This window comes from Lissotriton vulgaris, chromosome 7 (genome assembly GCF_964263255.1).
Source record: "Lissotriton vulgaris chromosome 7, aLisVul1.2, whole genome shotgun sequence".
Lineage (NCBI taxonomy): Eukaryota > Metazoa > Chordata > Amphibia > Caudata > Salamandridae > Lissotriton > Lissotriton vulgaris.
The window spans coordinates 1,776,445,578-1,776,589,756 of record NC_141695.1 but is presented as its reverse complement, the minus strand read 5'-3'; positions in this window follow the sequence as shown (position 1 = coordinate 1,776,589,756).

The window sequence follows — 144,179 nt, the reverse complement described above, 5'->3', positions numbered from 1 at the left end:
TCTCAGACTCTTCCCTGTACGCATTCCTGTGTTTCTCAGACTCTTCCCTCTGCATACTCCTGTGTTTCTCAGAGTCTTCCCTGTGCATACTCCTGTGTTTCTCAGACTCTTCCCTGTGCATACTCCTGTGTTTCTCAGACTCTTCCCTGTGCATACTCCTGTGTTTCTCAGACTCTTCCCTGTGCATACTCCTGTGTTTCTCAGACTCTTCCCTGTACGCATTCCTGTGTTTCTCAGACTCTTCCCTGTGCATACTCCAGTGTTTCCCAGACTCTTCCCTGTGCATACTCCTGTGTTTCTCAGACTCTTCCCTGTGCATACTCCTGTGTTTCTCAGACTCTTCCCTGTACATATTCCTGTGTTTCCCAGACTCTTCCCTCTGCATACTCCTGTGTTTCCAGGCTCTTCCCTGTGCATACTCCTGTGTTTCCCAGACTCTTCCCTGTGCATACTCCTGTGTTTCTCAGACTCTTCCCTGTGCATACTCCTGTGTTTCCCAGACTCTTCCCTGTGCATACTCCCGTGTTTCCCAGACTCTTCCCTGTGCATACTCCTGTGTTTCTCAGACTCTTCCCTGTGCATACTCCTGTGTTTCCCAGACTCTTCCCTGTGCATATTCCTGTGTTTCCCAGACTCTTCCCTCTGCATACTCCTGTGTTTCTCAGACTCTTCCCTGTGCATACTCCTGTGTTTCTCAGACTCTTCCCTGTGCATACTCCTGTGTTTCTCAGACTCTTCCCTGTGCATACTCCTGTGTTTCTCAGACTCTTCCCTCTGCATACTCCTGTGTTTCCAGGCTCTTCCCTGTGCATACTCCTGTGTTTCCCAGACTCTTCCCTGTGCATACTCCTGTGTTTCTCAGACTCTTCCCTGTGCATATTCCTGTGTTTCCCAAACTCTTCCCTCTGCATACTCCTGTGTTTCTCAGACTCTTCCCTGTGCATACTCCTGTGTTTCTCAGACTCTTCCCTGTGCATACTCATGTGTTTCTCAGACTCTTCCCTGTGCATACTCCTGTGTTTCTCAGACTCTTCCCTGTGCATACTCCTGTGTTTCTCAGACTCTTCCCTGTGCATACTCCTGTGTTTCTCAGACTCTTCCCTGTGCATACTCCTGTGTTTCTCAGACTCTTCCCTGTACGCATTCCTGTGTTTCTCAGACTCTTCCCTGTGCATACTCCCGTGCTTCCCAGACTCTTCCCTGTGCCTACTCCTGTGTTTCTCAGACTCTTCCCTGTGCATACTCATGTGTTTCTCAGACTCTTCCCTGTACATATTTCTGTGTTTCCCAGACTCTTCCCTCTGCATACTCCTGTGTTTCCAGGCTCTTCCCTGTGCATACTCCTGTGTTTCCCAGACTCTTCCCTGTGCATACTCCTGTGTTTCTCAGACTCTTCCCTGTGCATACTCCTGTGTTTCCCAGACTCTTCCCTGTGCATACTCCCGTGTTTCCCAGACTCTTCCCTGTGCATACTCCTGTGTTTCTCAGACTCTTCCCTGTGCATACTCCTGTGTTTCCAGACTCTTCCCTGTGCATACTCCTGTGTTTCCAGACTCTTCCCTGTGCATACTCCTGTGTTTCCAGACTCTTCCCCGTGCATACTCCTGTGTTTCTCAGACTCTTCCCTGTGCATACTCCTGTGTTTCTCAGACTCTTCCCTGTGCATACTCCTGTGTTTCTCAGACTCTTCCCTGTACGCATTCCTGTGTTTCTCAGACTCTTTCCTGTGCATACTCCCGTGTTTCCCAGACTCTTCCCTGTGCATACTCCTGTGTTTCTCAGACTCTTCCCTGTGCATACTCCTGTGTTTCTCAGACTCTTACCTGTACATATTCCTGTGTTTCCCAGACTCTTCCCTCTGCATACTCCTGTGTTTCCAGGCTCTTCCCTGTGCATACTCCTGTGTTTCCCAGACTCTTCCCTGTGCATACTCCTGTGTTTCTCAGACTCTTCCCTGTGCATACTCCTGTGTTTCCCAGACTCTTCCCTGTGCATACTCCCGTGTTTCCCAGACTCTTCCCTGTGCATACTCCTGTGTTTCTCAGACTCTTCCCTGTGCATACTCCTGTGTTTCCCAGACTCTTCCCTGTACATATTCCTGTGTTTTCCCAGACTCTTCCCTCTGCATACTCCTGTGTTTCTCAGAGTCTTCCCTGTGCATACTCCTGTGTTTCTCAGACTCTTCCCTGTGCATACTCCTGTGTTTCTCAGACTCTTCCCTGTGCATACTCCTGTGTTTCTCAGACTCTTCCCTGTGCATACTCCTGTGTTTCTCAGACTCTTCCCTGTACGCATTCCTGTGTTTCTCAGACTCTTCCCTGTGCATACTCCCGTGTTTCCCAGACTCTTCCCTGTGCATACTCCTGTGTTTCTCAGACTCTTCCCTGTGCATACTCCTGTGTTTCTCAGACTCTTCCCTGTACATATTCCTGTGTTTCCCAGACTCTTCCCTCTGCATACTCCTGTGTTTCCAGGCTCTTCCCTGTGCATACTCCTGTGTTTCCCAGACTCTTCCCTGTGCATACTCCTGTGTTTCTCAGACTCTTCCCTGTTCATACTCCTGTGTTTCCCAGACTCTTCCCTGTGCATACTACCGTGTTTCCCAGACACTTCCCTGTGCATACTCCTGTGTTTCTCAGACTCTTCCCTGTGCATACTCCTGTGTTTCCCAGACTCTTCCCTGTGCATATTCCTGTGTTTCCCAGACTCTTCCCTCTGCATACTCCTGTGTTTCTCAGACTCTTCCCTGTGCATACTCCTGTGTTTCTCAGACTCTTCCCTGTGCATACTCCTGTGTTTCTCAGACTCTTCCCTGTGCATACTCCTGTGTTTCTCAGACTCTTCCCTGTGCATACTCCTGTGTTTCTCAGACTCTTCCCTGTAGGCATTCCTGTGTTTCTCAGACTCTTCCCTGTGCATACTCCCGTGCTTCCCAGACTCTTCCCTGTGCATACTCCTGTGTTTCTCAGACTCTTCCCTGTGCATACTCCTGTGTTTCTCAGACTCTTCCCTGTACATATTTCTGTGTTTCCCAGACTCTTCCCTCTGCATACTCCTGTGTTTCCAGGCTCTTCCCTGTGCATACTCCTGTGTTTCCCAGACTCTTCCCTGTGCATACTCCTGTGTTTCTCAGACTCTTCCCTGTGCATACTCCTGTGTTTCCCAGACTCTTCCCTGTGCATACTCCCGTGTTTCCCAGACTCTTCCCTGTGCATACTCCTGTGTTTCTCAGACTCTTCCCTGTGCATACTCCTTTGTTTCTCAGACTCTTTCCTGTACATATTCCTGTGTTTCCCAGACTCTTCCCTCTGCATACTCCTGTGTTTCTCAGACTCTTCCCTGTGCATACTCCTGTGTTTCTCAGACTCTTCCCTGTGCATACTCCTGTGTTTCTCAGACTCTTCCCTGTGCATACTCCTGTGTTTGATTTGATTTGATTTGATTTGATTTGGACTTGTAGAGCGCATGGCTGCCCTGGAGCGTCCCAGCGCTAATCCTAATCTGAACCTGATGAACTCAAGCGAGAAGCAAAGTTAAGGGATGGTAGGGAACAGAAAGGTTTTGAGTGCTCTTCTAAATTTCAGATGACCCGGTTCCATTCGGAGTTCTCTAGGAAGGGCATTCCATTTGTTTGACACATTCAGTGAGAACCGTGCTTTCCTCACTCGTGGAACAATGGCCAGATTTTCTCCATCCGAGCGGAGGGCCCTGGTTGACTTATAAGGTCGGATCAGTCCTCTCAAGGCCGGAGGGCCTTTACCCTGCAAAGTCTTATGTGCGATGCAGAGAGACTTAAAAGTGATCCGCTCTTGGATGGGGAGCCAGTGCAGGGCTTTCAGCAATGGTTTGGCTGAGGCCCGTCTCGGCGCCCCCATCAGCAGCCTGGCTGCGGCATTCTGAGCGCGCTGAAGAGTGTTAATAGTGGCATGAGGGGCTGCGAGGAAAAGGGAGTTGCCATAATCCAGTTTGGACAGAATCAAACCCTGGATTAGCAGCTTTCTAGATTGAAACGGAAGGAGAGGGAGGACCTTCCGGGCTGCCCGAAGCAGGCCGAAGCAGCCTCCAACCACTTTCTGCGCATGGGTCTTGAAGGTCAGTTGGTGTTCGAACCAAATCCCTAGGCTTTTAATTTGCTGCTTGGGGGGTGGAAGATCTCCCATACAGGCAGGCCACATCTCAGGGGGCAGAGAGGTGAATTGACTGCCTAAGAGCATGATCTCCGTCTTAGATCCATTTAATTTAAGTTTCGAGCTGGACATCCAGGAGGAAATGGCTGTAAGACAGTCTGGGAGGTCGACCAGGCGGCCCCCATGTTGAGACAACGAGACGACAAGCTGGGTGTCGTCAGCATAGCTTATGGATTTAACCCCGAATGGGGCTACCACCTTCTCCAACGGGGCCATGTAGACATTAAACAGTGTGGGGCTGAGGGAGGAGCCCTGCGGCACCCCACACTGAAGAGGGAAGGCCTCCGACATGGACCCATTTTCCCAGATCCTGAAGGATCTCTCCTCCAGGTAAGACTGCAACCATTTAAGGGCTGATCCTGTAATGCCCAGCAGGGCCAGGCGTTGGGCCAGGACTACATGATCCACAGTATCGAATGCAGCACTCAGATCCAGGAGGATCAGAGCTACTGATCCCCCTGAATCCAAGATGCATCTTACCTCTTCAGTCACCGCCAAAAGGGCGGTGTCTGTGCCCTGACCCGGGCGAAAACCAGTCTGAGAGTCACTGAGGAGATGGTTAACCTCTAGGTACTCTGAGATCTGCCTATTCACCACTTTTTCGGCCACTTTGCTCAGTCCAGGTAGGAGCGAGATCGGGTGAAAGTTGGCCAGATCGGAGATGTCTAATCCAGGTTTCTTTAAAAGCGTTTTGACTCTGGCCTGTTTCCAACTCGGGGGCACTATGCCCGAGGATAGTGACGAGTTAAGTAGCTCAGTGGCTACGGGGGCAATGATGTTTAAGGTTTGCTTTAGAATGTGCATCGGGACTGGGTCTGAGGGAGAGCCGCTTTTAATAGTGGAAAAGATATTACAAAAGTCTTCTTTGGATATAAGACTGAAAGCCTCAAGTTGAGGACAAGCAGGGTCAGGAGAGGGGGTCTCGATGGGTTCAGTGGCAGAGGATTGAGGAAGGCTGTCTAAAATGTTCAGAATTTTGGTGTCGAAAAATTCTGCTAACTGATTGCATCTCAGTACTGGGTCATTATGGACCAAGGAGGGAGCTGGGACTTTAAGAAGCTGGTTCACAATTTTAAATGTTTCTCTGGAAGAATTAGAAGAGAGACGAATTTTTTCTTCGAAAAAGGCAGCTTTGGATTTTTGCCGTCCTAGTTTGTAAAGTTTTAGGGCCGCTTTATATGCAGTTTTGTTAGTAGGTGCCCAGTCTTTGCGCCAAGCGCGCTCTGCTCTTTTGCAATCTTTCCTGAGTTCTCTTAGTTCAGGCGAGAACCAGGGGGATTTGAAAGTATTGCTCTTTTTAGTGCAGAGCTTAAGAGGCAGAACCGAATCCAGGGATTTAGTGAGCCAGTCTCGAAAATTTGTATCTGCCTGAAGAACGTCCGATTCTGTAGGGGGTGTAGATTGTTCGAGAGCAGTTGACAAATTCTCTACAGACAGCCTTGGCCATGGCCTTTGAAGCGTGCGGGAGCAGGGGACCTTGGTTTTTTCATGGTAAAATTCCCATGAAAAAGGAACTAGGAAATGGTCAGACCATAATAGGGGCAGCGGGGGTTTGGCTGCGAGCTGGGGGATGTTGGAGAAGATCGGATCCAACAGATGACCTTTATTATGGGTGGCTTCCTTATTTGCCAGTTCCAGGTCAAAGGAGCTAAGGTTGGTGATCAGTTCAGCCCCAGAGTTATCCTTGGGGTCGTCGAAGTGTATATTCAAGTCGCCCAGGATCAAAAAATTCGGGGCCTCTTCCCTGTGCATACTCCCGTGTTTCCCAGACTCTTCCCTGTGCATACTCCTGTGTTTCTCAGACTCTTCCCTGTGCATACTCCTGTGTTTCTCAGACTCTTCCCTGTGCATACTCCTATGTTGCTCAGACTCTTCCCTGTACATACTGCTGTGTTTCCCGGGCTCTTCCCTGTGCATACTCCTGTGTTTCTCAGACTCTTCCCTGTGCATACTCCTGTGTTTCTCAGACTCTTCCCTGTGCATACTCCTGTGTTTCTCAGACTCTTCCCTGTGCATACTCCTGTGTTTCTCAGACTCTTCCCTGAACGCATTCCGGTGTTTCTCAGACTCTTCCCTGTGCATACTCCCGTGTTTCCCAGACTCTTCCCTGTGCATACTCCTGTGTTTCTCAGACTCTTCCCTGTGCATACTCCTGTGTTTCTCAGACTCATCCCTGTACATATTCCTGTGTTTCCCAGACTCTTCCCTCTGCATACTCCTGTGTTTCCAGGCTCTTCCCTGTGCATACTCCTGTGTTTCCCAGACTCTTCCCTGTGCATACTCCTGTGTTTCTCAGACTCTTCCCTGTGCATACTCCTGTGTTTCCCTGACTCTTCCCTGTGCATACTCCCGTGTTTCCCAGACTCTTCCCTGTGCATACTCCTGTGTTTCTCAGACTCTTCCCTGTGCATACTCCTGTGTTTCTCAGACTCTTCCCTGTACATATTCCTGTGTTTCCCAGACTCTTCCCTCTGCATACTCCTGTGTTTCTCAGACTCTTCCCTGTGCATACTCCTGTGTTTCTCAGACTCTTCCCTGTGCATACGCCTGTGTTTCTCATTCTCCTGTGTTTCTCAGACTCTTCCCTGTGCATACTCCTGTGTTTCTCAGACTCTTCCCTGTGCATACTCCTGTGTTTCTCAGACTCTTCCCTGTGCATACTCCTGTGTTTCTCAGACTCTTCCCTGTACGCATTCCTGTGTTTCTCAGACTCTTCCCTGTGCATACTCCCGTGTTTCCCAGACTCTTCCCTGTGCATACTCCTGTGTTTCTCAGACTCTTCCCTGTGCATACTCCTGGGTTTCTCAGACTCTTCCCTGTACATATTCCTGTGTTTCCCAGACTCTTCCCTCTGCATACTCCTGTGTTTCCAGGTTATTCCCTGTGCATACTCCTGTGTTTCCCAGACTCTTCCCTGTGCATACTCCTGTGTTTCCCAGACTCTTCCCTGTGCATACTCCTGTGTTTCTCAGACTCTTCCCTGTGCATACTCCTGTGTTTCTCAGACTCTTCCCTGTACATATTCCTGTGTTTGCCAGACTCTTCCCTCTGCATACTCCTGTGTTTCCAGGCTCTTCCCTGTGCATACTCCTGTGTTTCCCAGACTCTTCCCTGTGCATACTCCTGTGTTTCTCAGACTCTTCCCTGTGCATACTCCTGTGTTTCCCAGACTCTTCCCTGTGCATACTCCCGTGTTTCCCAGACTCTTCCCTGTGCATACTCCTGTGTTTCTCAGACTCTTCCCTGTGCATACTCCTGTGTTTCCCAGACTCTTCCCTGTACATATTCCTGTGTTTCTCAGACTCTTCCCTGTGCATACTCCTGTGTTTCTCAGACTCTTACCTGAGCATACTCCTGTGTTTCTCAGACTCTTCCCTGTGCATACTCCTGTGTTTCTCAGACTCTTCCCTGTGCATACTCCTGTGTTTCTCAGACTCTTCCCTGTGCATACTCCTGTGTTTCTCAGACTCTTCCCTGTGCATACTCCTGTGTTTCTCAGACTCTTCCCTGTGCATACTCCTGTGTTTCTCAGACTCTTCCCTGTACGCATTCCTGTGTTTCTCAGACTCTTCCCTGTGCATACTCCCGTGTTTCCCAGACTCTTCCCTGTGCATACTCCTGTGTTTCTCAGACTCTTCCCTGTGCATACTCCTGTGTTTCTCAGACTCTTCCCTGTACATATTCCTGTGTTTCCCAGACTCTTCCCTCTGCATACTCCTGTGTTTCCAGGCTCTTCCCTGTGCATACTCCTGTGTTTCCCAGACTCTTCCCTGTGCATACTCCTGTGTTTCTCAGACTCTTCCCTGTGCATACTCCTGTGTTTCCCAGACTCTTTCCTGTGCATACTCCTGTGTTTCTCAGACTCTTCCCTGTGCATACTCCTGTGTTTCCCAGACTCTTCCCTGTGCATACTCATGTTCTCTGTGATGCTTCCTGTGCTCGCGCTCCCTGGTTTGTTCTGCATCGAATAAACACATCTACGGTCGGAATAATTGTTTGTGTTGCTGCTGAAAGCCAGCAGGTTGTGGAGGCCACTGTTTCGGTGCGATGACAAGGTAAGGCGTGACAGCCCCCTCACACAGCAGCACATGTGTGTAGGTAGAGAGACCCAGGGGGACTCCAGGTCAGGTGACCGGAAGTCTGCCTCAGCGGGGCCAGTGCCCGCCTCTCATCTGCAGCTTAAAAAGGGTCCGGTCCCCTTTCAAGCATCATCAGGGGAGGGGCATCAAACTATCCAAAGGCACTGCTTTGTCCTATCTCACGCATGCAGCCATGGGCGTCCGCAGAAATTTTTGCAGGGGGGGGCAACATTTTTACTTCATCACCATCCTCCGACATGATTGAGCACAAGTATTAAATAAACAAATAAAAAATCTAATAAGACAAAGAGCTTAAATAAACAAAGAAACCCATGGGGTGGGAGGAAAATCACGTGAGGCTTCACAGCAGATTACCTGGCAACCACAATGAAACAGAGGAAAAAACAAACAAGCATTGGCATAGCCAATAGGTCTCGACTTTGGGACCTTATAAGTGTTTAGCCATGCAACACTTGATGTTGTTGCACCAAGGATATTGTCCTAGACAACTAAACACTTATAAGGTCCTAAAGGGGAGACCTATTGGCTATGTCAATGCTGTTTTTTTTAAATGACAAGCAGTGCTATATGGCTCCGGCTGCCACTTAGTCCACCTGAGGAAATATAAATTTTATGGTCAAGAAATGTTCCCTACCGTGTACCCCACCGTCTCCATGTACCAGCTTAAAGTGCATGTAACTTCCCTCCTGTGCCAGCTATGAAGACGCAAATACATTTTCGTCCAACGTTAACATGTCCTCTTTCAGATCCACCCTGAATGGGTTGAATATTCCGTTCCTAAGTATGCCATGCCAACGTCTTTTTGTGGTGTACTCTACACGTTTTTCAGCTCTGGCGAAGTAGGCCCTGAATTCTGCCATCGAGCCTTTTCCTGCCTTCTGATTCTGAACGCCTCAGCCTGGGCTGCCTCTGTACCCGTGACCTCTGCCTTACTCCCTGTGCGGCTAACGGCGCTTGGCTCAGCCTGCTGCCTGCCAACACTGTATTCAACCTTCGAATTATCTGTTCCGCTCCTCAAACATACATTCCTGCCTACCAGTTCAAGTAAACATCTTCCAGCTGCAGAGCAAAGGGCCCGGCCTCACTGTCTCCGTGCAAGTAATTCATAGCCTCTGTTACCATGGTAGGCCCATGCCCCCTCGCATCTCATGCAGACACTTAGACGCTTATACACGCACTCACAGTCAGTATAGAATAGCCTCTGCCCAAGAGACCTTTCCTTCTAGATAATATGGTTCCCAAACATTAGATATCAGATATGATATAGGTACGAGTTGATCTGACATGCCAGACTTCTGTCTCTTTCCGCAAGTGTAAATGTCAAGTCCCCTGCACCCTCCAGTCCCACGTCATTCACGCGTCATGCAGCTGCGCGCGCATTCAGGCCTCAGATTTCTGCTGACATTGCCAAATTCTGCTACGTACCCACCTACTTGTGACACTTACATGTGACGTTTCTAGCACACACCTCTATGTTCACGCCTAGTTCACGCCTTCTAATTACGTATCACTACCACGTGTATGCTGTTATCTTGTTTCTCTCAGCTGTTACGCCTACTGTATTGGTTTCTATTGTATGATTTAAGTATATAAGCTATGTATTTGTCAATAAAATATGGCTCTATCCCTTCCTGCACCCCAGTGGTGGCAGGAACAAGATATCCGATCTGGTACCATGACCATTCCTTTTTAAGGAATAAAACCCCTAAGAACTCTAACACCACGGACTCTGCCTCTTTCTTTCCGATTGAGTTATTTTTGTTAAGTACTTACCTGCATAGAAATTAAGACGGTAAATCAAATATTTACCACATTATTTTGGCGCCCGAATAGGGACCCCTCCCCCACCCCACGCGCCGGTTGGTGCGTTGCAAGCTTTGCCCCCTGCCATCAGTCACGATGGAACTACGCGTACCCGCAGGATTTCCTGTTTCTCCCTCTGGCCCACGGAGGTGACGGAGACTGCGATCAGCACCCAGACGAGGCGGTGAGGAGTGCGGAGGATCCCGACCAGAGCCTAGCCGAAAGAAGCAAGGTCCGAGGTGTCAAGAGGCCCACCAGTTTCCGAAGTATCCACGTGTCGAGTCGAGTCCAGTCCGGTCCAGTCCAGTCGAGTTTTCCGAGGCCTTCCGATTCCGTGCTTCCCGGTGAGTACCATTGCTGGGACGTATCTAGACGGGTGCATTATTATGTATCCGGTAAAGACGGGTTTGGGTACACAAACACGGTCTGCACTGTTTTAGACAGTGTATCTGTACTGTTTAGCAGTATATCAGTTATTCAAGTTCTTGCACTGTCTTCGGCAGTGTATCTGTGCTGTTTAGCAGTACATCCAGTATCTAGGGTAGAGCTATATGTTCAAAATGTTTTTCATGTGATTAATGTCGTGATATGAGTGATTGTTTAATGTGCATTATTGTGTTTTTGTGTAATTAGCTGTGTTCAGAATAAGTAACCAGTACCAAGTATCCAGTACTAAGTAACAAGATGCCGTTCTTCAATAAACTAAGACAGATAGGAACTAGGAAAGGGATACTAGAGGAAGACATTCCTATCCCCCCTAGGGACACTCCTGGAAACTTTATGTACCACAAGCATGGCTTAGATGCCATATTGTATCTAGATTTATGGGCTGATTATACTAAGCATCTAGACGAGAGACACAGATGGCCCGTTACAGGAACATGGGATGCCGAGTGCATCGTGAAGGTAGAAGAAGCGCTATGGAAAAAGAAAGCCAGACAATCTCAGAAAGACGCCATAGAATTTTGGCGTAAAGAATCACATAAACGTGCTGAAAGAGCGCTCCGCAGAGAAGACAGACATAGAGAAGAGTCAGATAGAGCCCGAGAGAACGAATTAGTTCATGAAGGAATTCGAGTAAAAGCAGAACAAGTAGACCGCGCACGAAACAATCTCGTAAATGGCATGTATCTTGTGGCCGAGGGTTCGCCTGAAACCACTTCAGAAATACCGAAGAATCTGCCGTCACCATTGGTTCCAACTAAAGTAAATCACAGGACTACTAAAGACATATTTCTGAATTCCTATCTAGACGATGTAGCACCCGCTTACACCAATTCACGCGCCCCGCCTACTGATGGTGACGGGGACGGAGGTGGCAACCCGCCTACAGACCATATCCCGCCATTACCACAACAAGGTTCCCCCGTCCGACTGCCTGTCGTTCCTCCACCCCCACCACTTCCCACACCTAAGGTTAAGACACCAAATCCGTTTTTGCCTGATCCTATTAAGAGACAAGTTCAAGTACACATACAGACTCCACAGAGGGATAATGCCCAAGCCTCCGCCTCAGGAGGTGCAACCGGGGGTTACCAGACCCCGCCAGCAACACACAGATTACACCTTAGAGACATGCAGAAGCTCCCTACACTCCAGTCACCCCGTCTCGACATACTCAAAGAACAACTTCCAGTTTGCAGATACGATCCAGTACCCGGCACAGACGATAGAATGTTGTTAGCATCACTACGCTTGCGACAAGCTACAGATTACCTAATGTTATTCCCAGGGATGACTGATCATCTAGATAGAATATACCATTTTGTCCAGACTGGAGAAAATCCCGATAGTATTAAGGAGGCCCTGGCACACCGGAAAGTAGACACTCAAGCATATATATTACGTTTTTTCATAAATTGCTTAATAAGAGATCGAGACAGGCCTGAGACAGACCAGGATGAAATGGAAGCACTAAACAAGTGGGGTCAAAATATAGCCGATGGAAAGCATGATAAAATGACTTGTATATCGAGCATGTACAAGAAAATTAGAAAGGCAGTAATAGAAATACACGAAAAAGAAAAAGAAAATGCCTCCTCCGAGGAGGAGGAAGGACCTGAAGAACCAGAAACGAATACAGATATGATAGCGTATGTAGGTAAGGGAAATTACCTTAGGAAAGGCATTCGCCCAGAAAGCAAGAGAGTTTTTCTCTCTGGCATATCAAAACCGAATTCTCCTGAATATCTGTTTCAAGACACTGATAAAATGCTTCGAGAACGAATGGGGTACCATGTACTCAATTCTATGGATGAACAAGAACTAGCCCGGTCAGCAGTACTATGGGCTGACAATCCTAATATATACAATGATGATACAGTAGCGCAGACATTTCTGAACCTATCCCCAGACGAGCAGAAATTAGCAGGTATATATATGATTCAGCACCTCCTCACGTTATACAGAAATAAACATTCTGATCCAGGTCCCTTACACGACACATTAGAAGCACTACTCATGGATAGATGGAGAGGCCTAAGTACCAAGTTAATCCAAATAATTGTAGAACAACGGCACAGATATAACACTTTCTTAGGCCCACAATATGTTCCCGCTCCGCCCCCAGAAAGAAAAATGTATCATATGGAACGTTTAGAAAGACAGAACCCTTTACGAGAAGTACATCCAGTTATGGGTACCGATAATACCTTGAAACGTGTGTATGTACACACACCCCTGACCAAGTTAGAACTATTGGAGATGAAGAAACTAGTACCCTGTCACGATAAAGACCCTGCAGGTTTTCACAGAGAACTTAAAGACATGTTACTGATGGGAGATTACACATATGCAGATATCATGAAAATGTTAAAGGTATTGCTGCCCACAGGCATCTACGAGAAACTCAAGGAAAGAGAATGGGAGGTGGGAGACAAAAAGATTATATGGACAGAAATAGAAGACGAGGAGAAAACTCGTACCCCAGGGCTAGGCCTTGGGGAGAAAGCTAAAGCATTACCAGGTTTGATAGTACAGGTTCTGCCAAGATTACTGACCACCAAAAAGGAAGACTGGGACGCAATCTCAGCCTGTAAACAGAAACACGATGAAGATACTAGTGACTTCTATTCAAGATTCGAGAAATGTTTCATTATTAATAGTGGCCTAAAACCAGGTAGCGAGTCGTACCCACATCTTTTTGTATCAAAGTTAGTCGAGAATTCCCTGACAGCAGTCAAAAACCGTGTATATAAAGTTGAAAGTACATGGCAAGCAAATACGCCATCCCAGATGTTACAAATGTTACAATACCACCAGAACAGAATTAGAGAAGAACAGGATCAGGAACAGAGACGCATGAAAGACACGAAAATGAAAATGTTAGTGGCCCAGTCGGTTCCAGCCGACGGCCAGAGAAAGGGTACGACCCAGACAGGTAATGCCGCAGCTCCCGTTAAAGGGACATGCAATTATTGCAAGCAGCCAGGTCACTACGTACATGAATGCCCAGTCCTGAAACACAATATAGCAACAGGTAAAACTAAAGAAAGACCGCATCCGCCTAGACAAGATCAGGGTCAGCAACAGACTTCACAGAATTCACAACCTATGCATGCTCCATCACATACAGCACAGACAGCAGCGGTATCACAGCCACAGTCACAGCCCATAGCCGCAACACAGCAAGTTTCACGGCAGATGTGCCAGTATGCCCAATCTGATTATCCCGATTATCAACGATACACATGAAACAGCCTAGAGAGGGAGGTTGGCTTGCCTCTTATTGAGATTCCTGTAGATCAAGAGGGTCCTTACGTACACAGTCTAGTATTGGGAAAAGACAGAAAGTTTTTAATTGACACAGGGGCAAGCCGCACAACAATCAGCCATAATGAAGTCCCAGGGGCACCCCTCTCAGGCTCACAGAATGTTTCCCTTGGTTTTTCAGGACAGCCTATTGTAAATGAGGTATCGAAACCAGTCCCCCTGGCTGTGGGTCCATTATCACGTGTTACAGACTTGTTACTTACGAAATCATGTCCCGAAAATCTGTTAGGTATCAAAACATTGAAGGCTCTAGGAGCTGTGATATGTTGTTCTCCGGAAGGAGTTAGACTCTTTTTGCGTGACTTTAAGGGTCACTATGTATTGCGAGAGTTTGATGTCAGATTGAAAAATGTACCGAAGCACCTGTGGGCACAAGGCCCGACCGATGTAGGTTGCATGCACATTACACCATACCGTGTTACACTCAAACAAGGAGTTGTTTTACCAAGAATCAGACAATACAAGTTACCACCCGATGCTGTAGTGGCTTTACTGGAAATCATTGAAGAGCTCATTGCCCAAGGAGTGGTCGTAGAGACCGACTCCAATATCTGTAATTCCCCTATCATTCCGATTCTTAAACGTACTGATCCCAATGCACCGCCAGTATATCGGTTGGTGATTGATTTACGAGAACTAAATAAATGCATCGTTCCACAGTACCCTGTGGTTCCCGACATCTCTTCCCTATTGACTGCTATTGATTCAGAAGCAACGTTCTTTACTGTAATTGATCTCAAGAATGCCTTCTTCAGTGTACCCATTGATCCAGAGAGCCAATACCTCTTCGGATTCAGTTTAAATGGACGAAGTTTCAAATTTTCACGCGCACCTCAAGGATTCACAGAAAGCCCCAGCATCTATAGTCAAGCACTGAAAAGACAACTCGATTGTATTCAAATGCCAGTTAACACCGCTTTACTGCAATACGTCGATGATCTGCTGATCACCGCACGAAGTGAACCAGAATGTGAACAAGCATCACTGACAGTTCTACATTTCCTGGCCGACAAGGGACACAAGGTGTCTCCTTCGAAGCTACAATTCTGTGTTCAGCAAGTTGTGTACTTGGGTCACTTGCTGTCCAAAGTGGGGAGACAGCTCACACCTGACCGCATCCAGTTAATTGTAAATATGCCACAACCCCAGACACAAAAGGAAGTGCGGGCCTTTATAGGCCTCACCTCGTACTGCAGACAATGGATTCCCCAGTATGCATTTCTAGCTAAACCACTCATTCAGTTGACAACACAGGAGGCAGCGACTTCGACTGTCCTTCCTTGGACTCAGGAACATACACAGGCCTTTGAGGAATTAAAGAAAGCTTTATGTCAAGCACCAGTTTTAGCAACACCATGTTACAGCAAACCCTTTACACTTTTTGTTACAGAACGTGATGGTACAGCGTTGTCTGTCCTCACTCAAGATCAAGCAGGTTCACATAAGCCTTGCGCTTATTTTTCAAGTACATTGGATTCAGTAGCCCAGGCGCTCCCTGCGTGCTTAAAGTCAGTAGCAGCAACAGCCCTAGCAATCAGACAGAGCGATTCAATTGTCTTAGGACATCAATTAACAGTACAAGTTCCACATTCTGTAGAGGTTCTTCTAAACAGAACCCAGACTCAACACTTGACTATAGCACGACTGACAGGTTATGAACTGACACTATTCCAGCCACACATAGAAATCAGACGCTGTAACATCCTGAATCCCGCAACATTGTTACCTTCGATTATGACTAATTCAGCCCCGCATGATTGTATAGAGATCATTAATGCAGTAACAAAGCCCCGACGAGACTTAACTGATGTTCCACTGATAAATCCAGACCTGACACTTTATGTGGATGGTTCATGTATGAGAACAACCACAGGAGAATTAGTGGCCGCCTATGCAGTGACCACTGAAACTGAAGTTAAAGAAACATATCGTATTGATACACTGTCCGCTCAAGCAGCAGAGCTCATCGCTCTGACCCGAGCCTGTATACTAGCCAAGAACAGAAATGTTAACATATACACAGATTCACGTTATGCTTTCGGAGTTGTACACGACTTCGGAGTGTTATGGCAAGAACGAGGTTTCCTGACCTCTCACGGTGCCAAGATCCAACATGGTCCTCTCATCCAAGCACTATTAGAGGCAATACATCTGCCTTCAGGCATATCCATCATGAAGTGCAAAGCACATACTAAAGGTACAGATTCCATTTCCCAGGGTAACGACCTGGCAGACCAAACAGCAAAACATACAGCATTGACTCACACCCAGACAACTGATATGACAAAGACAATAGTACCGACACATTATATGACAGTTAGGGATCCCACACTAGATGTAATCGATATTCAGACACATGCTACTCCAGATGAAATAAAGAAATGGACTGAACTAGGAGGGATCCAGACAGATCAAGGTTGGATGACGAAGGGAAAATCTACATGGTTTCTCCCCGACTCAATGGTTCAAGTCATAATAAATACAGCACATAGTCCAGCACATCTAGGAGAAAAAGCTATGTTAGACAGTTTACAGAATCTCTGGTACAACAAACACTTACGAGCAGCAGCAAAACAGAAAGTGCGTACTTGCATGATCTGTTGTCAGTTCAATCCAGGTAAAAGCGTCCCTGTAGAGCAAGGTGGATTCCATCCTCCTGATCACCCTTTTGAAGTCCTCCAGATGGATTATATCCAGATGGACCGTTGTCGAGGATTCAAGTACGTCCTCGTAGTTGTTTGTGCACTTTCCCGTTGGACCGAAGCATATCCAGTCCCAGATTACACTGCTCCGACCACTGCCAGGCAGCTGGTTCGAGAATTCTTCCCACGGTACGGCTTGCCTCGTGTCGTGTACTCAGATAACGGACAGCCATTCTCATCCGAGCTCATGAAACAGGTTTCCCTTCTGCTAGGATATCAGTGGAAATTCCACTGCGTCCGACATCCCGAAGCCGCTGGCCTTGTAGAGAGGCATAACCAGACACTGAAAACCCGCCTTGCTAAAATATGTAAAGAGAAAGGGGTCGACTGGATAGTCGCCCTGCCAGTTGCACTGTTCTACATGAGAATGGTCCCCCATTCGAGATCAGGACTATCCCCGTATGAAGTGGTCTTTGGCAGACCACCGAATATGTGGGGGACGCCCATGCCTAAGAAAATAACCGATGTTGATTCTAATATGCTGACAGATTACCTTGCCTCCTTGATGTCTGCACTCCAATCGTGTCGTTCACAGGTTGCTGCAGCCTTTCCCGACAACACTGATGTAAAGCCACACGATGTCCGTCCCGGGGATACAGTCCTAATTCGTAACTTCGACAGGAAAAGCCCGCTGGAGCCCCGCTGGAAGGAGCCGAAGATCGTCCTTCTTACCACGAGGACCGCAATCAAAGTGGAAGGCCGAAAGGGGTGGATCCACACGAGTCATATTAAAAAATGTAATGAACTGTTGCCAGAGACTGACTCGTCCACCCCCTCAAAGGACTGCCTCGATACTAAAGACTTCAAAGTTCCAAAAAGAGAGAAAACTCCCCAAGAGGAGTATCGAACCAAACTTCGATCTAGCAAGTCAGACAGTTTAATTGTTTAAGTCCTCCCCTAGGTGAATCGGTTAAATAGTTTCTGACATGTATCCCCTAGATCAAGATAGAGAGAGAGAGAGACAACTCAAGAAACATGCATATTGTAAATCACTCCGTAGTCACTGTATAGTGACATTATTGATTATGTTTTTTCTAAGTCTTCTGATTATTGTTGCCAGTATATTGCTTCCCATATACTACCCTATCTTCAAGCGTGAACAATCTGCTTACAATGTCACTGCCGAACATTCTTTTAGCGAGTTACCCCCCCATGAACTATCTTACAGACTTGCGCTGCGCAACAACACCTTCATTAGTATGTTACATCACTCCCATCAGACTAATAATGCTACAAATTGTTGGATATGTGGCCGACTCCCTCCCTATCAGAAATACAAGGGAGTTCTGCCCCTCTTTCCGTACCCGTTCACACACAATGGCTCCTGTGGAGCATGGTTTAGAATAATTAATTCCTTAGATCCTGATATTGCCGTTTTCGAAGGAAACTGGGTTTGGGGAAACTTGAACTTAGTTCTGCTTAACGTCTGTTATCCTGACAAACAGGGACTTCCCACTAGAATAGGAACTGATATAGAAAATGAAGTATATGGATTAGGTAATTATACAATTAACCTTATGATTCTTACTGTCGAATCCGAAGCTGCACCAGTTCTCCCTGCTATGTCAGTATTACCAGTCAAAGGTGACTTATGTGTCAGAAAGAAGGGTTCAGTACACTTAGGTCATAGCAAATGTACTATTGTGGTCGAATTCAGTGATCATGGCAAGTCTTCCTTTAGAGCTACTCGTCATTCCTATTTTGTTTGTGGCCATACCGCATACATACGCTTACCTCTAGATTGGGATGGTACCTGTTACATTGCATTCCTTCTGCCACCTGTTTTCCTAGCCCCTCCTGATTATCACAGAAATACAAATCTAGTAAAGAATAGACTCCGAAGAGATCTCCCGATTGTCGACTATACTGAAACGGCATGGGAGCAATACACAGATTTCAATAAAGGATTCTTTTTCTTCACAGGTCCCGTCCAAAATAGTAAACTGATACGAAGATTAACTAGAACACTCGAAGCAGTAGTGAATGAAACTACCTCCGCTCTAGGCAACTTAACAGAGGAGCAATCTGCCATGCGGGTTGTTGTTCTTCAAAATCGTCTTGTTATTGACGTCATTCTAGCAGATAGGGGCGGAGCTTGTAAGGTCATCGGGTCAAGTTGCTGTGTTTTCATTCCAGAAAACGCGCCTACAGTATATAAAGCTATTACACGTCTTCATAAGATTGCAAGTTTGATACATCAGAATCCAGGCACCTGGACTTGGTCCGGTTGGTTCTGGACAATGTTGACCGCTTGGGGATGGAAGATCCTATCCTTCCTAGGCATTGCCCTTGTCATAGTATTCAGTTGCTGCCTGTGCCTACAGTGTGGGCCAGCGATTTGTGGTCTGTGCGCCACTTCATGTATTGCACATTCCAGTTTTCACTTAAAACGCGAAAAGAAGAGAGAAGAGCAAATAATGTTACAAGAACAGACTGATCGGTTCATGAGAATCGATATATCAGGAAGGGTCCGTAGGGAACAAGGAGGGAATGAGGAAATATAAATTTTATGGTCAAGAAATGTTCCCTACCGTGTACCCCACCGTCTCCATGTACCAGCTTAAAGTGCATGTAACTTCCCTCCTGTGCCAGCTATGAAGACGCAAATACATTTGCGTCCAACGTTAACATGTCCTCTTTCAGATCCACCCTGAATGGGTTGAATATTCCGTTCCTAAGTATGCCATGCCAACGTCTTTTTGTGGTGTACTCTACACGTTTTTCAGCTCTGGCGAAGTAGGCCCTGAATTCTGCCATCGAGCCTTTTCCTGCCTTCTGATTCTGAACGCCTCAGCCTGGGCTGCCTCTGTACCCGTGACCTCTGCCTTACTCCCTGTGCGGCTAACGGCGCTTGGCTCAGCCTGCTGCCTGCCAACACTGTATTCAACCTTCGAATTATCTGTTCCGCTCCTCAAACATACATTCCTGCCTACCAGTTCAAGTAAACATCTTCCAGCTGCAGAGCAAAGGGCCCGGCCTCACTGTCTCCGTGCAAGTAATTCATAGCCTCTGTTACCATGGTAGGCCCATGCCCCCTCGCATCTCATGCAGACACTTAGACGCTTATACACGCACTCACAGTCAGTATAGAATAGCCTCTGCCCAAGAGACCTTTCCTTCTAGATAATATGGTTCCCAAACATTAGATATCAGATATGATATAGGTACGAGTTGATCTGACATGCCAGACTTCTGTCTCTTTCCGCAAGTGTAAATGTCAAGTCCCCTGCACCCTCCAGTTCCACGTCATTCACGCGTCATGCAGCTGCGCGCGCATTCAGGCCTCAGATTTCTGCTGACATTGCCAAATTCTGCTACGTACCCACCTACTTGTGACACTTACATGTGACGTTTCTAGCACACACCTCTATGTTCACGCCTAGTTCACGCCTTCTAATTACGTATCACTACCACGTGTATGCTGTTATCTTGTTTCTCTCAGCTGTTACGCCTACTGTATTGGTTTCTATTGTATGATTTAAGTATATAAGCTATGTATTTGTCAATAAAATATGGCTCTATCCCTTCCTGCACCCCAGTGGTGGCAGGAACAAGATATCCGATCTGGTACCATGACCATTCCTTTTTAAGGAATAAAACCCCTAAGAACTCTAACACCACGGACTCTGCCTCTTTCTTTCCGATTGAGTTATTTTTGTTAAGTACTTACCTGCATAGAAATTAAGACGGTAAATCAAATATTTACCACACACCACATCCCACGTGATGCTGCAGCCATCTTTGAATGGTTTTAAAGCCAATTCAAAAGCTGTCACCAGTGTATGTTAATCCTTATCTCAACTGTGAGACTGCTCTCCTGCTTCCCAATTCTATTAAATACAAATTATGTAAAAAGAACATCCCTTTTTGAGCTGCACGGCTCATCCTACCCACGTTTCATGCGCAGATTTGAAATACTGATTGTTTAGGCTTCCCGGAATTCAACTAGTTGAGAGGTGGACCGGTGTAGAGAGGTAGAGAGAGAGGTGTAGAGAGGTAGAGAGACAGAGGTAGAGAGAGGTAGAGAGAGAGAGATAGAGAGAGAGAGGTAGAGAGGTAGAGGTAGGGAGAGAGAGAGAGGTAGAGAGAGAGGTAGAAGTGTAAAGGTAGAGAGAGAAGTATAGAGATAGAGGGAGAGGTAGAGAGAGAGAGGTAGAGAGAGGGAGAGAGAGAGGTAGAGGGAGAGAGGTAGAGAGAGAGGTAGAGGTAGAGAGGTAGACGTAGAGAGAGTGGGAGAGGTAGAGAGGGAGGGAGAGGTAAAGAGGTAGAGAGAGAGGTAGAGAGAGAGAGGTAGAGAGAGAGAGGAAGAGAGAGAGGTAGAGAAAGGTAGAGAGGGGTAGAGTGAGAGGTTGAGAGAGGTAGAGAGAGAGAGGTAGAGAGAGAGGGGTAGAGGTAGAGGTAGGGAGAGAGAGGGGTAGAGAGGGGTAGAGAGAGAGAGAGAGGTAGAGAGAGAGAGAGGTAGAGAGACGTACAGGTAGAGAGAGAGAGAGTGGTAGAGAGAGAGAGAGGTAGGGAAAGAGATGTAGAGAGAGAGGTAGAGAGAGAGAGAGGTAGGGAGAGAGAGAGAGGTAGAGAAAGAGAGGTAGAGGGAGAGAGGTAGAGGCAGAGAGAGAGTGGTAGAGGGAGAGGTAGAGAGGGAGAGAGAGAGAGGTGGAGAGAGAGGTAGAGAGAGAGAGGTAGAGAGAGAGGAAGAGAGGGAGGAAGAGAGGGAGGTAGAGAGAGAGGTAGAGAGGCAGAGAGAGGGTTAGAGAGTGAGGTAGAGAGAGAGGTCGAGCGAGAGAGGTAGAGGTAGAGGTAGGGAGAGAGAGGTAGAGGTAGAGAGGTAGAGAGAGAGGTAGAGAGAGAGGTAGAGGTAGAGAGGTAGAGAGAGAGGGTGGAGAGAGGTAGAGAGAGAGGTAGCGCGAGAGAGAGGTAGAGAGAGAGGTAGAGAGAGAGAGGTAGAGAGAGAGATGGTAGAGAGAGAGAGAGGTAGAGAGAGAGAGAGAGTTAGCGAGAGAGATAGAGGTAGAGAGAGAGAGAGTGGTAGAGAGAGAGGTAGGTAGAGAGGTAGAGAGAGAGGTAGAGAGGTAGAGGTCGAGAGAGAGAGAGCGAGAGTGGTAGAGAGAGTGAGTGGTAGAGAGAGTGAGTGGTAGAGAGAGAGAGGTAGAGAGAGAAAGAGGTAGAGGTAGGGAGAGAGAGAGGTAGAGAGAGAAAGGTAGAGGTAGGGAGAGAGAGAGAGAGGTAGGGAGAGAGAGGTAGAGAGAGAGGTAGAGAGAGAGGTAGAGAGGTAGAGAGAAAGGTAGAAGTGGAGAGAAAGGTAGAAGTAGAGAGAGAGGTAGAGAGAAAGGTAGAGAGAGAGGTAGAGAGAAAGGTAGAGAGAGAGGTAGAGAGAGAGGTAGAGGTAGAGAGAGAGAGAGAGGTAGAGAGAGAGGTAGAGGGAGGGAGAGAGAGGTAGAGAGAGAGGTAGAGAGAGAGGTAGAGAGAACGAGGTAGAGAGAACGAGGTAGAGAGAGAGGTAGCGGTAGAGAGAGAGAGAGGTGGAGAGAGTGAGATTTCCAGAGCATTAAAGGCACTATTCATTTGTAGCGTCATTCCTTTCACTGCACTTCCTGCTTTAGCTAAATAACTAGGGCCCACATATACAAAAGGATGTTGTGGTCATAAAGCTTACAATTTACAGCATCACAGTGGTTGCTACGGCAAAACCCCTTTTTAGAGTTGTGTATAACCTTCACAATTGACAAAAGGGGTTCTTCATCTTACTCCATATTGGAATTTGGAGGGGCAGTGGAAAGGGTGCTACCTTCAAATTGCAATTTACAATGACATATATCAATGGTATTCAAACACAATGGCAATCGCAAACCGTTGATCTGATACCAACACTGAGCTGCAGTTGGTACATGAATCAGAAAAGAAAAGTTGTCTCTGTGGGACAGCTTTCCCTTCGGGAATCATGTCAGGCGACAGTGAGTACAGGCAGTGGTCCAGGGGCTACACTCGATGCTGCAATGAACATGAGGGACTGCCCCTTTGGAGCTCAAGGCGTAAACTCTTTAATCCATCTCATATGCAGACCCTTCTGTAATACTAGTGCTTATGGTGCAAAAAACAGGCATATCGTGTGTGGTGCAGACACTTCTGTTCAGTTTTAACTTTTTCAGTTGTCAACAAAATATTTTAATTCATATTTTGGTTTCCATTGTTAACTGTTGTTATACTTTTTTTAATATATCCACTATTTTAGTTTAGAAATAATGGATATATTAAAAAACGTATAACAACAGTTAACAATGGAAACCAAAATATGAATTAAAATATTTTGTTGACAACTGAAAAAGAGTTAAAACTGATTATTACCATGGAAAAGAAATTGATGTAATGTTCGCTGAAAAGTGCACGCATCCATCGGAACAGAAGTGTCTGCACCACACACGATATGGTATACGAAAGGGTACCAAAAGACTAGGTACCAGGATGTAGTAGCACCAACAAAAGAAAGGAATATAGCTTGAGTACGAATAAATCACGAGTGCACAGAAGGACTTTCCAATTGATCTCGCAAAAAACAGGCAGACAAACCCATTGCTTCTCTGGGCGAATTGTGTAATTCGGTGCCGGCGTTAACGAGGCTTTGATGGTTTTCACCCCTTCCTAGGGCCCCTGGCTGCAGCTCCACTCTTCCTTAGTTTGAAAAATGTGAGCCCCCCCCCCCTTCCAGAAATTTGACTCTAGGTGCGCCTCTGCTTCCAGCTGTGGGAGCAGCCAGGCCCGGACCTTCTCTCTTGCCCATCATCAGCAGTTTTCCTGCTCATCTAGCAGGGCCATCATTAAGCGCTTTCTCACGCTTTTAAAATTGACGGCCTTGCTGCAGACAAACACCACTGTGGGGGCTGTCAATAGTGACGGACTGGTGTTCCAGGGGGGGGGCAAGTGCCCCCCCTTGCCCTCCCCTGCGGACGCCCATGCATGCAGCGTGCATGTCCGCCTGTCACATGCGTGACAGCGCCCTGCGGGCTCCTGGCGGAGGGACACGTGTAGCTTCCTAGGAGGACTTCCGGGGCCTTCTTCCGGCTTCCTAAGGGCAATAAGTCTGTGTGTGTGTGTTTATCCATAATGTCAGCCGTCGCGTGACACATACCGGCTTCATTGTGAAGCATCGAGGCCACAGAGCTGCCAAGGTCTGAGAGTGACAATGTGTGACATTTTTAAGATTTCACTGACTCATGAGGGACATTCAACGACCAAATGTGTGGCACTTACGGGCATATTTACAAGGAAATGACGCAGATGGCGCTGCAACCAATTTAGCAGCGCCGCGCCATTTAAAAAAAGCAGGGATACATGGTATTCACAAGAATACAGCGCTTTCCTGTGCTCACCTCTGCTCCAGCGCTAAAAAAGGTGCCTAGCGCCAGCGCAGGCCCCGTGCACCATAGTGCAAGGATGCCTGCGTTGCAGGAATGATTGCTTATGTGCAGGAAGGGACACCTTACTGCACATAAACAATCATTGGAGATTTGTAACTTCTATGTGTGCAGCAGAATGCAGCGCACACAGAAAGAGCAAAAACCTAGGGGAAATGAAAGTATTTGTCCTCGTTGCTCCACTCTTATGCCTTCCCTTGGGAGGCCTTCATTTTTAGGTCTCGGCTAGCGTAGGCTGCGCACATGCGCAGTCTCGCTGGCTAGATTTTATGTTTCTTAGTAGCCAGGGTAAACCCCACCCCTCTTCTCCTTTGGCTGGCCTCCTAAACTGCGGGCAGCCATTGGAGAAGAGGTTTTAGCGACGTCATTTTTTCCAGCTAAGCCCCGTCTTTTTCAGATTTAGGGGTGTGCTTTTTCGTTTCTTTCTCTCCTCTTTCCATTGGCTGGAATGTAAATAACAAGTTAAAAACAAGCCCGTTGTTTTACATTCCAGCCAATGTAGAAGAAGGGAGAAAGACAAACACGCCCCCCAGTCTGGAAAAGACAGGGCATTTCTCAGTCTCTTTTGTGCTTGTTGATTGAGTAACTCGTAATGCTATACTGGTGTGGTGCCTGGTATTATGTTGATCTCTCTCCCTCTCTAGGTTAATAGTTTCAATAAACATGTGAAAAGGACGGGCCTTAAACCATTATTTTTAAATCCTAGCGGGTGCCCAACCTGCATATTGGTCGCCTCCAATTTACTTTATTATTGCTAGCGGGTGCCACCCCGCATCATGGCCGCCATCCTGATCTATTTCTTTAGCAGGGGCCCACCCCACATACTAGCTTATTTGTAAACTCGAGCGAGCCTACCCATGTGAAAAGGACGGGCCTTAAACCATTATTTTTAAATCCTAGCGGGTGCCCACCCTGCATCATGGTCGCCTCCAATTTACTTTATTATTGCTAGCGGGTGCCACCCCGCATCATGGCCGCCATCCCGATCTATTTCTTTAGCAGGGGCCCACCCCACATACTAGCTTATTTGTAAACTCGAGCGAGCCTACCCCTCATTGTCCCACGTGGCACCGCCGCAGCCCGGGAGGATCACCGGAAGCCGGAGTCCAACCCACCGCCTGACTGTGGGCGGGGCCAGCAACACAAGCCGGGGCCTCATGGGCTGCTCTTACGGTTCGCCCCGGCGGGGAGAAGCTGTGCCGAGCCTCGCGGGCTCCATTCTCTAAGTCCCGGTCCCGAAATGGGGGACCGGGTGAAGCAGGCGAGGCGGGGCTACCAGGAGTAGGGAGAGCCCCGCGTCATGCTGGGCGAGGCTGCTCCAGAGCCTACCTTCCGCCATGGAGCAGTGACCGGTAGAAGCCCCGCCTAGGAGCCGGTGAGTAAAAGCCGGCTGGGGGGAGTTGGGCCAAGGCACCCTGCTGGTGCCTCGATCTAGAGCAGCCCCGCTGAGCAGAGGGCTGTGTTAGATTCCACCTCAGAATGCCCACGACACTGCAGGAACGACGTATGGCCCAATCCGCTACCCCTGCCCACATGCCGCTCACCGGATAGCACACGATGAAAAAGCAGATGAACACTGGGAGAGGGTGAAAAGGAAAAAAAGGAAGAGAGACAAGGGAACCACTTCTACTTCTGTTGGACCCTCCATGTATCTGCATCTACGAAACAAGGCACAACATTACCACTCTGTACTAACAGACATCAAACCCCTCCCACCTTTAACCATGACCATGCCATACCCATTTACAACACCAATGACTTCCTTACCAGCGCGGTATGCAGAAGATGTCCTGTGGGGGCCGTGGTCCTTTCTTACAGCAAAGCCTTGCTCTCTGTTTAAATCCAGGAAATAGAAACCAACAAAAAGCCCAACCCTTCACTAGGGAATCACTAGGGGGAAAAAGTCAAGTAATGACAGAAAAAAAACCCTATTTCAGGTAACTGGACATATGAATCTTGAAAACAGGGAAATAGGAAAAGAAACACGAACATAGGGGAGAGGAGCACCAAAGCACCTTCTCTGCTCCGTTCTGAATCCACAGACGCCGAATGCGCCCAAATCAGCACAATAATGACGATTGGGTGCAAAAGATGCGGAAGCTGGACACGCTGGTCAAACGCACAGCCGTGCGTTAATCCGGTAGATTACGAAGCGTCTCTCAAGCCCCGCAAAGTTGCAGTCCTCTAAACGCGAAGCCCAAATGAGGGTACTGGAGCCCCAGAACCCCCAACAAGTACTAGGCTCTTGCCCAGAAGTGAACAATTTCCCGAACAATCCACACGATGAAGTGCAGGTATCCAGAAGGGTCCACGGGAAAAGAAAGGGAGGAAGGCAGGAAAAACGAGGCAAAAGGGAACGGGGCAAGGAGCAGGGGAAGAAATAATCAAGAGTGCTTATGAGCCCAGAAGCACAAAAATCTCCAGAACCAAACTAGAAAACACCCAAGACCTGGAACCAAACCTAGAAAAGATACCAAGCTAAAAGGAAGGGACGTACAGAGCTTAAATCCCCCGATCAGGTAAGTCATGTGATGGATAGTGCATGGTCATAGAAAGGGGACTGGACACGAATCCTAACAGTACCTCCCCCCTACGACATTCCCTACAGGACGGTGCTTAGAGGGATGCCGCTTATGGAACAAACTGACCAACCTGGGAGCATGTACCCCCCCTGCCGGTTCCCAGGTCCGATCCTCAGGGGTATACCCCTTCCTATCCACTAGATTAAACAAGCGACCCCTCCTACGTCTTGAGTCCAGTATAGCATGGACTTCAAACTCCTCCTGACCATCAAACAACAAAGGAGGAGGAGGTGGTAACACCTGGGCTGATGGTACATACGGTTTCAACAAGGACGTATGAAACACTGGGTGGACTTTATACTCATCAGGTAGCTCAAGCTTCACTGCCACTGGATTAATCACCTTCACGATAGGGAAAGGGCCCACATACCTAGGCTGTAATTTACGGGACCCCTGTATCCTGAGATTGCCTGTAGCCAACCAGACTCGCCCACCCACCTTATACAAAGGAGCTGGAGCCCTATGTTTGTCGGCCTGTGCTTTCATACTAGCATTAGCCTCCTGTAGATTAACCTGTGCAATACTCCAGATGTTATTCAGAGATTTACACACATCATCTATGGCTGGCACATGTCCCGTAGGCTGGATAGCCAATGCCCTAGGGTGATAACCCATAGAACAGAAAAAGGGAGTCATGCCCAAAGCAGAGTGCAAGCTGTTGTTATATGCAAACTCTACCAAAGGGAGAGCAGTCACCCAATCACAAGAAAGGGAGGATACAAGGCACCGGAGGTATTGTTCCATCGTTTGGTTCGTGCGCTCGGTCTGTCCATCGGAATGCGGATGATAAGCTGAGGACAACCTTATCTCCACCTTCAGCACAGAACATAGCTCCGTCCAGAAGTGGGATACAAATTGGGCCCCCCTATCAGTAACTACAGCCAACGGCAGCCCATGCATCTTTACCACAGAATTCATAAAGACCAAAGCCATTTCCCTGGCAGTGGGGATCTTGGGCAAAGGAATAAAATGCGTCATTTTCGTAAACAAATCCACCACCACAAAAATAGCCGTAAACCCAGAAACATTAGGAAGGTCAGTCACAAAATCCATACTAACAGTATGCCATGGAGCCGGAGGTACTTCCAAGGGTTGCAGCAACCCGGATGGTTTACAATGCGTAGGCTTACTGGTGGCACAAATCGGGCATGCAGCTACATAACACTGAATGTCCTGAACCAGTGTTTCCCACCAAAACCACCTCAAACACATTTCCTTGGTTTTCTGCACTCCTGGATGCGCCACCAATGCAGACGAGTGACACCACTGCAGAACTGACTCCCTCAATGCAGGAGGCACAAACAATCGACCATTATGATATAATAACCCATCCTGGGTCTTAACCTAGGGCAATGACACCCAAGGGGCCAAATCAACCTGTCTCATGCGATCCTTCACCGAAGAAGTAAACTCGTCAGTTGATGTTACTCCTACTATGCGGCCGCTATTGATCATTGTCCGTGCCTCCTCTACCGGCCCTATCTCCCTGGGATCTACATGAATACGGGAGAGAGCATTTGATTTTACTTGCTGAGCTGCGGGCCGATAAGTTATAACGAAATCATATTTGTTAAAAAAAAGAACCCACCGCATCTGGCGTGGTGTCAAAGCTCTAGCAGAACGGTAGAACTCCAGGTTCTTGTGGTCGGTGTAAATAGTAATGGAATGCCTCGCGCCCCACAAATAATGCCTCCATTACTCAAAAGAGAGTTTAATGGCCAACAACTCCCTTTTGGCCACGGTGTAATTACGTTCTGCGGGCAATAATGTTTTTGAGAAGAAGGCAATGGGGTGCATGAACCTAGTCTCACTGTTCCTTTGTGACAGGACCCCTCCCACAGCGCACATCGAGGCATCCGTTTCATTAAATACGGCAGGGCAGGATCAGGATGCACCAATACAGGTGCTGTTGTAATTTTCCCAAGTAACTGCTGGAAGGTGTTCTGTGCCTCAGAGGACCAGACAAAAGGAACCCCTTTCCTCAACAACCGTGTCATAGGTGCAACAATATCGGAGAAATGGAAGATAAAGCGCCCATAGAAGTTGGCGAACTCCAGGAGGACCTGTATATCCTTGGCCGATGATGGTACAGGCCAAGTGACAATAGACTCTATCTTTATAGGGTCCATCTAATCCCTCCTGCTGAAATAACAAAGCCCAAAAACTCCTCTTCAGGCGTACTAAATTGACACTTCTCAAGTTTAGCATATAAATGATGGTCCTGTAGTTTCTGCAAAACTTGAGCAACAGGCTTATGGTGTTCAAGGTTGGTCTCCGAGTAGATCAATATATCATCTAGATAGACGATGACACTCATATCTAGGAAATCTCGGAGCACCTCATTTATAAAAAACTGAAAGGCTGCCGGCGCATTGCACAAGCCAAAAGACATCACGCAATACTCGTACAAGCCAAATTTAGTTTTAAACGCAGTTTTCCATTCATCGCCGGGGCGAACTCGAATAAGATGATATTCACCCCGTAAATCCAATTTTGTGAACAGCGTAGCCTTACTCAACTGATCCAGTAACACTGGAATAAGCGGAAGAGGATATTTATTCTTCACTGTAGCTTTATTCAGTGCCCTATAGTCCACACAAGCCCGCAATGGTCCCTCCTTTTTTGGAATGAAAAAAATAGCTGAGGAAACCGGCGAACAAGACGGACGGATGTACCCCTTTCTCAACATGTCATCCAAATATTCCTTCAGATATAGCTCCTCTGGTTCGGACAGCGCATAAATATGACAACATGGCAAGGAGGCGCCCGGCACCAGGTCGATCTTACAATCAAACGGGCGATGGGGGGGGAGGCCCTCTGCTTGACCCTCATCAAAGACATCTATGAAATCTGAATAACGAGAGGGTACCAATCCCATATCACTCACTGCACATGTCAATGGGGTCACCCAGTCGGTAGCCTCCTGATAACAACTCTTGAAGCAATGTGCGGAGTCCAGGGTCACCAACCGCCAGACCCAATCTATCCTGGGGTTATGCTTTTCTAGCCATGGCACCCCTAACACCAGACCAAATGAAGGAGCATCTATTAGGTCAAAACATATGGATTCAGAATGTCCATTCTCGCATAAGAGACACAATGGTTCAGTTCGTCGAGTAATGGAACCAGAGGTCAATTCCGTCCCGTCTATAGCCCGCACTGGCTCAGGCTGTTCTTTATAGACACAAGGTATCAACAATTTGTCAGCCAGTGATATGTCAATAAAGTTCCCTGTAGCGCCAGAATCCAATAGTACTGAAACTGGCACTCTGTTACTATTGGAAATCATCAGGTAAGCAGAGATAATAAAATGTCTAGGTACTCGTTCTACTGCCCCCTGTATCTCATTCAACACCATGGAATCGTCCCCACTGTAAAGGCTACCTTCATGCTGTAAAAAAGCCCCCTTCTTACTGTATGGAGTATTTAAAGGCTTCACAAGGCACTCCCTTGCGTAATGATCTCCCTGACCACAATATAAACACAAGTTCTTCTCTTTTCTTTGTTTCTTCTCTTCAGGGGACAGGCTACCTCTAAACCCCCTATTTCCATAGGTTCAGGCCCTGTTGTATGCTGCACCACTGGTTTTATGTCAGGCTTACTACTCAACACGAAAAGGGAGGAGAGGGTCAAAATGTTTAGACTCTACCACCCCAGACCCCCAAGGACCTCAAATGTACACACAAGGGGGGTGTATAGAGTAAGAAAAAAAAACCAAAACCAAATTCCAATAGGGCAAGTTGCCCTATTGGAATTTGGAAAAACTGCCCTCACTCACATTCCGAAGTATGTGACATGCTTCATCATCGGGCCTGCTTACAATACGCCCTGGTGTAACCACACTCAGGGAGGAGCATTGGGGAGGGGAAAAAATAATAAATTCCACTTAACAAGACGTACAACCAAATAAGTTCAACTCATACAACACATAACATAAATGTGGTGTGAGCCGTGCAAACACCCAGTGACAGAAAATTATAGTGCGACTAATAGTGCAGTGCAAAGGAAGTGATTAAAACTGATTAAGGGTGCCAACCAAAAAAGTCTCTTTATTACACATCCCTTGGTACCCCTACCAGGATTAAAAGTGAAAAAAGAGGATGGGAAATGCCTTGATGAGATAGTGAGGTATCTCAAGACTTCCCTCCTACCACTGCTTGAGTCAACATGTTTCGACCGCTTGGAATGTGCCTCTACAGGTCACCCCGGTCTTCTTCAGGACTGTCGCATTCAGTGCCACTCTCGGTCCTCCCGTAATTCGGTTGATGGACCCCAAGATTAGAGTAGGTCTGATTAGATCTGTACTCTTCCAAAGTTATGTGTGGAGAATGATCCCAGTCATGCGGGAATACATCTTAATCGCTCTCTGTCTATTCCTTTTCTCTGCATATCAAGTCTCCTATGAATTAATGCTTATGTGATGAACAAATATTCCTAGTAAAGCAGTGTCACTGCGCCTGCTAGTGCTTCATCCCCCAATTCTGGGTGATGCCCCATGGTTATATGAGGCAAAACAACCTTATACTCGTGTGTCCATAACAACGAGATTTCCTATAACACTGACACCATGTGCATTCACAATCACTATACACACTCCCACAAGTCTATGAATTGGCCTGAGCACTCCGCTCATGTCTCTAAGGCTTATTGCCTACCAAAATCCTCGTATATACGTTAATTTCTCTTTCTTTTGTTTTTATTTCCTTTTTCTTTTATTTTACCTCTGCACACTCACCGAGTTTATGAAATCCATAAACCCGAATTGGTGTCTGGCAGTAGGGTCCCCAGAGAACACAACCTGAAAGATAGTAATGCGAAGGCCATGATTATCTGCAACTCTCCCGCGTATTAAGGATCAACAAAGGGCTACCGCGTAACCAGATTTCCCCATTCTGATCACGCACGTGCAGCCTCTTATGTAAGTTAATGCCCGTACAGAATACCCCGTGGACTCCTCCTCACTGTTCCGAAGGTGCACCCTTCCTGAATGTCTGCAGTCCGTGACACCGCGCAGATGGTAGGCGCGGCGTCATTGAGACGTTTAAACCCGGCAGCAAACCAGAGCATCCCACGTGATCTCATCGTAACCCCAGCGTCAACATCATGACGTCGGGCGCTAGGAGCGTAGGACGTGTGTGTGATGTTTGGGAAATGTAGTTTCCAAAGTCCCATTAGGTCTATCTAGCCCGTTCAATATGCATATCGACGTTTAAAGGAGTGCAATCGCATTTTGCTGGTGAATTCATTTGGCACCTTCCCAGACCGGAGCCCTCCAATGAAGTAAAAGAATCAATATCAATAGTACGATTGTAATTGATGTACAAGCATGCAGAATAAATGGAGGAAACACTATCTCTTCCTAAGTCAGCTGCAAAGCACAAAGACAAAGATAGAGAAGCCCCTCTGGTACCATAAGTCCTGTCTATTGTCTGCCTAATGCTTGCCACGGAATATCGTCATTGAGTCCCACCAAATGGCTCCTCAACCGATACAGCCATCTTTGCTCCCGTTGGAGAAGCGTCCTCTGTTCATTGGTTTGATACCTGCCTAGTTGGTCCTTTTCAATCACGGTCCATCTCAGGTCCTCAATACTGTATCCTGCCTCTTTAAAGTGTGTTGTGAGTTTAGTATTCGTCTTGCCACACCTTATTGTGCTCCGGTGTTCCGTTTTCCTTACTCGCACCTTTCTACTCGTCATCCCCACATACCTTTTCTGACATGGGCATGTGATCAAGTAGATGACTCCCTGGGAATTGCAGTTGGTGTGTGATCATTGTTCCCAGGGAGTGCGGAGGCCCAGATCTATGGATTTCGTATTGTCCGTAAGATGGCAGACACTGCATGACCCACACCGAGTGTGGCCTGTCAGTCTGGGTAGGCCTGGCAGAGTGATTGCTTCCCTTGCTACACCCAGATCCCTGTGTCTAGTGTGGATGAGGAGATCCTTCAGATTTGGACTGCGTCGAAAGGAGAAGAGGGGTGTCTCGATGTTCATGCCTCCTGTATTCAGTATATTCCAGTTCCTTAGAACTAGGCGTTTAATTTGTTGAGACGCAGTGTTGAAGGTTGACACGAACACCAGTTTCTTTGTTTGAGGTCGCATTGTATTGGAGAGTAAAGAGTCACGATTCGCATTCAGTGCTCTTTTCTTGGCCCTCTTGATGACCTTGGATGGATAACCCCGCTGCTGAAATATATTATGTCAGGCTCACCCAACCCCCAACGTGTGGACTGAAAACGAGTGCGTTCACCGCGTCTCTCTGACAACCTATGATTCAATTTGACCACTAGGTCAATAAAAGCAGCACAATCAGCAGGGGGATCAACTACCTGGGATACTATGTCTTTGAGATCCTCGCATAACCCCTGATAAAACAAGGAAGTTCTTTTTGCCATACGCCACTGGGTTTCCGACACCAGCCGATTGAATGTGGAAATATATGTCAACAGATCCTGTCTGCCCTGCCGTAGCTTCAACAGTTCAGCGTCACAGGCCTGCATGAACACGTGTTTTGCGAACAATCCCCGCATCAACTCTCTAAAAGCCGGGTAATTTAAAAGCCGGGTAATTATACAACACACAATCATCATTGTCCACCAGGGAAAAAGCCCACAGGGCAGCTGTGCCAGCCAAATATGAGATGGTAAAGGCAACCTTAGCCGAGTCGTCTGGAAAGGCATTAGGTCTACACATAAAGTGCAATTGGCACTGATTCATAAATATGCTGAATTTCTCACTATCCCCTGAAAACCTCTCCGGGACTGCCAAAGGGACAGGAACCGGTGAGGTCACTGTTACAGCAATAGGAGCCACCCCCCAGTAGATCCCTGACCAGCCCCTCTGTTGTACGGAAATGTTGTAGACTGCAAAACGGGACCTTGACCCCTAGACTGTGCCTGTTCTCTGGCCTTTGCTGCACCCAGTTCCTGTTTCAGGTCCTGAACCTGAACTTGTAATGCAGTAATAACTCCCATCAGGTCCTGCATAGTAGGGGGACTGGCTGCCCCACCCGTGGGATTAAGCAGATTGTCCATACTCGTCCGGGCAGTGTATATGTAATCTTGGGCTTGGTATTCTGATAGATTCCACCTCAGAATGCCCACGACAATGCAGGAACGACGTATGGCCCAATTCCCTACCACTGCCCATATGCCGCTCACCGGATAGCACACGATGAGAAAGCAGATGAACACCGGGAGAGGGTGGGAGAAGGTGAAAAGGAAAACAAGGAAGAGAGACAAGGGAACCACTTCTACTTCTGTTGGACCCTCCACGTATCTGCACCTACGAAACAAGTCACAACATTACCACTCTGTACTAACATACATCAAACCCCTCCCACCTTTAACCATGACCATGCCATACCCATTTACAACACCAATGACTTCCTTACCAGCGCGGTATGCAGGGGATGTCCTGTGGGGTCCGTGGTCCTTTCTTACAGCAAAGCCTTGCTCTCTGTTTAAATCCAGGAAGTAGAAACCAACAAAAAGCCCAACCCTTCACTAGGGAATCACTAGGGGGAAAAAGTCAAGTAATGACAGAAAAAACCCCTATTTCAGGTAACTGGACACATGAATCTCGAAAACAGGGAAATAGGAAAAGAAACACGAACATAGGGGAGCGGAGCACCAAAGCACCTTCTCTGCTCCGTTCTGAATCCACGTACGCCGAAAGCGCCCAAATCGGCACAACAATAACGATTGGATGCAAAAGATGCGGAAGGTGGACACGCTGGTCAAACGCACAGCCGTGCGTTAATCCTGTAGATTACGAAGCGTCTCTCAAGCCCCGCAAAGTTGCAGTCCTCTAAACGCGAAGCCCAAATGAGGTTACTGGAGCCCCGAACCCCCAACAAGTACTAGGCTTTGGCCCAGAAGTGAACAAAGTCCCGAACAATCCACACGATGAAGTGCAGGTATCCAGAAGGGTCCACGGGAAAAGAAAGGGAGGAAGGGAGGAAAAACAAGGCAAAAAGGCACGGGGCAAGGAGCAGGGGAAGAAATAATCAAGAGTGCTTATGAGCCCAGAAGCACAAAAATCTTCAGAACCAAACCAAGACCTGGAACCAAACCTAAAAAAGATACCAAGCAAAAAGGAAGGGGCGTACACAGTGTGGCTCACTGGTTAGAGGAGGCAGACCTGGAAGCAGAGGTCAGCCCAGGACCAGGGTTCAATTCCCGGCTCGGCGGGGTCTTGAGTCCTAAAATGTCCATGGACTCGACAATTCTCGCTCCGGTGCCTACTCGATTCACGGGTTCACACTCTGCGACTCTGGGCAATAGCTTGCTTAATCTCCACAACGGCCCCTCGCGGCGGGATGCCTGGCTTTCACCTTGCGGATACCCTGCTGGGGTTATCTCACAGGGGAATACCAGGATGGGTTCCCTAAGCAAGCGCTTAGAAACCGCTCTGTGATTTGCGCTATATAAATTCCTGTACATTTACATTTACAGCTTAAATCCCCCAATCAGGTAAGTCATGTGATGGATAGTGCATGGTCATAGAAAGGGGACTGGACACGAATCCTAACAGGCTGCTCAGACGCAGCCAAAATGTTTACTCCGGCTTGAGGGGCCCATGCTGTATTGTGTAGGGGGTAGTGCAGGGGCACATTGTCGGTGCCCGCTCCCCGGGCCCACACCGCTGTTGGGGCCCCCACTATTATTCCTAGACCCGGAGGGCTCCAACAAAGCCCCAACTATTTCCCGAGCCTCAATGGCTCCCAACATTTAGTGATCAGGCTTTGCCCAGGTCCAGAGGCTTACTCCAGGTAGAAGGTTTTAAACGTACTTATTGAGTGACACAAGTTGTCGCATCCAATAAATTTAATGAGAAGTAGGCTGTAGAAATAATGTTTTTTAAAGTACGCAATGGAACATGACGGCAGTTCAATGAAGGAGCTCTTCAGAAAAGCAGAAGAAAGCCCAAGGGAAAAGATATAAATCCCCTGGGCACTGTCAACCTGTGTTTTAGGGTTCATCTCAACCCATCCTTCTTCGGGAACCCTTGAGCCACTAATCTGGGAACGGTGCCAGAAAAGTCCTACAATGTACCAGGTTAGATATGATGCCGAAGCCTTGGTTTCGCAGAGATCACAGATACAAGGGTACAAGGAGAGATAACTCAGTGGGTTAGAGCCCAGACCGATGAGAGTCCAAAATATCTCAAAGATTTGAAGGTTCGAAACCCACCATCTAAAACACACAGGGAACCTCATATATGGGTTCGATGTGTGAGGGTACTTCTCTCAGAAGCTCTGATGACTGTTTCAACGAGGCCTTCAAGTCTCCAGTGGTCAGTGCGCAGTGGAATGAGTTACTCTCTGAAAAATCCCCGGGGTGTACTAAGTTTCATGACCTATGTGTGTGTGTGTGTGGCTAGGTGTGTGTGGCTCTCTGTGTGTGTGTGGCTGTGTGTGTGTGTGGCTCTGTGTGTGTGTGTGTGTCTCTGTGTGTGTGTGTGTGTGGCTAGGTGTGTGTGGCTCTCTGTGTGTGTGTGGCTGTGTGTGTGTGTGGCTCTGTGTGTGTGTGTGTGTCTCTCTGTGTGTGTGTGGGTGCAAATGCAATAGGTCTTGCATTTGCGAGAGATTACGCTATTGGCATTGTAAATGACAATGCCATTTATTTATCTGTTTTCAAGACCAACACATAAATAAAAATATTGTCTTTTACAATGCCAATAGCTCTAACTTTTCCAAAGGCGAGACTGTTGCATTGTAAATGCTTGTTGGCAGTGCGTCAGAGTGACAGATCCTTGTGAATCAGGGCCAGCGTTAAAAAGCAATGGGTGTTGATTGGCTACGCCCACCACAACGCCTATTACATGCCCCTTTGATGCCGAAAACGGCGTAAAAGGGTACGATATTTACAACATGGCGTTAAGCTACACGAAGTGACTTAGCACCATATTGTAAATTTGAAGCAAGGCACAGCGCCACTGGAGCTTTGGAAAAAGTGATACAACTCCCTTGTAAATATGCCCCTATCAGTGACACTTTCTCAGGAGCAAAACCAAGCAGTGAAGTCCATTGCACGTCCTCCTCATCTCACCGCACGTGATTTGGCGTCTCCTCTGACCACTACAGTTGAGCTGCCAGCAGTTCCATGGACGATTTATAACATTCATTGGTTTCTCCAACTGACTGTAAACTTGCGAGCCATTGTAACTAGACTGCATGCACCTTTCATCACAAGTTAGGAGTTAGAGCCCCAACTCCTGTCCTCTGTCTGTACAGTTCTACCACAGTAGTATGCTATCGGTCCCAGACAGCGCAGTCCCAGATATCACCGACTCGCACTCTCGGGCCGGAATTAGCGCATGTGGTGCCCGATGCTCTAACGACCCTCTAGTCCACAGATTCCCTCACGGTCCTCCCTCAGCCCCACTTTATTTAGTATGTACATGTATGTTACCTCCCCTGGCTGGACTGGCAAGGTTGTTTGACTTTCAGGTGTTGTCCTACTTGGAGGACACCCGAATCATTGTTTCTATGGGAAACAACCTTTACAACGCAGTCATTACATCGCACTACATTTACAACGCAGGCATTACATTGCAACATCCATTATAACGCATGTCACTACAACGCTGGCATTACAACGCATACCATTACAACGCATAGTACCCTTACACTATCCAACACTTACCCTACTGTTTCACCCCCTGGAGTAACTTTTTACCCCTATACTATCCAATACTTACCTTAAATGCAATGTAATGGTATGCGATGTAATGGAATGCGTTGTAAAGGTAGTTTTTTAAAATGCGATGTAGTGTCATGCGATGTTTGGAATGCGTTGTAGAGGGTGTTGCGATGTAAAAACAGCATTGTAAGTGCATGTGTTGTAAATGTATGCGTTGTAACATCATACATTTATTTCTATAACAGATGATTTGCACGTGGTAGCTGACAAGCTCAAACTCCGTCTGATCAGTGTGAGCGCGTGGATGGAGGAGAACGCTTGTAATTAAACACCAACAAGACCTAGATCTTCTTCTTTGGGGCACAGCAGTCAGTGTGGTCAGAACTCTGGTGGCCGGAGACGTGTGGTCCTTTACCTACCCCAGTGGCCTCCGCTGAAAACATAGGGGTTCTTTTTTATAACTCTCCCACCTTTGACAACCGGGTCAATGGGACCGTCTTGCTTTTTATTCTTAAAATTCTGAAAAAGGTTTCTCCCCATTCCAGCTGAGCTCAGAGTAGCAGTGGTCATTGCTTCACTTACATCTCGCCTAGACTATTGCAGCGCTTTATACTTAAACACCAATAAGTCCTCGCGTAACAGAATGCAGCTGCTCACCTCGTTCTGAATGTTCCTAAACATCTCTCAGCTTGTGTCAGTGTGTTTTGACCTAGTCTGCTGGGATCCTGCTAATCAGGGCCCCTGCAACTGTGCTTTCTCCCTAAGCTGGCCATAGTTAGTACCTCTGTACCTCCACAATTGGCTACTGATGAACCCTTTAAAATCCCTTGAATATGGTACTAAGGTACCCAGGGCCTAGGTACACCAGAGGTCTTACATGTGCAACCCATGGGAGTCCACTCAAACTGTGAGTACAGGCCTGCCATTGCAACCTGTGTGAGTTAGTGCTAGTACACCTCAAGATAGATATACATTTTCTTATATCTGAGGTCACTGCACTTAAAACCAATAAGTCACCCCTATGGCAGGCTCTTCAGGCCTGAGGGAAGGGTGCTTGGTTATGAGTGTGAGGGTGCCTCTGCATGAGCAGGGCCCCCTACAAACCCTGGAGTCAATTCTCAAGGCTTTGTAAGTGCGGTCAGCCATTTTTAGACATATAGTTGACATGAGTCATTACAAGATGTCTACTATATAGTGGCTGCACCGAGCCCGGTCATGTTTGATTTCAAACATGTTGGGATCATACCCCAACACCGATTCCAGTGTTGGAAGTATGAACCCATGTGCTGGGGGGCTACCTTGGGTACCCCCCTGTACTACCAGTAACAACCTTTCAGGGTCTGACAGCAAGCTAGGCCTGCTTCAGACCACAAACATGATTCTGCCCTCCTGTTGTTGAGCCAGGCTCAAGCAGAGGAAGGTAGAACTATAGGCAAACTGTCACAGGGAGGTGCGACCACCACCGAGGCAGGACTTAGCGTATTGGGCTGGAGTGGGGGCGCTCCCCAGCGCCACCAGACTGCTTTGAAGGGCACATTTGGTGCCCTCCTTGAATACTCCCGTTGAAACAAGCTCTGGCATGAAACTGGACAAAGGACATTGGAGTATCCTCCCCTCTGTCCAGCCCCTTCTCTGGGAGGGACCCCCGAGTCATCCTAACCCTTTCCTTAGGGAACTTGAGAGCTCCCCTCTGGGTGTGTCCTCAGATGTGTTGTGGGACAAAGCTCAAGCCTGAAACTACATTGCTTCTTGACCATCTGGACACTTGGACTTTGTTGGACTTCGACTGGAACTAAGACTGCAGCAAGGAAGGTTCCTGGTGCTCCTGGATTCGCTGTTCTCCAAGTCCTCTCCATTGTCTGTGCTTTTGCCAGGTTCTTAAACAGACCTGTCGGCATCAAGGACACTTGTAGAAATCTCCTTTGGAGTGAAGGAGTCACTCCCCTGCATCTGCAGGCACTGCAACAAAGCTGACTGATTAGTGGTTCGGCAACTCCCTCGAGGCCTGACCTGTCCTCTCCGCTTTTGAGGCCAGTATCCCTTGTCATAACGCCTGGGATTAAACCCCTGTGCACCGCGTCGACTTGCCACTGCTAATGTTTTTTGGCTCTGCACTCCAGAGATCTTAGGGCTACAAGAAATTCCAGCCTCCAGCATCTCTTCCCTCCAAGATCAGCGTCCTCACGGCATCCTCTGCACCGCGGGCCTTCCTTCGTGGTGAGCTGCTCGAGTTCCTCTTGTGCCTTCTGTGCCTTTCGCCTGTGGGTCCTCATGAGGGTCTTGTTCTGCTTCAGTGGGCTCCCCTGCTTGCTCGGGCCTGCTCTAACTCTTCTGATGTAGGTGAGTTCCTTGGACCATGCTGATCACAACGCTGCTCCTTTTTCATCTTCCATGCCAGTTGAGCCTACCAAGGCTTGTTGGTGTTCCCAATGGACACCGACCACCCAGTCACTGACATCCGATGTGCAACAGCTCATGCATGGCTCCTGGTCTTCCTCAGCGCCGCGTGGTCCTCACAGCTGCAGCAGCAAGGTCACAGTCGACTCTTCAGAAACCTCCAGACATCAGTGGGCATTATGTCTCCGTGCCTCCTGGTCACCTCCGAGTGGCATAGACTCCGCCCCTCTGCCTGCAGGTTCTTCACTTCCAGAATCCACCCTTGGATTCCACTGGACTCCTTCCCAGTCTTCTCCAGAGGCGTCTACTTCGAAGTTGTCCATTGTTGTCTAAGGCAGCTTCTGACATCATTTCCCCCCTATGCACCCGGCTTCCCTGGTGTAGGTAACCTGGTTCCGAGGGCATCCCCAGATGGGATGGCTCTCTAACCTTCTGTCTTCCCTGGTGCAGGTATCCTGGTTCCGAGGGCATCCACAGATGGGGTGGCTCTCTAACCTTCTGTCTTCCCTAGTGCAGGTATCCTGGTTCCGAGGGCATCCACAGATGGGGTGGCTCTCTAACCTTCTGTCTTCCCTAGTGCAGGTATCCTGGTTCCGAGGGCATCCACAGATGGGGTGGCTCTCTAACCTTCTGTCTTCCCTGGTGCAGGTATCCTGGTTCCGAGGGCATCCACAGATGGGGTGGCTCTCTAACCTTCTGTCTTCTAATGGGTTTCTTTGAGGTCCTCTGGTAAGGGTCCTTCATGTTCAAAACTTCAACCGCTACTTCTCCATTGACTTCCATTGGGCTTGCAGCTGTGTTTACGCTCTGCACACAGCCTCCGTGGGTTTCCTGGGTACTTACCTTGGGTGGATCCTTGTGTCCCCGGCTCCTCTGGGTCTTCTGGTCCAAGTCCCATCCTTATTTGCAGTTCTCATTCCACTTTCTTAATATATGGTTTGGTCTCCCCCGGGGACCACTGTATTTCGTGCTCTTACCTGATTGCTTTTCAAATATTTTTTTGTATTGTGTTGATATCTCCATGTAGGAGATATACCAATGTGACAGTGATATGGTGTTGTAATAAATAGACTTATTATTGCTAAACACTGTGTGGTTTCTTTTCATCTAATCTACACTACAGCTTAACTGGTAAAACGAGCTGTTTAGCATTCCTTCGAGATAAGCCTGAAGGCTGCTCTCCACAGACACCAGTCTGAGAGCTTTCTATGGTTTTTAAAGAGCACTAGCCACCGTAAGGGCGGCCCGGATTAGTGCAAGGTGCAACACTTCAATAAGGGTCAACCATAGACTAAGCCAGCCTCCTACCTTGGTGTGCAGCGGTTGGGATTGAAGCCTGCGCTGTTTTACCATTTAATCTGGGTGAAGGTTGCATGAAAAACCATAACTAGCTCGGCACGTATAACACTTGTGATGTCAGTAACTTCTACTGAACGTTTTGAATTGTTTGTCAATGGTCTTAGCCCAAGCCTTTCTGCAATCTTTGGGAGTTTAGTTTTTACTAGGGTCGGTAGGTGCAACACCACACTTCACCTAGTACCATCTGTTTACATGGAGAGCCTGGTCAGATACAGTGGTCTTCAGCTGCAGGAACTTCAGACCCTGTCTGCATCCAGAAGAAGAAAGACAGGTAGTAACCCTAACACAGAGCAACCCTTAGAGCTGCTCCTGCAGGAGGAACTCCAGAATCCGGATGGGTCTGAAGGGCAGGACTATGTGAGTGGTGGGGCTCCAGAAGAAGAGTCGGGGGTCACACACCAGTGACCCCAATTCTGAGCCTGGTGAAGAGGAGTCTGAAGACCCCTCACTGGTGAACTCTAATGCCCCGGGATAGTTCTAGTGATGCAGAGGGTGACCCTAAAGGCGGGTCCCCCTTTATTTCTCCTGGGGGGTCGCAAAGAGTCCACTATGACAAAAGTTACTATGGAAGCGCAGGTGACGAAATCAGTGGGTTATTGTTTGGCCATTATTAGATCTTTGCTGAAGATTTCCCCTCTGCTGCCCACCTTGGCGCGCGCCCTAATAGCACGCAGTACTATTCTTAGCAGATTAGATTATTGCAACGCCTTGGTACTTGAGTCTCCAAACTTCCTTCTTGACAGGCTGCAGAGGATTCCGTCAGCAGCAGCCAAATTAGTGCTAGGCTGGTCCGGAAGTTCCTCCTTGGCCTTGGCTCCCACTGAGACAGAGAGCTCAGTTCAAGTCTCATTGTTTAGTGTTTAAAGCCCTGCATGGGCTGGGGCCTGATTCCTTCCAAAGAAACTTCGAATGGTATGTCCCGACGAGAGCTCTGTGCTCGTCAGGGGTGAAGCTAGTAAAGATACCTAGATTTAGGAAAGTTAGGTCAGGTGGCAGCTCCTTTGGGGTTACAGCTACAAAGCTTTGGAATGCATTGCCTCTGGAACTTAGACAAGTTAGTGACCTCCTCCCTTTTAGAAGGAGACTAAAAACATGGATGTTTCCGAAGACTTAGGCGGTTGCCTGCAGTGCGGCCCATTACTTGTTGTGACTCTGAATTGCCAGTGCCAGGATGCCTGCTAGGTGACAGTGCGCTGTAGAAATATAATAAATAAATAAATAAATAATAGGTCCTGCTCTGTAAATTCAACCTCCTCGAACAATTCCAGAGGGGCCTCCATTTCTAGCCAGAGAGAGGACTCCTTGCAAAGGGAAGACCATCTGCTCAAACTTGAGAGAGCCAAGCTCAGGCTCAAGAAGGAACAGATGGCCCTGGATAAGGAGACCCTGAAAGTGCAGAAAGAGAAGAAGAATTTGTGACTAGGATCCCATTGTGACAGCACAAGCGTGCCTAGGGTCAAGGAGAATTCCCTTGATACTAGGAACATGAGCAGGATAGGCCCACCTTACCAGGAGGGGGGTGCTATCCGTAAATGGATCACTGCTTTAGAGAGGGCCTGTAAGGTACAGACGGTCCCTCAAGGGCAGAGGGCAGCTATCCGGTGGCTCCCCTTTGCTAACAAAGGTAGAGAAAAACTCTCACAGCTAGGGATTAAGATGCAGATAATTACAGTTCTGAAGAGCGCACTCATTGATGGGTTTGACTTAACCACTGAGCAATTCAGGATTACGTTCAGAGACACCCAGAGGCACACACCCAGGGCTGGGTGGACTTCATTGATGGTGCTATTAAGGCTCTGGAAGCAAAGTACAGGACTATGAAGGATTGTACAATTTGTTGATGAGGGAGCACATCCTTGTCAGAACCAACTTTTGCACCAATACCTGGTGAACTCTGATCTGACCTCTCCCCGGGAATTAGGAAAGAAGGCAGACAAATGGGTCTGCACCAGTGTCAAGCAGAAAAAGACGTGGTGGTGGAGGTGACCAGAAAAAGCTAGATTCTTCTAAGGCCCAAAAGACTGGTGGGGAGAAAGGTAAAGATAATTAAGAGTCTTCACGAGGTCCCCAAAAGGCTTTCGCTGGGGTGAGTCTCGAACCTCGTCCTCTTCAAACAAGAACCCTGATACTATCTCTGTAAGGGAAAGGGCCACAGGGCAAGAGATGCCAATTGATCTAAGTCTCGCACCAAGGATACTACTACTATGGCTCCTAAAGCCCCTAGTGCCCCTAGTGCTAGCACAAGTAGTATTGCCCCCAAGAGATTAGTAGGGTTAACCTTGGGTACTGAGTGGGTTCTGGCCCAGTCAGGACACCCACTCAGGCTGTTTTTGTCTGTGATGGTGACATGGAACTTGCCACCTTACTTATAAGTTCCACTAACGTGGGCAACAGCCTCTCATCAGTGGTCAGGAAACTGGCACTTACAGGGACACGGGCCAGTGTCTCTATGGTTACCGAGAAAGTTGTGCCTTCTAAACAGATCCTACTTGGTTAGGTGTACCAAGAAACCAACGCTAGCAATGTCAGGACTGATCATTCCTGGGACGTTGTTCATCTCAGTGGTGAGGGGTAACGTCCCCAAGAGAGGTTTGGTTTACCCAGACCTGCCTGGGGACTATCTACCGGGCAATGCTTTTGAAACTTCAGCCTGGTCAGACGTGGAGTTCCGGACTCATGCAGAGATGATGGGCATTTCAGCCGATGCCTTTGTAGCCGCCAGGGCTCAGGCCAAACGATTAGGCACAGAAGGAGCCCTGGATCCTGAAGGAATGGACCAGACTGATCCCAAGAGAAGGAGCAGGAAGGGTAGGGACGTATCCTCCTCCCAGACTCTCAATGAGGATCAGACTCCTGAGGGCGATGATCGCAGCCCCGGTGAAGTAACTGTCCCAGAGGAACTGGGCCTGACACAGCGGAGTTCTTGGGGGCAGGGGGCCTTCCAGGGCAGACTTGAGTCTGGAACAGCAAACCTGTCCCTCTCTTGAACAGCCCGGACAGCAAGCTGCTGCTGAGGAGGCAGGGAATGTCAGTGGGTTCCAGTGGATCTATTGGGAAGGTGGGCTTCTGTACTCTGAAGGTAGAGACCCCAAGCCTGGTGCCCCCAGGAGGTTGGTAACACCTCAGAAGTTCTGGGGTTTTCTTCTCTCCCTGGCACATGACATTCCCCTTGCAGGACCCCTTGGGCAAAGTAAGACTTGGGACAGGCTTGTCCCTCACTTGTCTGAAGACATCAAGGAGTTTTGTCGCTCCAGTGTCACCTGCCAATCCAGTGGTACTTTAGGTGGCACCACAAAGGCCCCCTTAAATCCATTCCCAGTGGCTGGGGTTCTCTTTGAGAGGGTAGGGATAGACACTGAAGGTTCTTACACCCGCCAACTGGCTCTGGAGCACTGTATTTCATGGGACTTCGCATTCCACATTCTTAATATATAGTTTGGTCTCCCCCCGGAGACCACAGTATTTCATGCTAGTTCCCTGATTGTTTTTGAGGTATTAGTGTGTATTGTGTTGATATCTGCGAGTAGGAGATATACCAATATGATGTTGTGTTGTAATAAATAGACTTATTTTGGCTCAACACTGCGTGGTTTATCTTCATCTAATCTACACTACAGATTAAACTGGTAATACAAGCTGCTTAGCTCACCTTCAAGATAAGGCTGAAGGCCGCTCTCCACAGACACCACTAGGATAGCTTTCTATGGTTATCAAAGACACGAAAACCGCCATAAGGGTGGCTGGATTAGTGTGAGGTGCACCACTTGAATAAGTGAGCACCATATACTAGGCCAGCCTCCTACAGCATTTCTGGCTCTCCGCCATCAAGGGCCGGTGCCTCTGAGAACAGCATTTCACTGGCACACCCCAAAATTACAGCTTAGGTCATCTTCTCTTAGGAAAGTGACCATTCCGAGATTCCGGAAGGCCAGGTGGGGCGGCCGCTCCTTTTCGTCAGCAGCAGCTCAGCTTTGGTACACTCTGCCGACTCACAGTGTGAGCCTGGACTCCTTTGTAGCCTTCCGAAAGCACCTGAAAGCCTGGCTCCCCCCTCTGTGCTGCAGCTCTCTGGTCGTAGCAGACGTCCTTTTCCTTTACGACTTCAGTGCTTTGACGCCTTTTGGCCTGATGCACTCTACGAATCACATTCCAATCCATGGCGCTACATGTACCAGTGTAGGCGTCAGAGCACCTCCCTTCACACACAATGCAGAGACAATGAATCATAGAAATGTGAATCAATCTAGGAAATGGTACAGACCACAGTGAGGATTACTCGGTGTAGGAATGTTTGACTGGAGAAGCACAAACGCAGGATTCAATACCAACCACAGGGGTTGGGGTTGGCTTTGCTAATAGGAAAGCATTTCTACCCAAACTCCTTTTAGCAACATTAGAATAATGAAATACTGGGGACAAGCATGCTATTCTAATCTATAGCATGCAGTTTACATGCAGCTGAGCTCTTTGATGACTGTTTATAGGTCACTGTGTTATTAGATGATTGCACCTAATGAACTGCAATTATCAAAAGCATCTCTGTGACAAAAGCAGCAACCCACTGCGCTATCCACATAAAATACAGTTCCATCTGCATGGTACACATTCTGCAGCAGGCATTTAATTAATCTGTCTGTGGTATAGTCTATTGTAATTCAAAACTGCCACTCATGTAAGAACATCAATCACAACAGTTTCCTCATTCTTCCCTGCACATTTTTATTGCTGCCTGAAAACTGCTGGGCACACAACAGAACTTTCCACAGCAGCACCCCCCAGCTAAGTGCCTGGTGCAGCTGCAAAGCGCTGGTCAGATCTGATGTCCTTAAACGTCGAACCTCAGGCCACATAGAGGTCTATACTTGAAGGCTGTATTTCTGTGCCACCACCTACTCTTCCTGAGAGAAAAAATATAGTTATCGGGCAAGTCACAAATAGTCCAAAGGTAATAAGGATATATGGTTTGGAAGCAGTAGTCTTAATTTTTCACAGCGACTTCACTCCGACATGGCGCCACGGGTACGCCTTCGAAGACAGATGTCACAGTCCAGCCTCAGTGTTTCCGGCGAGTCAAATTCCAGAGCGTCCAGTTACCATAGAAACAACCAAAGTAAACAGTACGGCCAGAACTAGTAAAGGGTGGACAGGTACCAGTGCAGAACAGAGAGAGTACGTCGGAAAGTGGAATGGAGAGAGAGGCATGGAATGGTAGAGGATCAGCGTAGGGAAACAAAAAATCTGATAGAGTGACAGAGAGAGAGAGAGCGCGAAAGGAGAGTAGCAAAGAGTAACAGAGAAACATAGCGACATAGTGTCGAAGATGGGAAAAGGCTTTGCACAATTGAGGCAGATGTAGCACTAAGGGGTGCAGGACAGATACTAAATGCTACTGGATAGAGCTATATACTAATGGACAGAGACAGGGTATAGGCAAAAGTGAGGAACTTGATAAGGGACAGAGAAAGGGACAAGGGAGAGCTGATCAACTGTAGGAGACTGAGAGGCAGGCTCCTGTCACATCCGCAGAGCAGGCCAAAAGCATGCCAAAGAACAAGACACCACTAACTGAAAGAAAAAAGTGAAGGCATAGGTGCGTCATGCGTGCGTTGTGCATCGCCTGTCCGGGCGCGTGCTTTCACGCCTGTCTGGGCTCGTGCATATCTTCTGTACACCTTTGCTAACAAAACCGACGACAATAGATCTCGCCAAGGCGAGCAACGCATGCGCTGCATTGCTAGGCGAGACCTAATAAAGATTACAGTCTAGCACGTAATTAGAAACAACTTTCCAACTTAAGACATCAACATTTTCGCAGATGCGCTGCGCTCAGGGGGCTCTCACCTCGGCTGCGCCTCGCTGAGCATTCGGTGGCAGCAAGGACAAGACGTACAGGGCAGGCTGGCAGGAGACTGTCCCATCCAGCTGTTTCCAGGGTCCCTGCTGGCAGGAGACTGTCCCATCCAGCTGTTTACAGGGTCCCTGCTGGCAGGAGACTGTCCCATCCAGTTGTTTCCAGGGTCCCTGCTGGCAGGACACTGTCCCATCCAGCTGTTTCCAGGGTCCCTGCTGGCAGGAGACTGTCCCATCCAGCTGTTTCCAGGGTCCCTGCTGGCAGGAGACTGTCTCATCCAGCTGTTCCCGGGGTCCCCGCTGGCAGATAAGCAGCACTTCTCACCGGGTCATTCAACAGCATTGGAAATCAAAGGCATGCAGTACAAGAATGAGCCGTGTCATTTGTTCCTTTACCACTAGAGGGCGCCATAGCTCCACTATTGGGCATGTGGAATCAATGATGATTAAAGAAGCCCAGCTTTGAGGGAGTTTGTCAGCTCCCTCCCCTTTCACTCATGCCCCCGCCATGGGCCCCCACCCAGGGCCAGGATTGCACCCGCCTCCCTTTGCTGCCAAGACAGGTAGAAACCATCCCAGGGAGATCATTAAAATCTGGTATTTTTGCCTGATTGAAATGTAAACTTAAAGCAACAGACAGAAGAGGAAACATGTCAGGAGATTTGTAATGCGGTCTGGACTGTTCCTGGATGTTTTACCGCAGATCTAGGCTGAATAATGCTGAGGATGGATTTCCGAGCCTCAGCTCAGCGCCTTCAAACAAAACTAGCACCAAGGGTCGGTGTCTTTGTCTGAAAACAGTGGCTCCCTCTGCACATGCCTGAACCGGAAGTGAGGGATGCCTGAACCGGAAGTGAGGGATGCCTGTGCAAACTCCACACATAATTCAAAGCATCACAGGCACCGAGGCATTCCAAGCATCCAGGCATTCCAAGCAACACAACACCCAAGCATCAGAGTCACACCAACATTCCAGCATCACAGGCACCCAAGCATTCCAAGCACCTCAGGCACCTAGGCATTCCAAGCAAAACAGGCACCCAAGCATTCCAAGCATCACAGTCACACCAACATTCCAAGCATCACAGGCACCCAGCATTCCAAGCACCTCAGGCACCTAGGCATTCCAAGCAAAACAGGCACCCAAGCATTCCAAGAATCACAGTCACATCAACATTCCAGGCATCACAGGCACCCAAGCATTCCAAGCACCACAGGCATCCAAGCATTCCAAGCATCACAGTAACATCAACATTCCAAGCATCACAGGCACCCAGGCATTCCAAGCATCACAGTCACACCAACATTCCAAGCATCACAGGCACCCAGGCATTCCAAGCATCCCAGGCACCCAGGCATTCAAAGCATCACAGGCATTCCAAGCAACACAACACCCAAGCATCAGAGTCACACCAACATTCCAAGCATCACAGGCACCCAAGCATTCCAAGCACCTCAGGCACCTAGGCATTCCAAGCAAAACAGGCACCCAAGCATTCCAAGCATCACAGTCACACCAACATTCCAAGCATCACAGGCACCCAGAATTCCAAGCACCTCAGGCACCTAGGCATTCCAAGCAAAACAGGCACCCAAGCATTCCAAGCATCACAGGCACCCAAGCACTCCAAACACCACAGGCACCTAGGCATTCCAAGCAAAACAGGCACCCAAGCATTCCAAGCATCACAGTAACATCAACATTCCAAGCATCACAGGCATACAGGCATTCCAAGCATCACAGTCACACCAACATTCCAAGCACCACAGGCACCCAGGCATTCCAAGCATCACTGGCACCCAGGCATCACAGTCACATCAACATTCCAAGCATCACAGGCACCCATACATTCCAAGCATCACAGGCATTACAAGCATCACAGGCACCCAGGCATTCCAAGCATCACAGGCAACCAGGCAGTCCAAGGATCACAAGGATCACAGGCACTCAGGAATTCCAAGCCTCACAGGCACACAGGCATCACAGGCACCCAGGCATCACAGGCACCCACGCATTCCAAGCATCACAGGCACCCACACATTCCAAGCATCACAGGCAACCAGGCATTCCAAGGATCACAAGGATCACAGGCACTCAGGAATTCCAAGCATCACAGGCACACAGGCATCACAGGCACCCACGCATTCCAAGCATCACAGGCACCCACACATTCCAAGTATCACAGGCATTCCAAGCATCACAGGCACCCACAGTCGAACCAACATCCCACTCCCAGCACTCACACTGGCTGAGCAGCAGGGAGACTGGTAAAATGGGATACACATAATTAAATAAGCAGGATGTAACAAAATGCAAAAAATGCATTTTCCCTAATGAGCTATAAAATGTATTCAAAATCCTGGTGAGCGCCAAGGCCCATTGCAGTGTCCTCCCCAGCTCTGGAGCAACGCCAGCCACGTACGGAGCTCTGTAATACACGTCTTTATTCTTCAGCAGACGACCATTAGATCAGTGGTTCCCAATGTGTGCGCCGCGGCACCGGGTGTGCCATCAAAAGTAGGCCTGGGCTGTGAACTCCGCTTTGCTCGCAGAGTTTGTGGAGCTTTTCCCTCCACTCCACGCAGTGGATCAGAGTTGTTCCTCTCTTCCAATGGTAAGTTGGCAATCGCGAGCGAGGAAAATCCAACGCTAGAACGGCTCCCGGCGCTAAAAAATCAGTGCGAATGGCATGAGGTAACGCACTCTAGCGCCTGCGGAACTCCACTTAGCTTGGTGGAGTTTTTTGTCACTTTGTGGAGTTCTACTTAGTGGAACTCCACAAACTCCCCCCGGCCCAATCAAAATTAGCCAGGGGCGGCTCGAGCCGAAGGAAATGTTTTTAAAAAACAACGTTTTTGTTGTACTGTTTTACATCAGATGTTTTCATTTATAAGCAGTAACATTTTGTGGTGCCGTAGATGTCTGGAGCCTTCTTTATTAAATGCCACCATCTAGTGGACGATCTTGGTAGTGGCATGATTGCAGAATGCCAGACTGGTCTAGACGAGTGTTCTGTCATGCCGACTGCATACATTACACAATGACATTGTGGTCAGCTTCGTGCTGCAGGCGGCAGTACCATGAGGCATGGCTGGGGTGCCTTGCCATGTCAAACCATCACAACACACAAAGATGGACCGTGGTACCCTCTCGGACACCTTCTCCAAGTTCATACAGTATAACCAGAGAATTTTAAAGCATTACATAAACCCGCACTTTTCAAAGTGAAGACATTACCGCTGCTGTCAATGGGACATATCATGCGATCGGATACTTAGAGAGTGAGGTCAGTGGAACCAGCCTGAGTTTAGGTCTGGTGAGTCCCTGGAGCAGTCACCGCAGCCAGCTCAATGATACCTGGCTCACGGGGGCGGGGGGGGGGGGGGGGGGGGGGTGGGGGGGCAAAGGGGCAGTTTAGCTGTCGAAAGGAGCCGTCAATCAGGCTCGCGGCATTGGAAAGGTTATTTTAGCAAAATAGTGCAAATTGGTGCTTTCGAGACGACTTGAGGAAAATGCTTTGGAATAAAAACAAGGATCTGGACCGGGAGCAGGAGTCTCCAGGCAGATCAATCTACCCGGCTCCGGGGACTCTGTGCAGAGGGGCTCTCGGCGGTCCGTGGTGCTGAACTGGATCCAATCTACCCGGCTGCGGGGACTCTGTGCAGAGGGGCTCTCGGCGGTCCGTGGTGCTGAACTGGATCCAATCTACCCGGCTCCGGGGACTCTGTGCAGAGGGGCTCTCGGCGGTCCATGGCTCTGACCCAGATCAGTCTACCCGGCTCCGGGGACTCTGTGCAGAGGGGCTCTCGGCGGTCCGTGGTGCTGAACTGGATCCATTCTACCCGGGGACTCTGTGCAGACGGGCTCTCGGCGGTCCGTGGTGCTGAACTGGATCCATTCTACCCGGGGACTCTGTGCAGACGGGCTCTCGGCGGTCCGTGGTGCTGAACTGGATCCAATCTACCCGGCTCCGGGGACTCTGTGCAGAGGGGCTCTCGGCGGTCCATGGTGCTGAACTGGATCCAATCTACCCGGCTCCGGGGGCTCTGTGCAGAGGGGCTCTCGGCGGTCCATGGTGCTGAACTGGATCCAATCTACCCGGCTCCGGGGGCTCTGTGCAGAGGGGCTCTCGGCGGTCCGTGATGCTGATCCACATCAATCTACCCGGCTCCGGGGACTCTGTGCAGAGGGGCTCTCGGCGGTCCATGGTGCTGAACTGGATCCAATCTACCCGGCTCCGGGGGCTCTGTGCAGAGGGGCTCTCGGCGGTCCATGGTGCTGAACTGGATCCAATCTACCCGGCTCCGGGGGCTCTGTGCAGAGGGGCTCTCGGCGGTCCGTGGTGCTGATCCACATCAATCTACCCGGCTCCGGGGACTCTGTGCAGAGGGGCTCTCGGCGGTCCATGGTGCTGAACTGGATCCAATCTACCCGGCTCCGGGGGCTCTGTGCAGAGGGGCTCTCGGCGGTCCGTGGTGCTGATCCACATCAATCTACCCGGCTCCGGGGACTCCGTGCAGAGGGGCTCTCGGCTGTCCATGGTGCTGAACTGGATCCAATCTACCCGGCTGCGGGGACTCTGTGCAGAGGGGCTCTCGGCGGTCCGTGGTGCTGAACTGGATCCATTCTACCCGGGGACTCTGTGCAGAGGGGCTCTCGGCAGTCCGTGGTGCTGAACTGGATCCATTCTACCCGGGGACTCTGTGCAGAGGGGCTCTCGGCAGTCCGTGGTGCTGAACTGGATCCATTCTACCCGGGGACTCTGTGCAGAGGGGCTCTCGGCGGTCCGTGGTGCTGAACTGGTCCAATCTACCCGGCTCCGGGGACTCTGTGCAGAGGGGCTCTCGGCGGTCCATGGTGCTGAACTGGATCCAATCTACCCGGCTCCGGGGGCTCTGTGCAGAGGGGCTCTCGGCGGTCCGTGGTGCTGAACTGGATCCATTCTACCCGGGGACTCTGTGCAGAGGGGCTCTCGGCGGTCCGTGGTGCTGAACTGGATCCATTCTACCCGGGGACTCTGTGCAGAGGGGCTCTCGGCGGTCCATGGTGCTGAACTGGATCCAATCTACCCGGCTCCGGGGACTCTGTGCAGAGGGGCTCTCGGCGGTCCATGGTGCTGCACTGGCTCCAATCTACCCGGCTCCGGGGGCTCTGTGCAAAGGGGCTCTCGGCGGTCCGTGGTGCTGATCCAGATCAATCTACCTGGCTCCGGGGCCTCTGTGCAGAGGGGCTCTCGGCGGTCCGTGGTGCTGAACTGGAGCTATTCTACCCGGCTCCGGGGACTCTGTGCAGAAGGGCTCTCTGCGGTCCGTGGTGCTGAACTGGATCCAATCTACCCGGCTCCGGGGACTCTGTGTAGAGGGGCTCTCGGCGGTCCGTGGTGCTGAACTGGATCCAATCTACCCGGCTTCTGGGACTCTGTGCAGAGGGGCTCTCGGCGGTCCGTGGTGCTGAACTGGATCCAATCTACCCGGCTCCGGGGACTCTGTGCAGAGGGGCTCTCGGCAGTCCATGGCTCTGACCCAGATCAGTCTACCCGGCTCCGGGGACTCTGTGCAGAGGGGCTCTCGGCGGTCCGTGGTGCTGAACTGGATCTATTCTACCCGGCTCCGGGCACTCTGTGCAGAGGGGCTCTCGGCGGTCCGTGGTGCTGAACTGGATCTATTCTACCCGGCTCTGGGGACTCTGTGCAGAGGGGCTCTCGGCGGTCCGTGGTGCTGAACTGGATCCAATCTACCCTGCTCCGGGGACTCTGTGCAGAGGAGCTCTCGGCGGTCCGTGGTGCTGAACTGGATCTATTCTACCCGGCGTAATAGCATAATAATAACACATGGAAAGGGGGAAATTGCAAGAAGGACACACAACTAGGTAATTAAAAAACTAAATTTCATTTAATATATTCATAATCTTGGCATTAAAAACAAGTAATAAAAGCATGTAATGTAAATCAGTTATACGAACAACAAATTGCTAAATCATCATATGAAAAATACATATAAAAAACTTAAACTGGTGGCAAACATTAATATTCTATTCGACGCCCGTTTCGGCGTTATTGGGAACGCCTTCTTCAGGAGCCACAGTAATATCTGGAACACATATTTAATACATAAGTAAATAAGCAAAGGTAATTTACACATAACCAAGAGAACACAATCTCAAATTACACACCAAATTAAAAAACTAAAAAAGGTGTAGTGCCTAAATCACAATTACTGCCTACTTATATAGCTACTGGGATATAGCTATATAAGGCACAAACTAGCATAAATATATTTTGAGCAGTGGTAATTTGTAAGGAAAGGGAAATTCTAAGGTCATGGAATAACGACCAGAGTGTGTAAAGGTAGTAGTAACATAACTATCAAGTGAAAGGGACAACACGTATTCCAAAGTAATGTAACAATGATGTGATCAAAGCATGATGGTGTACATGCAGTCCACTGAAAGCGGGAAGCCTACACAGAGCGAACCTGATGTCTAGGATGTCTAATTGATAAACACTTCTATTGGTCCTTGATGGTCCTCAAGTTAACTATTCTAACTTATTGCATCAAGTGCAAACATGCAAGAAAGATGTCAAAGTTATGTAGTTGAGGGGCCCCAAGTGCAGGGTATTAAAGCTCACTTACCAAAGTCACAAAACGATGATTGTGGAAAGGTAGGCTTGTCTTCCTTAATAGATTAATCTCCTTGTTTTATAATCTAAAGATCAGATTTGTAAATGGACAAAGACAACAAGGGAAATTATCAGTGGGAAACTTCAAAGGATTAGTGATGCACAATTTCAGCAAGGGAATTACAAAAACTTCCGCCCTGATCAGAATAGATACACTAACTATAAGACATATTTATCCTATTTTACCAGTATGAGATCATAATGTTAGGATTACAGATGGGGAAAGAATAAGCGGACGTGTGTACATCTATTAGACTCTTGAATCTTACATAAAGACATACCCTAGTATATGGAAGATAGAGTCATTCTATGTACATTATAGCGTAAGTACTTGCTTGTGCTTACCAAGATATCTCGTCACTGGCTATTAATATTTGAAGAACCCCTTTAAATGTAGACGGGATAGTATGTTTGCATCCGATCAAATGGTTTTCAGGTATACATGGCTGTAAATTTTAAAACGAGAATATATGTAGGATATTCAAGGTCAGTTTATTACTAATATCAAGTAAAAAGATGGGTGATATAACAGGCTTATATAAAGATCGTTATATGCAGGGCTCGTTACGTAGCTAAATATTCCTTACCAAATGAACTCGGCAAAGGAGGATGCCTAGTATTCTGGTAGCAACAAAGCAGGGACGTGGATATCGTCAAGTCTTATGTAAATCCGCTTCCAAGTGATGGTAAAAAAGGTTTCCCTTGCAATACTGAAATGTGAAGATACAAAGTAAACTTCTATAAAATCCCCGCATTGACTGTAAACGATTATCGTGCAACACTTTTTCATTTTAATAAGACGCGTTATTTTTAAGCGTGTAGCCTTACCGGGAACGTGAAATGTGTGTTAGTGCCGTATACACGTAGATTCGTGAAGTAAATCAACTCGTGCTATCTGCCGTCTTGAGGGTCGGCCGGAGGAAGATATATCGCTGTGCCGCCTTACAATATCTAGAAAGACAGATGCGGGCGGGGAAAAATCATTAAACTTAAGCCAACTAGGTAGGAAAGGGCGGATGTTTAGGTCTAACGGGGTGGCGTAGGTTCAAAGGAGCATAGAATATTAATGTTTGCCACCAGTTTAAGTTTTTTATATGTATTTTTCATATGATGATTTAGCAATTTGTTGTTTGTATAACTGATTTACATTACATGCTTTTATTACTTGTTTTTAATGCCAAGATTATGAATATATTAAATGAAATTTAGTTTTTTAATTACCTAGTTGTGTGTCCTTCTTGCAATTTCTCCCTTTCCATGTGTTATTTTTATGCTATTTTGCTTACAATGTTTATTTCCCTGTACCACAATTTGATTTTCTTAACAGGGGGTCCTTGTTATTTACACTTCTATTCTACCCGGCTCCAGGGACTCTGTGCAGAGGGGCTCTTGGCGGTCCGTGGTGCTGAACTGGATCCAATCTACCCGGCTCCGGGGACTCTGTGCAGAGGGGCTCTCGGCGGTCCATGGTGCTGAACTGGATCTATTCTACCCGGCTCCGGGGACTCTGTGCAGAGGGGCTCTCGGCGGTCTGTGGTGCTGAACTCGATCCATTCTACCCGGCTCCGGGGACTCTGTGCAGAGGGGCTCTAGGCGGTCCGTGGTGCTGAACTGGATCTATTCTACCCGGCTCCGGGGACTCTGTGCAGAGGGGCTCTCGGCAGTCTGTGGTGCGGAACTGGATCTATTCTACCTGGCTTCGGGGACTCTGTGCAGAGGGGCTCTCGGCGGTCCGTGGTGCTGAACTGGATCTATTCTACCCGGCTCCGGGGACTCTGTGCAGAGGGGCTCTCGGCGGTCTGTGGTGCTGAACTGGATCTATTCTACCCGGCTCCGGGGACTCTGTGCAGAGGGGCTCTCGGCGGTCCGTGGTGCAGAACTGGATCTATTCTACCCGGCTCCGGGGGCTCTGTGCAGAGGGGCTCTCGGCTGTCTGTGGTGCTAAACTGGATCCAATCTACCCGGCTCCGGGGGCTCTGTGCAGAGGGGCTCTCGGCGGTCCAAGGTGCTGAACTGGATCCAATCTACCCGGCTCCGGGGGCTCTGTGCAGAGGGGCTCTCGGCGGTCCATGGTGCTGAACTGGATCCAATCTACCCGGCTCCGGGGGCTCTGTGCAGAGGGGCTCTCGGCGGTCCATGGTGCTGAACTGGATCTATTCTACCCGGCTCCGGGGACTCTGTGCAGAGGGGCTCTCGGCGGTCCGTGGTGCTGAACTGGATCTATTCTACCCGGCTCCGGGGACTCTGTGCAGAGGGGCTCTCGGCGGTCCGTGGTGCTGAACTGGATCTATTCTACCCGGCTCCGGGGACTCTGTGCAGAGGGGCTCTCGGCGGTCTGTGGTGCTGAACTGGATCTATTCTACCCGGCTCCGGGGACTCTGTGCAGAGGGGCTCTCGGCGGTCTGTGGTGCTGAACTGGATCCAATCTACCCGGCTCCGGGGACTCTGTGCAGAGTGGCTCTCGGCGGTCCGTGGTGCTGAACTGGATCCAATCTACCCGACTCCGGGGACTCTGTGCAGAGGGGCTCTCTGCGGTCCGTGGTGCTGTACTGGATCCAATCTACCCGGCTCCGGGGACTATGTGCAGAGGGGCTCTCGGCGGTCCGTGGTGCTGAACTGGATCCAATCTACCCGGCTCCGGGGACTCTGTGCAGAGGGGCTCTCGGCGGTCCGTGGTGCTGAACTGGATCCAATCTACCCGGCTCCGGGGACTCTGTGCAGAGGGGCTCTTGGCGGTCCGTGGTGCTGAACTGGATCCAATCTACCCAGCTCCGGGGACTCTGTGCAGATGGGCTCTCGGCGGTCCATGGTGCTGAACTGGATCCAATCTACCCGGCTCCGGGGGCTCTGTGCAGAGGGGCTCTCGGCGGTCCGTGGTGCTGAACTGGATCCAATCTACCCGGCTCTGGGGACTCTGTGCAGAGGGGCTCTCGGCGGTCAGTAGTGCTGAACTGGATCCAATCTACCCAGCCATGGGGACTCTGTGCAGAGAGGCTCTCGGCGGTCCGTGGTGCTGAACTGGATCTATTCTACCCGGCTCCGGGGACTCTGTGCAGAGGGGCTCTCGGCGGTCTGTGGTGCTGATCCAGATCAATCTACCCGGCTCTGGGGACTCTGTGCAGAGGGGCTCTCGGCGGTCCGTGGTGCTGAACTGGATCCAATCTACCTGGCTCCAGGGACTCTGTGCAGAGGGGCTCTCGGCTGTCCATGGTGCTGAACTGGCTCCAATCTACCCGGCTCCGGGGACTCTGTGCAGAGGGGCTCTCGGCGGTCCGTGGTGCTGAACTGGATCCAATCTACCCGGCTCCGAGGACTCTGTGCAGAGGGGCTCTCGGCGGTCCATGGTGCTGAACTGGATCCAATCTACCCGGCTCCGGGGGCTCTGTGCAGAGGGGCTCTCGGTGGTCCGTGGTGCTGAACTGGATCCAATCTACCCGGCTCCGGGGGCTCTGTGCTGAAGGGCTCTCGGCGGTCCGTGGTGCTGAACTGGATCCATTCTACCCGGGGACTCTGTGCAGAGGGGCTCTCGGCGGTCCATGGTGCTGAACTGGATCCAATCTACCCGGCTCCGGGGACTCTGTGCAGAGGGGCTCTCGGCGGTCCATGGTGCTGAACTGGATCCAATCTACCCGGCTCCGGGGACTCTGTGCAGAGGGGCTCTCGGCGGTCCGTGGTGCTGAACTGGGTCCATTCTACCCGGCTCCGGGGGCTCTGTGCAGAGGGGCTCTCGGCGGTCCATGGTGCTGAACTGGATCCAATCTACCCGGCTCCGGGGGCTCTGTGCAGAGGGGCTCTCGGCGGTCCGTGGTGCTGAACTGGGTCCATTCTACCCGGCTCCGGGGGCTCTGTGCTGAGGGGCTCTCGGCTGTCCATGGTGCTGAACTGGATCCAATCTACCCGGCTCCGGGGACTCTGTGCAGAGGGGCTCTTGGCGGTCTGTGGTGCTGAACTGGATCCAATCTACCCGGCTCCGGCGGCTCTGTGCAGAGGGGCTCTCGGCGGTCCGTGGTGCTGATCCAGATCAATCTACCCGGCTCCGGGGGCTCTGTGCAGAGGGGCTCTCGGCGGTCCATGGTGCTGAACTGGATCTATTCTACCCGGCTCCGGGGACTCTGTGCAGAGGGGCTCTCGGCGGTCCGTGGTGCTGAACTGGATCCAATCTACCCAGCTCCGGGGACTCTGTGCAGAGGGGCTCTTTGCGGTCGTGGTGCTGAACTGGATCCAATCTACCCGGCTCCGGGGACTCTGTGCAGAGGGGCTCTCGGCGGTCCGTGGTGCTGAACTGGATCCAATCTACCCGGCTCCGGGGACTCTGTGCAGAGGGGCTCTCGGCTGTCCGTGGTGCTGAACTGGTCCAAACTACCCGGCTCCGGGGGCTCTGTGCAGAGGGGCTCTCGGCGGTCCGTGGTGCTGAACTGGATCCAATCTACCCGGCTCCGGGGACTATGTGCAGAGGGGCTCTCGGCGGTCCGTGGTGCTGAACTGGATCCAATCTACCCGGCTCCGGGGACTCTGTGCAGAGGGGCTCTCGGCGGTCCGTGGTGCTGAACTGGATCCAATCTACCCGGCTCCGGGGACTCTGTGCAGAGGGGCTCTTGGCGGTCCGTGGTGCTGAACTGGATCCAATCTACCCAGCTCCGGGGACTCTGTGCAGAGGGGCTCTCGGCGGTCCATGGTGCTGAACTGGATCCAATCTACCCGGCTCCGGGGGCTCTGTGCAGAGGGGCTCTCGGCGGTCCGTGGTGCTAAACTGGATCCAATCTACCCGGCTCTGGGGACTCTGTGCAGAGGGGCTCTCGGCGGTCAGTAGTGCTGAACTGGATCCAATCTACCCAGCTCCGGGGACTCTGTGCAGAGGGGCTCTCGGCGGTCCGTGGTGCTGAACTGGATCTATTCTACCCGGCTCCGGGCACTCTGTGCAGAGGGGCTCTCGGCGGTCCGTGGTGCTGAACTGGATCTATTCTACCCGGCTCTGGGGACTCTGTGCAGAGGAGCTCTCGGCGGTCCGTGGTGCTGAACTGGATCTATTCTACCCGGCGTAATAGCATAATAATAACACATGGAAAGGGAGAAATTGCAAGAAGGACACACAACTAGGTAATTAAAAAACTAAATTTCATTTAATATATTCATAATCTTGGCATTAAAAACAAGTAATAAAAGCATGTAATGTAAATCAGTTATACGAACAACAAATTGCTAAATCATCATATGAAAAATACATATAAAAAACTTAAACTGGTGGCAAACATTAATATTCTATTCGACGCCCGTTTCGGCGTTATTGGGAACGCCTTCTTCAGGAGCCACAGTAATATCTGGAAAACATATTTAATACATAAGTAAATAAGCAAAGGTAATTTACACATAACCAAGAGAACACAATGTCAAATTACACACCAAATTAAAAAACTAAAAAAGGTGTAGTGCCTAAATCACAATTACTCCCTACTTATATAGCTACTGGGATATAGCTATATAAGGCACAAACTAGCATAAATATATTTTGAGCAGTGGTAATTTGTAAGGAAAGGGAAATTCTAAGGTCATGGAATGACGACCAGAGTGTGTAAAGGTAGTAGTAACATAACTATCAAGTGAAAGGGACAACACGTATTCCAAAGTAATGTAACAATGATGTGATCAAAGCATGATGGTGTACATGCAGTCCACTGAAAGCGGGAAGCCTACACAGAGCGAACCTGATGTCTAGGATGTCTAATTGATAAACACTTCTATTGGTCCTTGATGGTCCTCAAGTTAACTATTCTAACTTATTGCATCAAGTGCAAACATGCAAGAAAGATGTCAAAGTTATGTAGTTGAGGGGCCCCAAGTGCAGGGTATTAAAGCTCACTTACCAAAGTCACAAAACGATGATTGTGGAAAGGTAGGCTTGTCTTCCTTAATAGATTAATCTCCTTGTTTTATAATCTAAAGATCAGATTTGTAAATGGACAAAGACAACAAGGGAAATTATCAGTGGGAAACTTCAAAGGATTAGTGATGCACAATTTCAGCAAGGGAATTACAAAAACTTCCGCCCTGATCAGAATAGATACACTAACTATAAGACATATTTATCCTATTTTACCAGTATGAGATCATAATGTTAGGATTACAGATGGGGAAAGAATAAGCGGACGTGTGTACATCTATTAGACTCTTGAATCTTACATAAAGACATACCCTAGTATATGGAAGATAGAGTCATTCTATGTACATTATAGCGTAAGTACTTGCTTGTGCTTACCAAGATATCTCGTCACTGGCTATTAATATTTGAAGAACCCCTTTAAATGTAGACGGGATAGTATGTTTGCATCCGATCAAATGGTTTTCAGGTATACATGGCTGTAAATTTTAAAACTAGAATATATGTAGGATATTCAAGGTCAGTTTATTACTAATATCAAGTAAAAAGATGGGTGATATAACAGGCTTATATAAAGATCGTTATATGCAGGGCTCGTTACGTAGCTAAATATTCCTTACCAAATGAACTCGGCAAAGGAGGATGCCTAGTATTCTGGTAGCAACAAAGCAGGGACGTGGATATCGTCAAGTCTTATGTAAATCCGCTTCCAAGTGATGGTAAAAAAGGTTTCCCTTGCAATACTGAAATGTGAAGATACAAAGTAAACTTCTATAAAATCCCCGCATTGACTGTAAACGATTATCGTGCAACACTTTTTCATTTTAATAAGACGCGTTATTTTTAAGCGTGTAGCCTTACCGGGAACGTGAAATGTGTGTTAGTGCCGTATACACGTAGATTCGTGAAGTAAATCAACTCGTGCTATCTGCCGTCTTGAGGGTCGGCCGGAGGAAGATATATCGCTGTGCCGCCTTACAATATCTAGGAAGACAGATGCGGGCGGGGAAAAATCATTAAACTTAAGCCAACTAGGTAGGAAAGGGCGGATGTTTAGGTCTAACGGGGTGGCGTAGGTTCAAAGGAGCATAGAATATTAATGTTTGCCACCAGTTTAAGATTTTTATATGTATTTTTCATATGATGATTTAGCAATTTGTTGTTTGTATAACTGATTTACATTACATGCTTTTATTACTTGTTTTTAATGCCAAGATTATGAATATATTAAATGAAATTTAGTTTTTTAATTACCTAGTTGTGTGTCCTTCTTGCAATTTCTCCCTTTCCATGTGTTATTTTTATGCTATTTTGCTTACACTGTTTATTTCCCTGTACCACAATTTGATTTTCTTAACAGGGGGTCCTTGTTATTTACACTTCTATTCTACCCGGCTCCAGGGACTCTGTGCAGAGGGGCTCTTGGCGGTCCGTGGTGCTGAACTGGATCCAATCTACCCGGCTCCGGGGACTCTGTGCAGAGGGGCTCTCGGCGGTCCATGGTGCTGAACTGGATCTATTCTACCCGGCTCCGGGGACTCTGTGCAGAGGGGCTCTCGGCGGTCTGTGCTGCTGAACTCGATCCATTCTACCCGGCTCCGGGGACTCTGTGCAGAGGGGCTCTAGGCGGTCCGTGGTGCTGAACTGGATCTATTCTACCCGGCTCCGGGGACTCTGTGCAGAGGGGCTCTCGGCAGTCTGTGGTGCGGAACTGGATCTATTCTACCTGGCTTCGGGGACTCTGTGCAGAGGGGCTCTCGGCGGTCCGTGGTGCTGAACTGGATCTATTCTACCCGGCTCCGGGGACTCTGTGCAGAGGGGCTCTCGGCGGTCTGTGGTGCTGAACTGGATCTATTCTACCCGGCTCCGGGGACTCTGTGCAGAGGGGCTCTCGGCGGTCCGTGGTGCAGAACTGGATCTATTCTACCCGGCTCCGGGGGCTCTGTGCAGAGGGGCTCTCGGCTGTCTGTGGTGCTAAACTGGATCCAATCTACCCGGCTCCGGGGGCTCTGTGCAGAGGGGCTCTCGGCGGTCCAAGGTGCTGAACTGGATCCAATCTACCCGGCTCCGGGGGCTCTGTGCAGAGGGGCTCTCGGCGGTCCATGGTGCTGAACTGGATCCAATCTACCCGGCTCCGGGGGCTCTGTGCAGAGGGGCTCTCGGCGGTCCATGGTGCTGAACTGGATCTATTCTACCCGGCTCCGGGGACTCTGTGCAGAGGGGCTCTCGGCGGTCCATGGTGCTGAACTGGATCCAATCTACCCGGCTCCGGGGGCTCTGTGCAGAGGGGCTCTCGGCGGTCCGTGGTGCTAAACTGGATCCAATCTACCCGGCTCTGGGGACTCTGTGCAGAGGGGCTCTCGGCGGTCAGTAGTGCTGAACTGGATCCAATCTACCCAGCTCCGGGGACTCTGTGCAGAGGGGCTCTCGGCGGTCCGTGGTGCTGAACTGGATCTATTCTACCCGGCTCCGGGCACTCTGTGCAGAGGGGCTCTCGGCGGTCCGTGGTGCTGAACTGGATCTATTCTACCCGGCTCTGGGGACTCTGTGCAGAGGGGCTCTCGGCGGTCCGTGGTGCTGAACTGGATCTATTCTACCCGGCGTAATAGCATAATAATAACACATGGAAAGGGAGAAATTGCAAGAAGGACACACAACTAGGTAATTAAAAAACTAAATTTCATTTAATATATTCATAATCTTGGCATTAAAAACAAGTAATAAAAGCATGTAATGTAAATCAGTTATACGAACAACAAATTGCTAAATCATCATATGAAAAATACATATAAAAAACTTAAACTGGTGGCAAACATTAATATTCTATTCGACGCCCGTTTCGGCGTTATTGGGAACGCCTTCTTCAGGAGCCACAGTAATATCTGGAAAACATATTTAATACATAAGTAAATAAGCAAAGGTAATTTACACATAACCAAGAGAACACAATGTCAAATTACACACCAAATTAAAAAACTAAAAAAGGTGTAGTGCCTAAATCACAATTACTCCCTACTTATATAGCTACCGGGATATAGCTATATAAGGCACAAACTAGCATAAATATATTTTGAGCAGTGGTAATTTGTAAGGAAAGGGAAATTCTAAGGTCATGGAATAACGACCAGAGTGTGTAAAGGTAGTAGTAACATAACTATCAAGTGAAAGGGACAACACGTATTCCAAAGTAATGTAACAATGATGTGATCAAAGCATGATGGTGTACATGCAGTCCACTGAAAGCGGGAAGCCTACACAGAGCGAACCTGATGTCTAGGATGTCTAATTGATAAACACTTCTATTGGTCCTTGATGGTCCTCAAGTTAACTATTCTAACTTATTGCATCAAGTGCAAACATGCAAGAAAGATGTCAAAGTTATGTAGTTGAGGGGCCCCAAGTGCAGGGTATTAAAGCTCACTTACCAAAGTCACAAAACGATGATTGTGGAAAGGTAGGCTTGTCTTCCTTAATAGATTAATCTCCTTGTTTTATAATCTAAAGATCAGATTTGTAAATGGACAAAGACAACAAGGGAAATTATCAGTGGGAAACTTCAAAGGATTAGTGATGCACAATTTCAGCAAGGGAATTACAAAAACTTCCGCCCTGATCAGAATAGATACACTAACTATAAGACATATTTATCCTATTTTACCAGTATGAGATCATAATGTTAGGATTACAGATGGGGAAAGAATAAGCGGACGTGTGTACATCTATTAGACTCTTGAATCTTACATAAAGACATACCCTAGTATATGGAAGATAGAGTCATTCTATGTACATTATAGCGTAAGTACTTGCTTGTGCTTACCAAGATATCTCGTCACTGGCTATTAATATTTGAAGAACCCCTTTAAATGTAGACGGGATAGTATGTTTGCATCCGATCAAATGGTTTTCAGGTATACATGGCTGTAAATTTTAAAACTAGAATATATGTAGGATATTCAAGGTCAGTTTATTACTAATATCAAGTAAAAAGATGGGTGATATAACAGGCTTATATAAAGATCGTTATATGCAGGGCTCGTTACGTAGCTAAATATTCCTTACCAAATGAACTCGGCAAAGGAGGATGCCTAGTATTCTGGTAGCAACAAAGCAGGGACGTGGATATCGTCAAGTCTTATGTAAATCCGCTTCCAAGTGATGGTAAAAAAGGTTTCCCTTGCAATACTGAAATGTGAAGATACAAAGTAAACTTCTATAAAATCCCCGCATTGACTGTAAACGATTATCGTGCAACACTTTTTCATTTTAATAAGACGCGTTATTTTTAAGCGTGTAGCCTTACCGGGAACGTGAAATGTGTGTTAGTGCCGTATACACGTAGATTCGTGAAGTAAATCAACTCGTGCTATCTGCCGTCTTGAGGGTCGGCCGGAGGAAGATATATCGCTGTGCCGCCTTACAATATCTAGGAAGACAGATGCGGGCGGGGAAAAATCATTAAACTTAAGCCAACTAGGTAGGAAAGGGCGGATGTTTAGGTCTAACGGGGTGGCGTAGGTTCAAAGGAGCATAGAATATTAATGTTTGCCACCAGTTTAAGTTTTTTATATGTATTTTTCATATGATGATTTAGCAATTTGTTGTTTGTATAACTGATTTACATTACATGCTTTTATTACTTGTTTTTAATGCCAAGATTATGAATATATTAAATGAAATTTAGTTTTTTAATTACCTAGTTGTGTGTCCTTCTTGCAATTTCTCCCTTTCCATGTGTTATTTTTATGCTATTTTGCTTACACTGTTTATTTCCCTGTACCACAATTTGATTTTCTTAACAGGGGGTCCTTGTTATTTACACTTCTATTCTACCCGGCTCCAGGGACTCTGTGCAGAGGGGCTCTTGGCGGTCCGTGGTGCTGAACTGGATCCAATCTACCCGGCTCCGGGGACTCTGTGCAGAGGGGCTCTCGGCGGTCCATGGTGCTGAACTGGATCTATTCTACCCGGCTCCGGGGACTCTGTGCAGAGGGGCTCTCGGCGGTCTGTGCTGCTGAACTCGATCCATTCTACCCGGCTCCGGGGACTCTGTGCAGAGGGGCTCTAGGCGGTCCGTGGTGCTGAACTGGATCTATTCTACCCGGCTCCGGGGACTCTGTGCAGAGGGGCTCTCGGCAGTCTGTGGTGCGGAACTGGATCTATTCTACCCGGCTTCGGGGACTCTGTGCAGAGGGGCTCTCGGCGGTCCGTGGTGCTGAACTGGATCTATTCTACCCGGCTCCGGGGACTCTGTGCAGAGGGGCTCTCGGCGGTCTGTGGTGCTGAACTGGATCTATTCTACCCGGCTCCGGGGACTCTGTGCAGAGGGGCTCTCGGCGGTCCGTGGTGCAGAACTGGATCTATTCTACCCGGCTCTGGGGGCTCTGTGCAGAGGGGCTCTCGGCTGTCTGTGGTGCTAAACTGGATCCAATCTACCCGGCTCCGGGGGCTCTGTTCAGAGGGGCTCTCGGCGGTCCGTGGTGCTGAACTGGATCCAATCTACCCGGCTCCGGGGGCTCTGTGCAGAGGGGCTCTCGGCGGTCCATGGTGCTGAACTGGATCCAATCTACCCGGCTCCGGGGGCTCTGTGCAGAGGGGCTCTCGGCGGTCCATGGTGCTGAACTGGATCTATTCTACCCGGCTCCGGGGACTCTGTGCAGAGGGGCTCTCGGCGGTCCGTGGTGCTGAACTGGATCTATTCTACCCGGCTCCGGGGACTCTGTGCAGAGGGGCTCTCGGCGGTCCGTGGTGCTGAACTGGATCTATTCTACCCGGCTCCGGGGACTCTGTGCAGAGGGGCTCTCGGCGGTCTGTGGTGCTGAACTGGATCTATTCTACCTGGCTCCGGGGACTCTGTGCAGAGGGGCTCTCGGCGGTCTGTGGTGCTGAACTGGATCCAATCTACCCGGCTCCGGGGACTCTGTGCAGAGGGGCTCTCGGCGGTCCGTGGTGCTGAACTGGATCCAATCTACCCGGCTCCGGGGACTCTGTGCAGAGGGGCTCTTGGCGGTCCGTGGTGCTGAACTGGATCCAATCTACCCAGCTCCGGGGACTCTGTGCAGAGGGGCTCTCGGCGGTCCATGGTGCTGAACTGGATCCAATCTACCCGGCTCCGGGGGCTCTGTGCAGAGGGGCTCTCGGCGGTCCGTGGTGCTGAACTGGATCCAATCTACCCGGCTCTGGGGACTCTGTGCAGAGGGGCTCTCGGCGGTCAGTAGTGCTGAACTGGATCCAATCTACCCAGCTCCGGGGACTCTGTGCAGAGGGGCTCTCGGCGGTCCGTGGTGCTGAACTGGATCTATTCTACCCGGCTCCGGGGACTCTGTGCAGAGGGGCTCTCGGCGGTCTGTGGTGCTGATCCAGATCAATCTACCCGGCTCTGGGGACTCTGTGCAGAGGGGCTCTCGGCGGTCCGTGGTGCTGAACTGGATCCAATCTACCTGGCTCCGGGAACTCTGTGCAGAGGGGCTCTCGGCTGTCCATGGTGCTGCACTGGCTCCAATCTACCCGGCTCCGGGGACTCTGTGCAGAGGGGCTCTCGGCGGTCCGTGGTGCTGAACTGGATCCAATCTACCCGGCTCCAAGGACTCTGTGCAGAGGGGCTCTCGGCGGTCCATGGTGCTGAACTGGATCCAATCTACCCGGCTCCGGGGGCTCTGTGCAGAGGGGCTCTCGGCGGTCCGTGGTGCTGAACTGGATCCAATCTACCCGGCTCCGGGGGCTCTGTGCTGAAGGGCTCTCGGCGGTCCATGGTGCTGAACTGGATCCATTCTACCCGGGGACTCTGTGCAGAGGGGCTCTCGGCGGTCCATGGTGCTGAACTGGATCCAATCTACCCGGCTCCGGGGACTCTGTGCAGAGGGGCTCTCGGCGGTCCATGGTGCTGAACTGGATCCAATCTACCCGGCTCCGGGGACTCTGTGCAGAGGGGCTCTCGGCGGTCCGTGGTGCTGAACTGGGTCCATTCTACCTGGCTCCGGGGGCTCTGTGCAGAGGGGCTCTCGGCGGTCCATGGTGCTGAACTGGATCCAATCTACCCGGCTCCGGGGGCTCTGTGCAGAGGGGCTCTCGGCGGTCCGTGGTGCTGAACTGGGTCCATTCTACCCGGCTCCGGGGGCTCTGTGCAGAGGGGCTCTCGGCTGTCCATGGTGCTGAACTGGATCCAATCTACCCGGCTCCGGGGACTCTGTGCAGAGGGGCTCTTGGCGGTCTGTGGTGCTGAACTGGATCCAATCTACCCGGCTCCGGCGGCTCTGTGCAGAGGGGCTCTCGGCGGTCCGTGGTGCTGATCCAGATCAATCTACCCGGCTCCGGGGGCTCTGTGCAGAGGGGCTCTCGGCGGTCCGTGGTGCTGAACTTGATCCAATCTACCCAGCTCCGGGGACTCTGTGCAGAGGGGCTCTTTGCGGTCCGTGGTGCTGAACTGGATCCAATCTACCCGGCTCCGGGGACTCTGTGCAGAGGGGCTCTCGGCTGTCCGTGGTGCTGAACTGGTCCAATCTACCCGGCTCTGGGGGCTCTGTGCAGAGGGGCTCTCGGCGGTCCATGGTGCTGAACTGGATCCAATCTACCTGGCTCCGGGGGCTCTGTGCAGAGGGGCTCTCGGCGCTCTGTGGTGCTGATCCACATCAATCTACCGGGCTCCGGGGGCTCTGTGCAGAGGGGCTCTCGGCGGTCCGTGGTGCTGAAGTGGATCCATTCTACCCGGCTCCGGGGACTCTGTGCAGAGGGGCTCTCGGCGGTCCGTGGTGCTGAACTGGATCTATTCTACTCGGCTCCGGGGACTCTGTGCAGAGGGGCTCTCGGCGGTCTGTGGTGCTGAACTGGATCCAATCTACCCGGCTCCGGGGACTCTGTGCAGAGGGGCTCTCGGCGGTCCGTGGTGCTGAACTGGATCCAATCTACCCGGCTCCGGGGACTCTGTGCAGAGGGGCTCTCGGCGGTCCGTGGTGCTGAACTGGATCCAATCTACCCGGCTCCGGGGACTCTGTGCAGTGGGGCTCTCGGCGGTCCGTGGTGCTGAACTGGATCCAATCTACCCGGCTCCGGGGACTCTGTGCAGAGGGGCTCTCGGCGGTCCGTGGTGCTGATCCACATCAATCTACCCGGCTCCGGGGGCTCTGTGCAGAGGGGCTCTCGGCTGTCCACGGTGCTGAACTGGATCCAATCTACCCGGCTCTGGGGACTCTGTGCAGAGGGGCTCTCGGCCGTCCGTGGTGCTGAACTGGATCCAATCTACCCGGCTCCAGGGACTCTGTGCAGAGGGGCTCTCGGCGGTCCGTGGTGCTGAACTGGATCCAATCTACCCGGCTCCGGGGACTCTGTGCAGAGGGGCTCTCGGCGGTCCGTGGTGCTGAACAGGATCCAATCTACCCGGCTCCAGGGGCTCTGTGCAGAGGGGCTCTCGGCGGTCCATGGCTCTGACCCAGATCAATCTAACCGGCTCCGGGGACTCTGTGCAGAGGGGCTCTCGGCTGTCCATGGTGCTGAACTGGATCCAATCTACCCGGCTCCGGGGACTCAGTGCAGCGGGGCTCTCGGCGGTCCGTGGTGCTGAACTGGATCCAATCAACCCAGCTCCGGGGACTCTGTGCAGAGACGCTCTCGGCGGTCCGTGGTGCTGAACTGGATCCAATCTACCCGGCTCCGTGGACTCTGTGCAGAGGGGCTCTCGGCAGTCCGTGGTGCTGATCCACATCAATCTACCCGGCTCCGGGGGCTCTGTGCAGAGGGGCTCTCGGCGGTCCGTGGTGCTAAACTGGATCCAATCTACCCGGCTCCGGGGACTCTGTGCAGCGGGGCTCTCGGCGGTCCGTGGTGCTGAACTGGGTCCAATCTACCCGGCTCAGGGGACTCTGTGCAGAGGGGCTCTCGGCTGTCCGTGGTGCTGAACTGGATCCAATCTACCCGGCTCAGGGGACTCTGTGCAGAGGGGCTCTCGGCTGTCCATGGCTCTGACCAAGATCAATCTACCCGGCTCCGGGGACTCTGTGCAGTGGGGCTCTCGGCGGTCCGTGGTGCTGAACTGGATCCAATCTACCCGGCTCCGGGGACTCTGTGCAGAGGGGCTCTCGGCGGTCCGTGGTGCTGATCCACATCAATCTACCCGGCTCCGGGGGCTCTGTGCAGAGGGGCTCTCGGCTGTCCACGGTGCTGAACTGGATCCAATCTACCCGGCTCCGGGGACTCTGTGCAGAGTGGCTCTCGGCGATCCGTGGTGCTGAACTGGATCCAATCTACCCGGCTCCGGGGACTCTGTGCAGAAGGGCTCTCTGCGGTCCGTGGTGCTGAACTGGATCCAATCTACCCGGCTCCGGGGACTCTGTGCAGAGGGGCTCTCGGCGGTCCGTGGTGCAGAACAGGATCCAATCTACCCGGCTCCAGGGGCTCTGTGCAGAGGGGCTCTCGGCGGTCCATGGCTCTGACCCAGATCAATCTAACCGGCTGCGGGGACTCTGTGCAGAGGGGCTCTCGGCTGTCCATGGTGCTGAACTGGATCCAATCTACCCGGCTCCGGGGGCTCTGTGCAGAGACGCTCTCGGCGGTCCGTGGTGCTGAACTGGATCCAATCTACCCGGCTCCGTGGACTCTGTGCAGAGGGGCTCTCGGCAGTCCGTGGTGCTGATCCACATCAATCTACCCGGCTCCGGGGGCTCTGTGCAGAGGGGCTCTCGGCGGTCCGTGGTGCTAAACTGGATCCAATCTACCCGGCTCCGGGGACTCTGTGCAGCGGGGCTCTCGGCGGTCCGTGGTGCTGAACTGGGTCCAATCTACCCGGCTCAGGGGACTCTGTGCAGAGGGGCTCTCGGCTGTCCGTGGTGCTGAACTGGATCCAATCTACCCGGCTCAGGGGACTCTGTGCAGAGGGGCTCTCGGCTGTCCATGGCTCTGACCAAGATCAATCTACCCGGGTCCGGGGACTCTGTGCAGAGGGGCTCTCGGCGGTCCGTGGTGCTGATCCAGATCAATCTACCCGGCTCTGGGGTCTCTGTGCAGAGGGGCTCTCGGCGGTCCGTGGTGCTGAACTGGATCCAATCTACCCGGCTCCGGGGACTCTGTGCAGAGGGGTTCTCGGCGGTCCGTGGTACTGATCCACATCAATCTACCCGGCTCCGGGGGCTCTGTGCAGAGGGGCTCTCAGCGGTCCGTGGTGCTGAACTGGATCCAATCTACCCGGCTCCGGGGACTCTGTGCAGAGGGGCTCTTGGCTGTCTGTGGTGCTGAACTGGATCCAATCTACCCGGCTCCGGGGACTATGTGCAGAGGGGCTCTCGGCGGTCCGTGGTGCTGAACTGGATCCAATCTACCCGGCTCCGGGGACTCTGTGCAGAGGGGCTCTTGGCTGTCTGTGGTGCTGAACTGGATCCAATCTACCCGGCTGCGGGGACTCTGTGCAGAGGGACTCTCGGCGGTCCGTGGTGCTGAACTGGATCCAATCTACCCGGCTCCGGGGACTCTGTGCAGAGGGGCTCTTGGCGGTCCATGGTGCTGCACTGGCTCCAATCTACCCGGCTCCGGGGACTCTGTGCAGAGGGGCTCTCGGCGGTCCGTGGTGCTGAACTGGATCTATTCTACCCGGCTCCGGGGACTCTGTTCAGAGGGGCTCTCGGCGGTCCGTGGTGCTGAACTGGATCCAATCTACCCGGCTCCGGGGACTCTGTGCAGAGGGGCTCTCGGCCGTCCGTGGTGCTGAACTGGATCAAATCTACCCGGCTCCGGGGGCTCTGTGCAGAGGGGCTCTCGGCGGTCCGTGGTGCTGAACTGGATCCAATCTACCAGGCTCCGGGGGCTCTCTGCAGAGGGGCTCTCGGCTGTCCATGGTGCTGCACTGGCTCCAATCTACCCGGCTCCGGGGACTCTGTGCAGAGGGGCTCTCGGCGGTCCGTGGTGCTGAACTGGATCCAATCTACCCGACTCCGGGGACTCTGTGCAGAGGGGCTCTCTGCGGTCCGTGGTGCTGAACTGGATCCAATCTACCCGGCTCCGGGGGCTCTTTGCAGAGGGGCTCTTGGCGGTCCATGGTGCTGCACTGGATCAAATCTACCCGGCTCCGGGGGCTCTGTGCAGAGGGGCTCTCGGCGGTCCATGGTGTTGAAGTGGATCCAATCTACCCGGCTCCGGGGGCTCTGTGCAGAAGGGCTCTCGGCTGTCCATGGCTCTGACCCAGATCAATCTACCCGGCTCCGGGGGCTCTGTGCAGAGGGGCTCTCGGCTGTCCATGGCTCTGACCCAGATCAATCTACCCGGCTCCGGGGACTCTGTGCAGAGGGGCTCTCGGCGGTCCGTGGTGCTGAACTGGATCCAATTTACCCGGCTCCGGGGGCTCTGTGCAGAAGGGCTCTCGGCTGTCCATGGCTCTGACCCAGATCAATCTACCCGGCTCCGGGGGCTCTGTGCAGAGGGGCTCTCGGCTGTCCATGGCTCTGACCCAGATCAATCTACCCGGCTCCGGGGACTCTGTGCAGAGGGGCTCTCGGCGGTCCGTGGTGCTGAACTGCATCCAATCTACCCGGCTCCGGGGACTCTGTGCAGAGGGGCTCTCGGCGGTCCATGGTGCTGAACTGGATCTGTGGTCAGAGCAGCTGTCAGGCATGCCACAGAGGTTGAAAACTGATGCAAAAATCTAATCTTCACGATGGATCCACAGGGGTGGCTGTTTGTTTGTGCAGGGGATTCTCTTCTCTTGAAGCGTCTATTAAAGCAGGTTGTAATTGGACTGACCACTACGAGCATTGGTGCCTGCAAGCACTCCAGTTGAGGAAACCTTGATCCAGAGGACAAGGGAAACGATGTAGAAAGCTGAGCCTCATTGAGGGTTGGAACTACAGTTCTCCAAAGATAACTGCCCAAGGACTTTGAGCGGCCACGCTGGATGGCTCGGGGAACAGGACTTCAAGGTTGTGGAATTTGCGGTTTGTGCCTGCTCACTGCAGGGGGCTAGTTCCTGTAGCCCAAGGGAGTTCTCATGAAGTCGAGAGTTTGCAGAGGGGTCATCTTCCTATTGGATCCAGTCTCTTGTCTTGGCTGAGTCAAAATCCAGCGGGTGCAGGGTGGCTGCCACAGGTGCAGAGCTCCGTGCCTTTCTTCGGTCAGTCTTGCCTTCTTGTGGAAACAGGTCTTTTCTTGGTATCACATTGAATCTGAGATTCTAGAGTCTGGTTTGCCCCCTAAATCCTGGATTTAGGGGATGTTAGTGGTCGTGAGGACTAGGAGCCTTGGCACTATTTCCTGCAGCTAATCTGCCCCAGTAGTGACAACATGCGGTGGGTGTATGTCACTCAAACGAGTCCATACCTGGTTCTAAACCATTCTCACTCATACACCTCAGCTGACAGCTTCTAGGGGTGTCATCAGCCTTGGGGAGGTGGCGGCTTCCCACATACCTAATTTCCTGCCTTCCTGTCAAAAGCATTGCCTGGGGCCAGGGGTGGCTTTGTCCTCGAGAGGGGGCAGTTCCTTTGTCCAGTGGCACCAGTGTAGCCTTTGAAGCTGCCTGTCATGCTGGTACAATTCACTAGTCACCTTGTGTGGGCTGAGGGGTCACCTCCTGCTCACACAGGTCCTTTGTCTCTGACCTCTGGGAGTGGCACACGCTCCTCAGCATGAGGTCAGACTTATGTCTTTGTGTCAAACCCTCAAAAAAGCCTGACAAGGCACAAGAACACTGGGTTAACTTGGAGGGCACTGTCTAAAGTACCACCTAGGTACATACAGGCTAAATCTCAACATCAGTGTCAGGGGTTAAAAGCACAGTGTTTGGTACTAAAGAATAAATAAATCGAGCATTTCCTAATGGAGCGCGGCATCTGGGGTGTGTATAATGCCCCGCTCATTTTATCCAATGGATCGCCGGCCCCTTGCGGTAGAGTTACCTTGAGAACGCTTCCATAGGGCTATGTCTGTTTCCCCATAGACTTCCTCACATACAATATAATGCACCCAGACCCCCTGGGCTACAGGAGGCCTACCTTAGGGGTGACTGATATATATTAAAGTAGAAGAAGGAAGGGAGGTCTCCTTTACTATGTAATAGGGGACAAGGAGCATAAGTTGAAAGAACAAGGAAGGTCCCAGAACCATTCAACACATAAGAAACCTAAGTGTAGTTCTCATATACCTCAAAATGCCAGATTTAACTTAAAATATGTACCAACTTAATGTAAACAAATGCTTAAACAAAAACAAGAACCCTAAATAGTGTGTTTGTTATAAAATTATACAATTTATTACAATTCAAAATAAAACAATTTTATACAATAATAGTGCCCACAGACACACATGGTATTAAAAACATTAAAACATCACAATTTGTTTAAAACAATTAGTCCAGGAGTCACAGTTTGTTGTTGTTGTCGACGCAGCGTTTCGGTGAATCAGTGATAACACCTTCTTCAGGACAAACAATTCTATAAGAGAACATTGCAATTAGAAACATCCCTTTGTTCATGGAAATCGGCATCCTGTCTTTCTTTATTTCTAGATTTTTATCTCTGTCACTCGGGCACATTTATAACACACATTTAAAATAGGATTTTGATAATCATAGTTGGGTTCTATGAGGTACATTTCTGAGGGCATTTTGAAATATATCGCCACACTCTTGGATTCTATGGCATGGTGACATGAAGTCACCATTTGGGTAGCTTCTAAAGAAAAAATCGTAAAGCATACCTGTGTGTAACTTATTCAAATTCCTCTCACTTTCGATTTAGAGGAGTCTTTTCAGTCGAAATCAGATATGTAGAGCTTCTGGTATCTTAAATTCCAGTTAGCAATTCCTTAAAGGAAAAATATTTGTGATGATATCACTTGAGGATTTCAATTTTAAATTACCAAGGTTTTTCAGTTTTTTAAGAGCTACTTGGAGTTTTAGGCTTATTTACCTTATTCTATCAGGAGCTCTATGTTGGTGAGGATACCGGAGGGGGGCCACCGTGTTGTATATGGAAACCACTGTTGGGATCAAACGAAGGACATGGTCTTATATTACAGCAAGAGATTATATTATTGATGCACAATTTATTTCTCAAATTCTAGTTGATTGGTGGTTTGGGCCCTCGGTTGGTATTTAGGTTCTACTCACCTATACTCAGGATTATTTTATAATCCTTTATAATCGCGCCACTGGATGCCTTCAATTCTGTCCACAGCGTCGAATAGTATCAACCACGGTTGTTCATAAATCCAACCTGTGTGGGGTATATAATAGCCGCAATGGGTACTATTATACAGTTTCACAAAGCAGAGCTAGATCTTATTAAGGAACTATGCATGATCGTTTTATAGTATTGGTATAGAAACCGGACAGACTTCTATGTCTTCTATGTTGCTTGTAACTAGTTAACAGTCCACTGGATTAGTAACATATATATATTTATTTGTGGCTTGATGATGGAAGAAAAGTATTTATGTATTCTACTATTACGCTACTATGCTTGGAGCAATGACAGGGTTATTTAAGGATTAAGCTGAGGTTGCACACACATGGAATAATTTGCTCACAAAGGGGCCGGTTTGTTATGCCGATATTATCGGGTCACTGTTTGGATGTTAAATTAAAAATTAGGCATTTTTTAAGTCGGGTTGGTTTACCGACGATTTGTGATCGCGCTCACCTTTATCCTTGTAACCGGCCTCCCTGCTCCCCTCACGGTCCTTTCCGCATCGATTAGCGTGGACGATCCGCCAAGAGTATACATCGGCGTTCGTCGGCTTCTTTTAAAGAAAACAACTTTTCGCGGGAAAATGTTAATTGGATGACGCGGGGACCCTGCGTCATCACTCTGTTGCCGTAGGTTAAACTAAGGAACTACAATTGTAGTTCTGTCTGGTATTACCGCGTCATAATGGTGAATGTTCGCTTATCAATACTAAAGCGTATTTGTTTGCATTAACGGAAGACGCTTTTTAGTAATTTCTCTTGCCGCTATATATTCTGTCCATTAACTATATGTGACCTCCAGGGTTAAGATACTCATTTATAAATAAGTATTTGATCGAGTGTGGCGATCGTATTAAAGGAAGACACTTACTACAAATTTCTCTTGCCGCTATATATTCTTTCATTCACTGTATATGACCTCCAGGGTGAAGATACTCATTTATAAATAAATATTTGATCGAGTGTGACGAGGGGGTGATATTTTCTGCAGATTGGTTACTAATGTTATTTGCTCGCCCACCCGGGTAGACGCTTTGGTCAGAGGTAGATATTACCTGTCTAGGATAGAAAATATCGGGGGGGTGATATTTTATACGGCTAGTTTACTAATGGTGATTGTGTTCAACATGTCTGTTATTCTAATAGGAATAGATTGACTCCCTCGCTCATTAGACATGGATACGGGTTAGTCAGTAGTGCTTCCTGATTACACATGAAGATACATGTATATTAGCTGGGTTCCAGATTTATTGTAGGATTCTTTCCCAGTCTTCTCTTGAGTTAAGGCCATCATTCACAGAGTTGAAACGGGACATATAAAATTGTTCGCGTTTTTTCCGCTTTGTGTTAATGTCACCGCCTCTCATGTTTTGGGTGATTATCTCTAATCCACACCATTTTAGTTCTTCTATTCTGTGGCCAGCTGTATTCCAATGGTCTGTGAGTGGGGCACCTGGTTTATTGCAACGTATTGCCGATTTATGTTCATTTAGTCTAAGTCTAATTTCTCGTGATGTTTCTCCAATGTACACATAGTCGCATGGACATTTGATTAAATATATTAAATTTTTGGATCTGCAGTTTATGAACGATTTTGTGTGGTGTTTTGTTTTCTTATGTTCAATATGGTTGCCCTTGATGACATTATTGCAGTTTGAGCATTTGCTACATGGGAATGTACCCACCGGAAGTGGGTTGTTATCTACAGTTCTTTGTGCTTGAGTTGTTTCTCTGTATGTGTGTACTAGGCTGTTCCTAATTGTTTTGTTTCTTCTGAAGGCAAAAATGGGTTTAGGGATTGGTTGTTTACTACTGTTCGTCGTCACTAGGTTCCAGTTACGGTTAATTATATTTTTAATTTTGTTGCTGACTCCACTGTAGTTTGTCACAAAAACTAGCCTACTTTCTGTTTCTGTGTTTCTATTTTTTTGTTGAACTAAATTGTCTCTATTAAAATATTTGGCTCTTTTTAGTGCATGATTTACCATCTTTTTTGGGTATCCTCTATCTGTAAGCTTTTTCGATAGTATTCCTGCATGTTTTAAGAAGTCTTTATTGTCTGAACAGTTACGTTTCAGTCTCAGGAATTGTCCGAAAGGAATGTTATTTTTCTGACAAGGGGGGTGGTGACTTTGGTAATGTAACATGGTGTTTCTCTCAGTTTTCTTGGTGAATAGCTCCACTTGTAGGGTGCCTGCCGAATGTTTGATTATTATATCCAAGAATTCACATCTTTCTTGGTCATATTGACTTGTGAATCTGAGGTTCCTATTCCCTAGGTTCAGCCAGGAGATAAATTCTTCCAATGATTCCATGGTTCCAGTCCAGATAAAAAAAACATTGTCTATGTATCTAGACCATATCGAGATATTTTTTAAAGAAAAGGGGCAGCTGAATTAAAAATATGTTTTTCTTCAAATTGTGCCACATATAGGCAGGACAGACTGGGAGCACAGGTGGCTCCCATGCTGGTGCCCTTAGTCTGCTTATAAAAATCTTTTCTCTTATAGAATTGTTTGTCCTGAAGAAGGTGGTATCACTGATTCACCGAAACGCTGCGTCGACAACAACAACAAACTGTGACTCCTGGACTAATTGTTTTAAACAAATTGTGATGTTTTAATGTTTTTAATACCATGTGTGTCTATGGGCACTATTATTGTATAAAATTGTTTTATTTTGAATTGTAATAAATTGTATAATTTTATAACAAACACACTATTTAGGGTTCTTGTTTTTGTTTAAGCATTTGTTTACATTAAGTTGGTACATATTTTAAGTTAAATCTGGCATTTTGAGGTATATGAGAACTACACTTAGGTTTCTTATGTGTTGAATGGTTCTGGGACCTTCCTTGATATATATTAAAGACAGTGAGGTGACCCTGTCACACATGGCGTGTGAACGGTTAAACTCGAGCAGTAACGCTGCTGGTGCAGGACTGACATGTCAGCCCTGCAGACTTCGATTGTACTCGGATCGCTCAAGGTGGCACAATACGTGCTGCGGCCCTGTTACCCCATTGACATCCCAGCCCTGGGTACCACTGGCACCATATAACAGGTCCATACAGAGATTTAAAAGTACCTTGCAAAACTGGTGCACCAATTCACATCAACAGTTTGAGGGAAAGAGCACTCGTGATGCGGCCTGGATAGCAGGACCCAGCGCACTCTCTGATCCACCCAAAAGGGGCACTTTAAACTCTTTTCAATATCTGAGAAGGCTGAAAAGTTGAATTGGTGTTGTAAACTGGGCTTCTTTGCAGATGTCCCTCACTTTTCGCCCCATTCTAGACTTCTTGATGCTGGTTTTTGACTCTGAAGGTGCACGGGGACCTGCTAACCCGGTGCCAGGGCACGTGCTCTTTCTCCTAAAAGTGATGTTAAATTACTGCACACAATTGGCACGGTACTTTGCTCCCTTATAAGTTGCCAGTATATGGTATCTGTGGTACCCAGGGTAAGGGTGGGAAAGGGGTCACCAGGACTGGAGCACCCTGTGTGACTCAAGTAAAAGTGTGTCTGCAGGTCTGCCAGTGCAGCCCCGCACAAGCAGCCTCTCTGCTCGAGAGCGACTCATTACACCCCACGTGCTGCAGAGCCACACCACTGCCTAATGTAAGTAAGTCACTCTTAAAGTCTGTCCTCCTCAGCCCAGGGAGTAAAGTGCATTAGATTAAAGGTGTGGATGTATGTGGAGAGGTGTGGCTCACTGGTTAGAGGCTGCAGACCTGTAAGCAGAGAACGGCCCGGGACCAGGGTTCAATTCCCGACGCGGCAGGGTCGTGGACCAGGGGTCAACGGACTCGATAATTCTCGCCTCAGTGCCTACTCTAACCAGGGAACACGCTCGGTAACTCTGGGCATTAAGCTTACCTCATCTCTACAACGGCCCCCAACAGACGCCGGGGATGCCTGGTTTCACTGGTTTTATTATAGAACCACCAAATTGTGTCACGTATGGTGCCAAACACTGTGCTTTTTCATCCCAACATGATTCTTTTGCCGAGGGTGAGCTGGTATTCATAGGAGTGCCTCCCTGAGTGGGTGCCACTCAAGGATACAGTGACCCAGTGCCTTGGCGGGCTTCCCGAGCCATTTGCCACCAAGACAAGAGTCTGCCCTTCTGGTTGGATGTGCCAGCACTTCCCCAAGATGGAGACAAAGGTCCGGGCAGGAAGGAAGTCACACCTCCTCCCTCCCAGGATGGCTAGTATTTACATTCATCAAGGTGGTGAGCCTTTAAGGCTTCACTGCCCTTGATGTGTAATTACCTCATCTTCCAATCCATACTAATATAATAGAAAGAGCCCAAACCTTTGAGGCGGGTCATCTCAGGAACCACAGCACCAATCACAACACCCAATACAGCGTTGGAAAGGGCAGTTGCAGCAGAAGGACATAGGCTATGCAGACGCCCACCATATACATTTAGAAGGTAAAAGAACCGTGCCAGCAAAGTAGTCCCTTGTGGGCGTGTCTGCGTTGTGCTGTGGGCGTGTGCTGGGGGCGTGACAAAGACTGGGGGCGTGTGGTACGTTCCGCCCTTCATGCCATATCTCATATCGTGTGCTGTGGGCATGTGCTGAGGCGTGGGCGTGTGCGGGGCGCGGGATTACGGGAAAAAAAGCGAGCATTGTGCCCAATATTTCATTGTTTTTTTCTTCCCAGGTTCTGTACATTCCAGCTCCAGGTGTCCACCCTGCTCCCTTTAAATACCACTGAACCCCATAATCATAACCCACCCTTACTCCTTAAAATACCCCTTAAACACTAACCCATCTTAACCCTATAAATATACCCTGTACCCCAAAACCCAAACCTATCTCTAAACCCTAAAAATACCCCTGTACCCCAAAACCCAAACCTAGCCCTGAACCCTATAAATACCCCTGTACCTCTAAACTGAAACCTACCCCTGAACCCTAAAAATACCCCTGTACCCCAAAACCCAAACCTAGCCCTGAACCCTAAAAATACCCCTGTACCCCAAAACCCAAACCTATCCCTGAACCTTAAAATACCCCTCTACCCCAAAACCCAAACTTAGCCCTGAACCCGTAACAATTCCCCTGTACCCCAAAACCCAAACCTAGCCCTGAACCATAAAATTAACCCTGTACCCCAAAACCCAAACCTACCCTTGAACCCTAAAATACCCCTGTACCCCAAAACCCTAACCTACCCCTGAACCCTAAAAATACCCCTATACCCCAAAACCCAAACCTAGCCCTGAACCCTAAAAATATCCCTGTACCCCAAAACCCATACCTATCCCTAAACCCTAAAACTACCCCTGTACCCCATAACCCAAAACTATATCTGAACCCTAAAAATACCCAAACACCCCAAAACATATACCTCAGTACCCGAAAACATATACCCCTATACCCATACTTGCCTTATCCAAACATTTAAAAAAAAACATGCTTTTACCATTCATGCATTTTGCAACGAATTTAGTTGTAAATGTATGCGTGGTAAAAGCATATAAAATGTAATGCCATGCGTTATAATGGCATTGCGGAGTCATGATACTTTCGTAATGAAAGTATGCGGAGTGATGGTATGCGGAAAGAAAGTTGAGGAATAAAGGGTGTTTACCATCCCTCTGGAAGTACATTGGTGGCACGGCGGCCCACATCTCCAGCAACATACTCATATTTTTTCACCACCGATTTGAAAAATGCACAGGTCTCTCTCATTGATGGCCAGCACCGACATACACTTTTAGACACACCTCCCGCCACAAGTTCTAGAATTGCGAACTTTAGAGCTGGGGAGCTACGTCCGAATCTCGGCATCAGCTCAACATCCTGTGATTCCAGGCAAATCGCTTTGTCTCCCCGTGCCTACCACAAATGAATGTGTTCTTCTGTAATGTAAATTGTGCTCATGCCATTTTGTCGAGTTAGCGCTATATAATATTGCAAGGAAAAATAAAGTAGGGAAACTCGAGTTCACACAGTACTGAACGCGCACTCTTAAGTGCATCAGCAGTGCACTGTTAATCGGAGCGTTTCACAGGCCTGTCACAGATAAAAAATGCTGTCAAAACGAAATCCTACAAAACAATATACTACTGGCCGGCAGCAATTCATACCTGGACAACGTCGGGACGGGCTGCTAGTCAAGGATAAAGTCCTTCCAGCCCTGCAGCTCAGCAGGCAGGAAAATTAGTTACTCAGGAGTTGTACCTCTCCAAAAGACTAGCAACACCTTTAGGATGGGCTAGGACGTCTGTACAGCCAATGAAGGGTTCTGCCAAGTTGAAAGACCCTAAACTAAAGTATTCGAGGTAGCACAGTGACGTACACCCAGAAGATATTGTCAGTATAGGGGCGGGTTAGCAGCAGGGACCAGTAGCCCATTGCCCACTGTCCTTCATGCCCTAAACGCCCCCCAAACTATGATTTAAAGGGCTCCTCTGGCACGAGAACTTAAGTTCTGACTTTGAATCGAAGAAGAGACCCAAAGAAGATGCTGTCACCGACAACAGGACCTTGGAGTCTGCCCCAACTCAGACAGAGAACCCTCAAGTACCCTGAAGAGACCATATACTGAAACCCTGTGTTCGACCTGCGTCCGTGGCAAAAGCTCACTGCTCCCAGCAAGAAGTGTGTGCCGCTCCCCAAGGTCAGAGACAAAGGACCTGTTTGAGCAGGAGGTGACACCTCTGCACACAGGATAACTATTGAATTACAGAAAGAGGGACTCCAGTGGATGCCAGAAACAAACGCAGACTCCCTTGGGTTGGTGGGTCCAGACCCCTGCAAGCTACAGGAAAATTGACATGCTGTGTGACAAGAATTGCGTCCTGCTGGCCGGCGGAGAGTGAGCCCAAAGAGAAGTGGTGTCCTACAAGTCCAGAGTGGTGGCTAAGATTCCACAAAATTTCAAGCTGCTACTCCACTCCTGCCGACCTCCAGCCGCCGAAGTAACCATTGACTACATTTGCCACATACAAGGCTTGGTGATGGCCAGCCGACATCTCCAGCCCAAGAGCAACTCACCGCGACCAGTGTCGGAAGTCACCCTGCTGCTCTGTTCCTGCATCCTGAAGGTGGCGTCGTCGAGTGTGTGGTAAAGCATCTTTTTCGCGAGCTGCCCCGGTGATTGACAGTTACCAGCTTCCGCTGCACCCAGAGCCGCCGTGCAAGGTAGAAGAAATCCAACTCTTGAACCCGGGCCCTGGGGCTACACAGGCCTCCTCTCTTCGTGGGTAGGGTGGAACTCCATCTACAAGGGTGGTTTTGTCAAGTGCTGCAAGTTTGACAGGTCCTTCGGATCCCGTTCAGTACCAGGAACAGCCAAGTCACCTCGGCATCCGGACTCACTGGGCAAAGTAACAAAGTAACCACTGTTGGAACTTGATCTAGGGACCCGCACAATCTTATCTGTAGGAAAGTAGGATCTGCTCTTATGGTTACCCCCACTTTTTGCTGATGTTTCACAGTTTTTTTAATTTAGTCTGGCTGGGATCCTGCTATCCAGGACCCCAGCCTAGCTGCTTCCTCTCTAAAATGATTGCATGTACTATAGGTACACTCCAGTTTGGTTACTGGGGTACCCTTATAAGTCCCTAGTGTGAGAAGTTGGCCTGGCATATGATGTCCACTATTCTAGTGGGCATCTCGCACTAGTCTAATTGACCCTTATTGATGGTAGATTAAAGACAACCTTTATGAAAAGCTATCCTAGTGGTAGCTGTGGAGAGCAGCCTTCAGGCTAAGTCTTGAAGGAGTGTAAAGCTGCTTGTTTTACCAGCCTATAATCTCGTGCATGACAAAATGAAAGAAGAACCACACCAGACATATGTATAAAATATATGTATTTAATTTGAACACATCCCTCAAGTCCCTATATGAAACTGGAGGCAAAAGTACATTCAGTAAACTTAATAACACACAGTAAAGTAGCACCATATACGTTGAGCCCTAGGGGCGTACCAAACCATATATTAAGAAAGTGGTATAAGAACCACAACTTGCATAGAGACAGAGCCTAGAGCCTGTAGAACCACTGGGGCCACCAGAAACCACCCAAGGTAAGGACACAGGGGACCCACGGGGGACGCGTGCAGTGTCTAAACACCGCAGCAAATCACCATTAACTTCTATGGGGAAAGTTGCGGTTGGAATTTTAAAGTTAAAGGACACTTAGAAGAGGACTTGGAGCAAACCCCATTAGAACTAGGAGGTTCTAGAGTCAACACCCATGGGAGCACTGAAGTACTCGAGTAACCTCTCCCAGCGAAGCCGGGTGCATAGGTGTCTTTTGGTGTCGGGTTTTGTCGCCGTTTTCAATGGCCATCTGCTGCAAAGTGCTGCTGGCGCCCAAGTGGAAAGTATCCGGGGTAATCCAAGCCTGGATCAAAGATGAGAAGAACCTGAAAGCAGAGGGGACAGAGTCTGGGTCATTAGCCAGTGACCACGATAGTCGAATGCCCATCGGTGTCAGGTGATTTCAGATGAAGAAGGTGAAGCTTGACTCTTCAGCCACGAGGACCAGGAGGTGTCGACAACAACCAGGATCTGGATTCGAGCTGTCCCACAAAGGATGTCGAGTGCTGTGGTGTCGGTTTCTCGATTGGACCCAACAAGCCTTGGCAACAGCACCCATGCAGAAAGCAGAGATAGGCTTTGGTGCAGACCAGCAAGGTCTGAGGGACTCACCACATGTTAGGTAGTCTGGGCACATTTGAAGCAACCAGGGAAGACCAAGAAACAGAAGAGTTACCTTCGTGGGGACCCACCAGTTGACGGACAAGGGATCACAAAGGAGCCTCAAGCGGAAATGCAAGAAGTGGGCTCACAGAATACCAGTGGCGGTGCAGCCATTGGGGGCGTTGGGGCGTTGCCCCACAAGCCGCCGCACCCGCAGTTCCGTCAGCATCTAATCTAGAGACGAGGAAGGAGAACTGAGTCTGACAATCATGTCTGTTTGTCAGCATGACGTCGGACCGCCCACCCCTTCAGAGTCTGAAGAGGTTGGCGGTCTGACGTCATGTTGACTGACAAGCACGGGGCAGGCAGCAGTACAAGTGGCAAGTGAGCATGAGTGGGGACGGAGGGCTTATTTTTCCGCCGTGTGCACTCATGCTCACTAGTGTCCGCTCTGTCTTGGGCATGCTCATTAGGAGAGCGAGGGTCGATCTCCTAATGGGCAGGCGGGCAGAGCATAACCCTGCTCTAAGTCAATCCTGGTGCTGGAACAGAGCCAGGATTGGCTGAGAGGGGTTGAGAGGGGTTGCCACGTGACTTGCCAGTGATGCGGGTGGTGTGTAGGTGCCAACGAACGGACCCGAGGCGGCGCGGACCTGCGCAGGTAGGATACATTTTTAATTTATTTTAAAACGTCCCCTCCTCCCCGGCCCCCACCCCCGCGCGATACCCCCCTCCTCCGCCCCCCCCCCCCCCCCCCCCCCCCCACGAGCCGCAACTGACTCTAGGCACTAACTATGGGTGTTACTGTCACTTACTGTTGTGACACTCTGGCGGGATCCGGCGGTTTACATAATCCGATTAAGGTTTTTATGCAGTGGGATTTACGCGGCGCAATTACATTTTACAGTTTGTTTCCTCCATTACATTTTTCGTTTCCTCCTGAAGAGCTGCGATAATGTAATATTTGATATTTCTCATAGGAAGGAGCCCGCCAAAGATACAGAGGTTAGGGGTCGCTTAGATGAGTGGGTTGGTGACCTGCTGTGCGGATTATTGTGCTGACTGCCTTTCATCCTCCCGAGGTTTGCCAGTAACTGCGGCTTCTAGGGTTACTCATGCAAAAAGTGGGAGTAAAAAGAAAGGAGAACAGCAAACTCCCTTCGTATCAGGGTCGGATTGGGATCACAATTCGGCCCGGGCACTGACGAAAAAAGTGGCCCACATTCAAGAGGCGTGGCCCATATTTAAGGGGCGTGGCCCATATTCAAGGGGCTTTCCCTTTCATGAAACACTATTTGCACAGACAAGGAATGAAAGTGGGAGGATACTGTTCTTGCACAGGACACAGGGCCAAGGTGCCAATGGCCTACATGCTGAGCAACTAAAAAAAATAGCAAGGCCCCTTTCTGTCACAAAATTATTCCAGCCCTCCAGCACAGGAGCACCTGAAAAGCAGCAAAGCCCCTGCTATTACTAACCTACTTAGCCCTCCCCAGACCTTCAGCTCAGGAACACATGAACAGGTAAGGCCCCTGCAATTAGTAAATTAATCAGCCCTCCAGGCCTCAGGAAAATGTCCTGGCAGGGGAGCACAAAACACAGCTTTCTGGGTCATCCAAGGTAGCCAGGTAGCCAGGGGGAGGCTGAGGTGAAGCTGGTGCATGGGAAGTGCCTTCCCAGTGTGTTCTGGCAGTTTGAGTGTTTACCATTTACTGTAGTATTACCCTTGTACCTGTGTATGGTACCCTTTTGTAACTTGCACACGTCACTTTTCTCTGGTATCACACTGTATGCTACCTCTCACTTTATTTTGCTTTAGATACTTGCACAAGTGCCACCATTGCCTACGTAACGTTTGTTCTTGTGCTGGAGTGTCTGCCATTTATTGCAGTATTATACCTCTACTTGTACTTTGTACACTTTTGAAACCTGCACACATATCACTTTTTCCTCCTGTAATGTACCGATTGCTACCTCATGTATTTTGGTTGCTCACTATTGTCACTTTTGATTCATGTAACTTAATGTTTGCTTTTGTAATTTGTCCACTTGTAATTTTTCTCCTCATGTATTATTGCTGTTCCTTGTGTGAAGCGCTCTGACACCTTCGGGTAAAGTCCGTGCTATATAAATCGCATACATAAATAAATAAAATAAAAAAAATTCCAAACATCACCTGGCCCCCACAGCAAGACCCATTCTTCCTCGTCCACAATGCCCTGAATGTGAAGGGCTGTGGGCGAGGTGCTAAGACTAACACCGTTTCTGGGCTGCATGGGCACCAGGGGGGCCGAGGTGAAAATGGCTCAAAGGCCTGAGAATCACCTGGCCCCCAGGGAGGCTGATTATTGCAAACAATCACCCCTCCACAGCCTAGCCTCAGCTTGATTGCTTGGCAGGGCAGGGGTGAAGGAGAGGCCACAGCTGACAATCGCTGTCCGGCCGCACAGCGAGGCTGCTTTCATTTTCACTGTCTGTCTCCGTGCACTCTGTGGGCCGTTTTTTGGTCTCGCGCCTGCGATGCATATGGCAAAGCCATATGCCATCGCGCAGGCGCGATACTATTGTTGCCGGGTCTGCTTCCCAGGAGACAGGAGATGTCACGCGCACGCTCTGGAAAGCGATCGGCGCCGGCCGCGCGCGCGTGTTTCCCAATCTCCTGTCTCTCTGGGAAGCACACAAGCAAGCCCAGCAAGCCCCGCCAAGGCACCACGAGTGAACGCAGTAAGAGTTGTGCAGCCCGCATTACTATGCGCCCCCTCTTCAGCGCCACTCTAAACAAGTTTTTGCAGGTTGTGTCCTGTGAAAGCTCCTGCAGCAGGCAGGTAGGCTGCGGGAAACCTGAGCTCGGGCAGTAACAGCAGAGCAATGCTGGCTGCAGGCAGCCACGACTCTCCCCTCCTCTCGGTTGCTTACACGGACCAACTTAACCGGGGAGTTAGGTGTCCAGACTCTGCAAGTGGCACGGTCGGGGTGATCTGCGAGAGTCCTGGCCCCTGGAGGATCCCTGCCCCAGAGCCTTCAGTCTGCCAGGCTGGCACGAGTAAGTATACATTTTCGTGAGCACAGTCTCTGCTTGATGGATGTCTTCATTTTATAGGCACCCGCTCTTGTCATCCTCTGTGCTTTCACCCCAAGAGTAGTGTGCGGCTAGCTCGGCTCGAAGTGCTGAGCACTCACTGCCTGGTCTCGTCAGCTCCATTGGTTTTACCTCAAGATCAGCGGCGAGCTCCACCCTGCTCTCACAGCTGTGAAAATTAAAAGTCTTGTGTTTTTTTTGCAGAGCGAAGTTATTTTTCAACAACCAGCTGTTCCTAATGGCGTTTGTATTTCTCGTTTGGCCCATCTTAGCTCACTGCTCAACCCAGTAAAAACCAATAGGGAAAACAAACAATCTTTTCTGTGGCAAACCCTCCCTTGAGATCATGGAAAAATAGGCTGCTGTAAATATTGCATGTTTGGTGGCTGTAGGTGTCTGGGAGGTTAAATATGGATTGGGTTTTAAACCAGGTCCTTTCAGTGTTTACGGACAGGTGGCTTTGTTACTGCCACTAGCACGTGCCTATTTCAATGAGGGCGACAGGCTCTGTTATTGTTAATAGTCTGGGAAGTAAACTTTCAGCGGACATCCCACTCGACACGCACATTGTTGTCAATGTATGGCGGGACTTTAAGTAATTAAAAGCACCACCACATCCACCACCACCACCACATCCACCACCACCACCACATCCACCACCACATCCACCACCACATCCACCACAGCCACCACCACATCCACCACCACATACACCACCACCACGTCCACCACCACCACGTCCACCACCACCACGTCCACCCCCACCACATCCACCACCCCCACATCCACCACCACATCCACCACCACATCCACATCCACTACATCCACCACCACCACATCCACCACCACATCCAACACCATCACCACATCCACCACCACCATATCCACCACATCTACCACATCCACCACATCCACCACATCCACTACATCCACCACATCCACTACATCCACCACATCCACTACCACATCCACCACCACCACATCTACCACCACCACGTCCACCACATCCACCACCACCACCACATCCACCACCACCACCACATCCACCACCATCACCACATCCACCACCACCACCACATCCACCACCACCACCACATCCACCACCACCACATCCACCACCACATCCACCACTACCACATCCACCACTACCACATCCACCACTACCACATCCACCACCACCACATCCACCACCACCACATCCACCACCACCACCACATCCACCACCACCACCACATCCACCACCACATCCACCGCCACCACATCCACCACCACACCCACCACATCCACCACCACATCCACCACCACCACATCCACCACCACCACATCCACCACCACCACATCCACCACCACCACATCCACATCCACCACCCCCACATCCACCCCCACCACATCCACTACCACCACATCCACCACATCCACCACATCAACCACCACACCCACCACCACCACATCCACCACCACCACATCCACCACCACCACATCATCCACCACCAACACATCCAACACCCCCACATCCACCAGATCCACTTCCACCACATCTATGTGTGTGTGTGTGTGTGTGCTCTTTGTGTGGCTCTGTGTGTGTGTGTGTGTGTGGTTGCACATGCAATAGGTCTCACATTTGCGAGAGATTAAGCTATTAACATTATAAATGACAATGCCATTTATTTATCTGTTTTCAAAACAAACACATACATAAAAAAATTGTCATTTACAATGCCAATAGCTCTAACTTTTGCAAAGGCGAGACTGTTGCATTGTAAATGCTTGTTTTTTCTCCCCTTTCCTAGTCCACTCTCTGAGGACTGGGACAGGGGAGAACAAAACGGCCCACAGATGGCACTGAGGCACCGGCCCTTCGGCCCATTCCCGAATGCCCGCCTTGCCAATCCGCCCCTGCTTCGTATCAACACAAAACCACGCCAACTAAAGTCACCCTAAACGGCATGACGTGCCTTGGCATGGAACACTGGTGCCAAATAAAAGTGCGCAAGCAGCGCAAACAATGGACAGATGGAAAGCTATTCCTACATGGAATATGTATCATTCTCACACACAGGGGCCAGGCGGGTCGCGCCAAGATGCTGGTGTTAGAACCCTGCAGGGGTCACGCTGCTGAACTGAAGTGTTATAGCCCGGCCCTGCAGGAATTTTATGGCGCTGGGGTCAGGCCATGCGATCCAAGCTGCAGGAAGTGCGGCTGAAAGAAGGGTCAAGGAAGTTTGTGGTCTCAGGCAGGCTGGGTTCTTCCGACTGGAAAAGGATGAGGTAGAGCAGGAGTCCAGCTGGGGGCAGGGATGGGAGCCTGCAGTTTTTGGAGGGTTCTGGTATCTCTGCCAGGAGCATCCGGCATACGGCTTCGGTCCCAGGGGTCCAACTATTCTGATGGCTGGGCAGAGACTGGTGCAACTTTGTGACGGAGGAGGGTAAAGCTAAGTTACTACCAGCAGCGGTGAGCCATGGACGGTAGTGCAGACAAACTGAGACCTGTTTGTATTTTGTAGACAATGTTTTTCCTGAAACCTTCCCTTTGGTTTTTCTGCTCCTTCTGCGGTTTGTGTAGCGGTATGAGGCCGTTCATTTTGATTTGTGGTGTGCGCTGCATACACCTTGTCACTCCAGTCTACAAAAGGTCAACTTCTCCCCAAAATCGCATCGTTTTCCCTTGAATGGAAACGATAAATGAGAGGTCAGTGGCTGGTTTGGGAGGGAAGGTTGACGAATGTGGGAGAATGAGGAAAGCCGTTCAGCCCTGCGGTGAAACGAAATTCTCATGGTCTGTTGTGGGGGTGGGGAATTTTTTATATTGGGTATGTTGAAGTTAGGAATGCCCAAAATAGGTTTTATAATTTTCACAAATGTGTAAATCTGGGTTCAGCGAATACAGACAAAAGCGAACTGAACCAATGTGTTTCTGTGAAAATTGTGTCGTTTTGCCTTCATTCTGTTTTTCACAAGTCATAAGTCATAAGTCATAAGTTCTTATATAGCGCACGATTCACCAGAAAGGTCTCAAGGCGCTAGGCAGACAGAGACAACAACCATGAATTAAAGAGGATGACACTGGTTAGTTTGGGAAGAGCCATGTTTTTAGGCCCCTCCGAAAGGCCAAGTGGTTGGATATGGACGACAAATGGGGAGGCAGTTTGTTCCAGAGTAGAGGGGCAATGTAATAGAAAGCCTGACATCCGTTTCTCGTGGTCCTGGCCCTAGGCTAAACCAGGAGAAGTTAAGAGCTGGATCTTAAGTCTCTGGAAGGAGTATACCAGATGAGTTTTTTTGCGAGGTAGGACGGACCGATTCCTGTAAGAAGTTTATGGACGATACTCAGTATCTTGAAATGGCTTCTTCGGCGCACAGGGAGCCAATGTAGTTCCCTGAGACTGGGCAAAGATGGTGACCTGGGGGACAGGCCAAGCACCAAGCGAGCTGCGGTGTTCTGCACAGTTTGTAACTTGGCCAACAGACCCTCATTTATAGAGGCGAACAAGGCATTACCATAGTCTAGAGGACTGATAATGAGCCCCTGAATCAGGGGTTTCCGAGATTCAAGGGGGAGCCATTTAAATATTTTACGCAACCTGCTCAAAATGCCATAGCAGGTACGAGACACCAGATTGACGTGGGACTTCATGGAAAGAGTGGGTTCAATCATGATTCCCAGGTCGCGTACCACTTCTTTAGGCTCTGGACAGAGTCCCATTTCTTGCGGCCACCAATCTTGTGTCCATATCTGCTTGGCCTTACCAAACAGCATTATTTCAGTCTTGCTGCAATTCAGTTGGAGTTTGTTGGTACTCATCCAGTCCTTTATCGCAATCATACAATCCTGGAATCTGGCACGAGTATCAAGAAAGTCCAAACTGCAGGTAATCAACACCTGAGTGTCATCTGCATATGACACTGTAGAAAAGACAAAAGATTATATTATGTTAGCCAGAACGATTCGTTTCTGCACAAATCAATTCATTTGTGACATAATTTGATGAATGTGTGTGAGCTTGTTTTCATATTTGATGTATTTTCATGGAAACGTTTCTATGCAAATTAATAGTAAGCATGTTGCCTTACGATAAGGAGACATATCCGCATTGATTAATAACATTGGTAATTATTTTATAAAATGTAAACAATGCACCTATTGGTCTATCTCACATCATTTGAGCCTTTGACCAGTAGGCGACTGCTGAGCTCTGCACCTCGTGCATGTTCCCACTAAGTTATCTTATGGGGCATTTCTTGTGGTATGCAGGAGGTATACACCCGTTACAACGCATCTTTTACTCCGCACTACCATTACAACGCGACTTTTACAACGCATACCATTACAACGCATTGCGCTGGGGGGCGCTCTAGGATAGGGAATAAGTATAATTTACTATCCAACACCTTCCCTAGGGTCCACGGGGACTGGAGTTAGAATAGTAAATTATACTTACCACTATCCAGCACCTCAAAGCGCTATGCGTTGTAATGGTATGCGTTGTAATGGTCGCGTTGTAACGGTAGGTAGTTGTAATAGTATGCGTTGTAACGTCATACATCCATGCAGGATAACCGCAGTCATCAGCAGTAAGTGCAATCACCCAGGGGCTATCTTAATCGAGCTAAGATCTCCTCCCTGCGGGTTTTGTGTATTTCTATACAGTTAGTTTAGCACAGATGTCTTCATGGGGTGCAGGCGGACAGAATGGAGGCCCGTTTTGTAGCAGTACAGTCATTTTAAAAACATCAACTGCAGATCCCCTCTACATCCAGAAGTTTCAAGATAACTCTAATGAGTAATGTTTTTCCTGGAGAAAGATCGCAGTTTTGACTCACTGAAGGTAGCAGCACCGAGGGTTCATAGGCCTGCTGGAAATAACATGTACTGTGCAGATTACAGAACAGCGGGGCATATTACCAACAACTAGCGATAATTATCGCTATGTTGGTTTAGCGGCGATATTTTTATCGCCGAGCTGCGGCGATTTTTATCGCTTAGGAACCTTGCTATTATCAAGGTTTATCTCCTAAGCGATAAAAATCGGCCGAAATGCATGAATATCGCTGAAAAGTCAGCGATATTCAGGCATTACCGAGCTAATGCTCTTAGCCATGTTATCCACCTCCCATTGGATAACATGGCTAAGAACTGCTCAGGGCAGGTGTTAGCTTTTGGAGATATTCCCGCTTAGCGCGAATATCTCCAAAAGTTGGTAATAGGAGATAGCGATGTTAGCGACTGTTTCCAGTCGCTAACATCTTGACACGCCCACTTTGCATGTCATTAGTGATAAATATCACTGACATGCAAAGCGGGGCCCAAGATGGTCGCTATCTCCTACTAGCTGTCGCTAACTGGTGTTAGCGACAACTAGGTAATAGGGACATAATTTTATCTCCGCTTTCTTGGCTTTTAAAGCCAAAAAAGCGGAGATTAACCCCCTTGGTAATATGCCCCAACATTTTATGTGCATAGCTTAGTGGGTTACTGCTTTTGTCACAGAGGTCCTTCTGTTACTGTGCAGTTCATAAATTACAAGTGTATCTAACACAGTAGCTGCATGCAAGCTACCTGGTACAGGTTAGAACGTTATGTTTTTTTCTAGGTCTTTCATTATCCTAATGTTACTAAAAAAGGGTTTGTTTGCATAAAAATAAATTCTTATTAGCAAAGCTAACACTAACCACTGTGTTACGTCTGAATCCTGAGTTTGTGTTTCTCCATATCACCAAGCGCTCTTAAAAATGCCTACTGATATAGATGACATGAATACTACATCTTGTAGTCCCCTTCTGTGAGAAGTTGGCCTGGTATATGATGTTCACTATTCTAGTGAGCACCTTGCACCAGTCCAAACGACCCTTATAGTGATTGGTTGTAAGTCAACCTTATAGACCAGCTATCCTAATGGTAGCATGGACAAAAGCAGTCTTAGGCTAAATTCAAGAGGGCATGTGAAGCCAGCTGTTTTACCATATGCTATCCCTTTTAATACCAAATGAAAGTACACCACACAAGTTACATATTATAAAATATATGTATTTATTTCTAGAATAATCCCCTTAACTCTTTATGAGCACAGGAGCACAAGCGTTAAACAAAGAACACCGTATAACATACAATAAGTTGCACAATTTTGGATAGGTAGGGTGGCCACTCAAACCATATATTAAGAAAGTGGTATAAGTACCACGTCACGAACAATGAATAAGCCTAGGGAATCACTGGGCCTACACTGGACTAACGAAGGTTAGGTCGGGAGAGGCCCACAGGATATGGGTGCAGAGTCTATAGGCAACCGCGTTTACCATACAAGTCAATGGTGCGTAAAAATCAGAAAGTTATAGGTTTCGGAGACTTCCGACTGGACTAGAACTTAGTCACTTAAAACTAGGACACTAGAGGTGTAAACCACTATAGGAGCACCGGATTTAGTTCGTTACCTCACCCACAGGAAGCGGGTGCATAGGTGCCAAAGTGTGTCGGGTTTTGTCGTGAAGTTCTATGGAGCCTGGAGATAAAGATGCTTCAGGCGGCCAGGAGAGAAGAGTCCGGTTTTATCCAAGGGTGGATCGAAGATGTAGAGTACCTGAAAGCAGAGGGAACAAAGATCAGGTCACTAGCCAGTGACCAGCGAGGAATCAGGAAGGAACCAGGCGATGTCGGGTTGCAATCAGGTGATGTTGAGGTGTTTGTCTCCGCTGCCACGTGGACCAGGAAGGATCGAGGATGACCAGCTGGTGAGCACGAGCTGGTCCACAAAGGCTCTTGATGTCGGCGGTGTCGGTACTCGATTCGAAGTCAACAAGCCTTGGCAAAGGCAACCCATGCAGGATACGAAGATGGCTTCTTGATCGGACCGGGAGGGTCAGATCGATGGCTCCTTTTCAGGGGAGCTGGGGCCAGTCTGGAACAACCAGACCAGCAGTGTAGTTTTGAGGTTTCGTCGTCACAGAGGCCACTAGCCAATGGGCAAGCGACCGGACAACGCGTTGAGCAGGAAAAGTGCAAAAGGGCCCCATGCAGCACTCGGAGAGTGTAGAGAGGTGATCTTTAGAGCACAGGCTGCTTGGGGTTTGGGCTTCCCAAACCCCAAAGCACAGCGTCAAGGGTTCCTCAGGAGCTGCGCTGGAAGCACTTTGTTGACTTTTCAAGATGGCCGGTCCCACGTCTCTCGTCGCCTCCACTGGTCTAAGCTTTGCTAGGACTGTGGATCGGGCTGTTGGAAGTCTGGGAGTCTGGGTCTTGTTGGTCTCTGTCGTTCGAGCTCCGGCGGGAGCAACGGCAAAGAAAGTCTTGTCACGCTGATGGTGCCTGCTTGCACAGGGTGGCCACTCCTTGACCACAAGGGAGATTCTTCAGTCTTCCACGTCGAGTGGGATGGCGAAGGGTCCAGAGTTTTGTTTCAAAGTTTCAGTCAGGATGATCTAAATTGCATTGGCACAGCTCCTACCTTTATTCCAAATCAAGGGACTGAATCACCTGCTAGGTCCCTCCTATGGGTGGGACCCAGGAAGGGGGAGGATACCCCCTTTTCCCTTTTTTCCAGTTTCGCGCCAGAGCTGGGGCTGGAGTGCCCCAGCACCGGTTTGAACTGGGCTATGCATGGGACGCCTTGTGCGCCCCAGGCAGTGTCTAGTTTCATTCAACCCTCCCTCCTACAATCCACTATCTCCTGTCTAGGGTGGTGTAACACCTCCCTGTGACAGGATACCATTTGTCCAGGCCTCCCCTGCCGGAGTTTCGGTCAGCAGCAGGATGCCAGACTTATGTCTGTGGCAGCAGCATCCATTTTGTGATGCTGGGGCTCTGGTTAGATTTAACCGTGTTTAAGCAAAGTAACATGTCTTCTCCCTCTAGAATGGTGGAATGCTACCCCCGTCGCCAGAACTGGCGAGGGGGTAGTATTCCAAAGCATATGACACCTTACACGACATGTTTTGATAAAGCCAAAAAAAAGGTTAGCAAGTAACCGCGAGGATTATAATGCACTTAAGAGTATATGGTATGGCAATATCCCGGAACAGCTAAGGGAGTTGGTCCCGACAGCTACAGACAGGCTCAGCTCATGCTAGAGCACCATCTCACATAAAACCAAGCACTCTTCCTCCAGGATTGATAAGGCCTGCCATAGGAGTGACTTATAGGTGCATATGTGTCCAGATATAGGTTTAGATATAGGTATACTATATCTAAGCAAGGGGTGATTACACGACCTTGCCCCAGCTGAGTGATCAGCCAGTTGTGTCAGTTTGGATAGCCAGCCAGGGGTGGCAAAATATATGCTCCAGCCCTTGGTAGGCCTTGGATGCACCTATGCCCTGGGTACCCATAGTACACTGTACAGGGGCTGATAAGGTGACCCAATGTCCAATTGATTATGTACCTAGGGTACATGGAGTCCATTTTACAGAGAGAGCAGATAGCCTGGGACCCTGATTAGCAGGATCCCAGGCCAACTAAGTCGAAAACCAGCTAAAAACTAGGCAAAAAAATCTGGGGTAACCATAGTCAGGTATCCACCTTCTTACACCTTTGTCTTATGTAATATTTTCTATACGATGATTTACAGAAATATGATTCATTGTTATCTCAAAGTCTGTTGTGCAATTCTATGGTTATACTGAATAAGCAGCTACCTACGTCATTATCATATGAAATCTCTTTATTGATGTCATAACTACTGTTTCGTAATTATTTTATTACCCTTCTTACTTTCTCAAAATTGTTTGAAAATGCACTGTTTGAACACTCTTGTTTAAAAATGTTCTTGTAGAGAGAAGCCCCCAGAAACACCCTTATGGCGTTCATGCTCGCTTGCTACTCTTACCACAGGGCACTCAGAACTTTTACGACCCACTAGTTTCAAATGTCACCAGCCGCCACTGCAGAATACTCGTGGAGTGTAGACCCACAACCTTTGGTACAGATAGTGCTCAGGCCTTGGGCTACAAGTAACCCAATGCACAACCTCAGGAAAGCTCGGGAAATTGATGCACCAGCAAACGTGCACGGTGTCCAGGGGTTCTGGTTCCGTGTCACTCGTGAGGGCTGCGGGTCTCAGCTTTGCTGCAGACTCGGTCGGCCATCAAGAAGTTTGGAAATCCTCTTTCTGGGCTGCAAATACTTCGGAGTCCGGCGGAGCTTCAGAGATGCAGACCGGTAAATGCTTCATCGGTGCCTGCTTGAGCAGGGGAGTCCCTCCTTGACCCCAAGGGAGATTCTTCCGTCCTCTAGTCTTTAGTAGAGCGTCAAAGTTCCAGGATTCAGTTTCAGAGTTTCGTCCAGGTGTAATGTAAAGTCCTGTTGCCGGGGATCCCTTACTTATACTAAAGAAAGGGGTTGGACATACTCTGGGGACCACCTATGGGAGGGTCTGGAAAGAGGGGTGGCTACACCCATTTACTTTGTCTAGTTTCACACCAGAGCAGGGGCTGGTAGCCCCTGCAACCGGTTTGAACTGGGCTATGCACAGGGACACCAAATGTGCCCCCAGTGCTGACTTCAAAGCACTCTCAGAGTGCACCCACCCAGCCCCAATACACTAAAGCCTGTCTGGGAGGTGGTCACACCTCCCTGGGACAGTAAACCTATTGTCCAGACCTCCCCTGCCAGAGTTTCGTCCAGCAGCAGGAGGCCAGACTCATGTTTGTGGCTGCAGCAACCATTTTGTGATGCCAGGACTCTTTTAAACTATTACCGGTTAGACCAGTATGTACACGTCTCTCTCTTTAGAATTGTGGAATTCTACCCCGCCACCAGGACAGGCGGGGGCAGGGGGGGGGGGGCTAGGATTCCAAAGTGTTTGACACAAAATATGACATGTTTCCATGCAGCCATTCCAAAGTTAGCACGTACCACAAGGTTATAATGCACTTAAGAGTATATGGTCTGGCTGCATCACAGAACAGACTCAGAGAATAGATTCTGAAAGCTGCACAGGGGCCCAGATCATGCATGGGCACCCTCTCACACAAAACCAAGCACCCTGCCTTCAGGATTGATAAGGCCTGCCGTAGGAGTGACTGACAGGTTTATATGTGCAGTCATATAAGGTAGATATAGGTAACCTATATCTTAGTAAAGGGTGCATGCACCACCTTACCCAGGCTGCAGTAGCAGAACTGTGGTGCCATTTTGGAAGGCTTTCCAGGGGGGGCATAATACATGCTTCAGCCCCTGGTAGGCCTCTGTGGTATCTATGCCCTTAGTACCTAGTGTACCATACACTAGGGACCCACAAGGGTACCCCAGTAACCAAACTGGAGTGTACCTATTAAATGGAATCAATTTAGAGGGGAAGCAACTAGGCTGGGGTTCTGGATAGCAGGGCTCCAGCCAGACTAAAGTCGAAAAACAGTGAACCACTGCAAAAAGTGGGGGTGACCATAGTAAGAAGATCCTACTCTCCTACACCTAGTATATGGTATCCATTGCATAGGTACCTAAGAGGCCTCCCAGGGGTTGCAGCATGTACTGTGCCACCTCTGGGAGACCATGCAAAATGACGCCACAGGTCTGCTACTGCAGCCTGTGTAAGGTGATGTATGCACCACTTACTCAGATATAGGTTTACAATATCTCCCTATATCACTACACATGTAAACCTATCAGTCACCCCTACGGCAGTCCTTAACAATCCTGAAGGCAGGGTGCTGGGTTTCATGTGAGAGGGTGCCTAAACATGAGCAGAGCCACTCTGCAGCCTTTGGAATCTATCCTCCGGGGTTGTTAGTGATACAGCCATACCATATACTCTTAAGTGCATTATAACCTCATGATAAATGCTAACTTTAAAACCGCTGCACAGAACCATGTTGTGTTTAGTGTCAAACACATTGGAATCATACCTCCCCACCTGTAACTAATGTTGGAGGTATGAATCCTCCCTCCTAGAGTGCTAAACGTGACTACACGCCCGGTACCAGCTTTCCTCGACCGTGGCATACACTAAATGGATGCTGCAGCCACAGACACAAGTCTTCCCTCCTGCTGCTGGAAAAAACTCCAGCAGAGGAGGCCTGGACAATAGGTTTCCTGTCACAGGGAGGTGTGACCACCTCCCAGACAGGCTGTAGTGTATTAGAGCTGAGTGGGAGCACTCCAAGAGTGCTTTGATGTCTGCACTGGGGGCACATTTGGTGTCACTGTGCATAGACCAGTTCAAACCGGTTGCACGGGCTATCAGCCCCTGCTCTGGGGCGAAACTGGACAAAGGATATGTTTGTAGCCACCCCTCTGTCCTGACCCTCCCATAGGTGGGTCCCCAGAGTTTGCCCCACCCCTCCCTTGGGTCTAAAGTAGGAACCCCTGACTACAGGACTTTAGATTTACCTGGATGAAACTCTGCTACAGAAACCAAGTACTTCGACGATCTACACTGCGCCAGATGACTGAAGAATCTCCCTTCGAGTAAAGGAGTTAGTCTCCTGCAAGGCAGGCACCAAAGATGCATCCGTCCAGTTCGCAACTACGCAGCTCCCGAAGGACTCCAAAGACTTTGCAACACAGGAGGTGGGTTTCCAAGCTTCCCCAAGGCCGATCCGTGCTCTCAGCAGACCTGAGATTCAAAGCCCTCGTGGGGACCATGCAACCCGAACCCCTAGACACCGTTCACATTTACAGCAGCATATGCCTTCCTGAGGCTGTGCTTTGGGCTACTTGTAGTCCAGACCCCGAGCAGTGATTCCATTGAAGATTACTGGCCTACACTCCACGAGTGACCCGTGGGCTGGTATTTGATAATTCCTCTTGAGGTCCCTTTGCGATCCCTTGTCCGTCGACTTGTGGGTCCCTGAAAAGGGTACTGTAACTTTCAATGAGCTTACCTGGTTGCTCCAGATGTGCCCTGACTCTCCATCGCTTAGGGAGTCACTAGGACCTTGCTGGTCCACACTGAAGCCTTTTTACTCTCACTGCATGGGTTGCAGTTGCCAAGACTTGTTAGTCTTTGATCCAGATACTGACCCCCAGCACTCGACATCCTTTGTGGGACAGCTCACCTTCAGACTTTGGTCATCCTCAACATCTCCTGATCCCTGTGGCTGCAGAGTCAAGCTTCACCTCATCACACCTGAAACGCCGAACATTGGTGGACATCCGTCTATCGTGCCCCTGGTCACCTTGAAGTGACTCAGACTCTGTTCCCTCTGCTTTCAGGTTCTTCACATCTCCAATCCAGGCTTGGATTGCACCAGACACGTTTCCTTTCCACGGCAGCAGCACTTTGTATCAACTCGTCATTGAAAACAGCAACGATTCCCGACACCATTTGACACCAATGCACGCATCTTCCCTGGGTGAGGTAACACGAGTACTCCGGTGCTTCCGTGGGTGTTGGCCTTAGAACCTTCTAAGTCTAAAAGGGTTTGCTCCAAGACCTGTCTGAAGTGTTCCTAATCTTTAAAATTCCAATCCGACTTTCCCATTGAGTAGTATGGAGCTTGCTGCTGTGTTTTCACACTGCACGTGTCCCCTGTGGGTCCCCTGTGTGAGTACCTTGGGTGGTTCCTTGGGGTGGAGTTCTGGACTTTTTGGTTCCGTCCAGAGGTGTCAGGGATAACACCCGAAGACCCCGGAGTTCTACCTGTCTCGGTGCACAAATAAACAGAAACACGGGCTTCTCGATGGTGGCGTCAAAGACCAAAGGTTTATTACTGCAGGGACACAGAAGTCACAGAAACTACACACGGGCAGAATCTAGGAGCCTGTTCAAATTGTACAAAGAGGGTTGCTCCTTATATACTAAATATTGGGCTTGAGGCAAATTCTTTACATGTTAGTACATTCCCAAACCTTTGTGTCCTAAACAATAAATATTTGGCGTTGTACAGGAATCGTCAACAATATCTGATGTCAAAACATACGAAAGAGGGGTTCCCACTGTTCCATCATAATCCCATGTCAACTTTTCATTCAAGACCCGGACCGCCTCATCGTAAATTTCGTTACCTCCCCCTAATAAAGGCCCAGAAGGAAAGGAGCAGAGCCAGGTGCAGAAGATAGAAAAGTAGGATAAGAGATGTTTGTGGGTCGTAAATGGGCAAGGCTACCAGCTTCGGCCGCCTAATCATGATCAGGCCAACGAACACGAGAACCAGTATAGCAGGACTGGCCTCGGGCAGAGGAGGCAGCTTCTGTTGAGTCATGCAGCCATGGCGTGTTCTGTTCTAAGGTGCACGTGTCACTAGCAAGGTGAATCTCCGGCTAAAGCTTACGTGTCCTCAGGTGAAAGGGGTCACTGCGTGTCCATTGTCTACGTGAGGGCAAGAAACACAAAATGGCTTCCGTGATCTAAGATGGATGCCATGGGTAGATCAGAAATGTGTTCATAACAGGAGTGCTCTTGCTTGTAGCATAGCGAAAAACACCAGGATATGCTAAATGGATCATTTGCGGTTCACTGATACCAAAATTATGTATTTACGACAATGTTGAAAACACGGGTTCAAATCGTCACGGAACCTCAGACTCTCCTTTTGCCCTAACGTAGGCAATTACTCTATGTCCGAGTCTATCTCTATGCTCATCAGGTCAGTGACATGCTGCTGCATCATCATTCTTTCTCGCGCCTTTTCTCCAAACCCAGGTGGTTTTCTGCAACATGTTGCAGCACAGAGACTACACAAAGCAGGACCACACTGGATAATCAGGCAGCATGAGAATAGAAATACTAGGATGACACCGATGACCATCAGAACCTTCCATCCCCACGCTGATATCAGAGTCCAAAACCACTCCATAAAGGACCAGTTTCCCTTGTCTACGTGTATAGAGTCGGAAATCTTGTGTAGTTTAGAGATCGCCTCATAGATAGTTGGAGCGTTATTGGGAATAAAAACACAGCAGCTCGATTGGATCATTCTGCATACCCCACCTCGATCTGCAAGTATTACGTCTAGAACCATACGGTTCTGCAACGTCATGAGTCGATCCGCCTGAAGCTCAGCTGTTAGGTTACTAAGGGCACCAGCAGTTTCTGTAATAGTAGATTCAACTACCCGTGTTAGCTGACGTAGATTTCTACTATTGGCCATAGGCCCCCAGAACGGAAGGAAACCTTTGAAGAAGTCTCCAGCTTCCTGACCAGCGGTATCTTCCTTGCTGAAAACACCTCTTGCTACTCTGATCTTGTGGTAGTCTGAAGAAGCAGTGTATGTTGGAGGTAACAGTCGAGCAATATAGCATGAACGTGAAAAGTCAGCAGGCAGCCATGTACATGCTCTGTCTTGACAAATGAAGTAGGTACCCCTAGCGGTAAGGAAGGCAGGGGAAGAGTTAGACGGAAACACGTAAGTCTCAACGCATTCACTCCTCCCTAGCTGAGCTCTCGGATTTCTCCCATTTCCTTGCAAACAGACCTGACCTCGGTGAGGCACGACCCAGACTGGAGTGGAGCTTTTACGTTTGCTTTCTCCCAAACTAAGGCGATACTCTGTAGAATTCCAACTCAAATATACCCGTAATTCATCTCTAGGGTAAGACGGAGTATTATTGACGTCCTTAATCATGTCAATAATTCCCTGGACCAAAGCTTTGTTGGCAGAGTTGTACTTAGTGGAACGTGGTGGACGCGGAGGATAGGTCTCAAGGGCATAGGCAAAAATGGTCTGAAAGGCTTGAAAGGATCCATTATAGCTAAAAGGCAAGACTAGATAGGGAATGCCTTTATCCATAGTGTGGGGTATCAAGCCGCACACCCAGCAGTCTGTAGTGTTAACTACCAGTTGGTGTTGATGCAAAAGCTGTACAAAAGTGTTATTAATAAATTCTGAGCGTCGAGCTTGCTCATGTTCAGGAAACGAGTGAAAAGAATGCATAGAAGAAACAGTAGAAGTAGCAGGATCAAGGGGAGGTACTGTAGTTACTGGCATAAAAATCAAATGCACACCAAAAACGATTCCACCCACCAACGTTATTAAAACAATTAAAAACGTAACTGCACATTGCATTAGAAAGCATTTGCTGTGAAGAATTCTGTACAGTCTATTTCTGCGAACATAAATTACATTTTCTCGTTGCAGCTCAGGAAGCTCCATCTTCTACAATCCGCTCGCGACCACTGATGATGTGTACGTAGATGAAAATGCCTCTATCAGCCCTGGGAGTTCCCAGAACTAACAGAAAGATCAACCTTGTGTCTGACCCCCGCAGATTCAACTAGGCACACAGCCACGACCCTACGGCTACCCAGACGGCAAGGCAATTTTAAAACAATAAAACAATAGCAAACTTCCTGGCTGGAGGCAATGTACGGTATTCAAATTCAAAATGTGAAAAATAGGCAGTTTCCTGCTTTATTTGTCCATATTGCGAGATCGTAAATTGTATCTTAGTTTTGCAGGAGCTGTTTGATCTGGAAACAGTGTATTTTCAGCAGGGGTTGCAATATTCAGGTTCGCAGGTGGCAAATGTTCTTTTGTTGTAGATGGCAAATGTTCAGAGTTCAAAAGAGCAGTTTCAGGAGGAGAGCCAGAATTCGATGTATCAGTGATTAGTTCTGCATCGCTGAAAGGAAGAAACCTGGATATTTGTTCTGCTTCAGAGGCACCGATTCCCTTCTTCACCCAGTTATCGTAAGGAAGTGGCAGAGGCACACGTTTGACGTGTGTTGTATGTATCCAATTCTTCCGTCCGGCCACACGAATAGCAGTTCTCGTCGCCAATAACACCTGGAAGGGGCCAACAAATCTGGGCTGAAGATTTTTCGTTCTTGCAAAATTTCTGATGACGACTTGATCCCCAGGTTTCAGCTGATGACCTGGACTCTCCGGTGGCTTTGGCAATGCATCGAAAACCTGTTGGTGAATAAGACTCAATTTAGCAGTCAAGTCGAAAAGGTAATCAATTAACATTGGATATTCCAGCTGTCTAAATTCTTTTGGCCTAGGTACCCCCCAAACATTGGCGGAACGACCGAATACAATCTCATAAGGACTAAGCCCTACTCGAGAATGTACAGTCGCTCTTGTGGATAACAGAGCCAAAGGCAGTGCATCTGGCCAGGGCAAACCCGTGGATGCTTGTATCTTAGCAAGTTTTAGTTTGAGGGTGCCATTGTAACCCTCAACTAAACCAGCAGACTGGGGATGGTTCGCACTGTGGAACTTTTGCTTGATCCCTAGACCGGCACACACACTCTGCATAACTTTCCCTACGAACTCACTTCCGTTATCTGACCATACAATCCGTGGCATACCATACCTAGGGAAATATTCTTTGAGAAGAATTTTGGCAGTGGACAAAGCAGTATTGTCCTTCAGTGGATATGCTTCGATCCATCTGGAGAAAGCACAAACTACCACTAGGACGTATTTTAGATTGTTGCAACGATCCATGTGAATGAAGTCTAACTGGATCACTTCAAAGGGGCAAGAAGGAGGAGCGAAGTGACCTGCAGGTGTGGGGATTCCCTTGCCAGGGTTATGCATCAGGCATACCATGCAATTTCTCACCACTCTCTCTGCACATTTACTAATCCCATCATTCTTCCAAACTGGAGCCAACATCTTACAAATCCCTTTAGAACTGATATGCGCTGCTCCATGTGCCATCGTTACTACTGCAAGCACATATGCATCAGGCAACATCCAACGCTGTTGTTCCGACAAATCAATCCAACACCCACTCGAGTCCAATTTACCCGTACTCTCTTTCCATGCAAGCTTTTCCTCGTCAGTCGCCTCCTTCTGAATTTCTTTCACGCTTTCCACTGTGTCCTCACACATTTCAGACTCAGAAATCCATCTTGCAGACGTAGCAACATACATTCTACTCATCATATTTCTAGCTGTCTGTTTAGCAGTCTCATCAGCAAAAGCATTCCCACGACCAACATCATCCGTGATCGCTTTATGAGCGCTGCACTTCACAATCGCAACTTCAGTCGGCAAGGTTAGAGATTCCAACAAGTCATTAACTAGCTGACCATGTTGAATCTTAGTCCCATGGGACGTAATGAAACCTCTCTCTTTCCACAAACGGCCAAAACTATGGGCCACGCCGAACGCGTACTGACTATCTGTGAATACATTCACTCTCTTTCCCTTAGCTAAAACACACGCTCTCGTTAGCGCAATTAATTCCGCAGCTTGGGCAGAATTCTGACTCACTCTTGCAGTCTCCACAATCGTACTCAAAGTCGTTACTGCATAGGCAGCAGTCACATCACCATTCTCCAATTTAAAGCAAGACCCATCAACATACAACGTGCCATCTGGATCTGACAACGGAGTGTCTTTTAAATCAATTCGTCCTTTTGTCTCTTCCTCGGTTCTGAAACAGCAATCATGAGGTTCAGAATCACTCGACTCCTGATTAGTCGGCAACAATGTTGCTGGATTCAATACATTGCATCTTTTGATCTGAATATGACTCGCTAGCAGTGTCAGCTCGTAGCCAGATAATCTAGCACTGGTAAGGTGTTGCGTCTTGGTTCGATTCATGAGTGTGTCTACAGCATGAGGAACCATGACCACTAGCATGTTGTTCATCACCAAACCAGCAGATTGTCGAATGGAAGCCGCAGCTGCCGCTGTAGCTCTCAAGCAACTAGTCAATGCTCTAGCTACCGGATCTAATGTTGATGAAAAATACGCACAAGGGCGTTGTTTATCACCAAATCTCTGAGTCAGAACACTCAACGCGCAACCTTCTCTCTCGTGAACATAGAGCGTGAATGGTTTACTGTAATGGGGTGTACCCAATACAGGAGCTGAACATAGTGCATTTCGTAGCTCAGAAAAACTCTCTTGACATTCAGCAGACCATGGCACCGGACTCGGAACATTTTTCCCAGTCAAAGCTACCAACGGTTTTGCTAAAAGAGAAAAATTTGGGATCCACTGCCTACAGTAAGAGGTAATACCTAAAAAGGCACGTACTTCTCTCTGTGTGCGGGGAACATTCATCTGCGTAATTGCTTTTATTCTCTCTGGGGTCAACTTCCTTCCCTCCTTTGACAAGAGATGACCTAGGTAGGTCACTTCTTGGCAACAGTATTGCATTTTCGAAGGTGACACCTTGTGATTCAAATTAGACAAATGATGCAATAACGAAATTGTAGCTGCTTTGCAAGTTTCCTTGTCATCGGCAGCCACTAGAAGATCATCTACATACTGCACTAAAGCAGAACCAGGAGGAAGTACAAAGGAATCTAACTGACTTTTTAATGCCTGACTGTAAATGGACGGACTTTCGCAGTACCCTTGTGGAGCACGCTTAAACCTGAAGCTTCGACCTCCTAAAGTGAAGCCGAAAATATCTCTGCTTTCCTCGGCTATCGGAATGCTGAAAAAGGCATTCTTCAAGTCGATAACTGAAAACCATGTAGCTGTAGCAGGAATCAACGTTAACAATGCAGTTATGTCTGGAACCACAGGAAACTGTGGAATCACAATCTTGTTAACCTCCCTAAGATCTATTACAAACCTATAGACTGGAGGTTTTGAAGGATCAGTACGTTTCAGAATTGGCAATACAGGACTGTTACAGACATTTCCTCTAGTTTCTTCTACTACACCTTTCTCGATTAAATCTTGAACAATTAATAGAAGTGCTCGTTCACCTTCACTAGAGATTTTGTATTGTGGGATTCGTGGAAATTTGACATTCGCTTTCAAAGTAACTACATATGGTGGAATTTCTAAGAGACCTACATCGTTAGGACCAGTCGCCCAAAGAGTATCAGGGAGAGAACGCAGCTCTGGTGGGAGCGCATCCATCGACAAGTACATTGGAGATGTGATTCTTTTACCCAACGTAAGCTGTACTCCTTCCGGAGAACAGTACAATGTCGCATATAGTTGTTTTAACAAGTCTAAACCAAGCAGATTTTCATTACAACCTGTCGTCAAAATCAAAGGTGCTTTCAATTGACGTGGTCCAACAGAAATAGACAAAGGACCAGATACGGGGTTGTAAACTGGGGCGCCTGAAAAACCTACAGAAACATTTGTTAAGCCAGACAAAGGTGCGCCAGGGAGTTTCTCATGTATGATAGAACTTTTTGCTGCACCAGTATCCAACAGAAACGGTTCGACTACACCTGATGTTGCTACTGCGACATAAGGCCCACTCTGATCTACTGGAACTGATACTACTCCCTCTCTTTGTCTTTGGCTGTCCTAGTACTCACTTTGTTGAAATCCTTCACCAGTTTCACAATAGTCTTCAACATGATACTGCTGAGATCTATTTTGTTGAGCAGACTGTCCATTTCGCTGATCGAAATGATTAGAAGGGCGATCATTCGTTTGTGGAGGCATAGCACCTCGTCCTCGACCCCTAGAATTTTGCACAAAACCACCACGACCTCTCTGAGCTGCTGCAGCGTTATTCTGCGCTAAGACAGGACACTCATTTTTATAATGACCTTCTTTCTTACAATACGCACATTGATTCCATTGGTATTGCGGTCTCTGAGAACCATAATCTGTCCTTTGATATGACCCTTGTTGCATATTAGCCTGATTCGTGCGAGGCGGATATGCTTGCTGTAAAAGAACTTTAGTTTTTAAATCTTTCGTCTTCTTCTCTGACTTTTCCTTCTCCTCTTTATCCCTATTTTCATAGTACTGAGCAGTCGCAAGAATTTGCGCAGTCGTAGAGACAGCCCACGCACTTTCGGAATCTTTCAATTTATTACTAAGGTCTGGCAACAAATTGTGTACGAATTTATCAACAAATAGTCTCTGTCCTCCTTCTGTGCTCATATCCTGACCACTGTGATCCACGAAAGTCTCTTCGAACCTTGTGAAAAAGTCGGAAACACTTTTGTCTTTCTTTTGTCTGCATGCGGACAACTTGTCCCAGTTAACGCGCAATGCTGGCATCAGAGTCTTCATTAAGTCAATTATTCTACCGGGCAAATTAGCAATTAGAGGTTCGGGTTTGGAACCACCTGTTTGCTGACCATCTGCCGCAATTATAGCTGCCCAATCACCACCTAGAGCAACTGGATGATTCTCTTTACGAATTTTAGCCCAAATTGGTTGTGGAACTACATTCCCAAATAACATGTCAATGTCCGCTAAATTCATCACACAAGCCTCAACTGTCTGTGCTAACTCCTTATAATATCCGGCTGGATTTTTACGCGGATCTGGCAAGGCCTGTTTTACTGCTAATACTTCAGCTCGCTTCCACGGAATGTGTATCCACACTCTCTGGAACTGCGCCGGAGCGGCTGCAATACCAAGATTTACATTAGCTTGCACAGCTTCACGCCAAATTGGAGGAACCTCCCTCATTGGATATTGGCGATTCTGCTTCGTACTATGTTTCTCCAGCTCCCTCAGTGAACGAAGTGATGGATCATTCCTATAACTTAAAATCAGTTCCATCGCTTCTTCTATATTTTGACCAACTATCGTACCAGCAGCAAACTCTTTCTGAACACTAATTAATTCTTCTAAATTTGATTCAGAGTCATCTACTTCTAATTCGTCACGTAAAAGGGAACACATTTCGTCGAACACATATCTTTGTGTCGGTTCCTTCCACTGCATAAATGTATCTAATACATCTCTAGTACTATATCTCCTACTCTTCGAAATCCATCTAAGAGCCGTGGAATCTAATATTCCCCGTTCTTCAGTACTGGGAAGCTGACTGCGTCTCTGCACAAAGTCAGAAGTGGGAGTCTTAATTAGAGTTTTATAGAAGGGAGATAGAATATTAGAGACAGAATCAGTGATTCTCCGACGAACAGAAAGTGGAGTCATAATACTAGCAGAAGCGGAGAACACAGTAGCAGTTGGAACAGATAAAACAGAAACAGTAGGAGTATCAGGCAAAGTAGCTTGTGAAACAGCAGGTGTAAGCGATACAGGTAAAGGTAAAGAAGCCGGCAACCCTGGAAGAGGGGGTGCCGAAGGAACATTAACATTGACCACAGGAGCTTGATTCTGGGGAGCAGGAGCAGGAATACCAGGCTGTCCAGCAACCGGTAAAGGTGGAACCGTAGCACCCTGTGCATACGGTGGGGGTGACCGTAACAAGTAAGACAACAGAGGATCATTTTCGGGGTCCTCTACTATCTTAGCTGTACTCGATGGCAAGGCAGGATAGCACTTGTCTATCGCTAAATTACGCTCTCTGTTGGCCACCTCCATTGCTGTCTCGGACTCGTTGAGTTGCAGCTGCTTAGCAGACTGTTCTAAGGTCAACTCTTGTTCTTTCTGTTCTTTCTTCAACTTTTTAATTTCTCTCTGTTTAGATTCTTTTCGCCAATAACGAAGAGAATCAAACATTGCCGGCCGGGCTTTTTTCTTGAACAATTTCGTTTCTAAATTATCAATAACTTGGGGTTCAAAGCTACCATGCAGTGGCCAACTAAGGACACCGTCTTTCTCTGTATATCGGACCCATACCTCATTATAAGATATAGGACCCACTCCAAACTTACAATATAGATCATAAAGAGGAGTTCCGATCGGAGGAACCAGACATGAGTCCTCCAACCGGGAATCACTGTTGCAACCAAAACACGACAACATACAATTTTTCCGACTTACCATTTTATAACCCGGAACACAGAACAGACAAAAACACGAACAAAGGTGCGCACTCGAACCAAGAATTTAGGCCTACCAAAGCGAACAAATGTATCGATACCCAAACTAAACCAAATGATTATCGTAACTAGTACAACCAGTGATAATCTTACAAAACCAAACCAAACCAAGAACTAGAAGGATTTTATCCTAACAGGAACAACCCTTACGAGATAGCCAACTAGCAACCACTTAATACTTAACTGAGGCACTGAAGACGTCACCAAGGAGAAACCCGTCACGTCTCGCCGTACTAAGGACTGCACCTCGGGTCCAAGACAGGGCGACGGTCAAGGCAACGGACCACTGCAGCCGTCCTGAACGGGAACCCTCGTGGAAGAGAACGTCGGGCCACTTTTGCGATATGCCGGGATCGATGAAGTGGGGCGCCTCCCTCAGGAATCTTCACACGAAGCTTCTCGAACTCTTCAGGCTTTTGGACCGGTACCGAATGACGTCGCCCCACGTTGGGCACCAATTGGAGTTCTGGACTTTTTGGTTCCGTCCAGAGGTGTCAGGGATAACACCCGAAGACCCCGGAGTTCTACCTGTCTCGGTGCACAAATAAACAGAAACACGGGCTTCTCGATGGTGGCGTCAAAGACCAAAGGTTTATTACTGCAGGGACACAGAAGTCACAGAAACTACACACGGGCAGAATCTAGGAGCCTGTTCAAATTGTACAAAGAGGGTTGCTCCTTATATACTAAATATTGGGCTTGAGGCAAATTCTTTACATGTTAGTACATTCCCAAACCTTTGTGTCCTAAACAATAAATATTTGGCGTTGTACAGGAATCGTCAACAATATCTGATGTCAAAACATACGAAAGAGGGGTTCCCACTGTTCCATCATAATCCCATGTCAACTTTTCATTCAAGACCCGGACCGCCTCATCGTAAATTTCGTTACCTCCCCCTAATAAATGCCCAGAAGGAAAGGAGCAGAGCCAGGTGCAGAAGATAGAAAAGTAGGATAAGAGATGTTTGTGGGTCGTAAATGGGCAAGGCTACCAGCTTCGGCCGCCTAATCATGATCAGGCCAACGAACACGAGAACCAGTATAGCAGGACTGGCCTCGGGCAGAGGAGGCAGCTTCTGTTGAGTCATGCAGCCATGGCGTGTTCTGTTCTAAGGTGCACGTGTCACTAGCAAGGTGAATCTCCGGCTAAAGCTTACGTGTCCTCAGGTGAAAGGGGTCACTGCGTGTCCATTGTCTACGTGAGGGCAAGAAACACAAAATGGCTTCCGTGATCTAAGATGGATGCCATGGGTAGATCAGAAATGTGTTCGTAACAGGAGTGCTCTTGCTTGTAGCATAGCGAAAAACACCAGGATATGCTAAATGGATCATTTGCGGTTCACTGATACCAAAATTATGTATTTACGACAATGTTGAAAACACAGGTTCAAATCGTCACGGAACCTCAGGGGTCCCAGTTATTCTACGTGCTCTAAGCCCTGTGTCTAGCCAAGTTGCGGTTCTTATACCACTTTCTTAATATATGGTTTGATCTCCCCCTGGGGCCCAGTGTATATTGTGGTATTTACTTACGTTCTATTGTGTTGATATTGTATATCTTGCTCTATAATCTCATAAAGAGGTTAGTAGAGAGTGTTTCGTAATAAATACATATATTTTATATGTTATACCTGGTGTGGTTCTCCTTTCATTTGGTCATTCATCAGATTATAGACTGGTAAAACAAGCTGCTTTACACTCCTCGAAGTCTTAGCCCGAAGGCTGCTCTCCACAGCTACCACTAGGATAGCTTGTCTATAAGGTTGTCTAAACCTACCATCAATAAGGGTTGTTTGGACTGGTGCAAGGTGCCCGCTAGAATAGTGGACAGCATGTGCCAGGCCAACTCACATTATCCACAAGAGTGTTCATTTGAACTGGTGTTCAGATAAAATATTGAGTCAGTTATAATGACTGACACAATTATTGAGTTGTAAATATCGTGACACAGAAATATCGACAGCAAGAATATCGTGGATAACCCTGGGCGTAGCTTATGGAGTTGTACTCTGCGGATTTACACGGAGTTGCAGAAATACACCGTGAGAGTCCGCATAGTTTCGCGACCTGGCGGAGAGAGTTAAGGATTGCAGACCTTCCTTGAATTAATTCTGGGCCCGATTCACAGAACTAATTTAAGACAAAATCCTAAACTTACTACCATTTTGGTATTCACAGAAAGCACTTACTCATTCCGGTATTCACAAAAGTTTGGATTCCTAACTTTAGGACTCCTAAATGCCTTCTGTGAATACCGAAAGTCTTGAAGTTAGGATTTTTCTCAGTTTAGGATTAGTAAAGTTAGGAGTCCTAACTTTACTACTCCTAAACTGAGAAACATCCTAACTTTCGCTATTCTCAGAAGGCATTTAGGAGTCCTAAAGTTAAGAGTCCTAAGTTCTGTGAATACCGAAGTTAGTAATTGCCTTCTGTGAATACCAAAATGGTAGTAAGTTTAGGATTTTGTATTAAGTTAGTTCTGTGAATCGGGCCCTCAGTCTTTGCTTCTAAAATATTGGCTACGTGAAATAGCTTTTCTGCTACACTACCTGTTGCCAGTAGATGGTGCAATTGAGCTTGATTGAGCAAGAAGCAAAGATATTGCTAGCAGAGTTTTACACATGTCTATGTCGCTACTTTTGAGGAATATTTTGTGAGGGAAAGTGTTAATACTCCATGTTTTTCTTTACTTTGTGCTTCCTAAAACGCCCCACACCAGCTCAGGTCAATATTCATTTGTGCCGCTGCCTGCTGCGACAAACCCCCCTGCTTTGCTTTGCCAAGGGTTGATATCTATCTGTCCATGACTCGATATGTAACACAAGACGACCACAGGAAATGGGCAGAAAATTCAAAGGGCGGAAGATATTTCTGACACTTGTACCCATCTTAAAAGGTGTTGCCTGACCTGAAGCAAACATTCAAACCCACAGTGATCTCCTGAAACAGCTGCGAATAAATGACAATGAGCTATGCTGACCCCGGTGACCCCGGGCTGACAGGGACAGGACCCCATCATGAACATTGATGTAAACTTTGAAAGAGTGGCTCACAGGCATCACAGACCTATCACACTCCTAATGTAAAAGCACTGCATTTAAGGGGCGTTGAAAAGAGCCACCAGCAGGGGAGCGGAAGTGACGTCACGTGTTCAAATTCACAAGGGTGACGTTCGAGCTCCTGTCCCACTCACCGCTCCGCATTGTCCAACGCGGTGCACGGAGACTAAAGCTCTAATAAACTCACATTTATTTCGCCTGATTACATTTTTATATATATGTTTAGCTGCATTTGCCTAAACGCTTCACTAACTGGGGCGTCGTTGTCTCCCCATCAGGAGGGGGGGGGGGGACATCTGCACAGACACTGAATCGACTTTGTACTTTCACTCATGCCCCCCACCCCGGGGGCTCCAAGGCCCTGCGCAGGCCCACGCATGGGGCGTGGGGCAGCGCCTGCCTGCCCACAGAGCAGGTTCTCAAGCACAGGGCTCCTGCCACTGCTCTGGCTGCCCACCGCACAATCTGTGTGCAGGCATATTTACAGGGGCATAGCGCCACCGGAGCCTCACTTTTCCCGACGCTCTGGTGACGCAACACCAGGCTCCATGGGCCTTATTTATGAAGGCCTTGCGCCACCGGTGCGCCACTTTTTCCCATTTTAAAAGTGACGCACCGGTGGCGCAAGGCCTTCATAAATAAGGCCCCATATTTCCAAGGAGGCGCTCCGCCACTTTGCGTGGTTTAACACCAGCTTGTAAATTTGGCCCTCCTCGCCGCAGTTTCTGCGACAAAGGGGCGTGCAATGGGTGTTATTTTTATTTATTTTATTTTATTTATGCATTTTTATATAGCGCAGACTTTACCCAAAGGTGTCAGAGCGCTTCACAAAAGGAACAGAAAATTACAAATGAACAAATTACAAAAGCAGACGATAAGTTACATGAGGTAAAAGTGACAATTGTGAGCAAACAAAAAACATGAGGAGCAAACAGTGCATTACAGGAGGAGAGAGTGACAGTGTACAGGTTACAACAGAAAACAAAGTACATTTAGAGGTAATATATTGCAATATATGCTAGACACAGAGGCACAAGAACAAAAGTTACGTAGGCAATGGTGGCACTTGTGCAAGTATCAAAAGTAAACAAAATGTGAGAGGAGCAAACCATGTGTTTGAACCACTTGGCCAAGAGGACCAAATCCTAGCAGAAGAGGAGGATAGCAAGTGGGGTGTTCCTCAGCTTGAATTACCCGTAGTCAGAAGATGGACAGCGGTGGCCATCCAACTTAAGGCTTTATGTCTAGCAAGAGGACTCAGAGCAGCTAACGGCCCTACCCCGTCAGATCGCCAGGGGGATAAAACATTCGACAATGGTAGGTTTTCCAGCCGAATAGATTACTTCCTGGTGGACATTAGAGAATGGCACAGGCTGATTGATATGGTTGTAAAAAACAGGATGGAGAGTGACCACAACCCTCTTTGTATGGTCTTCCAAGCTAACATGGGGTTAAGAGAACCAAATCAAGGGGGTGGCAAAGTCACCTTAGATATTGTAGTCTCGAATAACCTGCGCCATATAAAATGGGGTAGATCAATTGAGAATACAGAGAGGATGGAGGATCTTAAAAAAGTGGTGGTTGAAGAAGTGGGCAAGATAAACTCACATAGTAAAAAACAAAACTTTCCTGAAATTATGCTTGAGGCTCACACAAACTTTTTTGCCAAGCTCCAAGAGCTTTTTATGAAGCCCACAAAATTAGATAATGATTACAAAAAATTACCCAAAGTGGGGTGGTACAACAAGTCCTGTAGAGCAGCCCGCCAGAATCTTAGCCCCGAACTTAGAAACAAGAACATCCTAGGTGTCAGAAAGGTGAGGGATATATATAGGAAGGTCCAAAAAGAAGCCAGGAAACAGTGGGATGAGGATCACTGGCGTGATCTGAAAGGACAAGGACAGCCCGGCACCATCAGACCGTACCAAGGGAACAAGGACAGCCCGGCACCAGCAGACCGTACCACAGAAACAAGGACAGCCCGGCACCAGCAAACCGTACCACAGAAACAAGGACAGCCCAGTGACAGCAGACCGTACCAAGGAAACAAAGACTGCCCGGTGACAGCAGACCGTATCAAGGAAACAAGGACAGCCCGGCACCATCAGACCGTACCACAGAAACAAGGACAGCCCGGCACCAGCAGACCGTACCAAGGAAACAAAGACTGCCCGGTGACAGCAGACCGTATCAAGGAAACAAGGACAGCCCGGTACCAGCAGACCGTACCAAGGAAACAAGGACAGCCCGGTACCATCAGACCGTACCAAGGAAACAAAGACTGCCCGGTACCAGCAGACCGTACCAAGGAAACAAAGACTGCCCGGTACCAGCAGACCGTACCAAGGAAACAAGGACAGCGCGGCACCAGCAGACCGTACCAAGAAAACAAGGACAGCCCGGCATCAGCAGACCATACCAAGGAAACAAGGACAGCCCGGCACCAGCAGACCGTACCAAGGAAACAAGGACAGCCCGGCACCAGCAGACCGTACCAAGGAAACAAAGACTGCCCGGTAACAGCAGACCGTATCAAGGAAACAAGGACAGCCCGGTACCAGCAGACCGTACCAAGGAAACAAGGACAGCCCGGTACCATCAGACCGTACCAAGGAAACAAGGACAGCCCGACACCGGCAGACGGTACCAAGGAAACAAGGACAGTCCGGTACCAGCAGACCGTACCAAGGAAACAAAGACTGCCCGGTACCAGCAGACTGTAACAAGGAAACAAGGACAGCCCGGCACCAGCAGACCGTACCAAGAAAACAAGGACAGCCCGGCACCAGCAGACCATACCAAGGAAATAAGGACAGCCCGGCACCAGCAGACCACCCCAAGGAAACAAACCATAACAAGGAAACAAGGACAGCCCGGCACCATCAGACCGTACCAAGGAAACAAAGACTGCCCGGTACCAGCAGACCGTACCAAGGAAACAAGGACAGCCTGGCACCAGCAGACCGTACCAAGGAAACAAGGACAGCCCGGCACCAGCAGACGGTACCAAGAAAACAAGGACAGCCCGGCACCAGCAGACCATACCAAGGAAACAAGGATAGCCTGGCACCAGCAGACCGTACCAAGGAAACAAGGACAGCCCGGCACCAGCAGACCGTACCAAGGAAACAAGGACAGCCTGGCACCAGCAGACCCTACCAAGGAAACAAGGACAGCCCAACACCAGCAGACGGTACCAAGGAAACAAGGACAGCCCGACACCAGCAGACCGTACCAAGGAAACAAGGACAGCCCGACACCAGCAGACGGTACCAAGTAAACAAGGACAGCTCGGCACCAGCAGACCGTACCAAGGAAACAAGGACAGCCCGGCACCAGCAGACCGTACCAAGGAAACAAGGACATCCCGGCACCGTCAGACCGTACCAAGGAAACAAAGACTGCCCGGTACCAGCAGACTGTACCAAGGAAACAAGGACAGCCCGGTACCAGCAGACCGTACCCAGGAAACAAGGACAGCCCGGTACCATCAGACCGTACCAAGGAAACGAGGACAGCCTGGTACCATCGGACCGTACCAAGGAAACAAGGACAACCCGGTACCAGCAGACCGTACCAAGGAAACAAGGACAGCCCGGTACCATCAGACCATACCAAGGAAAGAAGGACAGCCTGGTACCATAAGACCGTACCAAGGAAACAAGGAAAGCCCGGTACCAGAAGACCGTACCAAGGAAACAAGGACAGCCCGGCACCAGCAGATCATACCAAGGAAACAAGGACAAGGACAGCCCGGCACCATCAGACCGTACCAAGGAAACAAGGACAGCCCGGCACCAGCAGACCGTACCACAGAAACAAGGACAGCCCTGCACCAGCAGACCGTACCAAGGAAACAAAGACTGCTCGGTAACAGCAGACCGTATCAAGGAAACAAGGACAGCCCGGTACCAGCAGACCGTACCAAGGAAACAAAGACTGCCCGGTACCAGCAGACCGTACCAAGGAAACAAGGACAGCCCGGTACCATCAGACCGTGTAGGAGAGTAGGGTCTGCTATCCTATGGTCACCCCAATTTTTGCTTTTTGCTTCACTGGTTTTCGACTCACTGAGGCTGTGGGCCTGCTAATCAGACCCCCAGCCTGCTGTTCTCTCTCTAAATTTATAATACATGTGCTATAGGTACATACCACAATTGGAAATGGACTCCTTGTCAGCCCCTGTACCATGCACTATAGGTGCCCAGGGCATAGGTGCCACCAAGGCCTACCAGGGGCTGAAGCATAGCTTTTGCCACCCCTGGATGGTTCTTAAATTGACACAACTGGCTGATCACTCAGCTGGGGCAAGTGGGTGTAATCACCCCTTGCTTAGATATAGTATACCTATATCTAAACCTATATCTGGACACATATATAGCCTGTAAGCCACTCCTATGGAAGGCCTCATCAATCCTGGAGGCAGAGTGCGTGGTTTTATGTGAGATGGTGCTCTGGCATGAGCTGAGCCTGTCTACAGCTGTCGGGAACAACTCCCTAAGCTGGTCCGGGATAATGCCATACCATATACTCTTAAGCGCATTATAATCCTCGCGGTTATATAGCAACTTTGGTTTGGCTTTATCAAAACATGTCGTGTAAGGTGTCATACGAATTGGAATACTATCCCCTCGCCAGTTCTGGCGACGGGGATAGCATTCCACCCTTCTAGAGGGAGAAGACATGTTACTTTACTGAAACGCGGTTGATTTAAAATGAGCCTCAGATCCACAAAATGGATGCCCCTGCCACAGACACGGGTCTGACCTCCTGCTGCTGACCGAAACCCGGCAGAGGAGGCCTGGACAAAGAGTTTCCTGTCACAGGGCGGTGTCAAACCACCCCAGACAGGAGATAGTGGATTGGAGTAGGGAGGTTTCAATGAAACCAGACACTGCCTGGGGAGCACAAGGCTGCCCCTTGCAGGATCCGGCCAAACCGGTTCTGGGGCCTCCCAGCCCCTGTCCCAGCGCGGCCAGGATCAAAGGAGAGGGGTGTAACCACCCCCTTCCTGGGTCCCACCCATAGGAGGGGACCTAGCAGGATGTCCAACCCCCCAGATTCGAATAAGAGGGGGAGCAGTCCCAACGGACCTCAGATCATCCTGAAGAAACATAAGAAACGAAATCTGGACCCTTCGACTTTCTACACGACGTGAGAAGACTGAAGAATCTCCCTTGTGGTCAAGGAGTGACCACCCTGTGCAAACAGGCACCATCCAGCCCTCGACCCTTGCTTTGTTGCAGTTCCCGCCGGAACTCGAGCGACAGAGATCGACGAGATCAAGCTTGCCTGCCTTCTACCTGCCCGATCCACAGTCCCTGCAGAGCTGAGACCCGTGGAGGCGACCGGAAGCGTGGGGCACGCCATCTTGAAAAGGCCACGAGACGCTGACCGTGCGGCCCACGAGTGACCCTCGAAGCTGTACACCGGGGTTTGAGAAGCCCCAGCCCCGAGCTCCACTTGCACCAAAGCTCACCCCTCCACACTCGACGAGTGCTGCGTGGGGCCCTTCTGCTTGTGTGCGCTCGACGCGTTGGCCCGGTCACTTGCCAGCTGGCTTGTGGCCCCTGTGCCGACGAACTTCGAAATACGACTTGCTTTTCTGGTTGCTCCAGATCTGCACCAGCTCCTGTGAAAAGGAGCACCCACTCTGACCCTCCTGGTTCGAGTGATAAGCAATCTCCCGGTTCCGCGTGGATTGCTTTTGCCAAGTGCTGTTTGCTACAATCTTCAAGCCGACGGTGCTGACGGCGAGAGCCTACGTGGGACAGATCGTGACCTGCTCCTGGACGTCGCAGATGCCCCAGAGCCCACGTGACAGTGGAGAGAAGCCTATCGACAACCGCCTGATTGCGCCCGACATTGCCTGGTTCCGTCCTGGTTCCACCCTGGTCACTGCTGAGTGACCCAGACTCTGTCCCCTCTGCTTTCAGGTACTTTTCTACATCGATCCACCCTTGGATCGCACCGGACACTTCTGCTTCACAGCGCCTGCAGCTGCAACAGCTCCAAGCACCCAGAACCTGCGTGACAGAACCCGACGCCACTTCGACCCTGTGCACCCACGGCCTGTGGGTGAGGTAACTTTGCAACGCCGGTGTCTTTACACTGGTACACACCTCTAGGGTCTGTGTCTAAAGTTTTGTGTTCCTAGGTTCAGCGGAAGTATCTTTTTATTCACTTTAATTGACTTTTACGCACCATTGACAGTGCATTGGTGCGCGCCGCACTTTCCGTGCTGCACCCGTCTCCTGTGGGCTACTCCCGACTTCTTCATTGCTTGTCCTGACTGCTCCCAGCGAATCTCTAGGCCCTAGGCCTAACCATTGTTCGTAAAGTGTTACTTATACCACTTTTTTGATATATGGTCTGAGTGGCCACCCGCCCTCATCCATAAACGTGCAACTTTATATGTGTAACAGTGCTTTTGATTTAACGCTTGTGCCCCTTTCCTCATAAAGAGTACTGGGGAGTAATTTAGAAATAAATACATATATTTTTATAATATATACTTGTGTGGTGTCCTTTCATTTGATTACAGGATTGTATGTGGTAAAACAAGCTCGCTTAACACGACCTCTTAAGTTAAGCCTTTAAGGCTGCTTAGTCCATGCTACCACTAGGATAGCTTGTCTACAAGGTTGACTTACAACCTGACATCTTTGGGGTTTGTTTGGACTGATACCCAGTGGTTCCAGAATTGGAAACACTACATATCAGGCCAACTTCTCACATTGGTGTGCAGCGGTGCGGATTTGAGCTTGCTGTTTGTTTTACCATTGCAATCTTTATCAAATTGAAAGATCACATCAAGTACCTCTAGGTACATATAAATCAAAAGCTTAGCATATTAAGTTCTACTGAACTTAGTAGTTGTAGACAAAAGGGATTAGCACACCCTGACTACAACTCACTAGCAAGGTACAGTAGGAAACCACTTAGTGTAGGTAAGTGCACCACTTACACCTCACTAGCAGTCATGTCTGATACAGAAAGAGCCTCAGGCTCTGCTCCTGTAATAGTTGATCCTATAGGGACAACATCCAGATATGACAACCTTAGCCACAAAGACCTGAGTGCCTTGTGCACAGCCAGGGGGCTAAAAAAGGGCAGAGGCCCTACCATTCCTTCCCTAGTAGCTCTCCTAGAAAAGGATGACCTAGACAAGGTGAGTCAGACTCCCTTAGAAACAGAGGAAGGGATAAACTCCCCTGAGAATGAGGATCTTCAAGAAGGAATAGAGGAGGAAGAGGAAGACCCAGAAGAAGGCTCTGATATAGATGAGCCTGAAGATCAGGATCAGGGGGGAAACCAGGTACAGGTTGCCAGGCTTAACCAGGCCAACTTGGACCTACATGGGAATGGAGGGGGCCAGCACCACTCCAGATCTCATAACCAAATTCTCCCAGGTAATAGAAGGGAGAGATCTCTGTCAAGGGACTCTCACCTTTCTAGTGCCTCAAGAGAATCTCAAAGAGGAATGACTTCCTCCCAGAGAAAAGAGCATAGGGCTAGAATGAGGGCTGTCCAACTCCAGATAGAGAGGGAGGAGGTAGCTCTGGCTCAAGCTAAACTGACCTTAGCTCAAGCTAAACTTACCTTGGCTAGGGAACAGAAAATAAGTGGCTTAGATGCCACTGGTGGCAGCAAAGTTCCTAAAGAAAAAGACAGGGCCTATGACAATAGAAACCTGACAAAAATTGTGCCCCCCTACAAGGAAGGGGATGATATCCACAAATGGATGACTGCTCTTGAGAGGGCCTGCATGGTACAGCAGGTCCCTGAGGATCAGTGGGCAGCAATTTTATGGTACTCCTTTTCTGAGAAAGGGAGGGATAGGCTCCTCACTGTTAGACCTGAGGATGCCAAAAACTACTCTGTTCTGAAGAGTGCTCTTATTGAAGGGTTTGGCCTAACCACTGAGCAATACAGGTTGTTGTTCAGAGACACCCAAAAAGCACAGACTCAGGACTGGACTGATGTTGTAGATTGTGCCACTAAGGCTCTGGAGGGTTGGCTGCAGGGAAGTAAAGTTTCAGACTATACAGGATTGTACAATCTTATGATGAGAGAACAGATCCTTAATAACTGTCAGAACCAGCTGTTGCATCAATACCTTGTTGACTCTGATTTGACCTCTCCCCAAGAATTGGGAAAGAAGGCAGACAAATGGGTCAGAACAAGGATTAAGCAGAAAAACCAGAACCAAGGTGACCAGAAGAAAACAGACCAGAAGGGTGGGAATCAGAAAGATAAAGAAAAGGACCAGAAGTCTTCAGGCCCCCAAACTAGCAATAAGGAGGGGGGTTCCCAAAATGGAAACAAGAAAAAGAAGAACGATGGCCCAAAGAAACCTTGGTGTAATACCTGCAAATCAGTTTCACACTGGGGCAGTGAATGCACTAAGAAAAATCCAGTCCCCACCACTGCAGCTCCTAAAGCAACTGCACCCCCTAGTACAGTCAGCAGTGGTGGTACACAGCCAAAGGGTTTAGTAGGGTTGACCCTGGGTACTGAGGTGGAATCTGGCCTAGTCAGAATCCCCACACAGGCAGTTCTCCTATATGATGTGGACATCTCTTTGCCCACTGCAGTAAGCCCCAGTAACCTGGGCAAATATAGGCAGACTCCCTTAATTAATGAGAAACTGGCTCAGGCCTACAGGGACACTTGTGCCAGTGTCACAATGGTGGCACCTGGCTTTGTGGACCCTGGACAAATTGTACTAGGTGAAAGTTACCTAGTGACCAATGCAAGCAACTCCACTACTTCCCATAGTGTGGCTGTTGTGAACTTCTCCTGGGGAGGGGTAGATGGCCTAAAGAAAGTTGTTGTGAGTGCAGACCTCCCAGTAGACTGTCTGTTAGGCAATGATCTTGAAAGCTCAGTTTGGTCAGAAGTGGAGTACAGGACTCATGCAGAAATGCTAGGGATTTCAGCTCATGTCCTTGCAGTGACAAGGTCTCAGGCTAAGAAGTGCCTTCCTGAACCAGTGGTGGATCTTGAAACAATAGACCAACCACAACCCAAGAGAAGGAGCAAGAGGGTTAAGGCTGTGCCTTCCCACTTGCCCCAGGTTGAGGATCAGGTTTCACAGGAAACTGATTCTGCAGTCCAAGAGGAGACTGTCTCTGAGGAGCTTGAACCTGATCAGGTTGAGTTTCTGGGGACAGGGGGACCCTCAAGGGCAGACCTGGGGCAGGCCCAATTAGATTGCCCTTCACTTGAACCCCTCAGACAGCAAGCTGCTGCTGAGGCTGCAGGGAATGCTCAAGGTACCCATAAAGTGTATTGGGATGAAGGACTCCTTTATTCAGAGGCTAGAGACCCCAAGCCTGGCACAACCAGGAGGTTGGTTATACCTTTGAAGTTTAGGGGCTTCCTTCTTACCTTGGCCCATGATATTCCCCTTGCAGGACACCTAGGCCAGAATAAGACTTGGGACAGGCTTGTTCCACACTTTCACTGGCCTCACATGTCAGAAAATGTCAAGGAGTTTTGTCGCTCCTGTGTCACTTGCCAAGCCAGTGGTAAGTCAGGTGGCACAACAAAGGCCCCCCTGATACCACTACCTGTGGTGGGGGTACCCTTTGAAAGAGTTGGAATAGACATTGTGGGTCCCATGGATCCTCAAACAGCATCTGGGCACAGATTTATACTGGTGGTAGTGGATCATGCCACCAGGTACCCAGAAGCAATTCCCCTGAGGACCACCACAGCTCCTGTGGTGGCAAAAGCCCTCATTGCAGTTTTCTCAAGAGTGGGCTTTCCAAAGGAGGTTCTTTCAGACAGAGGTACCAACTTCATGTCTGGATACTTAAAAGCAATGTGGAAAGAGTGTGGAGTAAACTATAAGTTTACCACACCCTACCATCCACAGTGCAATGGGCTTGTGGAAAGGTTCAACAAGACCCTAAAGGGAATGATAAAAGGGTTACCAGAGAAGCTTAGGCGGAAATGGGACATCCTTTTACCCTGCTTGCTCTTTGCTTACAGAGAGGTCCCACAGAAGGGGGTTGGCTACAGCCCTTTTGAACTTTTGTTTGGCCACCCTGTAAGAGGTCCATTGAGTTTGGTGAAGGAAGGATGGGAGTTACCTCTCAAAAAGCCTAAACTAGACATTGTGGATTATGTACTTGGTCTCCGCTCCAGGATGGCTGAATACATGGAGAGAGCATCCAAAAACCTTGAGGCCAGTCAGGAATTACAGAAAGCCTGGCATGACCAAAAGGCTGTTCTGGTTGAGTACCAGCCAGGGCAGAAGGTGTGGGTGTTGGACCCAGTGGGGCCAGCAGCTCTCCAGGACCAATGGACTGGACCCTACCCTATCATTGAAAAGAAGGGAGAAGTCACCTACCTGGTTGACTTTGGCACCCCTAGGAGCCCCCACAGGGTGCTCCATGTCAATCGTTTGAAAGCATTTGTTGACAGGGAGGACATGAGTCTCCTCATGGCCACAGATGGGGAACAGGAGGAAGAGAGTGACCCTCTCCCAGACCTGCTTTCCCAGAACCCTGATGATGGTTCAGTTGATGGAGTAGCCTTGGCAGGCAGCCTCACTGAGCAGCAACAGGTGGACTGCAGACAGGTGTTGCAGGCCCACAGACACTTGTTTTCACTCACACCCAGTCAGACTAGCTGGTGCACCCATGAGGTGGATACTGGTGACAATCTGCCTGTGAAGAATAAGATCTACAGGCAACCTGACCATGTCAGGGATTGTATAAAGGCTGAGGTGCAAAAGATGTTGGAGCTTGGAGTGATTGAGCCATCAGAGAGCCCATGGGCTAGCCCAGTGGTCCTTGTGCCAAAACCTCATACCAAAGATGGGAAGAGAGAAATGAGGTTTTGTGTGGACTACAGAGGTCTCAATGCTGTCACTAGGACAGATGCTCATCCCATTCCAAGAGCAGATGAGCTCATTGATAAATTGGCTTCTGCCAAGTTTCTGAGCACATTTGATTTGACAGCGGGCTACTGGCAAATCAGACTAGCTGAAGAGTCAAAAGCCAAAACAGCATTCTCTACCCCTAGTGGGCATTATCAGTTTGTGGTAATGCCCTTTGGTTTGAAGAATGCACCTGCCACTTTCCAAAGGTTGGTGAACCAAGTCCTTGCTGGGTTGGATGACTTTTGCGCAGCATATCTAGATGATATTGCTGTCTTTAGCTCCACCTGGGAGGATCACCTGATCCACCTGAAGAAGGTTCTGGAGGCCCTGCAAAAGGCAGGCCTGACTATCAAGGCTACTAAGTGCCAGATAGGGCAGAGCAAGGTTGTGTACTTGGGCCACCTAGTAGGTGGGGGTCAAGTTCAACCACTGGAGAGCAAGATCCAGACCATACAGGACTGGACTCCTCCAACTACCCAGACACAAGTCAGAGCCTTCTTGGGCCTGACTGGGTATTACAGAAAATTTGTAAAGAACTATGGGTCCATTGTGACACCATTGAATGACTTGACATCCAAGAAGATGCCCAAAAAGGTTCAGTGGACAGTTAGCTGTCAAAAGGCATTTGATGACCTGAAGAAGGCCATGTGCTCTGCACCTATCCTGAAGAGTCCTGACTACTCCAAACAGTTCATTGTACAGACAGATGCTTCTGAGTTGGGGGTGGGAGCTGTGCTTTCACAACTTAATCAAGATGGTCAAGACCAGCCCATTGCTTTTATTAGCAGAAGGCTGACCCCCAGGGAGAAACGTTGGTCAGCTATTGAGAGGGAGGCCTTTGCTGTGGTTTGGGCCCTGAAGAAGCTGAGGCCATACTTGTTTGGCACTCACTTCCTAATTCAGACAGACCATAAGCCCCTCTTGTGGCTAAATCAGATGAAGGGTGAAAATCCCAAACTGCTCAGGTGGTCCATTTCCCTACAGGGGATGGACTTTACAGTGGAGCACCGCCCAGGGACTGACCATGGTAATGCAGATGGTCTCTCCAGGTACTTCCACTTAGAACATGAAGACTTATCTGGTCAAGGTTAAGTTTAATGTCCCTGCGTTTGGGGGGGGGTTATGTAGGAGAGTAGGGTCTGCTATCCTATGGTCACCCCAATTTTTGCTTTTTGCTTCACTGGTTTTCGACTCACTGAGGCTGTGGGCCTGCTAATCAGACCCCCAGCCTGCTGTTCTCTCTCTAAATTTATAATACATGTGCTATAGGTACATACCACAATTGGAAATGGACTCCTTGTCAGCCCCTGTACCATGCACTATAGGTGCCCAGGGCATAGGTGCCACCAAGGCCTACCAGGGGCTGAAGCATAGCTTTTGCCACCCCTGGATGGTTCTTAAATTGACACAACTGGCTGATCACTCAGCTGGGGCAAGTGGGTGTAATCACCCCTTGCTTAGATATAGTATACCTATATCTAAACCTATATCTGGACACATATATAGCCTGTAAGCCACTCCTATGGAAGGCCTCATCAATCCTGGAGGCAGAGTGCGTGGTTTTATGTGAGATGGTGCTCTGGCATGAGCTGAGCCTGTCTACAGCTGTCGGGAACAACTCCCTAAGCTGGTCCGGGATAATGCCATACCATATACTCTTAAGCGCATTATAATCCTCGCGGTTATATAGCAACTTTGGTTTGGCTTTATCAAAACATGTCGTGTAAGGTGTCATACGAATTGGAATACTATCCCCTCGCCAGTTCTGGCGACGGGGATAGCATTCCACCCTTCTAGAGGGAGAAGACATGTTACTTTACTGAAACGCGGTTGATTTAAAATGAGCCTCAGATCCACAAAATGGATGCCCCTGCCACAGACACGGGTCTGACCTCCTGCTGCTGACCGAAACCCGGCAGAGGAGGCCTGGACAAAGAGTTTCCTGTCACAGGGCGGTGTCAAACCACCCCAGACAGGAGATAGTGGATTGGAGTAGGGAGGTTTCAATGAAACCAGACACTGCCTGGGGAGCACAAGGCTGCCCCTTGCAGGATCCGGCCAAACCGGTTCTGGGGCCTCCCAGCCCCTGTCCCAGCGCGGCCAGGATCAAAGGAGAGGGGTGTAACCACCCCCTTCCTGGGTCCCACCCATAGGAGGGGACCTAGCAGGATGTCCAACCCCCCAGATTCGAATAAGAGGGGGAGCAGTCCCAACGGACCTCAGATCATCCTGAAGAAACATAAGAAACGAAATCTGGACCCTTCGACTTTCTACACGACGTGAGAAGACTGAAGAATCTCCCTTGTGGTCAAGGAGTGACCACCCTGTGCAAACAGGCACCATCCAGCCCTCGACCCTTGCTTTGTTGCAGTTCCCGCCGGAACTCGAGCGACAGAGATCGACGAGATCAAGCTTGCCTGCCTTCTACCTGCCCGATCCACAGTCCCTGCAGAGCTGAGACCCGTGGAGGCGACCGGAAGCGTGGGGCACGCCATCTTGAAAAGGCCACGAGACGCTGACCGTGCGGCCCACGAGTGACCCTCGAAGCTGTACACCGGGGTTTGAGAAGCCCCAGCCCCGAGCTCCACTTGCACCAAAGCTCACCCCTCCACACTCGACGAGTGCTGCGTGGGGCCCTTCTGCTTGTGTGCGCTCGACGCGTTGGCCCGGTCACTTGCCAGCTGGCTTGTGGCCCCTGTGCCGACGAACTTCGAAATACGACTTGCTTTTCTGGTTGCTCCAGATCTGCACCAGCTCCTGTGAAAAGGAGCACCCACTCTGACCCTCCTGGTTCGAGTGATAAGCAATCTCCCGGTTCCGCGTGGATTGCTTTTGCCAAGTGCTGTTTGCTACAATCTTCAAGCCGACGGTGCTGACGGCGAGAGCCTACGTGGGACAGATCGTGACCTGCTCCTGGACGTCGCAGATGCCCCAGAGCCCACGTGACAGTGGAGAGAAGCCTATCGACAACCGCCTGATTGCGCCCGACATTGCCTGGTTCCGTCCTGGTTCCACCCTGGTCACTGCTGAGTGACCCAGACTCTGTCCCCTCTGCTTTCAGGTACTTTTCTACATCGATCCACCCTTGGATCGCACCGGACACTTCTGCTTCACAGCGCCTGCAGCTGCAACAGCTCCAAGCACCCAGAACCTGCGTGACAGAACCCGACGCCACTTCGACCCTGTGCACCCACGGCCTGTGGGTGAGGTAACTTTGCAACGCCGGTGTCTTTACACTGGTACACACCTCTAGGGTCTGTGTCTAAAGTTTTGTGTTCCTAGGTTCAGCGGAAGTATCTTTTTATTCACTTTAATTGACTTTTACGCACCATTGACAGTGCATTGGTGCGCGCCGCACTTTCCGTGCTGCACCCGTCTCCTGTGGGCTACTCCCGACTTCTTCATTGCTTGTCCTGACTGCTCCCAGCGAATCTCTAGGCCCTAGGCCTAACCATTGTTCGTAAAGTGTTACTTATACCACTTTTTTGATATATGGTCTGAGTGGCCACCCGCCCTCATCCATAAACGTGCAACTTTATATGTGTAACAGTGCTTTTGATTTAACGCTTGTGCCCCTTTCCTCATAAAGAGTACTGGGGAGTAATTTAGAAATAAATACATATATTTTTATAATATATACTTGTGTGGTGTCCTTTCATTTGATTACAGGATTGTATGTGGTAAAACAAGCTCGCTTAACACGACCTCTTAAGTTAAGCCTTTAAGGCTGCTTAGTCCATGCTACCACTAGGATAGCTTGTCTACAAGGTTGACTTACAACCTGACATCTTTGGGGTTTGTTTGGACTGATACCCAGTGGTTCCAGAATTGGAAACACTACATATCAGGCCAACTTCTCACAGACCGTACCAAGGAAACAAGGACAGCCCGACACCGGCAGACGGTACCAAGGAAACAAGGACAGCCCGGCACCAGCAGACCGTACCAAGAAAACAAGGACAGCCCGGCACCAGCAGACCATACCAAGGAAATAAGGACAGCCCGGCACCAGCAGACCACCCCAAGGAAACAAACCATAACAAGGAAACAAGGACAGCCCGGCACCATCAGACCGTACCAAGGAAACAAAGACTGCCCGGTACCAGCAGACCGTACCAAGGAAACAAGGACAGCCTGGCACCAGCAGACCGTACCAAGGAAACAAGGACAGCCCGGCACCAGCAGACGGTACCAAGAAAACAAGGACAGCCCGGCACCAGCAGACCATACCAAGGAAACAAGGATAGCCTGGCACCAGCAGACCGTACCAAGGAAACAAGGACAGCCCGGCACCAGCAGACCGTACCAAGGAAACAAGGACAGCCTGGCACCAGCAGACCGTACCAAGGAAACAAGGACAGCCCAACACCAGCAGACGGTACCAAGGAAACAAGGACAGCCCGACACCAGCAGACCGTACCAAGGAAACAAGGACAGCCCGACACCAGCAGACGGTACCAAGTAAACAAGGACAGCTCGGCACCAGCAGACCGTACCAAGGAAACAAGGACAGCCCGGCACCAGCAGACCGTACCAAGGAAACAAGGACATCCCGGCACCGTCAGACCGTACCAAGGAAACAAAGACTGCCCGGTACCAGCAGACTGTACCAAGGAAACAAGGACAGCCCGGTACCAGCAGACCGTACCCAGGAAACAAGGACAGCCCGGTACCATCAGACCGTACCAAGGAAACGAGGACAGCCTGGTACCATCGGACCGTACCAAGGAAACAAGGACAACCCGGTACCAGCAGACCGTACCAAGGAAACAAGGACAGCCCGCTACCATCAGACCATACCAAGTAAAGAAGGACAGCCTGGTACCATAAGACCGTACCAAGGAAACAAGGAAAGCCCGGTACCAGAAGACCGTACCAAGGAAACAAGGACAGCCCGGCACCAGCAGATCATACCAAGGAAACAAGGACAAGGACAGCCCGGCACCATCAGACCGTACCAAGGAAACAAGGACAGCCCGGCACCAGCAGACCGTACCACAGAAACAAGGACAGCCCTGCACCAGCAGACCGTACCAAGGAAGCAAAGACTGCTCGGTAACAGCAGACCGTATCAAGGAAACAAGGACAGCCCGGTACCAGCAGACCGTACCAAGGAAACAAAGACTGCCCGGTACCAGCAGACCGTACCAAGGAAACAAGGACAGCCCGGCACCAGCAGACCGTACCAAGAAAACAAGGACCGCCCGGCACCAGCAGACCATACCAAGGAAACAAGGACAGCCCGGCACCAGCAGACCGTACCAAGGAAACAAGGACAGCCCGGCACCAGCAGACCGTACCAAGGAAACAAAGACTGCCCGGTAACAGCAGACCATATCAAGGAAACAAGGACAGCCCGGTACCAGCAGACCGTACCAAGGAAACAAGGACAGCCCGGTACCATTAGACCGTACCAAGGAAACAAGGACAGCCCGACACCAGCAGATGGTACCAAGGAAACAAGGACAGTCCGGTACCAGCAGACCGTACCAAGGAAACAAAGACTGCCCTGTACCAGCAGACCGTACCAAGGAAACAAGGACAGCCCGGCACCAGCAGACCGTACCAAGAAAACAAGGACAGCCCGGCACCAGCAGACCACACCAAGGAAACAAGGACAGCCCGGCACCAGCAGACCGTACCAAGGAAACAAGGACAGCCTGGCACCAGCAGACCGTACCAAGGAAACAAGGACAGCCCGGCACCATCAGACCGTACCAAGGAAACAAAGACTGCCCGGTACCAGCAGACCGTACCAAGGAAACAAGGACAGCCTGGCACCAGCAGACCGTACCAAGGAAACAAGGACAGCCCGGCACCATCAGACCGTACCAAGGAAACAAAGACTGGCCGGTACCAGCGGACTGTACCAAGGAAACAAGGACAGCCCGGTACCAGCAGACCGTACCCAGGAAACAAGGGCAGCCCGGTACCATCAGACCGCACCAAGGAAACAAAGACAGCCTGGTACCATCAGACCGTACCAAGGAAACAAAGACAACCCGGTACCAGCAGACCGTACCAAGGAAACAAGGACAGCCCGGTACCATCAGACCGTACCAAGGAAAGAAGGACAGCCTGGTACCATCAGACCGTACCAAGTAAATAAGGAAAGCCCAGTACCAGCAGACCGTATCAAGCAAACAAGGACAGCCCGGCACCAGCAGACCATACCAAGGAAACAAGGACAAGGACAGCCCGGCGCCATCAGACCGTACCAAGGAAACAAGGACAGCACGGCACCAGCAGCCGTACCACAGAAACAAGGACAGCGCGGCACCAGCAGACCGTACCAAGGAAACAAAGACTGCCCGGTACCAGCAGACCGTCCCAAGGAAACAAGGACAGCCCGGTACCATCAGACCGTACAAAGTAAACGAGGACAACCTGGTACCATCAGGCCGTATCAAGGAAACAAGGACAACCCGGTACCAGCAGACTGTGCCAAGGAAACAAGGATAGCCCGGTACCATCAGAACATACCAAGGAAAGAAGGGCGGCCTGGTACCATCAGACCGTACCAAGGAAACAAGGAAAGCCCGGTACCAGCAGACCGTACCAAGGAAACAAGGACAGCCCGGCACCAGCAGACAAAACCAAGGAAACAAGGACAAGGACAGCCCGGCACCATCAGACGATACCAAGGAAAGAAGGACAGCCAGGCACCAGCAGACCGTACCACGGAAACAAGAACAGCCTGGCACCAGCAGACCATGCCAAGGAAACAAAGACAGCCCGGTACCAGCAGATCCTACCAAGGAAACAAAGACAGCCCGGCACCAGCATACCGTACCAAGGAAACGAGGACAGCCTTGTACCATCAGACCGTACCAAGGAAACGAGGACAGCCTAGTACCATCAGACCATACCAAGGAAACAAGGACAGCCTGGTACCATCAGACCATACCAACGAAACAAAGACAGCCCGGTACCATCAGACCGTACCAAGGAAACAAAGGCAGCCCGGCACCAGCAGACCGTATCAAGGAAACAAGGACAGCCCGGTACCATCAGACTGTACCAAGGAAACAAGGACAGCCTGGTACCAGCAGACCGTTCCAAGGAAAAAAGGACAGCCTGGTACCAGCAGACCATACCAAGGAAACAAGAACAGCCCGGCACCCGCAGACGGTACCAAGGAAAGAAGGACAGCCCGGTACCTGCAGACCGTACCCAGGAAACAAGGACAGCCCGGTACCAGCAGACCGTACCCAGGAAACAAGGACAGCCCGGTACCAGCAGACCATAGCCAGGAAATAATGACAGCCCGGCACCAACAGACCGTATCAAGGAAACAAGGACAGCCCGGTACCATCAGACCGTACCAAGGAAACAAGGACAGCCCGGCACCAGCAGACCGTACCAAGGAAACAAGGCCAGCCCGGCACCAACAGACCGTACCAAGGAAGCAAGGACAGCCCGGCATCATCAGACCTTACCAAGGAAACAAGGACAGCCCGGCACCAACAGACGGTACCAAGGAAACAAGGACAGCCTGGTGCCAGCAGACCGTACCCAGGAAACAAGGACAGCCCGGTACCAGCAGACCATACCAAGTAAACAAGGACAGCCTGGCACCATCAGACCATACCAAGGAAACAAGGACAGCCTGGCACCATCAGACCGCACCAAGGAAACAAGGTCCGCCCGGTACCAGCACACCGTACCAAGGATACAAGGACAGCCCGGCACCAGCAGACCGTACCAAGGAAACAAGGACAGCCCGGCACCAGCAGACCGTACCAAGGAAACAAGGACAGCCCGGCACCATCAGACCGTACCAAGGAAACAAGGACAGCCTGGCACCAGCAGACTGTACCAAGGAAACAAGGACAGCCCGGCACCAACAGACCGTACCAAGAAAACAAGGACAGCCTGGCACCACCAGACCGTACCAAGGAAACAAGGACAGCCCGGCACCAGCAGACCGTACCAAGGAAACAAGGACAGCCCGGTACCAGCAGTCCGTACCAAGGAAACAAGGACAGCCCGGTACCAGCAGACCGTACCAAGGAAACAGGGACAGCCCGTTACCAGCAGACCTACCAGCAGACCGTACCAAGGAAACAAGGACAGCCCGGTACCAGCAGAGCGTACCAAGGAAACAAGGACAGCCTAGTACCATCAGACCATACCAAGGAAACAAGGACAGCCTGGTACCATCAGACCATACCAAGGAAACAAAGACAGCCCTGTACCATCAGACCGTACCAAGGAAACAAAGGCAGCCCGGCATCAGCAGACCGTATCAAGGAAACAAGGACAGCCCGGTACCATCAGACTGTACCAAGGAAACAAGGACAGCCTGGTACCAGCAGACCGTTCCAAGGAAAAAAGGACAGCCTGGTACCAGTAGACCGTAACAAGGAAACAAGGACATCCCGGCACCAACAGACTGTACCAAGGAAACAAGGACAGCCCGGCACCAGCAGACCATACCAAGGAAACAAGAACAGCCCAGCACCCGCAGACGGTACCAAGGAAACAAGGACAGCCCGGTACCTGCAGACCCTACCCAGGAAACAAGGACAGCCCGGTACCAGCAGACCGTACCCAGGAAACAAGGACAGCCCGGTACCAGCAGACCATAGCCAGGAAATAAGGAAAGCCCGGCACCAACAGACCGTATCAAGGAAACAAGGACAGCCCGGTACCATCAGACCGTACCAAGGAAACAAGGACAGCCCGGCACCAGCAGACCGTACCAAGGAAACAAGGCCAGCCCGGCACCAACAGACCGTACCAAGGAAGCAAGGACAGCCCGGCACCATCAGACCTTACCAAGGAAACAAGGACAGCCCGGCACCAACAGACGGTACCAAGGAAACAAGGACAGCCTGGTGCCAGCAGACTGTACCCAGGAAACAAGGACAGCCCGGTACCAGCAGACCATACCAAGTAAACAAGGACAGCCTGGCACCATCAGACCATACCAAGGAAACAAGGACAGCCTGGCACCATCAGACCGCACCAAGGAAACAAGGACCGCCCGGTACCAGCACACCGTACCAAGGATACAAGGACAGCCCGGCACCATCAGACCGTACAAAGGAAACAAGGACAGCCCGGCACCAGCAGACCATACCAAGGAAACAAGGACAGCCCGGCACCAACAGACCGTACCAAGAAAACAAGGACAGCCTGGCACCACCAGACCGTACCAAGGAAACAAGGACAGCCCGGCACCAGCAGACCGTACCAAGGAAACAAGGACAGCCCGGTACCAGCAGACCGTACCAAGGAAACAAGGACAGCCCGGTACCAGCAGACCGTACCAAGGAAACAGGGACAGCCCGTTACCAGCAGACCTACCAGCAGACCGTACCAAGGAAACAAGGACAGCCCGGTACCAGCAGAGCGTACCAAGGAAACAAGGACAGCCCAGTACTAGCAGACCGTACCCAGGAAACAAGGACAGCCCGGTCCAGCAGACCGTACCCAGGAAACAAGGACAATCTGGCACCAGCAGACTGTACCAAGGAAACAAGGACAGCCCGGTACCAGCAGACCGTACCAAGGAAACAAGGACAGCCCGGTACCATCAGACCATACCAAGGAAACAAGGACAGCCCGGTACCAGCAGACCGAACCAAGGAAACAAGGACAGCCCGGTACCAGCAGACCGTACCAAGCAAACAGGGACAGCCCGGTACCAGCAGACCTACCAGCAGACCGTACCCAAGAAACAAGGACAGCCCGGTACCAGCAGAGCGTTCCAAGGAAACAAGGACAGCCCAGTACCAGCAGATCGTAGCCAAGAAACAAGGACAGCCCGGTACCAGCAGAGCGTACCAAGGAAACAAGGACAGCCCAGGACCAGCAGACCGTACCAAGGAAACAAGGACAGCCCGGTACCAGCTGAGCGTACCAAGGAAAAAAAAGGACAGCCCATTACCATTAGACCATAGACAATATTGCGCAAAGAAGAAAAAACTACACAGCAGACGCAGACCTTCTCGGTCAATGTATCAGGATCGGAAACAACTTTCCTGTATTCATCAGGGCCTTACAAACCCTGCTCAGAAACGAGCTAAAGGCACCTCTTTAAAGAGCCCTACATCACAATGCAGTAACAATCCACTTCACCCGTTAACCACGTGTCCCTCTAATCTGGCATTGACACCGCATGGGGCTCCGCAGTGGATAGGATTACATCTTTGATTATGATAACTTTGTTAATATTGGAAATTACGATGATGATGATGTACACCACGATATATGTACCCTTTGAAAATTGATTTGCATCTCCGTTGAATTCACCCGATGCGTCCTCCCCCTCAACCCAGAGTCAAAAATGCGTGGTTAGGCAGGCCCTGCAGCCTAGGCCTGAAGCAATTGATTGACAGATCACATGTGGAAGGAAATGTCACCCTTAGACAAAAATCACAAACAGGAAACCCAAATCCATCCCACAGATATGCAGCAACACCACAAAGGTCCCAGGAGACTGGCCCCAATAGAGCACATTTGGCTGGAGGGGTGCGTGTTCCCGAAACAACATAAAATCAGATGCCACACTAAGTTAGGAAAACACAGCCAATCAGAACACAGCATGCATATTACAAACAGTAATAACGCGCTCCCTCTGCCGGACATCCGGACACGTACCCACTGGCCCTGTATTGTGACCACACAAGGTCGAGGCCCATCTGGCCTTCTTATTAGACACCTTGATTTATGGTCCCGTGACTAGGCCCAAATTTTCTAACACCGAAGGAATGCATAAAATGGTTTATGATGTTTCATGTAATGTATAAAATGTCGGCCGGAACCAATGTGCTTTGAGACATTCTTCTGACCCTGACTCTGTTGCCTGATCTCCTGGCCGCTACGTTTAATTAAACATTTGTTTCCCCTCTTGTGTTTCATTCTTCAAAGGTACATTAATTTACAAGCAACATTTTGGCGATCCAGATCGAAGAGATTGGTTTGTCGTGTTCTAATCTAAGACCCCGATCAATATTGTGACCTTATGCCCCTATACGGCTATAATCCATTCATTCCCCTATAATGGCATAAACGATCAGAGCCATATTTCAGCCATATTTCAGAAACTCGCCTCTGCAGCTCATTACAGTAGATGACACAGCAGAAGCCACTATCTTAGATTCCTAGATTACACTCCGAGTTCTTCAACAAGATAAAACCCAGCAACCTGGGAAAGCCCCGCTTGCTATGTTTTGATTAGTAATAGAACTCTAATGAGCACTGCAAGAATGATCACTTCCTAGTGACATCTTTATTGACGTCTTATGTCCAAAAACTTACGTCAAACAAGGCACCTTTCAGGTATTAATATTACCAACGTTGCCTTAAGCTAGCGCGACGATGGTGTGGTGAATACAGGAGCCGAACAGCTGTCCCTTGCAGAGCCCAGCAGATGCAAGCAGCCCACGGACGCTGCCCCTCCTCCTCCTTGACGCGCTGAGAGAGACGCTGTCTTTTCTCCTGCCGAGAAAATCCAGCTCCGGCGTTTCCAGCATACTCTTGCGAGTGACTGGGATATCGAGTCCTGGAAAGAGATACAAGACCTCCAACATTCTATTCCAGAGGTATGGTGTTGACTAAACCCTTAGAGAGAATTCTTGAAGCAAACCTTGGCAAAACCAACTTAACTTAAACTGCTACTTACTCCCTCCCACGTATTAGGCTTAGGTCAGGTACACTGGGGTAGGCGTAGTTAGAAGCACCAGTTGAGTACGTTAGCTAAATGTATAAATGAATGTATAGATTTTATTCATTTTAACCATTGTATGGCTAAGAAACCATATCAATGCTTTTACAGTATTATTTCGCAATCCTCCTTTTACTGTACGCACTTTTTATAATAACAAGTCTTGCAATTGTGGCAATTCATTTCTCTTGCATGATAAGAAAGACTGTTCAACAAATAATACCTTTTATTGAAAACGCCCGTCTCTCTATTCTCTGCACCTTGGTGAAAGTAATCTGCACAACTGACTGAGTAAAATAACTGTCTATTGTTTCACATGACTCTAGAGATTGACTCTTAATCTAAGGAGCAAAGTTGTCATGTTTATGCGGTTGTTGGAAAACTGAATCCCTTCTTGTCTGAGCCAGGGGAGCTGATCACTTCCTATTCAGTCAAGAAAGTTTCCAGTGACCTCTGAGCTAGTTGGTACATACCCAATTAAGTTTAGCATAGTCAGTAGAGACCTGGAAGACCGCACTTCTACGTATAAACTGCTGTTTATGTTATTCCAATGCGCAGGGCCTATAGGGAAAATAGGAACTACACTACATGGCGCCCGTTTGGTAAGGCGATAAAACTAACGCAACACGTTAGAGTAACTCAGTTGTGCATTTTTCACACAGACCCTTTTCTCCCGTAAATACTCCAATAGACGTCTGGAGTGGGTGAAAGGTTAAAATCCGCCCGAACTCAGTAGGAAGAGATTCCTATGTAAAGCTCTGGTTTATTCAACGCTGAAGGATACAGAGTTCCAAAATATTGTGCACCTAATCTTTGTTTCCTTGGAGACCTGCTCTGCAAAACTTGCATTTATACAATGTCACTAGAAGACAACGGAACCGTTGATGCCGCAGTAAATGCGACTCAGCAGGGTCCCAATGGTACAGGGACTACTGAACCGGGTGCGATAATCATCCCGGTCAACATAAGAAAAACTATAACGTCAAAACTTATAGAAAACGGACTGACCACACAAGGTGGCACAGTCGTCTTCGTGATAGAGGCACACGAATATCGGCAGACAGAGGTATTCTATTCTTGGATAAAATTTCCAGCGGCAAACGCTGCAACACACGTGTTCCACTATTACAAAATAGGGGATCCACCGGAAGAGTACGCTCCTTTCGAGGAGATTGAAATCCCATTTAAATACCAAGAGCACCTGCTCTGGTTTAAAGGCGCCCTAAAACACAATGATCATATAACCAGGCTCGGTCCACTAGGTAGACCAGGAGCAACATGGCCGGTTCTAGCCAGCTACACACCACATCCGGACATTGCAAAAATGTCGAAAGAAGAGCTGTTAACACAGCTAAAAACCTTAATTAAAATACATAGACAATTAGTCCAATATGTAATGCGGACTGCAACAGTCCAAACAACTGTTAATGTCCCACAGCTGACCCCTCATCAGGGGAACACAAATAAAATTACACCACAGAACATACAATCATGTCTTGGTAAAACACCGATAAAACGGGAACAAATTCCTTTCTGGTTAGCGCAGAAAATTACTCAAATAGAGGCAGTATTTCCGAATACTACCCCTATTGAGAAACACAGAATTCTGACCATCTGCCTTCCAATTGGGGTCGCACCACAAGTGGAGGACTGTGACACTTGGGGTACAGTCTTTGCTTACATTTACACGAAAACACATGGTGTTCCGTCAATGGCGGTAATACCAGATGTACTAAAACAGATTCAGAATGAATACGGTCCAGAACCTGCTTTAACTCTTGGTATGAAATTACTGAAAGACTTCAAACAGGTCTCGGCTATATTACTAGCCAATATAAAAGGAGAAGCAGCATCTGTGGCGATCCGCCAGAAGTTGAAGGAAACAGATATAACAGATCAACCAATTGAGCTTGCCAGAATTATAGAAAAATGTTATGAAGAATTAGGTAGAGACAGCTTGGGTGGGAAACCAGTAAAACCCCAACTGCTCGAAAATCCTGAAAAATTATTTATTAAAAAAAATTCAAACACTCCTAAAAAGAGATGGGATGGAAATAAACAATCCACTCCCAAGGAAAAAGTTTTCCAGTCCAGAGGAAGGTCTCCTCGACGGAGGGAAAGAACTCCGACTCGAGAACACCAGTCTCCCCAGAGGGAGCCCTCCGAGAAAAGATATAACCTTAGAAATAGGGATAACTTGAAAAAGCCTGATAGATATCAAAATATTGATACACGTCCCTCTCGATCTTTTTCGCAGAAATCGGAAAGAAGAGGACGGTCAGACCCAGGAGAGCACACTAGGTCCAAAGACAAGGAACCTGCTCAAAGTAAAAGTTACAATTTCCAAGAAAGAAGGAAGCCAGTATTAGAGTAATCGAACATGCCGAGAATACTGAGGACACAGTTGAAAAACGGAGAGTGGGCACAGACAATGCTAGACAGTGCAGCAGAAATCAGCATAGCTCGCAAGATCCTGATGAGTCATCTGGAGACAGTGGACACAAATGAATACATTCAAGTAGAAACTGCCGACACCGGAGTTAACGAACCTCATAAGATATACGAAATAACACTGCGTATTGAGGGAGATAAGACCAGGAAAATAAGGGGTCTATTTTGGGATAACCTCTCAAAAGGCTATGACATCCTGTTAGCTGAGAAAGATTGGCCCCCAGAGTTTGTCAGAGAGTGCCCTCGTGGCGAAGAAATGATTATGCCTGCCTTCTCGAATCACATTCCGATTCACACTAAATATATATATGCAAGGAAATGGGCAGTAGCCCAGGCAGCAGCACTATATAAAAATCATGTAGGATGGGATGAGGACTCTCCTCCTCACAAAATCCAGTTGAAAAGTCAACCGACTGCACAAAGGCAGTATCCAATTAAGCAAGAAGCTAAAAAACAAGTCAGGGAGATTTTAGATCAACTTGAATACCAGGGGGTGATTGAAACATGCACCTCTCAAATGAACAATCCTTTGTTTCCTGTCTCCAAACCGGATGATTCATATCGTCTAGTTTTGGACTACAGACACCTTAACTCATGTTGCAAAACATTTGCAGTACAGAATTCGCATAGTGCTGCACTAATGAATAACATAGTTTGGAAATAATATAAAACGACATTAGACATATCTAATGGTTTCTTTTGTCAAAATATTGCACCAGAAAGCAGATACTTGACCGCTTTCTCAGTAATGGGGTCTCAGAAAAATTTCTGTAGGCTCCCACAGGGATTCAAGAACAGCCCAGGACTATTCTCAGCCAGAGTAACAGAGTTACTACAAATGTATGATGATGAGGCATTATCTTATGTCGATGACATCTATGTAACAGACGACGACTTGGATACTCACTTGAAAAGAGTGAACACCATAATACTTGGGTTCGCAGCAGAGGGTTACAAATTCAACTTTAAAAAGTCTCGAATTGCCCATCTGACAGTATTATTTCTAGGATACGAATTATCAAGTGAAGGAAAAAGCCTAGCGGACAACTTCTTAGAGAAGTGCGCTGCACTCCAAGCACCAAAAACGCTGAAGAACTTACAATCAATTCTAGGCTTCCTGAATTTCGGAAGAACTTACATTCTAAATTATGCGGAGAGGGTTAAACCTATCTACGAACTAATTAAACCTGATTTTAAACCAATCAACTGGACTCAAAAACACACAGAAATTTTGAGATCATTGCAAACAGACATGTTAGCAAAAACTAAGTTAGAAACACGTGACAACACACACAACCTTGTAATCCGAGTCATCCCAGGAAGATGCGGATTCACGTACCTGACCTCTAATGAGGGAGAAACGGTACCAATTTCTTACAAATCTCACTTGTACACACAAGCAGAAAAAACATTCAGTCTCACAGAAAATACTGTGAAAGCAGTACTAACTGCAATAGCTAATGAAAGAGAACTAGCACATGGCAAAAGGATCAATGTCCTTACAGCGGAATCCGCCTTCGAGGCGCTATTTAGCCCAGTAAACCTGCCTACAGTGTCACTGGATCCGAAATGGATACAGTTGGAAAATTCTCTTGCTGCGGACGACGTGAAATACTATTTTGCTCCGCAATTTGAAAAACTGAATGATTTAAAATATGAACAAGACTATCCTCTGCCAATCGAAATTCTGCCTCTCCAACGATACTCTAGTATAATCTATATAGACAGATTTGTACAGCACTACAATGTAGAAAACAAATCCTACGATGCAGCCTGTGCGATTGTTAAAGGTCGCTGGCTGTGCGGTAAATTCAGACCGAAAATAACAAAAACTGAATCAGTGAGAAACTGTTCGGCTCAGAGAGCTGAAATTAGATCTTTAAAGATGGCGCTTGAAAATGCAGATCGTGAATTCCCGACACTAATTGTATGCGATTCGCATTTTTGCGTCAACTCTTACAATAATAAGTTACAGAGCTGGGTTCAAAATGATTACAAAGATGACACAGGTGCCACAATCAAGCATAAAATGCTTTGGAAACAGGTAGTTCTTTTACAGAAAGAACTACAAAAGACTCACGTGATACACACTCTGAGTCATCAACGTGATGGCGTTCACGTTGCAGGGAATTCATTGGCTAATACAGCCATAGCGGAAGCAACTAAACGGGCTTCCGTAGCCACAAAAAAGCGTTCAGAAAAATACATAGACGGGGAAACCATGCTGGCAGTAAAGACGTCCTCAAAAGGCAGCTGTGCAGTACTACCCGTGAACTATCCAGTCAATTATGCATACGTAATTGATACAAACTCCGTTCCTTTTGCTCGAATCCCTGGAGTGGGGGATAGGGTAATTCCAAACATGAACTGGAGAAAATTATTAATAGCAGACGCACACATGGGTGAAGGTCCAAGGCACAAACAGATGAAGGAATCTCTGACTGAATTACAATCAGTATACTGGTGGCCGGGGATGAGCGTGCAACATCAAATATATGTAAAGAACTGTCCCGACTGTGACAGGGATCGCAGTAATGAACCGGTCCAGCCTGTTGCCCAGTTACCGTTTATAGACAGGGTAATGCTGTCTACATGCCATCCAGCGTTCTATTAATTATTAAGACTAAAACTCACTTAGAAAATGTGGCCCCAGCGCTCGGCTGACGCCAAAACAGTTATAAAAGATCTGCGAGTCTTTATTGGCACATACGCAATTGCCATGTTCCATTCTGACCAGGGTCCTGCTTTCAGCTCTCGAGCTTATAAGGAGGCCATGGCCAGTATGGGAGTTGGGTTGCGGTACTCTTGTCCATCACACCCCCAAGGGAACAGTGTAGTGGAAAGAAAAAACCGAGACATAAAGCAATCTATAACCGCGAAGGTATTAGGTTCGGGTGATGGGTGGGTCAAACATTTAATAAGTGTCCAACTTAGTCTAAACAATTTGCCAAGAAATTCTCTAAAAGGTTTCAGCCCGTACGAACTATTGTTCGGAACTAGAAAGCATGTTCATGACCTCGATAGTCAGGCATCAGTGGTAAAAGATAAGAATAAAGACTTTGACATCAAAGATCGTTTGGCTGTCTTACAGGACTTGAATGAAACAAGAAACTCCTTAAGCAACATAAAGTTAAAGCAATAGCCAACTACCACTGAAGAGGCACCACCAGCCCCAGCAAGACCTGTCTGGATTCCAAAGATTGGGGATCTAGTCAGAGAGAAAATAGCGGTGAAGAAGGAATTTGGGCCTTCTTACAGAAAAGCAGTACCTGTCTTGGCAATCAACGGAACAAGATCAGTAGTACTACCGCCTCTTGCTGGTAAAAAGGAGAACCGAGTTGTATCAATCGACCTGGTAAAACCACAAGCATGTGGCCTATAATCAACAGTAGGCCCAGTGGACTCCCGAGAATCAACAGAATACCCAATTTTGCAACAATCCAAGAGGTTCAAACTGAAAGACTAATCACATTTGATAAACCTGCAATGCACAGAGAGGGACTACGCAATAATGCCATGGAACTCGTGCCTCTTGAAACACAGATTGAGACAGTTCGTCAAGAAACACCAGTCTACAATGATGTGACATCAGAATGTGCTACCGAAAGACAAATTGAGAAAACAATCCCAACAATTGACAGAACTGCCTCTGGCTACTTCATCAATTTCGATACCTTTTCTGAAGATCAAAACGACCCTGAAGTAACGCCAGAAACAAAGACTTTTAAAGAAAAAGCAACAGAACTCTTTCATCAAATCAAAGAAGTATATCTGGATGCACCATTGATTGAGCATTGGATTGTATCAGGGGTACTTATACTCCTACTATGCCTAATTTTAGTTTTAATTTTAGGAAAGTTTATTACAGTTCAATGGACACAGCAAGTCAGAACATCAACTTAGTCCTGAAACCACACAAATCATCCCACGTGAAGAAAAGAGAACTATCAACAGTAAATGTCACAGCCATTCCAATACCCGGCGGGGTAGTATGGGACAAAACTGACTATGAAGTATATGGCCCGGTCGAAATCTTGAAATATCCTCACCAGTTCAAGGTTTCATTAAGTGACTTTGTAAAACCTAGTACATTTTCTGATGATTGGGATTTTGAAAGTATTAATAATATGATGTCTGATTTAGTGTTGTCAGCAAGATTTACAGAACATGATTATTTACAAGGTTCGTCTAGTTATGAACAGATGTACTGCTTCTCACATTACGGAGATCATTACTTACATAAATCTGCACAACCTAGAAATGTTTTTAAATATAACCAATGGGAACATTGTGCTACTCCACCTAAAAGTAGTTCTAAAACATTCTATGAGAAATTCCAGTACTTCTCAGGGTTTAACACAAGTGATGCAGAAACGTTTTATTATAAACTGTTGGATAAAACAGGGACGAAAACCATGTTGACAAATACTAAATTGATATATTCAGAAGCATTTTATGAAAAAATGATGACATTTGGTTTTGATTTTTGGAGAAATAACATTGAAACAAAAACCATCTGGGGTACAAAAGATTGGCAGGTACAAGGCCTAGAAGCATTATTTCGAGCCTGCATGATCCCAGAACAAATATTGTTCTTAAATGACATAATTCACCAAACAACCTGTCTTGGCCTAGCTAAGATTAAAGAACTTAACAAACCGTCTATTCCAAAGCCAATACCTGATAATGCAACCACAGATATTGAAATAGACGTATCTAAAATTTTACATCTAAACAGAACACATCCTGATTGGACAAAGTGGTTAATCTGGCCTACTGACACGAATAACTGTCAAGATAGATTCCTGAACAAAACACAGGCGTTAACAAGACCAGACCAGACCCTAGATACTCCCAGAGACAACATCCAGGGATAGTAACAACATACAGTGTAGGGAATCTGTGCCTTGAATGGCTAGAAACATCCACACTGGCAGAAATTAAGCAACACTTATCTTTACTTAAAGATGGTGCTGATTTGCGCGATTTCATTCTGGGACCACGCAAACAGCGTCAAAAACGTTTCATAGCGGCAAGTATATATGCGGCTTACAACGAGGCTTGGAAAGTAACTCAAATTGAAACTGCTGAAAAAATACGAGAAATTGATCGTATTAATTGGGAAAAATCACTTTCTGTAGTGGACAATGGGTTAATGACTCTGTCCTCCAGAATATATTCACTGGACAGTATTGTATTATCTGCCATAGATATAATAGACAAAGACTTGCTGATGTTACAACATGGCCAGTCACAATTTCGTTCTATTGTACAGCTAGGCTGGACGCTGCAAAATCTTTGTTCAGGCTATGTGCCTTGGCGTTTAATCAACACAACGTCCTTGTTTTCCATCGTTAACCTTACTGATAAACAAATCAGCTTGGCACAGAAAGGAGCAGACTATACAATCCTGAGCATTGAAAAACTTGAGAGATTACCATTGACAATGTCAGAAAGTCCTGTCATTGAATGGATAATACACGGGATTATCACAATTGCGATAACAACTTTCCGATTTAAAAATTTGCTTGAATACGTACCGACTGGCCAGTATGAACGTTTGGGTAAAGGGTACATTAAGTCAGCATGGAAATTACCATATACACACACATGCTATAGTGACAGCAACAAAAATGTATTTCTTAGTGGTGAAAATTGCAAACATTCACTAAGCGGTATACTTTTGTGCCAGGGTATTAATTTACAAGGGGCCTGTGAAGGAACTTCAAACAACCTTTCATGCCACCAACATGTCACACCTGCAACGCAGATAGAGTCTTTCTTTAAGCAGCTCTCTAACGGGAATTACATTCTAATAACGGATCACAGCTGTTGTGGCCTTTTGCCAGGGAAAGCATATCTCGTACACGTAACTTCCATGGTCACTTGCTGTATGCAAGCATTGTTTCCAAACGGCCCTGGAGACTCCGAGACTCCCATATGGCCTCGTTTGAATGTCTCTTCTATACGAATTGATACTTTAAGCAGAATGAAGTCTGTGCTTTTACAGACAACAGTGCCCATCACGTCATCTAAAGAGACGTATGATCTCCTAGTTGCAAGGACGACTTCGGAGATACATGACCTTTTATCAACAAATTGCCCCGTGCATTTCACAGAAATGCTTAGCCAAATTCTAAACATGTCAGATGCGGTAGGTATCCCAGGTGTATTTAAGACGATTTTCTACGGGACTGCTAACACCATTCAAAGCAATTCTGGGAATCATTCCCAATTTTGTCCATTCAGTCTTTGGCGGCATACCCCTTATTTTGGGACTTGTAGCAGGCATTTTATTTTTGACCCTCCTGCTCCGATATGGCAAGCCAAAACACAGACATGACTCCGGCAGGGATGGAAGAAACGATCCTAGCAATACGCTACCGGGACCGAATAACTAGACTCCTTGGATTGGCCAGGCTGAGAGATCTGAACATGACCTGGTTTCTTTCATTCAGACCTATATGGTAGACCTGCATCTTACCTGTGCTTCGATGCATGCTATGCGGAGATGAATGCGTGTTGGACACCTGTCTTGCACTTCCATCAGCAGTACCAATGGATATCGATACTTTGCTAAGTCCTGTAACGGCTCACGCATTGCGTTGTCCCCAGCGGCTACCAATCCTGAGGACGGCATTCGTTGAGACTCCTGTGCTACGACTAGGTGGTGACAGTGGAGCAAAAAATAAAAGCAACATCACCCAGGTATGACCCTCTGTGAGTATTGCTGATCCAGACATCGATGATAGCAATCATTCTCACACCTGTCAAGTTACAGCATTATCGAACTTGGTCGAACTGTCACCTGATTTGTAGACACATTTTTTGAGAGCCTGTCTGATATGATGTTCTCCCCTGAACAGAAAAAATTATTTTTGAAAAGCATTCCGACACACAGCGTTCCCATGAACTCTGAATTCGGCCTTCAGTTTTGATCAACAAAAACTACTGAAAAGCGTTGGAAGTCTATTCCCCCATTCACCATGAACATTTTTTTTTGGGATTGAACTTTTTTCCAAATATTTACCTTTTTTCTGGCACAAATTCTTTGCTTAAAGTAGACCTATTCATAAAGAACAGAACTTCTATTTTTAGTAAATCTAGAGACAAAATAAATCTACAGCAGCCTCTAGCACATTTTACAGCAAATGCATTTATATGTGATGAAATTATCTCGCCCTTCTTTTCTGTATAAAGAGATATTTCATGTGTAATTTTTTCGCATAATCGTTCAACTGATTACATATGCTATAATTTTTGAATGATTTCTATGCTTAGAGACGTACAGTACCTATATTTTCATATATTTCAAATACGCCATTTCGAATGCAAATATGTATTTTGGGGTGGGTAATGTTACACATGCATCTTATTGCTTTAGTTTTTAGTAATTTGATGGACATAAATTCGTGGAGTGCGTGTTGTGTTCTAATCTAGGCCCCCGATCAATATTGTGACCTTATGCCCCTATACGGCTATGATCCATTCATACCCCTATAATGGCATAAACGATCAGAGCCATATTTCAGCCATATTTCAAAAACTCGCCTCTGCAGCTCATTACAGTAGATGACACAGCAGAAGCCACTATCTTAGATTCCTAGATTACACTCCGAGTTCTTCAACAAGATAAAACCCAGCAACCTGGGAAAGCCCCGCTTGCTATGTTTTGATTAGTAATAGAACTCTAATGAGCACTGCAAGAACAATCACTTCCTAGTGACATCTTTATTGACGTCTTATGTCCAAAAACTTACGTCAAACAAGGCACCTTTCAGGTATAAATATTACCAACGTTGCCTTAAGCAAGCGCGACGATGGTGTGGTGAATACAGGAGCCGAACAGCTGTCCCTTGCAGAGCCCAGCAGATGCAAGCAGCCCACGGACGCTGCCCCTCCTCCTCCTTGACGCGCTGAGAGAGACGCTGTCTTTTCTCCTGCCGAGAAAATCCAGCTCCGGCGTTTCCAGCCTACTCTTGCGAGTGACTGGGATATCGAGTCCTGGAAGGAGATACAAGACCTCCAACATTCTATTCCAGAGGTATGGTGTTGACTAAACCCTTAGAGAGAATTCTTGAAGCAAACCTTGGCAAAACCAACGTAACTTAAACTGCTACTTACTCCCTCCCACGTATTAGGCTTAGGTCAGGTACACTGGGGTAGGCGTAGTTAGAAGCACCAGTTGAGTACGTTAGCTAAATGTATGTATGAATGTATGTATTTTATTCATTTTAACCATTGTATGGCTAAGAAACCATATCAATGCTTTTACAGTATTATTTCGCAATCCTCCTTTTACTGTACGCACTTTTTATAATAACAAGTCTTGCAATTGTGGCAATTCATTTCTCTTGCATGAGAAGAAAGACTGTTCAATAAATAATACCTTTTATTGAAAACGCCCGTCTTCCTATTCTCTGCACCTTGGTGAAAGTAATCTGCACAACTGACTGAGTAAAATAACTGTCTATTGTTTCACACGACTCTAGAGATTGACTCTTAATCTAAGGAGCAAAGTTATCATGTTTATGCGGTTGTTGGAAAACTGAATCCCTTCTTGTCTGAGCCAGGGGAGCTGATCACTTCCTATTCAGTCAAGAAAGTTTCCAGTGACCTCTGAGCTAGTTGGTACAAACCCAATTAAGTTTAGCATAGTCAGTAGAGACCTGGAAGACCGCAGTCCTACGTCTACACTGCTGTTTATGTTATTCCAATGCGCAGGGCCTATTGGGAAAATAGGAACTACACTACAGGTTTGTCGAGCCAGACTGCAGTCGAATGAAAAGGACCCCACCCGTATAGATTCACATCTCTGCAACAAGATCAGTGAGCAGACACCGCAACTGATTGAAAGTTCTGCTGAAATCCGTGGTACAAAGGTCCGTCCTGAAGCCTCAGTGAGTGGGTAAGAGACTACATCTGATTCCGAGTCCCAGCATTTGGAGTATGGCTAACTAGGAAAAGCGAGCATTGCCTGTCGCTTGGACCCCTGGGCGTCTCGGAGAGTACGCCTCTCTCAGGGTGTGATGCAGAGGCTGCTTGGACTGCTGGGTAAGACACAGACAGTAGGCGTAGGCTCTGGGTGTGATATAGAGCCAGCATCTCCATCTTATTTTTCATTCTAAAGGAGTTTTCTAACTGCTTTAAGCTTTTTATCACTGGTCGTATCTGAAAGAAGTGAGAGGTGCCACTTGCTTGGACCCCTGGGCGTGACACAGGGTGTAATTCGGACGTTAGGGAAAAGTTCGGTCTTTTGGAGAGTGAGGTGTCGC